At 35.8% G+C, this 144,179-nt stretch overlaps 2 protein-coding genes across 2 annotated transcripts; one reads left to right on the top strand and one right to left on the bottom strand.

Moving 5' to 3' along the window:
• Nucleotides 1–41,245: 41,245 nt before the first annotated feature.
• Nucleotides 41,246–59,262, bottom strand: LOC129269686 (phospholipase A2 AP-PLA2-II-like). Its single transcript, XM_064095878.1, has 5 exons — nt 58,857–59,262; nt 51,737–51,847; nt 46,860–47,064; nt 43,666–43,802; nt 41,246–42,976 (listed from the first exon to the last, which is right to left on the bottom strand). The coding sequence occupies exons 1-5, from the start codon at nt 58,909–58,911 to the stop codon at nt 42,810–42,812; spliced, it is 675 nt and encodes a 224-aa protein (XP_063951948.1). The 5' UTR covers nt 58,912–59,262; the 3' UTR covers nt 41,246–42,809.
• A 4,974-nt stretch (nt 59,263–64,236) lies between these two features.
• Nucleotides 64,237–102,528, top strand: LOC129253781 (nose resistant to fluoxetine protein 6-like). The gene is made up of 16 exons (XM_054892208.2): nt 64,237–64,689; nt 71,728–71,956; nt 72,741–72,907; nt 75,496–75,583; nt 80,367–80,472; nt 81,664–81,890; nt 82,533–82,709; nt 87,014–87,107; nt 88,464–88,556; nt 90,681–90,849; nt 91,170–91,249; nt 91,847–91,948; nt 93,649–93,796; nt 94,395–94,578; nt 97,364–97,506; nt 100,218–102,528. Exons 2-16 carry the CDS (start codon nt 71,743–71,745, stop codon nt 100,335–100,337), a joined length of 2,112 nt encoding a protein of 703 aa, XP_054748183.2. The 5' UTR covers nt 64,237–64,689; nt 71,728–71,742; the 3' UTR covers nt 100,338–102,528.
• The last annotated feature ends 41,651 nt before the right edge of the window (nt 102,529–144,179 follow it).

The following is a 144,179-nucleotide window of genomic DNA, read 5'->3' as shown; positions in this document are numbered from 1 at the left end:
ATGTGTTGTTTCACAAGTTGAAGTATTTGGCTCTGCGATATATCGGGCGAGCCTTTAGTTCTACTTTATCTCAAAATACATCCATATTCCCTTTCATTACCTACTAATAAAACTGCATCATAAGAGCCAAGCAAACAGACAGCACCTTGCAGTGCGCAATGGGGGTAATAATACCATGATAATTGGAAATGAATATTATCATAATTATGCGTATATTAATTTGTATATATTTTTAAATATATATATTTTCAATGCTTATCACACATGGAACGTGGCTTTTAAAACCAGAACTCAAAACAAACACTACGACTGCTTAGTTGAACTTTATTATCTCCCCCTATTTTCACAATAAAGCCCCAAATCCTATATTTACGACGAAAATATACCAAAATGATTTACGGCGAAATTACGTCGATTATATGAATGGGCCCTTGGGGAATAAATGTCAACGTAATTTGTGATCTGTGTGATTTCAATCTGTTGCCTTCGTGCCTCGGAGTTTTCACTGAATTTGGAGCATCAATTCCCATCTGTGGTTTTACTCACAGTGAAGTTTTTATCCTTGCAGCAAAATATCATCATCAAGGTGCATTTGTCGCGCTGCTGACGCTATTGATGTTGCTTGTGAATTTTTTCACTCGAAAACTAAAATGTTAAAGCACCATGTTTGAAAGCGCGAGTGACCAAAGTTTTAAACCTTTTTAAGACCATTCTCCCATAGTAGAGTCATCTATATATTTTGTTGGTCGAGGTATTTAAAAATTCAAATTTGAAATGCAGTTACTCATTTACCCTTGGCAAAAATAGATGAAACATTCGCCTGAGTGTTTGTTTTTTTACAATTGATAGTTTTATTGTCTTGCCTGCATAGCAGAGCGAGGCTATAGGCGTCACTTTTCCGACGGCGGCGGCGGCGTCGTCAACCTTGAAATCTTAACCAACGTTAAGTTTTTGATATGTCATCAGGGCGAGCACATATTATTAACACGCCCGCCTGTAACGCGGAAAATGGAGCTATTGACCAAGCAAGAAAAGTGGAAAGTGGCGAGTTGACCTTTGACCTTTTGACCTAAAATCGATAGAATTCTTGGGATCTATGTTTCATACACACCAAATTATATGAGCCTAGGTTAAGTTAAACTGAAGTTATCGCGTTTCAAAGGACTGAGATCGGTGAGATGAAAACATGTCACTGTGATCTTGACCTTTGACCTTTTGACCCCAAAATCAAGAGGCTTCCTGGCATCCATGCTAGTATCATATCATGGACTAATAGGTCCATGATCATACACACCAAATTATATGAGCCTTGGTCAAGTTAAACTTAAGTTATCGCGTTTTCAATGGCTTCAGAAAGGTAAGATGAAACCATGTCACTGTGACCTTGACCTTTGACCTTTTGACCTAAAAATCAGAAGACTTCCTAGGATCCATGCTAGTATATCATAAACACCAAATTATATAAGCGTAGGTTGAGTTAATCTGAAGTTATCGCGTTTACAAAGAAAAGTTAACGGACGGACAGACAGACGGACGGACAGACGGACACCGAGCGTGATACCATAATGCGTCCCGTAGGACGGGCGTATGAAAAGTATATAGACGTAGTTCATGAAAAGGGTAATTAAGTATTACTGAATATCCTGCCTGAGTTTCAGGTCACATGACCAAGGTCAAAGGTAATTTAGGGTCAATGAACTTAGACCATGTTGTGGAATTAATATCGAAATCTTAACCAAGGTTAAATTTTGTTAATGTAGTCATAACCTAGAAAGTATGTAAACCTACTTTATGAAACTTGGCCATAAGGGTAATTAACTTTTAGTATTATCAAACATCCTGCCTGAGTTTCAGGTCACATGACGAAGATCAAAGGTCACATAGGGGCAACGAACTTTGGTAATGTTGGGGGTATTTGTGGAATTGTCATCATAGCTTTAAAAGTTTATGGATCTAGTTCATGAAACAAAGACATAAAAGTTATCAAGACCTGTGAATTATTGTTTTGCACACGTCTTAGGTCACATGATCATGTTCAAAGGTCATTTTGGGTCAATGGACGTAGTATTTTATTTTCATATGAATGTTTTTTGTGAAGAATTATTCAATACCTGTTTTTAAAGTCAGCAGTGCTGCTTTATCAAATTGCGTAATGTAGGCGAGACTGCAAGAGGCGTTCCGCTTCTTATTGATAGTAAGTTGAAAGCATTTATAAATAATTACTAGTATTCACCACCGATTATTTTAAAGTTTATTAAGCGTATAAGCCTTTATCAGTGCAGTATCTCGGAAAAGATTGTGCACTGGGCAAGGGATGAATTAATAGAACGATAGGAGGAAAAGAAGAGGGGAGAAGAAGAAGATTATAGGCCTGTCCGTCAAACATGTTATAAGTAAGCCTTAGTCGTAATGCCAGATTTTCCAGAAGAGTGAATATTGCTAAAGTGGAACTGAAAAAAGGGACGAGGTAGAGAGGAGGAAGAACGAGAAAAGGGGATGAAGATTTAAAAAAAGTAGAGAAGCAGGAGGAGTAATGGGAGAATGAGAAGAAGAAAAAGAGAAGAAGAAGAAGGAGGAGGAGGATAAAAAGAAGTAGAAAAAAAGGAGGAGGAGAAGAATGAAGAGGAGGAGTAAAAGGAGGACGACAAACTTGGTTCAGTTTCTCGCTGAATAAAACAGTGAAATAGATATCGCGCTGTCTCGCAACACTAGATATGCTGAACAATAACATGCATATCCATGTCAATTATCGAAGTAAATTTGATCAGGGTTTGTCACACGAAACTTAAGTTTATTTAGACTTGAACTTAGAAACCAGCAACCTATAGATCATGGGTGTCGATCGGTATTCTTGGTTGGGGGGGATGATTGACACAAATGTTCTTGTGGATGGGGATCTTTCAACATTACCCCCACTAAAATCACAAGTTAGGACATTTGGGAGTGGTTGATATGCATGGTGTTCTTGCAGTGGCGTACCGTGAGTCACGGCATTGAGGGGGGGGGGGTACCAGCAAAATTTTTGAGTCACTTAGTGAGCGCGCGAAGCGCGCTCAGTTGCCAGGTATACTGACCTAATATAGGGACATTTTAAGGACAGTGCCATTAAATGCAGACCAAAAAAGGACATTATAAGCAAATTTTTGTAATCATGATACATACCTGTCTCGCTAAACAAACAATGCGAGCGCGAAGCGCGAGCTGAAATTTTTGTAAATATTTACCCCAAACAAGGACTATATTTTAGGAATCCATTAAGAGTATACATATCTCACCATAGTCATCCAATGCGAGTGCAAAGCGCTTGCTGATTTTGCTACATCTAAACACATGAAGCACTTTTTGTAGTCATTGTAATCATGATAATACGCATCTCACTCATAAAATATTGCGAGCGCGAAGCGCGAGCTGAAAATTTAGGATATTCAGACCTGAAGAGAGACATTCTAAGGCCTGTTTGTAAGATTTCACTAAGACCATACGATACGTATTTCACTAAACAAATGATGCGATCGAAAATTTTTGATATTCAGATCAGAAAAAGGGACATTTTAAGGACTGATTTTTAGGAATTCATGAAGAGCAGTCATATCTCACCAATCTACTAGTGCGAACGTAAGCACGGACAGGAAATATTTTATATTAACACCTTAAAATGGGGCAATCACTTTAAGTAGTCATGAAAAAGAACCATATGTCACTACATAAAACAATAATAAGTCGAAGTGCGAGGAAATATATTTGGTGTATATTGACTTAAAAACGTTAAACAGACAATGCAAGTACCGGGAACAATGAAGAAATCTAGGCCTGAGCAAAATAAAATTATGAAAAAAATGTTTCTTATGTATTATAACATAACATTATTATAATATAACATTATAATGAACAATGATTTCTTCAATCCCACTACGTTTCTCTTCCTTTCTCCTCTTCCCTGTTTTTTTTTTTTGGCCAGCCGATTGGGGGGCACGTGCCCCCATGCTTCCCCCCCCCCGTAGTTACGCCACTGTGTTCTTGGAAATTCTTTCATTATTGCAGTGTACTGTACTTATTTTATTTTTTTTGAAAATTCAATTTGTGTTACAAGTAAGCCTATTCTAAACTCATACGAAAGAAAAAATTACAAAAATTGTCTGGACCATGTACAAAGTGATCTGTTTATTGGACATGATGTATACAACTTCTCTCTTAAATCTAACCCGACTGACGATATTTTTTTCCTTCTTAATGCATGATGATAAAATGCAGATTCGGACAAATTAAGACTAGCACAAATTACAAACTGTGTGGCTTCTCGTGCGCTATCGGGCTTACCGTCATTCCTTAGACGATTTTAACCCTGGATTTTAACATGTTTTAAATGCTTTATAAGTGCATGAAACAAAAACAAACATAAAAACAATCAAAACTCAACTGTCATGTTATGATATTTCTCCAACATTTTCTTGAACCATCAGTGTGTAATATCAGCTAATATATGTGTTAAAATGAAATTTACGTACCGCATGAGTGTGCTCATATAGAATGCAAAACTGTCATCCCTTTCCAAACTCAAAAGAGATTTCTTTTTGCCAAAATAAGAAAGAGCCAATCACGTTTAGTTATTCAAGTCCATAACAATAACAAGAATAACATGGAAAAACAATCCGATGTTCATATCCGAAGATACGCTTTAGAGAGAAATGAATGATTATTCTTTCTGAAACCATTAATTGATTTCACTTATTAAAAATTGTAAAAAAAAATATGATCATATTACCACTGGTGGGATGGAACACCCTATCAACAAAAGTTGTTTTTCGTCGGGGTTCTTTTATGTCATGTGTTAAAAAATATCATATACGTAAACATTTCATTCTTTTTCATCTTGAACCTCCACCCATCTGTTTAAAAGTCCTGGAAAAGAATGTTTTTATTTAATAACAATATACACAAATTGCGAGGGAAACAAACTGATTGATGGCATACTATAATCATCACTATAATCATCATGATCAAACCTTTACATTTTTTCATCATCATTATAAATTTTCTACCCTAAATTATTGGGGGGGGGGGATGATAATACAGGCCATCCCCCCACTTGAAATATTGGGGGGATATATCCCCCCCCCCCCGTGATCGACACCCATGCTATAGATGTTTCTTAGGCTATAGACTTTGGTCAATGTGGTAGGAAGATCAGAAAAATCCAGATTGAACTTGATCTGTGCTGAATTCGGCTTTGCTGTGTTTCTTTGTGGTTGTTCTGCTGATCTAGCGTATTTATGATCTTTGGAATCCGGTCAAATATGTATTATTTTTTTATTTTCAAAACGTCGGGTAGGGGCTTATCATGGCCCATTCCTACGTTCTCCGTCACATATCATCTCAATCAATGATCTTTTATCAACACTACACTGCCAAAGCTCCGGTGTTGATTTGAACACCAGTCCGGAATCTAATCATGTCCACACCAGAGAAGTATTGAAACAACACCCGATGCTGTTTTAATACTATATTGTATAAACACCTTCTGGTGTTAGACCAAAACGAAACTGGTGTTGTTTAACACTTCTCTGGTGTGGACATATATAGATTCCGGGCTGGTGTTAAATCAACACCGGAGTTTTTGCAGTGAACAGAAGCCGAGAAATACATAAGAATACCAAACCATTTTTATAACACGTCGTTTACTTTCGACCAATCCAATCGATGGATTTCAGTAGCTTTAAACTGCATGATATTGCACATCTGTTATCATAACAAGTTTTATGAAATGGGCTATACCAGACAGCACGTGTCAGTAATGATAACAAACCGCTCATAAAGGTCTTCATTTTTAAGACTCTCGTTTATAAGTAAATAGAGAGACTGTGTAAATCTCTTTTCGATAAAAAATCGACGAGCTTCATTTCGCACTTCTGATCAACAAGCCCATGCACTTCAAAGAGGGAAGCGACCTTTCTAATCATAATCCATTTACTACCCAGACAAGAAGAATAATGAATACAGACGTCATTGTTACAATGAAACCAGGAAACGAACAATCGAGAATGTAAATAGATGTTTTTTCTGCCTTGAATTTAATGAATCTAACCCTATCACTGGGGGGGGGGGGAGGGGCATTTAATATGACCCCCTCGTTCAATAAAAAAAGGAACTTGGTCACGGCAAAAGAAAAAAAATACCATGCACACTCTGGCACCTCCCCATCTCCACTTACACTCTGGCACCCCCCCCCCCCCACACACACACAGTGCAAATTATTGTACCGCCTGATCTTTACGGTGGCCCAATTTTTACCTCTTCTTTTCTTACCTTTCTCATGTATTTCTATCCCACTAAATAAATACGACCTTGCAGGGTAAATTGCACTGAACTTCAGGATAAGAGACTTGGGTGCAATTAACGAAATTATAATTTTTTTTTAAAATCCGATAGCACTGTGTACAACATATCGTTTGATTCTAAATCTCGTCTTGAAGTTGTATGTGTTCGAATGTGCTTCCTCCTCGAAACAATCACTTTCAGAGAGAGGAAACAAGCATAATAAGTGTATTTCGAATGACAAAAAAAGCAACGACGACGGCAATGACCGAGGTTATGTCAAAAAGGAGGAGAAGGAGGGTTTGAAAAAAAAGACAGAAAAGGAGACTAGTCGTAATGGAAGTCAATAGTCCTAAATAAACACTTGAAGGTGTCTAGGTACCAATAACAAACTGTGAAGATGAGGATCCCTAAGTAATCGTACTTTAGTACCTAAGAGTATCTTCCCTCATTTGCCAATATTGCCGTTTTGTAGACGAAGAACACTTATTTCGTCACGTATGCTCATCGGGAAGGGGTTGTGGATGGTTGAGTTTAAAGGGGTACTCCAGGCTGGAAAAAAAAGTTATTTGAACAGATAAAGAAAAATCGGACAAACAAAACACAAGAAATTTCATCGAGATCGGACAAGGAATAATGAAGTTATGATATTTGAAAAATTTGCATTATTTCGGTGAAGCAGTCCTATGCATGACTTCATGAATATTCAACGAACAGACTGATGATTTCATTTCCTCTGTTGAACTTATTTTTAAATTACATGGAATTGTGTTTATTCAAATGTTGTCCTCCAAGCATTAAAACAAAATTGATTGACTGATTTCATGCATTAGATATTCAATTCTGCAAGTTATTTTCTGATAAAGGAGACATACCATACCCACATGTATGATAATATGAAATATTTATTATTTCATAGCATAAGAAAAGGGAAAATGGGGAATGACATCATCAGTCCACCTAATGAAATTGTTCATGACGACATGTGTATAATTGTTTTCTCAAAATATTTCTAATCTTTGAAATTCAACAACTTTGCTATTATGTTATCGGATTCTGATGAACTTGTCAGCGTTTAGCTGAGGGAAGAAGGATAAGAAATGGGGAAACTTTACATGACATGAAGACACATGGTAAATGTTTGTTTACGTTAAAGAAACAGAAAAAAATGACACACGTAAACTGTACGTACATCGCTATATACGTGCATTCTAATCTGATCAGATTTCAATAATTTCAGATTTTTTAAACAGTTAAAAGCATGCAAGTGGTCGTCTATCCCATTTCATCTTACAAACCAAGGGATGACATGCTGGACACTAAATCAAAGTATAAGATGTGAACACAATTCCGGGGATAAATGGAGTAAACATGATTATTCCAGCAATTCACTTACACTTTGCCATATGTCATGACATCTGATCATTTATATTTGGCGATAGCCAGTGTCGTCATAATGCAAGACGAATTATGTAGAAGATGTTGTTTTATATTGACCGGTCATTGGTAGTAACTTGCAGGCAACAAGATGCACCTGTTTACTGAAATAAGAATTTAAACTTGCTGAAAGAAGCTGAACTCTGGAATGCGTTTATTTTGCCTTATTCAAATTAAAATCTATTCCGGGAATTACTTTTGAACATATAAGAAATGCAATTTAATTCTCATTGCAGTTACGGTATAATTCTAACTCTGTCCATAGATAATTTTTTTAAGTTGTGCATCGCAATCATAAGTATTTGTGTTCTAAATCTACGCATATCAATATGAATCGCTCGTCGATTAAGACTTAATAAATAGGACTAACCTGTCATGATAAATTTATGTTTTTAAGATGAAAAAAAGCACAGGAACAATGCATTATGATAGGGACATCGTAGGGAATTGAGAAAACATGAACATGAAGATATCTGAATGTAATCCAAAGTGCACGAGCATAGTCAATCTGGTACGGATGCACTCCCAAAGGAAGAAGGGCAAGGCTGCTATTCATTGATCTACATAGGGTTATTGGTGAGGGAATTGGGCGATGGGTAAACAGAGAGATCTTTCGGGCAGACGGATATTAAAGCACATTGATGTTTGCCAATGGGGGGAGGGGGGGGGGTAAACATAGGCGGATCCAGCTTTTGGCGAAAGGGGGGGGGGGCGCACTGCCGAGCGGCGCACATATTTTTGCACTTCACCGGCGCCATAAAAGAAAATGATGAAAAAGGGGTAAAGTCTGACCCTGTCAAATGCTCTTTTCAAAATGTAGGATTTCCAGTCATGCCATTTTGCATGACCACACGCAGATAATATTTCCGGGGGGGGGGGGCAAGACTCGAAAGTTTGGTGCACATCTCACATTTGCACATTTTTCATAGTTTTCATGAAATGTTAAGGAAAAAAAATTGTTTTTCACAACAGCAGATCGCGAATGTGCCCCCCCCCCCTTCCCCTTGCTGCGTACGACCATTCCCTGAAGTCCACTTAAACATATCTCATTATAACAGAAAATATACATCAATTTAAACATATAATCTTTCTAAAACATATATAGAGAGAGATTGAAAAACTTATTAAAGAAAGAAACAAGCAAAAAGTAAAACAAATTATGCATGTTATGTGCGATTTCAAAATCTCGTGTATTAACCCTTTTATTGCGATGAGGCCAATACTTTTGTATATTAATAGAGATACAAGTTTTTTTTTACTATTTGTATATATATATATACACAGGGGCGTCGATCCTTTTTTTAATATTTTGGGGGTAAAATCATGATTCCACTTTCCAAAGTCGCTCAATATCACACAAAACAAACAAACTCACACAAACACACACACACATTTGCATATATATATATATATATATATTTATATGACTCATGAGATAGAAACACATATCTCACCAACAAATTAATGCGAGCGCGAAGCGCGAGCTGAAATTTTTTAGTATACTGACCTGAAAACAGGTGCCTGTTTAGGACTGTTTGTAGTAACTCATGAGGAGGATACATATCTCGCTACACAGATAATGCCAGTGCCGAGTGCGAGCTGAAATTTCTTTATATTCTGACCAGAAAGCTTGATATTCTATGCATTTTTGGTACCAATGATTAAGATGGTTATCTAAAAAAAACAATAGATGCGAGCGCAAAGCGCGAGCTTAAAAATTTGATATTTCGATCTGAAAAAAATGACAGTTTAATGGACGTTTGTAATAAAGAACAAGATTATATCCAGCAAAAGATTATTGCAAATCGAAGCGGGAGTTCTTTTGACGTTTAGTCCTGAAAAGGGGACATTCTATTCACCTATTTAATCATGAAAAGTATGGGGTTTTGCTACAGAAATGATGCGAGCGCGAAGCGCGAGCTGAAAATTTTTATATTCCAATCTGAGAAGCGGATAATTTAAGCACGATTTTAAATAAAGAACGAGTTGTGTAGCTCAATCTCAATATACGACTGGTTGCGTAATTATACACTCCCGGTACTAGCAACGGGTTTTAGCAAAGTTTTGGGCTAAAATATCGAATCATCTTCATAAATCACTGTAGTAGCTGTCTTAAACTAAGGGCCATAGAGGTGGCACAATGTGGAATGTGTAAAGAAGAAAAGTGACTGACCTTCTTTTTATTAAAGCATTGGAAAATAAGATCAAAATTAAAGGATTTGCTCTACGCTTTTGTATGATTCTGGGATTTTTTTAATACATTAAAGATTTCATGACATCTGTCATTCTGTGGGCAACTGCCCCGCCCCAGTCCACTCTGTAAGGCCATGCGATAAGCTTTGTTATGACCATTCAACAATAAAATGTATAACCAGGTGCCGCTGATCATTCTTGACCGGCGCCGATCTAGATTTGGTTGGCAATAGACCCTTCTTCATTATTCTACCGGCGCCTATTTATTGGAACCAGGGGACGCTGATTATTCTTGACCGGCGCCGATATGGAACAAGTAGTGCTGATTATTTTTACCGACGTCACGTAAGATTCAGGCAGCGGCAATTCATAATTGACTGGCGCCGATTTAGAACCAGGAGGCGCCGATTATTCTTGACTGGCGCCGATTTTTAACCAGGTGGTGCTGATTATTCTTGTCCAGCGCCGATTTAGATTTAGGTGGAGCTGATTATTCTTGATCGGCGCCAGTTAAGACTCAGGCAGCGCCGATTTATAACCAGATGGCGCTGATTATTCTTGACCAGCCCCGATTTAGATATAGGTGGCGCTGATTATCCTTGATCGGCGCCGGTTACGAACTCAGGCAGCGCCGATATTTCTTTACCGGCGCCGATTTATAACCAGATGGCGCCGTTTATTCTTGCCCGACGCCGATTTAGATTTAGGTGGAGCTGATTAATCTTGATCGGCGCCGGATAAGACGCTGGCGGCGCCGATTTATAACCAGATGGCGCTGATTATTCTTGTCCGGCCCCGATTTAGATTTAGGTGGCGCTGATTATCCTTGATCGGCGCCGGTTAAGAACTCAGGCAGCGTCGATTTTTCTGTACCGGCGCCGATTTATAACCAGATGGCGCCGATTATTTTTATCTGGTGCCGATTTAGATTTAGGTGGCGCAGATTATCCTTGATCGGCGCCGGTTAAGACTCTGGCAGAGCCGATTTTTCTCGACTGGCGCCGATTTATAACCAAATGGCGCTGATTATTCTTGTCCGGCGCCGATTTAGATTAAGGTGGCGCTGATTATTCTTGATTGGCGCCAGTTATATGCAGGCAGCGCACTGCTGATTATTTTTAACCGGCGAAGTTGTTGGGAAAAGGGTAGTTAAAAGAAAAGATAAGGAAGATGATATGATTGTGCTTTGCTGGGGGATAGTCTTTCCTTACTGTTGCTAATATTATATCAGTGTATATTTTTTTTAAGCGGCGCCTTTTCTTTTTTTCCCTTATTTTTATTTTTTCAAGCAGCGCCTTTTCTTTCTTTTCTTTTACTTTTTTTTTTGAGCGGCGCCTTCGGCGCCGCTCAAATATTAGGGGGGGGGGGCACTGGCGTAAATCCGTGTTGATGGGTGGGGGGGATGACTGAAATATTTTGGCATTTTTTGCAATCATGTTTTTAGATATGCAAGGAATTGTCATTGATATGTCCACAGTGGCGTACCGTGGGTCATGGCATGGGGGGGCACCAGCAAAATTTTTGAATCACTGAGTGAGTGCGCTAGTGAGCGCGCGAAGCGCGCTCAGTTGCCAGTTATACTGACCTTATAGAGACATTTTAAGGACAATGCCATTAAACGGATATGTATCTCACTGATCAAATAATGCGAGCGCGAAGCATGAGCTGAAATTTTTTATATTCACACCTAAAAAGGGACATTATAATCAAATGTGTGTAATTATGATAGGTACCTGTCTCGCTAAACAATGCGAGCGCGAAGCGCGAGCTGAAAATTTAGATAATTCAGACCTGAAGTGGGGCATTCTAAGGTTTCTTTGTAGGAATTAACTAGGACCATACGTACTTCATTAACCGAATGATGCGAGCGCGAAGCGCGAGCTGAAAATGTTTGATATTCAGATCAGAAGAAGGGACATTTTAAGGACTGATTTGGGGAATTCATGAAGAGCAGACATATCTCACCAATCCACTAATGCGAACGTAATCACGGACAGGAAATGTTTCATATATACGAAGACCTTAACATGGGGCAATCACTTTTTGAGACATGAAAAAGAAGCATATATGTCACTACATAAAACAATGATAACTCAAGTGCTAGGAAATATATTTGGTTTGTATTGACTTGAAAACGGGATGTTTTAGTACAACAGGATTATATATCTCGTTAAACAGACAGTGCGAGCACCAGGAACAATGAAGACGTAGGCTCTGGGCAAATCATAAAGTTATGATAAAAATGCTTCTTATGTAATGTAACATAACATAATTATAATATAATATAATATTATAATAAATAATATTTTCTTCTTTCACCATCTTTTTCTTCCTTTCTCCCTCTTTTCCCCCTTTCCCCGTTTTTTTTTTTTTTTGGTCAGCCGATGGGGGGGGGGGGGGTGTGCCCCCCATGCCCCCCAGTAGTTACGCCACTGTATGTCCATATGGCAAATACCCCTCCAATATTATTATCTTTTTTACCCCATGATGGTTTAATGGTTTTATTAGAGATTACATTCATATTTTTTTGACATTCCATCTTAATCCCTTCCCAAAGAACCTAACATTGATGAATTGGTAGAAACGGGGGTTTGTCTTCAATGTTATAATAAGGACATAAGTATTTCGTTTGGAAATGGTGAACTGGCTCTTTATTTGCATTTTATGATTCAATAATATTGTTTTATTTGTTAAGCGGTATTTTAGGAAGAATTTTCACCAATAAAACAATTATCTCTTGTGATTTTTTTTCATTTCTTTCGTAAAAAGTGGGGGGTGTTTGTACAGGCCATCCCCCCCTCCTCGAAAAGTGGGGGGTATATCCCCCACCCCCCCCCCCGGGATTTACGCCAGTGGGGGGGGGCGCCCCCTGCGCCACCCCCTGGATCCGCCACTGGTAAAGATAACGTCAGGGAAAGAAGCGGGCACTGGAAGAGACGTAGGAATAGCAGAAGAGTGTTGTTTTATTTCGCCATTCTTTTTTCATGACTTCACTCTTAGAAAAAAAGTACTGATTAGAAACTTTCTTTGTCCCCAGGGGCGGATCCAGCTTTCGCCAATAGGGGGGGGGGCGAAAAAAAATTTAACCTTATTTTCCCCGATCGGCTGATTTTTATTTGTTTCTTTGAAGGGGTAGTCCTAACAGTCACCTTTAGCTTTATTCTCACAAAACATAAATAAATAATATCATATAAGCCCTTATTGAATAGTACGAGCGCGAGAATGGACCATTCTGAGCAATGATTGTGATCGTGAACAAGGTGTGTATGTAACTAAATAATTACTGCGAGAGCGAATTGCGAGCAGAAATGTTTAATATACGTTTTGGCCTGGTGGAAAACATACCTTAAGGACTGTTTGCAATTACCCATGAAAACAATACATATTTCAACAATCAAATAATGCGAGCACGAAGCGCGAGCTGAAAATTTTTGACATTTTGACCTAAAGATTGGACATTCTAAGCACTTTTTGTAATCATAAACAGGAAAGGTATATAACTAAGCATTTTGATGCGAGTGCGAAACGCGAGCGAAAAAAAGAGATTTAGACCTAAAAACGGGACACACTATTCATGTATCGTTAATCACGAAAAGGATGACCAATTGGGTATCTTCCTACAATAATAATGCAAGCGCGAAGCGCGAGAAGAAAATTTTTGATATTCTGATATGAAACTGGATAATAATTCAAGCACGTTTTGAATAAAGAACAAACAGCATATCTATTGTGTGCGCGTGTTTTTGAGATTTAAACCTAGAATCTGGGCATTCTAAATACATTTCTTTTATTATGAAAATCAATAATGCGCGAGCGCGAGCTGAAACAAATTGATGGCGATCAGAGGAGGGTCAATTTAAGCACTGTTTCAAGCATCATAGGAAAATTGAGAAGTGGATATGGATCGTACTTCACAAATGATGCGAGCGCGAAGCGCGAGCCAATTTTGTTAAATTAATATTTAGACCAAGCACCCAAGGAAATTGTAAGGACATTTTGTCATCGTATGGACATGACTATTTTCCTATTCCTCTTCCTAAGTGTGAGATGAATTGTCGATATCGATATTCCATTCTGAAAAAAGGGACAATTTCATTATCAGGAGTTCATGAAACTGTTACCTTATATTTATCAATCTAATATTAATGAGAGCTCGAAATCTGTTGATATTAAGGCCTGAAAACCGGACATTTTAAGTATTTTTTGATAGTGTTTTACGGCCTACTTGTGCGCATAATATCCTAAGCAGAGCTAATCGGCCATTGATGGGGTGCAGGAGACCCATGTGCAGGAGAATGTCTGTATGTGCGCGTAGTTGCGGTAGTGTGGTTTGCCTACATTAAGGACGTTCCACAGTTAAAGTGAAATCCATGTCATTTTCAGCAAACTTTGCACATAGATACTTTAGAACCTCAATATTCGAAATATGCAAAAATTAACACAGGTCCATGTGCTTGATTTTTTGCTATAGAACTTCAAAGTTCACCCAAATTGATGTTCTTAAGAATTGCGCATTCTAAAGAATTTGGCATTTTTAGACCGCCCAAGATTACTACAATGAGTTTAAACCTCTATTACTCAGTCAAAATACATGAAAAAGTCATCAAATTTCGCAAGAGAGTTGATAATTGTATCGTTAGAATGGAGAATATATTTATAGTGCTATTTGTTTGCAATTTTAAGTTAAACAGCACTGTCAGTTCTTAAAAATGGCGTAAAAGATAACAAAATCCCAATCTAAAAAATTTGAAATTTCAGTAACAAACTACAAAAGTACAATAAATGCTGCACTTAATTCAAAATCCATGTCATTTTCACCAAAATTTGTAGAGTTGTAGAGGAAGGTATACCTAAGAGGAACAAACATAAAAAAATAGGGGTTTATGTGCTTGTTTTTAAACTATCAGTATTTTTATTAGAGCAAATGTGCTTTTAAAAACACCAAAAATGCGCCGAATGCTTTGTATCTATGTGAAGAAAAAATCAAAACCACTCTACCATTTATTCAAACTCGGGGTAATATTCGTGATTCTCGGCAGCACTGCAGAGTAAAGTATTTTGAAATTGTAGAGAATCTTTTTTTGAATGGTCCATGGAATAATTCCATTTTTTAGCTTCATGAAATAACGCATCGGATCTACAGTTAAAGTGCAGAAGATGAGAAAAATCAGCACATACCCGCAGCTAATTAATCACCTGTTCATCCATTGTGACGTCAGCGCGCACAGTGTAAACTATGCGCAGATCATAATGCGCACAAACATAACTGTGGAACGTCCTTAACATGACTTGTGAACCAACTGAATGCGGTGCCACTGTGAGTAGGCCTGTGGGTATCGGGCCGGCCGTTACGAGGCCGTAATTTAAACATGGGTATAATACCTCCTTCGTACTTTTCTTTCTGTTTTTCAGCGTCATTCTCCATTTAAATGATACATTTTTTTTGGTTGCCAAAAATGGGGGGGGGGGGCGGGGCCGGCTCACCCCCCCCCCCCCCCCCCCCCGTTGGATCCGCGCCTGGTCCCGTATTTGTAACTTACAGGTTCTTAAAGAAGAATAAAAAATGGTTCTAAACAGATTTTAAAGAATCATTTTTTATTCAACAAGGAACCCTTTAAGATTTTTATGTAACCTGTGTGGTTCTTGGTGGTGTGCTAAACCTTATCAATTTTGTATAGATATTTTTTTTTACCTCTGCCATGTTTATCTCTGCCTTTTTTTACCTCTGCCATTTTCACCTTTGCCATTTTTACCTTCGCCACTTTTTTATATCTGCATTTTTTTTTACCTCTACCATTTCTACCTTTGTCATTTTTTCTTACCTCTGCCATTTTTGCCTCTGCAATTTTTACCTCGCACCACTTTTTTTACGGAGGAGGCGCGCAGTGTAATGTACCCAGTGTGACCTCCCATTTCCCATCCGCCACTGTACGAGCGTGAAGATCACATTCAGATTTGTTTGCTCTCGGAAGATGGAGAGATGTGCCGTGCAACCCATCTCGATTAATCCGTGAGTGGGCGTCTACACTCTACAAGATGTTGCTTGCCTTTTTCGAGACGTTCTCACTGGTTGCATTTTAAGGCGAGCACTCTTCCAATAGCGGTGCTCAATTATGAGATGGATGGTATTGAAGAACGTGTGACAGGATCCAAAACCTACCTAGAAAGGTCCATCTGGTCCGTCTTAAGAAGACATGATGCGTTCCTGCAAAACACACCCGTGAGAATTGCTTTGATTGCCTACGACGGACGCACGCACGCCCCTCTCGGCCGCTTCGAAACGCATGGGGCCTGAGGCCGCCTGATATAAAACCCCGGTATAAAATGAGCGCAATCGTGGATCGGAGTATCACATTTAGGATTGTGATTTCAAGCAATTACGTTAGATTATGAATTCTCCCTGAGATCCTCCCAATCAAGTTTATCCTACAATCATCGTGTTTTTTCTTCAATTCTTAGGAACATCTCTCTGTAGGCCTACTTTTGACATGTTTGAGATGAGTATTTATATATCAATTATCTATCCTTCCATCAGTCTCCTCACAGTGTCATATAAACATGTATTCTCCACTCCTCTCTTAATGAGACTGTATTTCTCTTCTTTCCTTTTAAAACCATTAGCACACGATCCTGTGATTACCCCCACTTAAACATCATTTAAATAAAAGAACACACAGAAAGTATCATCCACCCGTTTTTCGGGAAGCAAGACTCTTTAATTCTCCACTTCTCATTGGAAACATTAACAATCGCAAACACTTAGGATGCCGTATTCAAGTTCAAGTGTATCTCTAGCCTGATAAATATACACTAATAAGCACGCATACCTGGCGAGGAAACCGACATTAATGCTTTAAGTATGCATGCTTGAGCCACCGTGATGATGTGATTATAGCTTACCCTTCTGTTATTGCGTTTGACACGAGCCTCTTAATGGCGTAGTCTAGATGGATATGAAACATAGAGATGTATACGCGTTATTAGTATATATCTCTATGATATGAAACTACTTTTGCCCGAAGCTCAACCGGCTTCACCGGGTGGACAAGCGGTAGGCCTCCCTCATTGGTAAGGGGGTAAACAAATCTTAATCTTTGCTTTGGATTCGTGTCAAGTAATTTCTAATTTATGTTTTCTTCGTTTTAACAACAAAATTTAATTTCAGATCGAAGCGCAGATCAAATAAAGAGGAGAAAACCTTCATTAGTGCTCTACCTTTATCTATAGTGCATGCTGTTCATTATTTCATGTATTAGTCATCAGAGAACATCATAATTTTCCATTTATTGTTTCCTTCGGAATCTGCATCAACCTCAACTTGAGATCTGCATAAACTATTTGCAGGAATGCTTTCAATAACAAAATTGATTTGATCGTATCTAGTATGTTCAGAATGATGATAGTAATGGTATTTTATTTCAAGATTGGTTCGAAGCATAAGCTAAATCTTTGTATCTTTTACAAATACAATTACCAAAAAACATAAAGCAATACTTAATAAGAAATATTATGAAAATAGCATTAAAAATATAGAGAGAGACATGAAGAAATATGAAATCAATAATACTTTTGTAGTTTTGAGGGCAATTAAAATGCAGAAATAACGATATTGCCAGCAGAATGTTTAAAATAATTACAATGATGTTACTATATCAAACAATATAAAACAGTTACAGTATCTTCTTCATTTATTCTTCTTCTTCCTTTATTACAAGGTAACACGTGTGAAGAGTAAAGCGTTCTCTCTGGAGACATATCTTAAGTGTCATCCATGCTTCCATCTGCAATAAATTTCTTCTTCTAAGCATCGTGAATGAGCAGATTGCTTTGATTCTAAAATCAGATAGCTCCGTTGTTGTTGACAGTGCTATCAATATCATTGGGAGGTGATGTGTTATTTGGAGCAAGGAATCCCCTGTCTGAGTTTCGTCTAATTGAATACGTACGAGCAGACCTGGAAATGAGCCTTATGTTGAGAACTTGTTGATAATATAGATCTTCTTCACCTTATCTACATCGGAAGAAGGGGGGTTGCGTTCGGCGTTAAAGGCCATCTAAGGTAGATATTAAACAACTGATTGGTCATTATATGGAAATAGTAAGTGAAACATTTTAAGAAATATAGGAAGAAAAAATATGTGGGTATTTCTAAGCAATATTTGCTTATGATATAGATCTCCCAATATGTTCTCCGTTTGATCCTTGTTTTTTTTCTCCAAATATACATGTATGATGGAAAATATGAATTGACATGTTACATATTGAAAAGCTGTTGCAGTTTATTCATGCCTGTAAAGGAGTGTGCCTTTTTGTAAGAATTAGTCAAGTATTCATCTGTAGATTTAACTCGGCCACAGATTGCCACATAGGAACAATGTAATCTGTTATCTCAGACTGAATCAATATAATGTGATATATTATTCATGTGTGATCTGTCACTATCTATGCTCCTATCATTTACGATTCCCGGGATGCATTCACTCAATCTAGTTTGTTTATTGAGCTAGGCGTCAGGTAGCATATGCGGAAAATGTTGGTGTTTAGGTGAATGGGGGATGGGAGTGCGTGTGTTGTGATATGTGTGTGTGTGTGTGGGGGGTTTACAATGTGTTCAGCTAGGAGATGGTTGGGTTTTTTTTTTGGAAAGATTTTCCCTATGTGTGTGAGAGTGGTGTGTGCATGTTTTGTGTGTGAATGTGTGTGTGTGACGATGTGCGACGGATGTTGGAGGGTGTAACTGTATGGAAAAAAACGTGAGGGTGAGTGTGTGTGTATGTGTATTTTTATGTGTAACAGTGTATGCCTTTTAGTTTGTGAGTATAATCGGTTGTATGAGACAAGATCTCTGTGTGTTTTTTTCTTGTAAGTTTAGCAAACCGATTAGTTTTGTTCATACTATGTACGTAATGAGTATAATAATTCATAAGAGGGTCATTCCTTCTTGTTTGATTTATTTATATGGATGTTTATATTGAATGAAATCTCTAACAAAAACATCAAAGGAAAGAAAAAAAAACTGATGGTGGGAGTGTTTAAGTGTGTTCTTATTTGTGTGTTAGTGTGTTGAGTCTTATCACACGTAGATGTTGAAATGTTTTGAATGAGCAGTGGCAGATGGTTTTGTTGAATGACGAGCAATTTTGAAAGAATGGCATGAAAACGAGCCGACTTCATAAGTAGAATACAGATGATTAATGACAGATATAGTTTGGATATTAATGACTGCTTTAAAGTAGTTTTGTGAGTGGAGAAGAGACAGAAGGGGATGGGCGGGGTTAATGAAAGCGATAACACGCGTACTGGTGTGAAGAGTAATGGTCAGATGGTACAAATTGTCGTCCTCAAAATGTTCTCCACATTAATTACGAAGTATTATAAATAAACTTATATCAATATTGATATTATGAATACACTTTTCCCTATCTAAAGGATGTAAACGGAAAAAATCGTTTGATGATAAATGTAAATTCCACGCATTAGCAATACAATGCTTTATTACTTTGTAGTTTAAGATGCTTCATTGTTTTGTTTGTCTTTTTATTGTCTATGATACAACATAATTATGATTAAAACATCGTATACATTTCGATAGTGGAGCGTTGTGGCCCAGTGGATTAGTCTTCGGACTTTGAAACAGAGGGTCGTGGGTTCGAATCCCAGCCATGGCGTAATTTCCTTCGACAAGAAACTGATCCACAATGTGCTGCACTCAACCCAGGTGAGGTAAATGGGTACCGGTATGAAGTAATTCCTTAAAAAGCTGTGTGCGCTATGAACGCTTAGCCGGGTAATATAGGAGCGCCTTGAGCACCTAACAAGGTGGATATGTGCGCAATATAAATACCCTATATTATTATTATTATAATGCTTGCATGAGTGATACATTTTCTATTATCCAAAACAAATGCAAAGAAATTAAAAAATGCCCTCCCCCAAAGAGGAGATACTAACCCCTGTGTTATAACTAACATCATTCGATAACTGGATACTCTTTAGTTGCAGTGCAGATTGTTCACCCTTAGGTAACCCACATCATCACGGTGGTCTAATAGGAGATTGCCACCAATCAATATAAAGCCTTGGGTTACTTCGAATCTCTCAGGAGATTAAACACTGGGTAGAAACCAGACTCGTGGTTTATTCATGAGGAGGCGATTGAGGCAGTATGAAGGGGGTAACAAAAATAACTTAATATCATTCATAAAATAAAAACAAGTAGATATATGTAAACAGTTCATTGTGAAGGGGGTAACAAAATGACTTGATACGACTTCATGAAATACATGAAATAAGAAGATATAGCAGTTTAGAAGGAGTGTTGTTTCATGAATAATTGTTAGTGAAGTTTCGCATCATCTTGTATACGAGAGGAGTATGACAAGCCAAACGGCTCACTCATTTTTTTCCCAGTCCCATTAACTGAATTTGAAATACCCGGACATGACGAATGATTAGGTTTTCAAAAATGACAAAACTCATTTGGAGGGTAATGTAGTTTGGCGCATTTTGGGATATGATTATTTTCAATATTTGAAATTCTTCAAATTCCAAGAGGTGGAATTGGCCAAGCTTACAGTTGAATGCTTTATAATACAGTCATTCGTAAAGGTCAATCTTAACTTTACATACTGCTTCTAATATGGAATACCCCCCCCCCCTACTGTCGTACCTAGGATTTTCCAAAAGGGGGGCAAATTTTTTGGAGGATATTTCGTCCGCGAAAAAAATTTACAAGCAAAAAAAAAAAAAAAAGGTCTTCAACCACAAATAAAGGATTTCTTACCACAAAAAAATTGACAAGCAAAAAAAAAAAGGGTTTCAACCCCAAAAAAGGATTTCTTACCAGAAAAAAAAACAAAAAAGGTCTTCAACCACAAATAAATGATTTCTTACCACAAAAAAATTGACAAGCAAAAAAAAATAGGGTTTCAACCAAAAAAAAGGATTTCTTACCAGAAAAAAATTGACAAGCAAAAAAAAAAGGTCTACAGGTTCAAAAGAGGGGGCACACGTTTGTTTTCATTGCATTTTTACATTACAAATTATTAATTTGGCTTCTCAAAAGGGGGGGGGGCACGTCCCCTAGATCAGTTTTGACTCGTCAGGGTGCAGGGATACGTCCCCTGCATGAGTTGTGATTCGTCAGGGGGGCAGTCTGCCCCCCTGCCCCCCCCCCCCCCCCCGAAGGTTGAATTTGGTACATGCTAAACATGTATGTAAAGAGCTACTCGCGTATACAACGCCACTTGAACCATGTCGTCATGCTGAACTAGCAGAGTTTTCTGTTCTTTGTGGTAATTTCAACCATGATATTAAGGGGATTCATCGGAAATGTCATATTATTTCGACACAGACATCTAGACATACCGCGCCATAAATCTCCAGCGATGAGGCATAGCTCCCGGCTCTCATCTTATGTAATTAATATTCACCTCCATTTCCAAATTACATTGTGCTTCATAAATTATTCACTCGTTTTACGTGAGGAAACATGTTTCTAATTTTGGTTTTGAACACAAAGGCTATTTCACCTGTCTGTCGGCTCACGGTCTATTACCATTGGGTATAAGGATGAAATGCTTCTGCAGCTATTTTCCCCCACTTCTTTAAAGATGAAAGATTGCTCTGTACTTATATCATTTTCTCAACTCTCCAAAATAGCATTCTTTAAAATAAAATATGGTATACCAATTGCAATTTCCAATAACTACTAAACGTTTTTTCCTGTCATAGGGTGCGGAGGCGATATGAATCAGGGTGGGTGGGTGGGTGGGTGGGTGAAAGGGTGTGAGTGTGTGTGAGAACAGGGTGGGGTGGGACTTACTTGTACATTAGCCTATAAGAGAGAGTCACCCCCTCCCCCTACTCTGACATTTTTTGTTTGCTTTCCCGAGACAAAATTATTTTGAGTGTGATTTAAACGAAATGTGATTTGGAGCAGCAAAGATTATGTTTACATTTCCCCAAATGACTAGAGAATAATGGTTATAAACCGTAGTTTCGAACTTTTTCTCCGGGTTTATCTTATTGCGAGTAACAGAAGAGACAAGTAGAAAGAGCACACAGACTTCATCGATTTAATAGCATACAATATTGAAGCCTAATTCTAATTCAAATCATATTTATACAACACATACAGACATCCTTGACAGCTGATTGGATGAATGCGCGTCACATGACATTCAGAGGAATCATCTGTAGCATGCTTAGATATGAAAGCCGTGCTATAGTCGACTATAGCATGATAGCACGCTGAAGTGAATGAGCTAGCACTTAAAGATTCCAGGGCACACTGAACCCATGAACATGCCCTTTACACAATTACGTGAATATTTGTATAATATTGTTTTGTTTATTCTCGATGTCAACTTGATTTGAATCCCTGGCCCTGGGAACGATTTTTTGGTGGGGGTGCTGAAGTAAATTTGAGAAGCAAAACAAAAAAAGAAAAAAAGATTTTCACTCCAAATTAAAGGCCGTTTTAGTCTAAGAAATTTGAAATTTGACAAGTGAATTTTACAAGCAAAAAACATTTAAAATGGTTTCAGCACAAAATGTTGGTCATTCTCAATGCAGTCCTCCAATTTTACACACCTACCAGATATCCAGGGGGTGTTACCTATGGAAAATGATACACGCAGCACCCGACCCCTGGGCCATGTTTCAATCATGTTAAAAGGTCCAATAGATAATTTAAAGGATAATCATAATTTCATGGACACTTCCAATTGACGATTTGTCTTGGGTCTGTGTGTGGGATGGTGTGTGACGGTTAGGGTCACTCACACTAGTACGAGGTTGGGTTAGGGTGTACGTTTGGGCGTGTGACTGTGGGTGTGGTAGGTGGAGCTGAGAAACGGGGTGTGCGTGTCAGGACTTGGATTTGTGGGTGATGTACGTGCGTGAGAATGATGTACTAATTAAAAAATACAGAGCAAAAAATGGCAGCATGATGAAATAATTGCAAGACTCGTTCTAATCCAATAATGTTCGCCATCGCCGAGATTCTGAACTGGGTGGTGTCATTACCTGGATGGAACACGCTATGACGTGAACCCTTTCTGTAAGCGATGCTGAGGTTTATATTGCCTGATATTGGTGTTGGCATGGCGAGACCAGTCGGAGACCAGTGACCTGATCGTGCTGATTAGAAAGAAACGGAGACGAAGGATTCCAACGTGGACACTGTATGGTGTAGCAGATGAACATTAGAATATTTAAATGTAATATACAGAGTAAGAGAGAGAAAGAGAGAGAGGGGTGGAAGGGAGAGAGAGAGGGGGAGAGAGGGAGAGGGAGATAGAAGGAGGCAGAGGACTAGATATAAAACCAAGAAAGGGTATAGAGGAAAAATGGGAGAAAAACAGTGAATGTACAAAACATGAAATTGCGGGGGGGGGGGGCATAGAGCTAATTTCCAGGGGGTAAATATTATGTTATTCATCTACATATTTTCTCAACAAATATGGAGTCAGAAGTTTAAAGACCCTGACCGGTGTAAAAACAATCATATATCAAAAGAAAGGTAATGATTCATACAATACAAATATACCAAAAATATTACATATATCTCCTTCCATTTCTGACAAATATTGACTAAAATTCAAAAGAAACTTCTCCAAAGTACGCTTCGATTGAGCACCCCCACGTCGCCTGGAAATGATGACGTCACGTTGTGTCTGGAGGGTTGTAATTCCATAGGTTTGTGTACAAAAGCATTGGGTATTTTCTTCCATTTCCATGTTATGAATCCATTTTTTTTTCGTTTTCAGATGAAAATGGCTCTCAAAATTATTCACTGTTCAAATTGATGTAAACCTACAACTATTCACTACCTTTTTTGTGATTTCTTTGTTTGGCTCTTATTGGGCCTAAATTGCTATGTCAGGAAAAAGTTGTTATACATAATCTAAATGCAGATAGAATTGAAATCTGCGCCAAATAAGCAGGAAATAAAATATGGCAAAAATTAGTTAAAAACTGTAGATTTCATAAATTCAAGCTTGTGGGGGAAAAATATATGTGATATCCCTCTGTGATAGAAGTGAAGAGAATGAAATGCGTTATCTGGAAAGCAAAAAAATCACCCTGTTTTTCAGTGTACAAACCTATGGAATCACGATGCTTCTTACACAACGTGACGTCACGGTCTCGAGGCAGGTGAAAAGCACAATAAAGCCTATTTTCTAAGCCGGGTTCGAAGCCCGATAATTGGAATATTCTTAAGCAAAATACTCAGCTGGGAAGCGGTGAAAATGCATAAAGCATACATTGCTGTATTTAGTCGCTTATAAGCTTTCGATTGGTATACAATTTGTCAATTTCATTTTTGGGTCCGGTCTGGGTCTTTAAGATTGGGAAGTTGTTTTAACACGACATATCGATTTCCACCACAGACCAGTCGGCAACAAAATGTCACCCAAACATGACTGGTAAATGAACAGGGTTGGTCATCGCACCCACGCATACCAAGCAGAGCGAGCATGATCTGTGGTATCATATCTTTGTCATAACACATAATGCTGGTCTAAATTCCAACAACATTCTCTCTTTCATTATGGAAAGTCTCACCATGAAAGAGCTCTTCATCAGAAGCTGAAAGAGCAACAGACATTCAATATCCTTTGATCATGATACAGCACCGGCTTACGTATATAAGTACGCCTGTGATTTCAACTGTGGGAGGGGTATATGGGAGTGCACAACCCAACAATCTACTCAGAGGCATCAAGAGCGATGACTTTACTGCTTTCCTTAACATCAGATACTGGAATACATGGAAGAAAATCTTAATTTTACCCCGTCGTCCACTCGCTGTATTCCGTGATAAGCATATGCCCCTGGGTTTCAGCATATGAGGAATGGGGCCAGGATGAATGGAACTGTAAGCTTGAGCGATGAAGACAATGATATTGTGCTGAATATGTGAACATGACGGAAACCGTGTATGATATATATTTATATTCATCATCATTCATGGAAAATGCTGTCTTCTCTTTCTCCTATTACAAAAATCAATGGATAGTTCTGTATCCCAGAAAGAGCATATCCCAATTAGATATGCACATAATATGCAATATCTTGAAGGGGCGAGGGTGATTGGGATGTTTGACAGCTTGCTTCATTCGGTTGAGGAAAACATCTTAATAACCTTTGCCAAACATCGGATCATTCTATCTCGAAAGACAGGTTGACGGAAGCGGTCATCACTGGTCCGATTACCATCATCAGTTGCGAATACATCTCCGATCTAATTTCATGATCATGACCTGTAAGAATGTGACATGTTGAATTTCGGCGCCTCCAGCATTCGTCCTTGACGGTCCAAGAAGGTCAAGGTATATTGGATACATTAAGTATCAGGGCCGGATCCAGCCTTCGCCAATAGGGGGGCGGAATTTTTTCAGCCACATTTTCCCCGATCGGCCGCTCGAAGTTGATTTTTGTTTGTTATTTTGAAGGGGTAGTCCTAAAAGTCACTTTTAAGCTTTATTCTTATAAATCAACATAAATATATGATAGTCATGTAAGCCTTATTTAAAAAGCGCGAGCGCGGAGCGCGAGCTATTTTTTGTTATTTCATGTATTTTTTCCTAAAATTTAAACATTCTGGGCAGTGTTTGTGATCCTATATAAACGAGATGTGTATCCAACTAAGTAATCGCGAGCAGAAATCTTTAATATTCGTTGTGATCTGATCAAAATGGGTTCTGTTAAAAGCTGCTTTCAGTGACCCATGAAGACGTTACACAATTATTTCAACGATCTAATAATGCGAGCGCGAAGCGCGAGCCGAACATTTTGACACTTCTACCCGAAGAACGGAAATTCTAAGCACTTTTTGTAATCGTGAAAAGGATAAGTATGTAACTAAACAATTGATGCGAGCGCGAAGCGCGAGCTATAAAATTCGAGTTTTACACCTAAAAATGGAAAACTCTATTCATGTTTTGTAAATCAAGAAAATGATGAGTACTTGAAAATATTCATACATTAATAATGCGAGCGCAAAGCGAGAGCAGATTTTCTGGATCTGATTTAAACTGTTAAATAGAGAACAATCTGCGTATCTGAATAAACATGCGCGCGCGTGTTTCAGATTTCGAACTAGAATCTGGGTATTCGAAATACCTTTTTTATCATAGAAATCAATAAAGCGAGTGCGAACGCGCGAGCTTAAAATATTTGATATTCCGATCTGAAAAGGGGTCAATTTAAGCTCTATATTTCAAGCACTTTGGATCACTGTTAAAAAAAGAGCTGATATATTTTATTATTATTACCTTGAGTTTTGACATAGGACCGGGATTTTAGAACATTACGTCATCAAATAAAAATGATGTCTATCTTCCCATTTCTCTTCCTAAGCACGATATGAAACTTGTCAATATTCCATTCTGAAAAAAAGGACAATTTGATCATTAAATCAATATCTCATTTATCAATCTAATAAGCCTAATGAGAGCACAAAAAATATTATGGCCTGAAAACTGGACATATAACAGTATAAAGTACTTTTGTAATTATGAGTATGATGCGTGAGTTGATATAATTATATTCAACAATCAATGCGAGCGCAAATCGCGAGCCGTAATTTTTTTATCAACTGTCATGAAATGGGGATTTTAAGCAGTTTGTTATACAATTGATATTGAGATATACATAACTCACCAAAAAAATGCGAGCGTGCAGCGCTAGCCGATACGTTTTGACAATCTGACCTGAAGAGGAATATTTGAGAACCTTATGGAATACAGGAAATAGGTACTTGACAAATCAAATTTTGCTAGCGCGCAGCGCGAGCCGAAAATGTTAATATTCAGACCATATAACAGAAATTTTTCAGAGCACTTTTTTTAAATCAATTTGTAAATCAAACAAAATAATGAAAGTTCGATTTCCGAGCTGAAATATGTTTTGTATGTTGACTTCAAAATTTGATATTTTAAGCTCCATATTTAATGAATCACCTAAAAGGCAATGCGAGCGCGAAGCCCCAGCGAAAATTTTATATAGTGGCATGAAAGATTTTTTTTATTTTCGAAGTCTTCCCCTAATCTTATTTTATTCACTCGTCTTCCTCCTTTTATGTTTCCCCTTCTTTTTTTCTCCTCTTTTTTTCTCTTCTTTTTCTTTTTTCCTAATCCCCTCTTTTTTTTGCTCCGCCAATGGGGGGGGGGGGCTCCTTACCCCCTCTGGATCCGCCTATGTTAGTATTACTACGAGTTCTTCAGAATAATCCTCTCCTAGAAAGATAACTTCAGCTGTGCAGGAGGTCCAATGTGCCACGAGCATTACTACGCTTGACAGTTCCTAAGAATGTTGATCTATTGAACCCAAAATGTTCGTGAGCCATAAAGCTGTTCGCGAAGCTTTGCGTGAGCTGCATATGAGCGAAATGTGAAGTTCCAACATATCAGTAAAAGTAATTTCCCGACATGTTGACAAGCTTTGAAAGTATTTCAAATGGTTTCATTTGAACTGAGTAAAATATATTTCTCATGAAAATGTAATTTAACAGAAATAATGATAATCCGTCCGGTGTTTAAACCTTAGGCTTATACCGTGTTAGTGCAGTTATTGATACCTATATACAGTTGACATGACATGTTCGATTTAAAATATATCTAATCTTATGGAAGGCTTACAGTAATAGCAACATCATTCTTAAACATGTTAAAAAGACAATAGGTATGTCTTCAGTGTGTCTTTAATGAATCTAAGACGTGAGATCTGAAAGTGAATTACTTTGCTTTTACATTTCCACAAGATCACTGGTACAATATTGATTTTGGTTGGAAGAAATTAAAGGCGGAAGGACAGTGATTGCAATGAATCGAAATTTGATATGAAAACGAATGAATGACATGCCGTGGCTTGAACTGACAATCGAATCCATGTAGCGAAATTCCCCCTTAGGGTCTGTCTTCTGTAAATCATACGCCGCAAGCATCATTCCCTGACGTTCTAAAATCATATTACCCATTTAAGCATCGGCGCTCATGAATACGACCCAAGCAGCCTTGCCCTTCCACCGCAATCAAAACGTGAAATCGTCCATGTTCATTTCCAGATGTATCTATGTATCTGTGTGACGAACAATATCCGTGACAAATTATCAGCAATAGCTGTACAGAAAGGCTGACAAAATAATGGCGCCCTCGATCAACGCTGAGGTAACCATATACCCAAGCATGTCCAATATCGTGATCGCCAGTCTGACAAAGTCACCCACATGGTCCTTCTTAGACCTTCCTATAGAGTAGAATGATATAGGTTGATCAAGTTAATGATCAATATATTAAAATAAAAGAAAATGCTGTGGATTTTATTTTTACTCATCTTTGCAATTAACATGATGGATGAGAACTGGCCGAAAGTGAGTTTGTTGATTTTGGATGGACAGGTGTACGCTGTTTAATGTCCATTCTTGTTTAACTGAAGTATCGGAGTTATAATCTGAATATATGAAATCAAAATAATCTATGTAGTGTCCCTGGTATCCATAATTGCGGTTTTCATGGTTTTGAAAATAATTAAGTTCAGGTGTCTATCTCTATTCAAGGTTTGGTCTCATGAATAGCAGTGATTGATTGAAATCAGTCACAAATCGAATTTGAGATTGATACCAACTCGCACACCTCCCAGCAGCAATGTTTTAACATGAAAACATCATAGTTGCAATCGATCTGGATTAATAATTGTAACTGCATACCCGTCATGACCCCGATACTAATTGCTTGTTATGCGAGCGTCACACCACGATGAAACATTCCAATAAGTCCAAACGACAAGGGTGATGGGAATTAATCTATTACATATACCATGGGGAGGGGGGGGGGCTCATTAACCCCCTCTTACAAACGCGAACAACCTTTCTGATCTCCACTCAAAGATCCGGAAAGCGAATCCTCACCAGTTACATTTCCATTGATCAAAAATAGATTATCAATCTTTCGATCATCGTGATTATGAGATCCTCACACCATGGACCTATTACAATAATAATAATAATGTCCATGCTCACACCAAACATGCCGAATGCACTTACATAATAAAAACATGATTAGCATGGTTAAGCCATCCGTTAGGAGCTCCATGGTTAAGTCGTCCGTTCGGGATTTCCGCGACCCGGGTGGTGGAAATATATCATTCTAAAAATATTACGATATAGATTCACCGGGGGGTGGGGAACAAAAGAATAAAAATGAGAACTTTCAAACATTCAAAAAATGAAAACGTTGATATATTCATGTACCACGTTTAAAAATCATCTGAAGATGAAAAGCAGAAATTAAATCCCAAGGCGTTTTCTTACTTCCTGCATTTTTAGTATTTCAGTGATTTATCTGCAATTAGAAAAAAAAGACTTTTATTATAATGTTAAGGGGGCCCTTTGCAATCAAAATATATTTCTTAAAATGGAAATATGGAAATAAAATGACGCATTTTAATGTTTTATTTGTACGTAATGAATAAATAATTGAAGCAAAGTAGTCTTTTTTCTTCGGAGTCATTATATTGTTCCTCTGTATTAGTGTTTAAATTATGGTATGTCATTGATGATGTGAATAAAGCAAACAATTCGAAAAAAAAGTTTTAGCCAGTGATAACACACTGAATCTAAACATATAAACGATACAGGGGTAAATATTGTTTAGGGAAAGGCATCCAGTATAACTTATATACGGTAATTATAAAACATTCTAAAGACCTTCATAAGCCCAAAAGAATTTCCTCGATTATTTCTAAGACCACAATCAGGGAAATGGTTTTTGAGGTGGGTTCCTGATTTATTTCGACCATGCAAAATAGCTTGGGTAAAATAAATCACGGCTATGATACAAATACATCCCCCAACGGCCCCCGCCTCCCTGCTCCTCATGAGCAAATATGCTTTGATATTTAGTTATTTCCAAATCAGTTCATAATAATTTATCATATCAAGGTTTTCACATTCTTAATTTAGATATCATTAGCCATATTGCGTTTCAAAAACCAATAACCATGAAGTGGGATACTGACGATATATCATGAACCATGCTCAACATGATATTTTTTATTTATTTACCTGACCGCTATAGGAAAGCTCAAAATAATGATTGTAACTAATCAATTGGAGCCTTCAACACTCTGTATTATACCAGCTAAAGCCACAACAGTACCGCTTGAAGAGTCCGTCATTTCAGATGTCGATTTCCCCTACAGCCCATTCCCTACTTAAGACTATGGCATTATAATTGTGATTAAATTACATTTACCAAACACGCCAAAACATGTTGAAATTGCAGATTTGATGACTATTGTCTTGTGATTTGGCATGAAATTCGGTTAACATAGACCCCCAGATGAGTATCTGTTATCCATCTTCTTCGTGCTATTTACGTCCTTTGCATTGACTGATCCTAATAAAAACAGACCACAGACGTCTCCCCCGTTTCATTCTTTGTTTATAAGACGAGGAAAGAGCTTTCCGTCTCTCACTCGAGTACTGTCCATCAAGTCTCACGTTTAAACACTCCCAATCCGAATGGGATTTTAACATGTTTCACAAAACTGTTAAAAGCAAAGTTTCTGGTCATGATCATACTGATAGGTACTTTCCGCAATGGTTGGATAATTTCCACACAACGTCTCTGCTTAAACAATCCAAAAAAACATTCAGTATTGTTTTCCCCATGTCGCCATTTTGTCTATCAATTCTTTTCTCTGCGGATCCCCACCCTCTATGATGCATGATTGCTCACATTTTGGCTTTCTCTTCAAAAACATCACCACGCACTATCTTCTTTGAAACTCAACTTCTCATAATTCCAGGTTTTACTTTTACGCGTTTTTATTTGTATTTCTCTTTTGGAAGAGTTGTGATTTGTTTATTTACATTCAGAATTTACTTTTAACAAACTTTACCCTTTTTTTTATAATAAGTCATACAATGGCGTAGCTAGGATTTTTTCCTGGGGGGGCACTGGGGGGTCCTTGCTTTTTCAGGGGGGCACCATTTTTTCCGTTGTGTGTGTATGTGTCACAAGGGCGGATCCGACTTTCGCCAAAAGGGGACGGGGGCCGAAATTATCTTCACCTATATTTTCCCCGATCAGTCACTTCTTAGTTTTATTCTTATAAAACAACATAACTTGATATAATCTCATAAGCCTTATAAAAAGTGCGAGCGCGAAGCGCGAGCGATTTTTTTTTTTTACTTTCATGTATTTTGTCCTGAAAATTTAATATTCTGGGCAATGTTATGTGTGATCCTGAACAAGATTCGTATGTAACTAGATGGTTACTGCGAACGCCAAGCGTGAGCAGAAATTTTTATTAACTGTTGTAGCATTATCGAAAAGGGACCTGTTAATGACTGCTTACAGTTACCCACGAAGACGGTATATATTTCAATAATGCGAGCGCGAAGCGCGAGCAAATTTTTTTGACATTCCGACCTAAAAAATTGTCATTCTAAGCACTTTTTGTATTAATAAATGGGATAGCTATGTAACTAAACAATTGATGCGAGCGCGAAGTGCGAGAGGAAGAAAATTGAGATTTTAGACCTAAAAGCGAGACACTCTATTTATATTTTGTAAATCATAAATAGGATATAGTTAATTGGGTATCATTAATTATGCGATCGTGAAGCGTGAGCAGACAATTATTGATATTCTGATGTGAAACTGGATAATTTAAGTACATTTGATATAAAGAACATGCAGGCTATCGGGCATGTTTTAGATTTAGACCTAGAATCTGGGCAGTCTGAATACATTTGACCACGCAGCGTGAGCTTAAAAATGCTGATATGTAGACTATAAAAGGGACATTTTACAGCTAGAGCACTTAAATTTGTTAATGAAAAAATGATGAAAGCTCGTTGTCCGAGCTAAAATATATTTTGTATATTGACTTCAAAACTTGCTCCATATCAGCCTATTGAGCAAGATATGAATCTCATCGAACATGCAATTCTGGCGCGAAGCGCAAGCAAAAGTTTTATATAGTAACATGAAAGATTTGTTTTTTTTGCAAGTCTTCCCTTCACATTATTTCATCCACTCGTCTTCCTCCTCTTATTTTCCTCTTCTTTTTTTTCTTCTGTCTTTCTTCTTCTTTTCCTTTTTTCTTTTCTTCTTTCTCCCTTTTTTTTTGCTCTGCCAATTTTTTTCAGGGGGGGCACACCAAATCTCAGGGGGGGGGGCACGTGCCCCCCCAGGCCCCCCGTAGCTACGCCACTGAAGTCATAGCTTTGATTGAAAGCTTTTATTTCTGTCTGTGAATTAACTCCTCATCGAAACAAAGGTTCGCTTACACTGTTTTTCTTTTTAATTCATCTTATCTGTTAGCTGTTCATCAACTTTAAGATTTATATCATTCATAAACTAACACGGGAAACCCATAACGCAATTGTATTTTCACCTAGATATCAAAAGCACATGCTATACCCAACATGTCCAGTCGAGGTTTTTAAAATATTTGCCTACGTGCAATTATGTTGCTCTTACATGAAGGGCAATGTACAACATCTCTCTGAATGGCACACTCAAGTGCCAATTCAGTGTTTTTTCACCGAACCAAAGAATATCGATAGCAGACCAAGAGATCGTCAGTGAATATCGCATGTCGTCTGCTTGAGTGCACCAGTTCTCAGTTCGATCGTATAAGCTCTCAAGCCCATCTGAAACGCTTGGCCGTGGTGTCAACGTCACAATAGAGACTCCTTCAAACCTTGAAGGTCGACTGCATGTAGAGGCCCTTTCCATTAGAGCCACACATACTTTTGAAATACTCTGGAACAGGTTGCACGATCGTTTACACAGAATATCGTTGGTGAGAATAAGTCCACATCTACAGTAGATCGGGCGTTTTCATCAGAGGCGTAATGAGCCAAAAGAATAGAGGGGCCAGACATCAGGCAAAAATTCGAAAAAGCTGCGAGCAAAATGTTTGATCTTTTGAATACAAAAAATAATTTTGTTATAGATTTTGATATAATTTTAAAAATATAATGTATTTCACTTATTTCCTTTCTTTCCCTTTTCCCCATTTTTTTTCTTGGTCGTGAACATTTTCGGGGGTCCATGGCTCCCTAGCCCCTTCCCCCCAATATGTACGCCAGTGGTTTTCATTCAAGTATGGTGTTGGTGATGGTGTAGGATCAACATTATAATAGCAATATTATTACAATAATAATTTTGAGGGGGGCTGACTTTTACTTATATGTCGAAGTGATACAGGAGACCGATTCAACTTGTAACAATAACGAATTTGTAGTAACAGGTTTAAGCCACCGAAATCATTCGATTTGATTGGTTGACAGTGGACTTGTTATGGGAATTGTGCATTTGTTATTATAGCAAGTCTTTATGAAATGGACCCTTTAAAAAAATCGGGCAAAGCGTGTATGTGCTAACAATTGAATTCTCAATGTTGTATAGGTGTGGCCCCTTTTGGAATGTAAACTTGTCAAATCAAACATAGGTCTTATATTCAAGGAATTTTTAAACAAAAATATGACGTTGAAAAAACAAACTAAGGTAATGATTTAACAATTATTGAATACGTTTTGGGGGTGGGGTTGAAGCCCCCCCCCCCCGACACACACCCACACACATGAGAAAGATGCTTAAAATACATGCAAGGTCTCCAATCATGTTTCGGTCTATACAGGCCATGGCAATCAGAAACTATTTCCAATGTGATAACGTTCCCATCCAAACACGGTCTGTTTGCGAACGACTCTTCTTTCTGCCATAAAATCTTCAAAGATGCCTGTCACGTTCCGCTTGCTAAAAGCCCTTTTACCTTAATTTACCGTAACCTAGCCTGTTTGTTCGACTCCGAAGGAGCCATTTTGAGTCCTATATACGGGCAGTTAAGGAAAATTGAAATGCTGGATATAAGCCCATGAGGGAAAATTAATGTTATCGAATTTTGCTTGACTAACGATAATCAAACCATTTCGCGCTATTCGATCCGCTGTCAATGACCAATATTCCTAACTGAGGTTTTTTTTAACTTATAATTAATAATAATCAGATTTTTTTTACCGGCGTTCCATAGCATACCAGAAATATAAGAAAGTGCGTATTTTTATATTTCATCAGTCATTGTATTGTTGCTTTGAACGTTACAATTAAACCTCTATAAGGAGCAAAACTTACAAAACAATTTCTTCTATTTTGTAAATTTCCATTTTGAATGGAAATGGGGAAGAATGAGAATGATAATGATAATAATCATATTTGTGAGGGCACCTTATACCGTTGTTTCTAAACACAACTTACTGTTTACCAATTAATAACCAGAATCTAAAAATAAAAAGTGTAATCAATTAATGTCTAATTGAAGAAATGCAAACTTTGTAGCGCTTGTCCTTTATAGACACCCCAGTCCTCTTGCATGAAAATGTGTAGTGTATATGAGGAGGATCCCGTTACCATAACAACGCGCAGCTATTAACCAGTGTATATTTCTCGCTATCTGATGAAAACAGCTGATGTGCATAGGCGATAGAGGTATCCAAACGTATAGCATCCACCTTACGTTGTTATAATTATTACCTGGATATTAGTGGTATAACTAAATGAAAAGGAAGTCTGTTTTGATCGTGATGACTGCTCTACCTTCTAAAACACGGATCACGGTTCCCACTGCTGATTTGTCAACTTAAAAGGGAAGTTTATCCTTACAAAAATTTTAATGAAAAGAGCAAAATCTAACAAGAATAACACTGAAAATTTCATCAATATTGAATCTGGAAACATATGACCTTTCCAAAATTTTCTTAATTAAAAAAAAAGTTCGATGCACATCCCGAGCCCTTTTAACCTTGACGATTGGTTATTGTGTATGTTATGTTGTATTATTTTTGTGTATTATAAGAATTGTAGGAAGGTGGGCTGACCGCCTGACCTAGTCCTGGGATGACCCCGAAGTTGCCGGGTCGTCCCCGAATACCTTGTTAATCAAGCTGGATCAACCAGGTCCAATAAGGTTTCATTACAAAATGAAGGGCATTTCGGTTCCGATAAATTTGACAAATGAGGGGAAAAAAGATGTTTTTCACTAAAAAATAATGGTTATTTTGGTCCAAATTTGACAAGAAAAAAAAAAAAAAAAAAAATGGCTTTACTACAAAGTGTAGGACTTTCCGTTACATTTCTCCATTTTTAACACCTACCCGAATTCCAGGGGATGCTGCCTATGGACAATACTACACGCAGCACCCCCAAGCAGTGGCGTACCTATGATTTTTCACAGGGGGGGGGGGCAAAACCGTCCGCCAAAAAAATTGACAAGCAAAAAAAAAAAAAAAAAAAAAAAAAGAGCTTCAAGCTCGTCAGGGGGGCAATAAAGGTCTTCAAGCTCGTCAGGGGGGGGGGGGCAAAAAAGGTCTTTCAAGCTCGTCAGGGGGCAGGGATACGTCCTTTGCATGGGTTGTGGCTTGTCAGGGGGGCAGACTGCCCCCTCTGCCCCCCCCCCCGTAGGTACGCTAGTGCCCCCAAGGGAAAAAAAGGGGTGCTTTAGTACCCCAGCACTCCTGCTTCCCAGGGCCATGGATCTTTAGTGAGTTAGGTAAGGACTATTCAATCTGCTCTTACCCTGATTTTGAGAGGATTGATTGTACATCTTTGATTTGCATGTTTGGGAAATTGTTTTGTGTGTGAAAGGGGTTCATCAACTTCGTTCACGCTACGTTTTAAAACATATTTTTTGAAGGAAAATAAATAATTTAATATTCAAATAATTATTTTCTGCAACAATATTGGAAGCTATACCTTTTCAGCTCATATCCGGACCAACCCCACCCAAAAAGATGGGTACTGGCCTTTAGGGAAAAGAATACAGTGAAATCCTATATGTAACCGAATTCAAGATGAAATATCATTTTAATTATTCTTTAAAATAATCCCTTCTCTGGACCTGTCTGTACCTTGTATACAGATGCTCGTTGTGGAATGAATGTCGTCTAGGCACTTATCAATTAGTGACCATTAAGATGTCAAACTGAAATGTCAAGTGTCCGGTTGTGGTGTATCTTACTAGCATAGGTAAGGGGTACAGGGACAGATCGAGCCCCCCCCCCATCCCCGGACACAATTTTTATTATTCCTTTTGTATGGGGGGGGGGGGACTTGTACGGAAGTGCATCCATGAAATGGCGGTGATCTTTGACACTTCTTATGGTGTTTTTGATTTTTTTGCTCTTGTATTTGTTGTTTGCCACTGGTGTATCCCACAAAATCGGTATACAGGCTGTTATCCCCCCCCAAAAAAAAAAAAAAAAAAAATCGTGTCCTCTTTTTGAGTTATATCATTTTTCGAACAGACTTGCAAATTCCATAGCCACCCCAACCCCCCCCCCCAAAAAAAAAACCCTCACCCCCTGCATAATTTCACCACTGCTGCCTTTGGAGCACGCTCCGGTCGACATTAGTCGCCTCTTTCTGGCATGTCATGAATGCAAAATGACCCATGGTCAGCCGACGAGGTAATTATACTGACTGCTTGCATTGGAGGATTGGATAACGTACTCAACACGGCCAAAGAACACACACCGACCATGGGAGGTTGTACCTAATTCTGTGTGTATTGATTTTATTCATTACTTCCAGTACAATCATGAAAAAGGCATTTAACGCGGATCCGGAGAAAAAGAAGGAGAGTACATTGTATAAAGTATACACATATTAAAGTTATATCAAGGAGGGGATCATAAAGGATTAGGTGGCGAAATTTATCGCTTGATCGCTAAGCTATACCGCCTACCAATAATTGAAACTTCATTTTTATGGGGTGCATGACATACCCCCATCCATATTGAATGCCCTCTTAATTGTGAAAACTCTCCTTCGGTCTATCCCTTTCTGTTTCTTTCTCTTTCTCCCTCTTTCATCAAATTTCATTCCAATATTTATAACCCCCCCCCCCCCATCTCTCTCCCTTTTGCTATTCCATCCCATTCAGAGTTTAAATTTTCATGATTTCATAAGTATTGTATTCAGTATTCATCTTTTTCCCAACCACCTCCCCCATCCGTCTATCAAAATTGTTCCGATCATCCCCCATGTCTACATGCTTTCTTTCATCTTCCTCATTAGCTCTCAATCTACTCCTATGTTCTTTTACGCCGGGATGTAATCCTATCCCATGTCTGACCTGACCAACATGGACCGCTGTCAAGTATAGGTAACCAATGATTACGTCACGCATTCTTCAAGGCGTATTAATAGGGCCAATGGTCCGGGGCGCCCCTAACACGAAATGTCACCAAGGGCGTAGCCACGGGGACCCGGGTCACGTGACCAATGGATTTCATGTATCCCAGCTCCCCCCACAAAAATCATATAAAAGAAACGCAATGAATAAATACTTTTATAGCTCCTCAGAATATAATAATACAGGGTATGAAAAGCGATACAGGATTAGAAAAGAAGACGGACAAAAAATACATCTTTGTAACTATGTTCTTGATCTTTGGAGATGCAAGTGTTGCAAAATTGTGTACGCGCACAGTAGTAACCACTATTCGTTTTATATCTGAAATTCAAATCATTTGTGGCATCGGCGGTACTCTCATACTAAGTGTACGAATGGACTATATCATAGAAAAAATAATACTATATACGAGTTTTTCATGATATTTTTCTCTCACCTTATCTCAAATTCCATTTCATTGTAATTCTCAATGCTATTCTGCCCTTCATTGACAAAAAGAAGTAAGAAAAACAAATGATTATTCTTTTCTTCATTTTATTAGATTTGAAAGTCAGCATTGCCGACAAACGCATTCCTCATTGCTTTCTCGGGAAGTTACATTATTGTTACTTACTTCATTTCGTCAACATTGTCGGAGTTGGGCAGTTTTCTTCTTTAAATTTATTTTTTTTCTCCAAATCAACTTTATTTCAGCACAAACCTTCTCAAAACATGAACTTCCGACTTATTACCAATCCATCTCGTTCTCATTAAAAAAGGAACATCCTGTTTTTATATTAATTTCAGTCATTATGATTTATAAAGCAGTATTATTTCAAAGCTTTTATGTTCCCGGATACTTTGATAATATGATATTCATGGATTATCTGGCATCAAGATCTGCCAATCCGGTTTTAGATCCTAATATTTAGAAAGTTAGAAGGTAGTAAAAGCAGGTGATGAAAATTCATCTTCCCGATCTTGTCGGTGATATCAGTTGTTCCGGATATTACATAAAAAAGAGGGTTGTGACATCACATCGGGTCATCGCGTCCGGTCGGGCAATCGCGTAACCCGACCATTTGAGGAAGCCCCCCCCCCCTATATATTCCCGAAATGTCGGGTCAAGTTTTCCCGACTCTTTGTGAAAATTATAAGTCAATTATAGGCCTATGAATGTTCGGTTCCAATATTTCACCCGATGTTTCGTGAAAATTATAAACCCAAAAATCACAAAGGTTCGTGCAGGCTCTTTTCTCTAATGGTTGGGTTGCCATGGTTACGCGATCGCCCGACCGGGCACAAGCCATAAAGAGGTGCGTCACGTTGATTAGGAGGAAAGGGGAGTTCCATACCATACAAACCATCGATTATGGATGTTGATAATATCATTATCAGCAACTTACAAATAAACATATATATGAATTGGTCATTATGTAAGGTCAAAGGGAGTTATCATTCTACCAAAAACGTCGGGATGAGGACAGGTGAAATAAGAAAAATCGGAGGGGGTGAGGGGGATGCAAAGGTATACGGGTGTGGCAAAGTTTATATAGGTCAACATGCAGACTGTTGAGCATGTTGAGCTGATGATGTCATCAATTTCTTCAGGTTCACGCCAAAGACGAACGCTTCGTTGCTCGCTGTGGAATCTTATACCTTGGTCACATTTGCTCTACGGCGGCCGTACGGCGAGTCGAAAACAGCCGTTTTAACATTTTTTGTCAAACTACATATAGTTGGTTTGAATTAAAATCAATAAAACGGTTGTTTTCGACTCGCCGTACGGCCGCCGTAGAGCAAATGTGACCAAGGTAGTAGCCGAATTAATAGACATTTCGAAAACTGAAGCATATAACTACCATCATGACCACCCTCACTGGCGGATCCAGGGGGGGGGGGGACAGCTGGCCCGTCTCCCCCCCCCCCCCTTTGAGAAGGAAAATTAAAATTTGTAATGTAAAAATGCCGTTCAAACAGAAGTGTGCCCCCTTTTGTTTTGCTTGTCAAATTTTTCCTCGGAAAAATGTGCCCCCCCCCCTCTCTGGAAAATCCTGCATCCGCCCCTGACCACCCTTATACCCAGTTCACACTGTCACGATTCACACCATGATTGGAAAGGTTGGTCGTGGAATAATCGTACTGATCGTATCAGAACGTATAAGATCGTATCAGATCAGTCGTGGCTATTGTATTGATCTTGTAAAATTTTGAATGGTTAAAATATGTTCGCGATCAGTTACGAAACGCCATTCGTGGTGTTCTCAAAGGATCGCATGACAGTGGGAACAAAGTATTACCTAAAAACCATATCCGGTTTGTTTTTTCATGAAACAGTAAATCCGAAAATTATATCTAAGCTTGCGAGCAAATTTTGAAGTTACGAGTTGTTGTTAGTGCCTGTAAAACTCAGCCACATTGCCAGACAAAATGATGATATTGTATAGATTTATATTAATTTTACAGACATTTTCATATGCCGTTGCGTCGTGATTGTACGGTTGGTGCATTACCCGCCTCCGTGACTGGCCTTTGATTCAATCAATTAAGAGCCTCTAATTCAGATTAATGACAGCACCACATGGTTCACGAGCTAACGATTCCAGAGATGAAACGTCAAGATTATAGTAGGAGACTTGTGAAGGCAGGGGCGGCACCACAGGAAGTGGGGGTCAGGGGGCGACAACCCCTAAGATTTTTCAAGTAATGAAAAACAGGGGGAAGAGTGTCAAAAGATAAGGAAGAATGTTATAAAAAGGGTAAGTCTGCAGATGCGCAACTCAATAATTTATCCATGGTCCTGATAGTTCAGTTGATGTGACGCCTTCTTTAGGCCGTCTTGAAAGTTATTATACTGGCGATGCCCCAGAAGAGAGGTGTGTGTTGGAAGGGGGGGGGGTATTCAACTTCACCATTCGGTGTCTGTCTAGTACATAACCATTATTTATTGCATATATACTATGATCGCTAAATGAAAGAAATTAATCATCAAAGTTAAGTTTGCAGTTTATATTCGGGGGCGGGGTACTATTCTGAAATTAAAAATAATATTATGATAGTTTTGATTATGGACATGATAAAAGGTAGTCAGGAGAGTAATTTATTATTTCTTAATTATAAGAATCTCAAAGTAGGGTTATATTGTCTTTGATTTACCGGTTCTTTGATTCTTCTTATTCCAAGAACAAAAAAAAAGAATATGTATACTGACTGTACTCAGTATGGATGTAGAGCCATCCACATTTTACTCACGAATCTACTTCAACCACTTGAGTTTGATAGTCGAATGATTAAGGTTTGTCAGAGGGGAGTTATACGACTTGCTCAAGTGTTCCATCGAGCTTAGGGAGAGAGATAATATGAAGAATAATATAAGTGATTTGTAGGAGTGAGTCTGAACATCTTGACCCCGGACAAAGAATGACAAGTTCAATGACTACCCACCATGATGATCATCAACTATTTTTAGTTCCGGTGTATAATGATTGCTTGAAAGTGAACATTTCTGAGGAGTCGAAGAATATGCAATTTTGGTTTCGATTCCAAAAGAATTTATAACTAAAAAAAAAAAGTATTTCATTATCTCCTGCTTATTATTTCAGTTATTACCTTCTGTTCATCGTCATGATTTAGGCCTGTCCGTCAAACCTGATATAGGCCTAAGTGGTAATGCCAGATTTTCCAGAAAAGTGAATATTGCTAAACATGCTAAAGGGGAACAGGAAATAGAAGGACTAGGTAGAGAGGAGGAATAACATGAAAAGAAGGGGATGAAGATTTTAAAAAAATAGAGAAGCAGAAGGAGAAAGGGGAGAATGAAAAGAAGGGGATGAAGATTTAAAAAAATAGAGAAGCAGGAGGAGAAAGGGGAGAATGAAAAGAAGGACTCGGAGGAGGGGAAGAAGAAGAAGAAGGAGGAGGAGAAGGTGGAGGAGGAGGAGGGGACAAATAAGAAGGAGGGGAAGAAGAAGATCAAGAAGAAATTGAAGAAACAGAAGCGTGTACTCGCCCATGCGACACTAGCTTGGATCAAACGAGAGATGGCAGTGTTTAAGTTTTAGTGACTACTGGATTAGGTATAAATAACGATAAGAGCACACTCGACAATCGTTTGATATGATAATAAGGTTGTTCAATTTATTTGGTAAACTTTGGCACAAAAATAAATTCTGAGCAATATGAGTATTTACCAATAACAATGTGGATGATGTGCAAATGCGGCACATATAGGCACAAAACATTTGTTATCCTCAGTTAACCCAACATAATATTGTGTAATAGTTTCTCCATTGATAGATATCAGATTTTTTATTTGAGAATATCATACATGAATTATTAGAAACAAATTTATTGCAGGGTATTCTCAAGGTGCTCATAGCTACCCCGATTCCGGTGCTCACAGCTTTTTTTGAGGAATTCCTTCCTACCTGGTACCCATTTACGGTTTCTGTTTCTCTTTATGGTAACTCCCGTATATAGGAACTCTGCAGGACAGCTTTTTGCTGGTAAACGCTAGGCTGGTATATATCCAATTACCTAGGAAACATTTTACGTCTAGGTTAATCAGTCATAATGGCTGACCTTATGGACGATAGATATTACTCTCGGGCCTTTTTGTCAAATTGGAGACAATGGCAGAGTGGGGATTCGAACTCACAACCTTGCGATTATGAGTTCAATGCTCTGACCACTGGACCACACGACCGGTGTTACCTGGGTTGAGTGTAACACATTGCGGATCAATTTCTTGTTGAAGGAAATTACCCCATGGCTGAGATTCGAATCCATGACCCTCCTTTTCAAAGTCCCGAGACTAATCCGCTGGGCCACCTATATTACTGTAAATGTAATTTGAAAATAGCATTCAAATATTATTGGCCCTAACGGTTAGATATAGGCCTATACATGTACCGACTTCTATAATAACCCAATAATCGTGACTTAATGTCAAAATAGTTGGTGGGGTGATTACAGCAAGGTTATACCTTAATATTTTAAATCATAGTAGCGTCAGAGAAAATGTGTGGATTTAAAAATTTCACGTAGAAAGTAAGGCAATATTGCTGAATGTAGATGAAAGACAATGGTTTTGATAATTATCGTCTCTTATGGATTTTGCTTAGGTTTGATAATTATCCCTGGTGATATGATTTATAGATATCTCTAAGCACCATTCATCATAAACTTGAAATAATGTTATATTACCGAAAAAAATTGTGAAGTGACAATTCTATGAGCATTAACTATATTGTCGACGTTTCTATCATGCATTAAAAAAAAACGTGTTTTGGGCTGCATGATTTGACTTTCAAAAATATCAGAGCTGCATAAAACGTCAATATCTGCCGAATTCCCCAGAAGTATGATAATCTTATACTTCCATGTCGTACCGTACTACTTTCTTTCTGCATGTTATGCAAGATGATTACTCGTCTGAGTTCCAATATTGCTCTTATCTCCGATTCATGCCCCTTACTTGAAATATCTCTGCTATCCCAATCTGAGCCATCTTATATAATACAAATATACATCTTTTCTTTTTATTCTGGGAACACCCAGATGATAGCATCGAATTAACAAAAAATAATTCGTAATGAAGTTGGACGAGCAATAAAAAGGCACAGCAAATCATATAAAAATGGATGGAATGTTCAATCTCAAATTGGCCACAACTAACAACTGTTCTTGGCCTTGTAAGATGCATAGTTAAGGTTGTAACTGTTGCTATGTCGGGCGAAGCAAAGGGCAGCGTTACGGTCACAGTGACAGAGAGCTGCTGCACATCGGGGTTGTCTGCCTGCCAGCATACTATCAAAGAACGAGTATTGATGATGGTTGGCTGGGGAAACAAATAAAATGAAATGTATGTTTAGGGTCAATATAGATTCTATTTATAGTGATTAATGAACGCGTAGTACTCTCAATGTCATTAATACCTAAATATTATAATCACGGTATGTTGTCGTCTTTTTAGGATAAACTTAAGAAGTGGGATTAATTTAAACCCCATCATTTTAGTTTTATGTCTCGTAGGATTTTTATCAGTTCACCCTCACCACTTTCACAATGCGCAAGAAATTTTCAAGTCATTTCAGTAAATGTTACCAATTAAATTTCATAATTTAGTCATAACTGACCACCAATTTTTAATCGAAATTGACCCATTCCCAGTGACCTGGGATCTAGAAAACTGTCATTCAAAGTCTAATTTCTTGTACAAACCACAGAAACATGTGCCTTCGAGACAGCAAGCGTTTAGAAGTTTGTGGGACCTAAAAGTAAATTTACACACGATACAGGACTCTACACAATAAAAGAACATAATAAACTTGACGAGAAAATTTCTCACTTTGAACTCGCGGCGGCATAACCAATGACATGTTTTCCGCAACATGGTAAATACAAACGAAGCTATTGAGTACAAAGTTTATTTTTACCACTTTATAATCACTTATTACAAGTTATTCTTTGTTTAAAAAGCCTTCCATCAATCAGGGCTCAGAATGTATTCAAATTATGTCAACTTACCACACCATAACTTAGCGTTGGGTGTGTCGCATTGGTTCATATTAGATTTATACCATGTGATATAGACCGACTTGTCTCCTTTACAGATACCCTGTTTCTTCAGTTTGCTGTAACATCGATCATGCTGCTGGCAACACCTGTATGAAAATGATTTTATTATAAAACAAATAATCCCTTATCCCCTCTCCATCTACATTTTTAGAAAATGCTACAAAACTATGCTTATTAATCAATGTATTTTCAACATCATAAATCCTATCCAAATATTATGTGCAATTTGAGAGAACTGAATAAAGTACCTAATAAATTTACAAAAAAAGTACCAAATGAATATTTTCACAAGGAAACCTTTAGAAGTAATGTGAATGACATGATTTCATTTATGATATAATTTATGTTATAGTCATTATTATCATCATAATCATCATCAGCAGCAGCAGCAGCAGCAGCCGCAGCATCAGCATCTTAAAACTAGTCATCACCACCACTATCATCATCATCATCATCATAATCATCATCATCATCACCATCATCATCATCATCACCATCATCATCATCATCATCATCACCAGCATCATCATCATCATCATCATTATCATCATCATCATCATCACCACCACCACCACCACCACCACCATCATCATCATCATCATCATCAACATCAACATTATCATCACCATCATCATCACCACCACCACCATGCACCACCACCATCATCATCATCATCATCATCTTCATCACCATCATCATCATCATCATCATCACCATCATCACCATCAGCACCATCATCACCATCATCATCACCATCACTATCACCACCACCACCACCACCGCCATCATCATCATCACAACCATCATCATCATCATCATCATCATCGCAACCATCATCATCATCATTATCATTATCACCATCCCAGTCACCATCATCGTCATCATTATCATCATCATCTAAAACTAACTACCTTCCCTACACACTTTCAAACATACATCAACACACACACATGCGACCTGCATACGTTGTAAATCTGATAATTGGGAGTTTTTACGATCACTACGCAGATTCTTTCTGGAACGTAGATAATCTATTGTCAAAAGCCCTTCCTGACATAGCGACATACGTGAAATCGCTGAATCAAAACAGCAGTGTCGTCCTGGACTCTGGGCATACGACATACATGAATTCGCAATTTTTCGTCCGCTCCGAATCTTTGGACGATCTGCTCTCCCGGTTCTCAAATTTTCGACAAAGACCTCTAAGCTCTCCATAGGTCTGCATGCTTGAAAACATGACTAGACCTTTAAATGCCTTGGTTCTCATACTTGGCAATACTCTCATTAAAGTTCTTTTCATTGATTTGAAATTGACATTGTGCCAATTTTTTCCGAGCCAAATTAAAAATTTCCGAACGCGATGACTTTGGTAACCTGAAATTAGTTTGGCACATCAACAATATTACTCCGCCCCAGTGATTATAGGTCGTAATGAAATAACATTCCATTTCAGACTGGAGGTGATGAGTGATGCAACTGATAAAAGGGGAATAATTAGAAAATAAAAATGATGATAAATTTTTGGGCAGGCATTTGTAAAGATGGCGCTATGACCGAAACAAAAATATAACTTATTAAATTTGTTGTAACTGTCTTCTTTTTGTGTGTGTGTAAAATGGCAAAAGAAAGTACTCAGAAATAGAGCGCTATACAGTCTGAACTATAAGAACAACTTCGCGGATCATTAATTGACAAGATTAATCTGCGACAATTCTTTAAATGTCCAAAATTGACATTGTACACATCATTGTACTTTATACAATTTCTTTCACTTGGTTAGAATAATCAAATTTCACAAGACCCTGATTTTGTGATATTTATGGGTTTTCAGTAACCTTGTAAAAAAAAGAACAATTTTAACTTTAAAGTTTATTTTGCATGATGATTAATCATTATGGCCGCGCTGGATGGCCAAGACGGATAAAAGAACTAAATTCCACCTTTAACAAAATAATTTTTGTATTTTTTTAAAATAATTTTGTTTTCTTTTTTATTCTTCTTTATTTGTATCTAGCTTAGTGCAAGTAGAATCACTCAGTCAATTAATATTATTGCCTCAGGAAGAAATCAAGAAGGCTTAATTAATCGAGTATTGAACAATTATATAAATGATATTCAAAACAGGGTTTACACAAAACAGAAAATAATATAATTAATTGTATTAAATACTTCTAGTTTTGTATTTTGCAGGTATGTCATTCGACAGCAAGTACCAAAAGCAGGTCATATGATTTAGTTTAATGATAAAAACGGAAATACGATAATTATGTTGAATCATTCTTCTGTGTGCTCCATTGTTATTTAACTGGAAAAATGCCCTCGTGACCACGCCTCTTCAAAGAAAATCGCCATCTCCCTAAGCCCACAACAACACTACGTATAACGTTTTATTTCACATATTTGATTAAAGTTCTAACTTTGCAATTTTTTTGTGAAGTATATTACTGACTACACTTTATATTAACACCTTCTCAGTTACCGATGTATTTTTAGTCCACTGAATCTCTTATTAATCATTTACCCTTCAGTTTGTTTTTCATTAATTTTTAAGCAGTTTGTATGAGTTTGATATTTTTTCTTCTTCTTTTGCCTGTGTTTAAATGTGTTGGTCTTCTTGCTATTTGTAGTTACAATGTTTGAATGTAATGAATGTCGATATTTCAACACGGCCTCAATTGAAACCAGTCTTATTACTTTCCAATCCTTTCCCCATATTCTTAGATAAAATCCGCTTAACAACACAAAATGAAATGGGCGTGGTCAACGAGTAAAGGCCGTCGCTAGCATGACTACTGTCCGACGCGAACACACGGTGGCGTTTTGAATAATTATTTTCTCAATCTCATAAACCGAAATGGTATTATTTGAGTTTCAGAATAACTGTGAATATACTGATGTAGAAAGTTTCGTTAATTCAAGCTCTTACTCAGATAGGCTAAAACATTGCTGATCGCACGAATGCTATTAGCTACTATTTTAATTTTATATCGCTTTGGGGGAAATTACAATAGCGATACTATTTCAACTTGTGCTTCAGAATTAAGTATGAATAGTTATTTCAATATCTAAATGTTTATGTATTACACACTGTCAGCAAAAAGCAAAGAAAATAGATTAATAAACTTTAAAATATTAAAACTCACCTGTCGGTCGCATCAAGGGGCTTGCCGCTCCCTCCCAATCCGCAGTAACACCCGTAACCATTGTAAGCAAGCGACCCCCTTCTCAGTAAACATTCCACCATACCTCCAAACTGAACGACCATCTCACTAGGGGCCATGGCTGCACCGTTAGGGGCGGCTACTACTCCCATCTCATTTTCTTGAACCCCCATTACTTGTTCCTGATCTGAAAATGAAAATGATTTTTTTTCTCAGAAGGTTGAGTGATCACAATGATGATGAATATTGTATCAACCTGCTATATTCAATTATTTTCTGTACCTATTTTGTCAATTATCTTTTGGTCGCGAACACCAGCAGAACAATGAGAGCATGTGAAGTAAAATTAAATTATCTTTATGGAAATAGACAAATTATTGTTGATCAATAAAACTTATTAAGTGTCACTGCATTAGTAGTTCCCTTTGATCATTTGATGAATGATAGAGGTAGGGTAAAGAAAGAGTTGGGCTAGGAGAAAAATATATCAGTTTTTACAAAATCTTGAAAATGTTGGTTAGGAAATGAAGGAATATAAACATTAGTTTGGGATTGGCAACAGAGATTAAAAAAAGGAGGATGCTCCCGGTAGCTAGTCGTTTTGATAGACCCTTGAAAGACGAAAACAATCTACATTATTCATGGACCACTAGCGCAGTTTACGTCATAGCTAAACTACAAAGTAATTTAGATTGTCATGATATAAATTGTTGATTTACCGAAGCCCTGTCATGCCTGCGCGATATAGTTGTACCATTTAAAAAAAAAGAGAGAAAAATAACCTACACAATAACAGTTTCAAACAAAGATAAAACTATAAACAAGGAAACATTAATTACTGTCAGTATAAAGAAAATCTTTATAATCATTGTAATCGAAATACGTTTTAGCGACCTTTTCAGTTCCCCATGGTCAGTGTTCCCCCGTTGCCAGAGTGACGAGGAAGTTTCCGAAGGACTTGCTCCTCGGGAGCTTCCCCTTTTAGTCACACTTCAATGAGGGAAACTTGGTCAACTGAAGGAGAACTTCATCTCATATTTTTAAGTGTAAATTTGTACTTTTAACATTGGAGGTTAGCCAGAAGACACTTTTTTTTCCCTTACTCGTTTTCGATTAAAGAAATTATTTCCGAATTAAATTTTTTAATTTACCGCTCACACAATTCATGCACGACTTGTTCCCGGTGTATATTTAGGTCTCTTATATTTAGTAAAGAAGAAAGCGAAACAAATCAACTGTTGTAGATCAAATCACCTTATATCTCAGATATAAGGTATATAGATGTCGTTATATGTTACATTTTTTAAGAAGACGACAATAAAGACCGAGCCTGTTGGGCTCAAGAATTATCGGTCTATTGGACTATTATAGACATTGTAATCATTATGTCTGGAATAGGGGGTCCAAATACATGCAGATTTACATTATTCTTTTTTCTATACCTGACTTTCATATCTTGAACACAATGCGTATTTATTTTGTTCCCACTAATCACCGACACTCAGCCCCAGGTCTACTGTGTCATGTAATCACAATTTCCTTTTGTCGTCATACATCCGACTTATATTAGGCATCGACAATGAGAATTTTACAAAAAAAATTCCTGAGACAGTAATGTCAAACATGATTTATTCAGTTTGTTTTGGAATAGTATTTTTTATCTAAATTGTTTTGAGTTAATAAAGCATTTATCTCTGATCTGAGCGTTATAATTATTCAATAAGATAAATGTAAGCATCACTCGTCTACCCCCTGCCACAATATCCTCAAACCTCCGTCTCATTTATTTCTTTATCAGAAATTCTTAATGGGTTCTCATTTTTATTTTGGGATGGGCATGCAATGGAGTATTCCTATTACTATTTACAAAAATAAATCAACAAGAAAAACACAAATCCTTTTTTAACAAACAAGCTATATGCGAATGCATCACAACTTATCACAGGTACTTTTTTTTTATGAGTGTAGAATAACTTTTGATATAATTTATCGCGATTTAAAGGTCAAGTCCACCCCATAAAATTGTTGATTTAAATCGAAAGAGAAAAATCAAACAAACTTAATGCTGCAAATTTCATCGAAATCGGATGTAAAATAAGAAAGTTATGACATTTTAAAGTTTCGCTTATTTTTCACAAAACAGTTAACTGCACAACTCTGTGATATGCAAATGAGAGAGTCGATGATGTCCATCACTCACTATTTCTTTTGTTTTTTATTGTTTGAATGATACAATATTTTAATGTTTACAGATTTGACAAGAAGGACCAACTTAACTTAACCATAAACTGTTAAAACAATGGTAATTCCACATGTTCAGGGAGAAATGAAACTTTGTTTCACTTGACAAGGAGGAGAAAATTAGAATATTTCATATATCATATAATAAAATACAAAAGAAATAGTGAGTGGGTGACGTCATCAGTCTGCCAATTTGCATACCGACCAGGATGTGCATATAACTGTTTTGTGAAATTAAGCGAAACTTTAAAATGTCATAACTTTCTTATTTTACATCCGATTTTGATGAAATTTTCAGTGTTTTGCTTGTTGGATTTTTCTCCTTTTTTTCAAATAAACTTTTTGTTGGGGTGGACTTGTCCTTTAAGATCTGTGGTTTCCTCTGTCATCGCTTTCGTTTTCCATCCATTAAAGACGCAAAACCGTTTCTGCCCAATGACGTTAAAGGGCCCGCATTACCGTAAGGGTTCATTACGTCAGGTGACTTCATGATATGATGAAAGATTGGTGAGGTTACATACAGTGGCAAATTTAAGATAGCGGGACAGAGGGTCATGGACTGCGTTCATTTAACTGACTAGAGCTCAAACTAAAAGAAATCAACAAAAAATGTACCCAAAACACACTCAATCGTCGCCTTCACAAACTTGAACCCGTCCGCAAGAGTTTTATCTTCTCAGCAACAATGATCATGGTGAAAATCTCACCTCGAATTGAGAAACAAACGAATTTGAACGTGATTTGCAGGGAAAATTGTATATTAGTTGATTAGGGATTGGCTAAATGCAAGTTAATGGGAACAATTGTGACCATGAATAATTAAAAATACATATTTTATGACCCCGTTGTATCTTTCACGTTTTAACATGTTTAAAGAAAGAGAAAATCTATTGAAACATCCAGTATGTCCCGGATTTGGTACCTATGGTTTGACAAGTTTGGATAACATGGATAAGCAGATAATTTATTCTTGCGAACGAGAAATCAAACACTTTTTAGCTATTAAAGTGTCAGTTACACTTGTTTGAATTTATGTGTATTGTTATTATCATTTTTTTCTTTTGGGGGGGGGGCTACAGCGGCATGCTAAGAGTTAAAATGTGTCAAAGCAGTCTCATAATTGTGGCTTGAGTTCTGGTGGATGTTTTATAAAGCTGTTCGTAAAGCCCCTTTCACAATTGACGTACGACCTGTTTACGACCACCTGCAACATTTTTTTCTTGTTGTTGCACGATCGATCCCTTGGTGTCTTGCGAGCACTCGCAGTCGTTGTAGACGATCGCACAAACTCGAGGTGGTCGGAGGTGATCGTGACTGGTCGCATCTGAACTTTGAACATGTTCAAAATCCAAACGCGATCAAATACGATTGATTCACTCGCAACAGGTCGTACCATCGGTCGGGCGACCATCGTGTTAGTGTTGTTCAACGTTGTACGACTTGGTGCAAGAGGTGGCACAACTAAGTATAGTCGCATTTAGTCGACTGGAGGTCGTACAACACTTGCACATGTGCTGGAGACCTACAGAGACCAGTCTTGCGACTGGGTGCGATAATATAAGACTGTTGCAAGATCGATCGAAATTACGGCTTACAACATTCCACTACCGTTGCATTCGCTTGTATGCGACCGTTCAGCCCCTTTCACAATTGACGTCCGACCAGTTTACGACCGCCTGCAACAGTTTTTTCTAGTTGTTGCACGATCGATCTCTTGGTGTCTTGCGAGCACTCGCAGTCGTTGTAGACGGTCGCACGAACTCGAGGTGGTCGTGACTGGTCACATCTGAACTTTGAACATGTTCAAAATCCGAACGCGATCAAATACGATCGATTCACTCGCATCAGGCCGTACCCGGGGTCGTACCATCGCTCGGGCGATCATCGTGCGAGTGTTGTTCAACGTTGTACGACTTGGTGCGAGAGGTGGCACAACTAAGTAGTCGCATTTACTTGACTGGAGGTCGTACAACACTTGCACATGTGAAAGCGACCTACATGTACTGAGACCTGTCTTGCGACTGGTTGCGATAATAATATGGGCCATAAGACTGTTGCAAGACCGATCGCAACGGCTTACAACATTGCACTACCGTTTCATTCGCATGTATGCGACCGTTCCATTCGCAATCCCTCGTACAACACTCGCATGTGATCGCACGAGCACAATAAGAGCATATGCGACTTACTCGTGCAACGGGGTTTACTGGTTGTTTTTGTTGTACGACAGCTGTTGCAACTGTGAAAGCCTCTGTGCGATCTTATGAGATGACTAGCGATTGATGCCTGTTGCAGCCTGACGCACGACCAAAAGGTCGCAAATGGTCGTACGTCAATTGTGAAAGGGGCTTAAGTTATGAACGATATCTGATGCTTTCTTGGGGTAAATTATATGTGCACCAAATTATCCTTTTACCACGTTTAGCCGAACAATGTGTGTCTCTGACGGACTGATATCCCTGCCATTCTAACCAGGATTTTTTTTTTGAAAAAACAATTTGGTCAAATTCAAATTAATTACTATGATTTATAGGGCCTACCATGAATATTAAGGATATGAAACTGCATTTTGAAAAGCGAACTTTATTGGATCGGGTGGGGGGGGGGGGGTTAATTACTTTCTGTAAGTGCTGCTCCTTGTCCAACTGAGAGGTAGGGATCATTCACGCCGCTAGTCTCTGGGTTTGGCTTCTTCATCATCACTACCACTGGTACGACGACTGCTGCAACTGAAAAATGAAAAAATATATAAATTATCATCACATCAAATAATTGTTTCCCATTTTCGTTCCCCTCAAGCAAAAACAGAACCAAATAAGTAGACCGTTTATTGGCACACCACTCGCTAGGACATATATCATTATTATGAAACAATCAAACATATCCTCTTGCAATGTGTAGGCCTATAATTATAGTTTAACTCCTTAATTGATCATTAATATGCAATCTGTCGCTTATTGCCTTTCAAATGAGATTTTATTTTATTTTAAAAAAATGTATAAAGTTACACACTTAAAATGTTGGGCAACATACTGTCCACTGTGTTGAGTAATGTATGTTGGTAAAAATATTTATATATTCCGGGCAATTGTTATCCAATTAAGCAAATTTATTACCCAATTATTAGTTTTCATTTCCGAATATGGACATATTTTAACCAATCGCTGTGTGGACAGTATGTTGCACAGGATTGGTTAAAAGTTGGGAATTTTTGCCCAACTATTTAAAGAGTGTAAAAACATAAAGTAAGCAGGGGCGTCGATCCATTTTTCAGATTGGGGGGGGGGGGCATAATCATGAATCGTTCTAAAGGCGCTCGATCACACCAAACAAACTCACCCACACACACACACACAGGCCTAATTATTATATATATATATGTGAGAAAGAGACTCGGACACATATCTCACCAACAAATTAATGCGAGCGCGAAGCGCTTGCTGAAATTTTTTAGAATGCTGACCTGAAAACAGGAATGGTACCTGTTTAGGACTGTTTGTAGCAGATACATATCTCACTACACAGATAATGCGAGTAACGAGAGCGAGCTGAAATTTCTTTATATTCTGACCTGAAAGATTCATTTTTGGTACTAATGATTAGAACGGGTATCTAAAATAACAATAGATGCGAGCGCGAAGCGCGAGCTGAAAATTTTGATATTTCGATCTGAAAAAATTGATAGGTTAATGGACGTTTTTAATAAAGAACAAGATATATATTCAACAAAAGATTATTGCAAATCGGAGCGTGAGTTCTTTTTAGGTTTAGAACTGAGAACGGGACATTCTGTTCACCTAATTAATCATGAAAAGTATGGGTTTTGGAACATAAATGATGCGAGCGCGAAGCGCGAGCTGAAAATTTTTATATTCCAATCTGAAAAACGGACATTTTGAGCACGATTTTAAATAAAGAACGAGTTGTGTATCTCAATCTCGCTTGCTGATTTCTGTGTAACACTGCAATCTTATTTTATTTTTGCACATGCATGCGGAATTATTGGGGGGGCAAAACGATATGTTTGCCCCCCCCCAATATTTTCATTGGTGGGGCGATCGCCCCCCTGCCCCCCCCCCCCAGGATCGACGCCTCTGAAAGTAAGGGTTGGTGCGTGCCTTGTGAACGATCACAGTAATCAAATATTTTACATATTACATTCAATTTCGATGATTTTTTATTCACTGATAACTTATATCAAATTTCCGTAGACATTTACATACATATATTGCAAACTGTTGTCGATAATTCAATGACTTATGTTTTGTACACTTTGTTTATTCTGAGTAACGCTATAGAGCAACGAGTGTGTGCGATGTAATTATCATGTGTTATGAACAGTGTGATGAATAAAATGCGAATTTGAAAATATGAATTTCAAAATTTGAAATCAAATCATAGATTGGCCTTAACCACTATTATGATCATCGGGTTGGTAGGGTGTCATTGAAAGAGAATTGCTCAAAACTGAGTTCAGAGGCTGCAATCTTTCAAGAACTGTTAGTTTATATATATATTTAGAGACAATTTATCCTTTTCCATTTTTTTAAATCAAACACGTTCATTTTGCTCTGCACTAGTAAGAACATGAAATCTAATGTAATCATGTTTTAAGTCCATATATTTTTTCTCCACACACTGCTTAAACCAGTTTTATCAAATGCCGAGCTGAAGTCAAAATTTAGACCCTAACTCTATAACCCTTCTTTTTCACCTTCTAATTCTAAGATCAGGGCTCCATCTTAAGCGAAAACGTTATTCATATATTATCATTATCATTCTTTTTCAAAAGTAGATAGACAAGAATAACGTGAGTTTACCTACGAATTAAATTCAAAATTAGGAAACAATGCATGTGATTCAGAATTTACGGTGGCTATCAACATGATAAATGCACCCTGGTTTGTGGGGGGAGGGGTGGATGAGGGTGTGTGTGTGTGTTGGAAATAAAGTGTGAGGGTGTGGATGTGAGTGTGAGGTATATGTATGGTATTATTTAGATTGAAATTCTTCCCTCCAAGGATATTTCTATATTCTTTCCACTTAGAAGTCGGATTGTAATTGTTTTCACCCGATTTCATCTCTTTCAATGACTTTACAAAATGGCATATAATTCCTTCCACATTGCATCAACATGAAGGGATCTGTTATGAAAGGTTAAGATTAATCCCACAATGATATATTTCATTGGTAAAAAATATAAACAATGGCCCATTTGGCAACTAGCAGACAATTTTGGACGATAATCAAGTATTTCTTTTTTTAATATATTAACGACCAACTCATCGGTATAATTGTTATAAAAGATAGCCAAACCCAACGATTTGGCGAAAGTTCGAATGCCATACAGTGAACAACTTTTTTTTTTACACACACAAGTGACACAACTGTTCTCAAATCAGGAAGTGATCCAATGGTCTCTGATCAGGGAGCACTGGAAATGAGATTAAGAAATTATAATCAATAAGACATTTTAATCAAATGAAGAACATTATTCAAATCTTAATCAGTATGGAGTGGACATTCAATCATTGAATGTCCACTCCATACTGATTAAGATTTGAATAATGTTCTTCATTTGATTAAAATGTTTTATTGAGTATTCATCAATTAGATCCTGATGATTTCAACTGACTCTGCCATAATGAGCATAATATAGCACAGCAGTGAAATCTGATTCAAAATGTGAAGTAATGCAATAATTTATATGTATCTGAAGACTGAAGTGTGAAATAAGAAATTTATGGAGTAATAAAATGTTTCATTTTTTCATAAAATGGTGATATGAAGATGGATTGATGTGCAAGCATTTCTTGGAATCCTCATGGAAGTTTTAAAGTCACGATTAGTCCCGTGGTTAGGCCTATATATTTTAAAGATTAATGTCTCAAAATTCAGATGATTTAACAGTCACGTTTAATGCTGCATACGTTTACGTATACGCGATTCGGGACATGCAGGATGAATGTGACTCAATTTGCCTTATAATAACGTGCAGATGTTCATCAGCTATGGTTCATCATTCGTGTTGTCTAATTTTAGAGTTGACTGTTTTGCTCCTAACCTTACGAGTTGAATTCCTATATAGAGGTGAAGTCTGCAGGCAAGAATTAACGGCAACATGGTAATTTCCGGACCGGTATAGGGAGGGTATCAAACGGGGTGAAGGAGGGTGTATCTAGATTACCTTGTCCTTTCTGCTACGAAACAAAATGTTTTAATAATTCATCATATATGTGGTTTGGAGTAGGTGTGTGTAATAGAAATATTTGATTTATTAAATTATAAAAGGCAATTAAAAGATATGTCGCTTAAGATTTACAGACCTGCATTGGTGTAAAGCCAGGCAATGAACTTGATAAACAATTAAATTTTACCAGAGTTACTCTGATTCAATGTATAAAAAGTGTGCACAAACATTTCAGGCACATTGTTAATGCCTGTGCACACTATTATTGTGTGACCTTTTAAACAGATTGTTTAAAAGTTTAAACAACTTGGTTAAAAGTGTAAACAATAGTTGTACAGTGTTAGAGTGACGGGCGTAGGCGAAGTACGCTTTAAGGCCTAATTTGAATATTTTTCATAACTTTATAATAAACTTTCACCACCGTTCATATTAATAGAGCAAAAAAACATTATTCATTACATGCGTCGACATTACATCATACTGCATGGGGCCCGAGTTAAAACTGTTGTAACTTTGCCATTATGGCATGGTAACTTTGATTTGGATTGGCCGATGAGTCGTGTTGCCATGGTAGTTGCCATAATGGCAAAAATATAATGTAACTCTTAATAAACGGGTCCCATATCTGTTATTATGTCTACAAATTAAACTTTCCATGTACTTCCTAAACTTGATACACAGGTATAGCATTGCCATCGCCGTCTCCGAACTCAAAAGGGGTGCGTTACCACACCCATGGACTTGACTTGCTTCGATCCTCCACCCGGGGGAGGGGTGCTACAGGGAAAGAGAGCAGTTACTGTCCCCGTGGTTTTGTTTTATTAAGATATACATTTGAAATAAATGGAGGAAAGAAGAAAGAAAGGTGGCGAAGGGCTCTTCTCAGGTCCCTGGGAACGATCTTTTAACAGGGGGTGCTGGTTTGAATTTAACTAGCCCGCCCCCCTAAAATAAACCAACGAACAAACAGAGAGAGATTTTCACTGCAAAATGAAGGTCACGAGAATTGGTCACGAGAATTTTGACAAGCAAAAAAAAAAGAAAGAAAATCGCTAGAAAGTGAAGGAGATTTTGATCCAGGAAAAATAAAAAAAGCAAAAAAAAAAAAAATAATAATAATAATAATAATAATAATAAAAGGGTTTCGGTTAAAAAAAAAACGAAGCTGATTTTGGTTTAATTCTGGCAATTTAGCATACCTATCAGATTTCCAGGGGGTGCTGCATATAGTAAATAATACATGCAGCACCCCCAGGTAAATCTTGGGGGTGACTCTTCTTACAAAGAGTTGCCCTGTTAAATCAAACTCAAACTATGAGATAAGATCAATTCCATTTTGAGTTGATGTGAATCTATCGCAACACGTGACACTGACTTCTAAATACAGAGAATTTCAATCAATTCAATTCAACCCCACCTTTCTCTTGCCCCATCCGCACCCCTCCCGGCCTGGAGCCGCCCTCGGCGTTTCACTATCACATTAATCTAAAAATAATGAAACTATTGATGGAACATAATGATGTGTACTTTATTCACCTCATAGTATCCCAAGTGCGGAAACCAGGATCATTGCCTATTAGTATGCGGTAAATATAGAATTGAAATGAACCTTAAAGAGTTTATTCATACAGGTCAAGACGGGAGCAGCACCGTAACGGTAAGGTACAACTTAAACCGACTCCAAACCGACAGATTGTCATTTGAAAACGTAATAGCTTAGTGATCGGGGGGGGGGGGGTGTTTCATGAAAGAACTTGTCAGACGTTTTCTCCGACAAGTTCTATTTTATCCCACAGTTACCTTAGCAACAGTCCTTCTCAGCCAATCAAAATCAAGAAAAGTTGTCAGATCTGACAACTTTTCAGACAAAGATGTTTATGAAAGGATCCCCGAGCATGCCAGGAGTCGGTTTCGCCGATGTGTGGTAGAACTTAAAAGACGGGTGAATGCAGCCTCAGCTAAACAGTAATAACAAAAAGATTTAAAGGGGTGCAAGTCAATTTCAAATTACTTTTGGAAACGCTTCGCTATAATATGGCTCGTGCTCAAAGTAGCTGATAGGCATTCAAACCCCATCCCCAGATCCAAACTCTCTCCCCATAAGGACTACACACTTTCAACTTTCTTTATCAGGCGAATTACTTATCAAAAATCAAGTTATATATGTACACTGATGTATGAAGACTGAAATGTGAGATATTACTAAATCCGGGTGAATCTTGTGGGTTGTGACGTCGCCCCTACTTCTTCTCAAATTCTCACTTTTTAGAACATAACAGATAATTTTGTTTGATTTAATTCATTAATGATTTTCAATGCGAGTTTACATTTATGTGGTGATGCTGGTGAAATACGGGTAGTGTGTGATCACAATTCATGCATAAAATGAAATAGAGGGTTCCAAATTACAGTTGTTTATATTATTTTCAAAAATTATATTTTTATTTGGATAATAAAGCGAACTAATCCTAAAGTTAGGGAAATATTCCCACAACCATTACAAACATTTCGCCACAGTGATATCATAAGATGCCCAGCACAATGATTGCACCTTTAAATTATGTTTAAAATTGTTTTTGCTTGTATTGTTTTACTGGACATGTCTCTTAATCTGGTTCTGTATTTTCTGCATTTACATGGCGGTGACAAGGGTGTAAGCTGGGGGTGCACTGGGTGCACGTGCACCCTCCCTCTGAGGCAGAGCCGGAGTTCCGACACTGGCAAGCAAAACGAAATTTGTACCCCTTCTTCTGCGTTCAACAGCTGGTTTTCCAATCTTTGGTTCCACCTCCCCAAGATGAATACCCCCATACCACTTTAGTTCCATCTCCCCAGGATGGACACCTCCCATGCATACTCAAACCAGACTACGCCCTAGGGGGGGGGGTAGTGTTCTACTCCAATAGACATTGATTATAAATGATTCTTTTGAGCATATATAGTAGCTCCATGTTTGGAGGAAGAGGCATAACACCTGCATAAACTGGGTGATGTTTGTGAATTTTATCTGTGTAGCTTTCATTAAACTTAAACCCAATTTCATTATATACATGTATTTATCATATCAAATATTAAAATGACTTCCCTACAACAAAAACCACAGTGACCCCCTTCCTCCTCCTCCTTCTTCTTCTCTCTCTCTCTGTCTTGTCACCTGCCTGAGTAAATTGACTCACATCTTGGCGGATGTCGTCACAAATAACAAACATGCTTCATAGGTCATTTCCTGATTATCTCCAGAAAAAACCCCTAAAAAGTATCTTCAACAGTTTGGTGAACATTCTCAGCCCCTCCTCCATCCACCCTATTTTTTCGACGTTCCTCCCACACATTAGTCTATATAGTGTCCCAACTCTGAAAACAATAGGATTTATAATTAAGATTTTTTTTTTATATTTAAATAGATCCTCGTTTTGAAAGTATGCCTAGATTCCGTTCCTCGTCGGTGTTGCTTAGGGAAAGTAAACCTTACATTAATTGGTAACTCAAGTGAAGTTTTCCGATTAACAACTGTGTTAATTCACATTCTAATATTAAATCACACTTACCGACAATTAGGGATGTAAATGCAATGCATATTACCCACTTCTTATCGACCGTCATCTTGGCAAAGTTGCTCTGGTCTGTGGTCGATTTCTTGTAAAAAAATATTATTTCAGGATCGAATCAAAGAAGAGGAGTTCAGTACAGTCCAAGCTCTCCCTCTGAAAGTTTCCTGAGACAGTGAGAGACTCCCTCGATACTCGGCGATCAGATGCGTTCCTACAGATCCTCAACAGAGATATGGACCAGTCTTTTAAAAAGTTCACCGTATTCAGCGGAACCGTTCATGGTACAAGATGATAATTATAGAATTTACTGGTTTAAATGAATCCGTGGGTGACGACGTGGATTCAGAAAGAGTTCATGATGTTGTTTTCATGCTTTATCTTGTGCCCCCTGTTCGCTTTACTCATCGCATACGGTGATGAAAGCCTCCTCCTGTTTTTTATCATGAACCGTGTGCAAATGACGTCAGCGAAACGTCATAATTGCCTGAAGTTCCTGTCTCCGAGTCGCGTTAGGGTTTGAGATATACCTCGAGGCAAGAAACAATCGTTTTGACATTTTCAACACTTTAAGCAATTCATTAACAATTAAGAGAGATTATTCATAGTATAAAACGGAGTTATCGCAGAATTTTGTGATTCTTGCTAAAGGTTTGGCATGATTTGTTAAGTACGCAGTGCAAGGATTGATAAGTTCTGATCATGTGACCATTTCGACTTTACATATCGGGACTGTCGCGGATAGTGGATGTAAGAGTAGTCTGTCACTTCAAGTTCAATCGAGTTATTAATCAAAGTTCACACATTTTAAAGACCAAGACCACCTGATAACAATAAATCTTTTCAAAATGAACGAAACTTTGTTCCTTTTTCAATTTGTTATCAAGTTCCATTCCACAATATTTATTTCGAATTTTTCCAGACTAACCAGCTAACACCCACATGTCTTACTTGTTCTCTCTTCTCTACATTCTGTTACAACAAATATTTTTTTTTATTCATCTCGCTGATAAAACAATAGTACAAGGACAGATTCCTTTTTTTAAACTGCACGATTGTATTCGTTTCTAAGCTGCCCGAGGATAAATTTATCTCAATTTCAAAGCTATATATAAAAGGATAAAATAATCTTCGTTTTCAAAGCTTCACTGTCACAGTTCACGTCATGAAAAAAGTTCGAGCAGCTTGGTCTACAGACAGTCTGTTGGTCAATACGACCAAAAAATACAATTTCTCTAATTGCATCACCGGTTTTTGGTACCATTCAAATTTGACCAAAGAAAAGATTACTAAATCTACCAAAATCCGCATCCAAGAAAGTTGTTATTTTCAAATTGACGTCCATATTCGCCATTCACCGATGTAAGAGTGAACAGAAGCACTGCAACAGGGTCACTGGAAAATCCAATTAAGATGGTGTCCAAAATGTATCTATTTCTTATGTCTTAAGTGGCTTTAATTTTGTTTATATTCAATGGTTTTAAGGATCAAGTAGTATATTGGCACAAATTACAAAGACAATTAGTGGTCTGGTATATCCAAAAATTTAAGATATCAACAAATTGATTCTAAAATGGATGCTGCGGGGCTGATGATACTTAAAGCGGACATGTCCATATACCCGCCTGGGAGATATGATTTTGGTGTCTAAACTATATGGTTTCAAGAGTCAAATAATTATGAATTAGGACAAGACAGTTACAAGGACAGTCAGTGGTATAGTGAGTCCAAAAATCCAAGATAGCTTTTAAAACGGAGTCTAATGTCGGATGTTACTATACAAATGGAGTTTGTGTAATATCCGTCTGGGAATATGATTTGTGTGGTGTATTAAGCCGTAGTTTGTTTGTTTGTTTGTTTTATTTTCGTATATAAAATAACAAATACAAAGTACATACAAATACATATATCATGAGATGATGAGGTCAACGTTAAGATACAATAATAAAAGGTAAGGACTAAGTAAATTATACGGCTGGTAGTCCATATTCAGCTGCAATAATGCATTGCTGCTCAATGGTCTTCCATGGAGCAAGTTTACTTGCAAAAAAGGCTATGATTACCATAATGTAAAGGACGTTGACCATCAGACATAAAAGTGAAATCATTAAAAACAAAGAAAAATCACAACCTACACCTACCCCAGGGTAGGTCATACATTTGGGCAAGTTAACAGGACTGTCAGTGGTCTGGTACGTTTCAAAATCCAAGATCCAAAAAACGGGGTCCGAATTGACTGTAATTACTTCAAAGTGGACCGTGATAGTTCATTACAAATACACCTGGGGGATATAATTTGGGTCTTTACACTAGGGTTGAAAGGGTCAAGTAATACATTGGGACACGGTTGAAAAGGACAGTCAGGTATCCAGTATGTCCAGAAATCAAAGATGGCTTCCAAAAATGGGTCTAAAATTACTGCTATTACTTAAAAGTGGACATAGAACATTAAAAACTACACCTTGGGGATATTATTTTGGTGTCTACTATGGGGTTTCCAGTATCAAAATACTCTGGGACCGGTAACGATGATATGCAGTTGTCCATTTTGCCTGAAAATCCATAATGGCTTCCAAAAATGAGTTCTAAAATGGCTGCTGTTACTTAAAAGTGAATATAGTTCATACAATATCCATGGGCGGAAATCCCAGGTGGGACAGGGGGGACGCGTCCCCCTACCCAAAATACGGCCAAAATAGTAAGGGGACACAATATCAAAAAAATGTCCCACTACTATTTTTGGTCTTTTATGATGGAAAGAAATGCATCATTCAAAATCGTAATAAAACGTGTATTTTTGACGAGATGGGGAGAGATTTCCGCCCTTTACAATATCCACCTGTGATAAATAACTTTTTTGCCTCAACTATATAAAGCACGATCCCCGGATTTCCATGGTGCCACACGGCCACAGCGAGTCAAACGAGTTGTATAGCGCCACCTCCAGTTATGAATAGTATAATGATGAAGCAGCTTGTATGGAGATTATTTATTTGTATAGAGATTATCTATCTCTAAATCTCTATAAACTTTGAAAAATTATAGGGCACAACATGGTACGTGTGGAAAAAAATTATTACATGTCCCAAGCGACCCAAAAAAAAAACGAAAAAAAAACTGTAAAACGAACATTTAGTTTATGTGATAGATTTTGACATAATTTTCAGGAAACAATATTGTTCCTTTTTATCTGTATTGTCCACCCTTTCTTCTTCTACTTCTTCTTTTTCTTTATCCATGGTCGTGAAACTTTTGTGGAGCATGGCCTCAAGCCCCCCCCCCCCCATTCCTACGTACACCACCTAATATATTCGTTCTTGTTGGTATTGCTGTGATCTTGATTAAAATTATTTTGTATGATCTTTACTAAATTCTTTCTGAATTTCGTATATTCTCTAAATGTATCACTATTCTAAACATGTTTTACACTTCCAACAAGCTTATTTTATAATGTTTTATGTACACTGTATTCCATTTCAAATTGTCTTAGTTATAACCTTTACTCCGTGATTTCAATTACTCATAAAGTGGATAATAGGCCGTAAATCAATCACCAATCGCAAGTATTTCAAAGTTTCATATCTCATGATGCTCATTGCATTCTTAAAAAATCAATTTCATGCGAGTAGTAAATGTAAAAGTTCACCATCCATCAATAATCGTTAATTCATTCTATGCATGTTCAGCCCCCCCCCCCCAAAAAAAAAAGAGTTCGGAACTACTTTAATAGAGATTTAGGGGCGCATTATCCCATGCAGAATGGGTGACGTGGGAGGGGGATTCATCGACACAAGGACGTACTAGAGTTTCCTCGCCCTTACAGCTCTACGGTGGATTAAACTAGAACAACAAAAGATTGGCGAATCGCCCATATCTCACCTAACCTAACCTTACATTAACCAACTTGAGATTTGAAATGAACCAAAAAATTGTTTACAAAATTATTCAGTAAGCCTATTTTTAATAAAGTACTGTATTTGTTTTTGCTAAAGAAAAAGAGCCCAAAAAACAAAACATTCTTCAAGTTTTTATTTTCATTTCCATCATTAACATTATAAACAAATACAAATCAAACATACATCATGTATATATATATATATATATATATATATATATATATATATATATATATATATATATCCCAGAAGGTAAAACCAGTAAGACCAGTAAGAATTTTTACTGGTTTCCACTAGAATTTTACTGGTTTCCAGTATATTTTTACTGGGCCAGTTGATTTTTAACTGGACCAGTAAAAATCAACTGGAGACCAGTTCAAACAATTGCATTCCAGTTGAAGCAATTAGTAATACCAGTTAAATTGTTTTTCATCAAACTGGTGTTACTGGTCCAATAAATGGTTTCCAGTAGATTTTTACTGGTTTCCAGTATATGTTTACTGGACCAGTTGATTTTTAACTGGACCAGTAAAAATCAACTGGAGACCAGTTCAAACAATTGCATTCCAGTTGAAGCAATTAGTAATACCAGTTAAATTGTTTTTCATCAAACTGGTGTTACTGGTCCAATAAATGGTTTCCAGTAGATTTTTACTGGTTTCCAATATATGTTTACTGGACCAGTTGATTTTTAACTGGACCAGTAAAAATCAACTGGAGACCAGTTCAAACAATTGCATTCCAGTTGAAGCAAAGTAGTAATACCAGTTAAATTGTTTTTCATCAAACTGGTGTTACTGGTCCAATAAATAATGACTTTATTTCAAGTCAGATCATTTGACGAATTATGGAAAATGAATCTTGCAATTCAGAAAAAGTTATTATCGTTATCGATTGTTATCATCATTCTTCTTATAATTATCATAATTATAAATTTTATGATTATTATGATCATTGTTGTTATCTTTCTTATTACTGTAACAGTTATCATTGTTATTGATATTGTAATTATTATTATTAATATCATAATTATCAAGTATTAACATCATCATTAAAATAATTATTTCCGTTAATTATGATTAAGAGCAAGATATATTCCTCTGATATAGTCAACTGGTCTAAAGTAATTCATTGTTTGAAATTGAACTGGTCAAGACCAGTAATACCAGTAATTCTGATGATGCTGATCACGTGGTTTACCTCATTTGCATATTTCCTGTTTTTAAAAGAAAAATCAGGATTTAGAATGGAATATCCTTGCAATGGCACTCATTGTTGTTTAAAAACTTTCTAAATAAGTGTGTGAACTAATTCATAATGAAAATGTGTAATTTCATATATCACATTTAAAATAACAGCAGAAAGATTAATTTACTAACCATCTTTTCCATCACATTTCACTAACCATGGTATATAACAACCCAAATGCATGGAATAAATTGATCCAGTAAGACCAATACGAGGATCAGTTCGACCAGTTTGAGGACCAGTCAGACCAGTAGAAAATACCAGTAAAGACCAGCTTAAATTGGATACCAGTATGAAGACCAGTGAGACCAGTAACAACCACCAGAAACAAGACCAGTATAAAATTCCAGTAATTCAAGACCAGTTTAATTTTTAACTGGACCAGTAAAATTTTAACTGGACCAGTATGACCAGTTAGACCAGTAAATCGATGTTCCAATTTCCAGAGTTACCAGTTAAAATTCTACTGGTCTAAACTGGTCCAGTTGAACTGGTTTTTCCTTCTGGGATAGTAAGGAGAGAAAATATAACATCTAGATCTAAATCAAAATAAACCAAAACGTATTTACGAAAGACTAATAAATGTCACCTGACACGCAGATTGCATCAATTGCATATTATATTTAGATTTGTCAGCTGATGAACGAAGGATACCTGAGTTTGACATTTGATGCCAAGAATTATTTGAGGTAAGCCATTGTATACTGACCATAATTCAATATTTCAGTAGAATTCTTCTCCTGCTTATGTTATTACCTGTTTTCTCTCAAAACAGCACTCCTCACTAATTTGCAGACCTATTAAAAAAGTCTAACGTTAGACCTAGTCTCCTAGACCTAGATTAGTAGATGAAGATCAATTTTGCGCGGCCGCGGCTCGGCTGATCATGGCCATGGGCATGGGGGTTTGCCGGTAGCGCGATAGCGGCAAGCGCTGTGCTGTGAGTGTGAATGCAATGTGATGATCACATCTAGACTTGAGGACTCCGTGATCATATTTTTTTATGATTTTGATATTGTCATTTGATCACGGAGCCTTGAACCCCCTCCTATATAAGAGACACATGTAAACAAAGATGGATTTCCATAGGAAATCCACCTTTGAAGATAGAAATTGTCGCGGAAATATTTTTACTATTATAATAGTATTACTATTATTAGACAATTAGTAGTTTATAGTACGGTAATAGGACTTACAAATACAGATACGGGTTAATCATAAACAAAATATTCCATTTAGACCATTAATGTTATTATAATAAAAGAATTTAAATATTTATTATTGATTTAAACTCTTTGTTACATAATCTTTGATTGAGAGCGAGTTGAATACATCTCTTCTGCTTTATATAGCAATGTGTACATATAAACTTTATTTTCATCTCATGACATAAAGTATGATATTGAATAAATGGAACTTATTAATTATTACAATTAATTAAATGGGACTTCCCTATTTTCGATTGCGAAAATCTCTCTGAGAGAAGTACATCTGGCCCTGGGTAATACAGTCCTTGCTAAGAACAGTCACTTGCGACATCAAAGTCCTTGCGTTGGACGAACGTTGCCGTATAAGCGTCAATCAATATTCAACTGTAGAGGGCGTTTACAGCTTGGATGCTCATTGACTCTTTCGTTACAGGGGTGTACATCCTCGTAGAACGGCGTTCAGAGTTGAAACACAGGAAGAGATGGGGTAAGGGCTGTATAGACAAAGCAGTCCTATACATAAAATACTTTGTTCTAATAAAATCTACAAGTTATGAATTCCACATCCTTCAATAATAATCCATTTAAATCTTGCTAAGAATTAATGACTTGAATATCATTCCATTTTCTCAATCATGATAATAATATAAAAACAAACAAAGTAACTGGTAAACCAGCCATCCTATCCTTTCACATAATTTTCACTTTATCAGATTTCAAACAAGTAAATTATTTAAGAAGAAAGAACAATTTGTATAGACGCTTCTTGTAAATCTAATTTACACCTAAATTATGCATTAACACGTATTTCATTCGAGACAAAATAATGAGATAATTTTGTGACGTATACATTTAAGCTTAAGAATTTTCAATGAAATGTAATATAAAATAATTGACACTTACGTTATCCAGAATCTTTAAATGTCGAAAACAAAATGCAGGGTACATGTAGCTAAAGCAACCATGGAGGGAGATTGAAAGGCATGATCACTAGACGAAAATTGCCCTTTTCTGCGATTTTAGACGAAACCTGTAAAAGCAGCATAGCATATGGGTCCACTTCTCGTTCTCGCCTTTTCATATTCTTTCCTCACCAACAAACAGTTTCAAATAAAACGCCTGCTATTACGAGTTCACTGCAGAACTAAAATCAAGCACGTCTATCGTGCAGCAAAATCAATGGTGCAGTGTCGGTATACATGTAGCTAAGCCAGGGCGCAGTTCTCGGCATTATGCAAATTAGAAACGGTAATTGCCGAAAGCACTAGCCAATGCGAAGCTTAGAAAAACAAAATCATGCGATAGAAACAAAACATCACACGTAGGTCAAAGGGTTATAGCAAACTGCACAAACTCACAGGTTTGAAGGGGACAAATCTTAATTTTTATTTACGAATATAAAAAAAAATAATTCAACTATCAATATTAAACAATTTTTGCACTTTCTTGTGACAGAAATCACGTAAATTTCTATCATTTTATTTATCTATACAAGGTACAAATAATATGTTAATAAAAAGGTTAAAAATGAGAGGTTTCTTACCAGACCGATCTCGTGTAGATCCCTTGATCCATTTGTATACACCGCACATGCAATAGGCTTGACCCTTGAACCGCTTCGTTATGACGTACCATGTACATAGCTTCGCTCATGTACATAGCTTCGCTAAGCAATGTTACAAAATGCCGTTTTGAAGAACAATTTATAGATAAAAATTATTATTTAACAAATAATAACATTTAAAACTTGATTATAAATAATCATAGGGATCTACACGAGATCGGTCTGGTATTAGAAACCACTCATTTTTAACCTTTTTATTAACATATTTTTTGCACCTTCATACGCATTAGGCGTATGAAGGTGTATAGATAAATAAAATGATAGAAATTTACGTGATTTCTATCTTCAAAGATGGATTTACTAGGGATATCCATCTTTGTGTACATGTGTCTCTTATATGTATATGGGAGGGGGTTCAAGGCTCTGTGATCAAATGACAATATAAAAATCATTAAAAAAATGATCACTGAGTCCTCAAGGCTAGATCACATCCCGGCCTACCTAATTCTCAAGTGAGTTTTAACTTAAGGCTTGATGTTCGGGTAGGTGTAGCGTAATGTAGCGGTAGTGAAATGGAGTGGAGCCTACATGAACATCACTTGAGGTAATCCCAGCCCAGATCACCATGAATGATCATCACATTCACAAATCACGCTCACGTCACAATGTACAGTAGCACACCCACTGCACTGCACTACATCATGTACAAGTTGCATGTAGAGACAAGAATCCCATATCAAAATTAAGAGAAGGAAGAGTTTATCACTCTAAAACCATGAAAACTGTCAGAATTTGTTATACCCAGCCAGCCACTGGCACCATTGTCGGACACAATTTATGAAGAAATACGTCAAGGCTCAGGCTCGGAAGAATTAAAAAGACTGACATTTCAAGGTCAAGGTTCACAAACCAGATGGAATCAAACGTGGAGTTTACAAATGGAATATTGGAAGAATGCCCTCAAATCTATGTCCATACGCTTTAGGTAAACTGTGAAGCAGCTGGTCCAGATAGCCTTCAACGTTAGAGATGTTCAAAGCGTTGGGAGAATTTGGTGTTAACACCTTACCTTTACAAGTAAATTTACAATGAAAGACACAATACTAAACTGCGATGCTCAAATAATACCAAAGAAGCCTGGAGCAGTTAGCAGCCAAATGTGAACAGTTCCTGATGATATGTCGTTTGACAAAACTGATTCTACGAGTCTTATTGAATCAAATCTGCGGAAGAAGAAGTTTGGATAGTGATTTTCTGTTTAAAAAAATTGCCTTTTCCATTTCAGAAAATCTTAAATTTCATTTCAGCATGTCAGAAAACGGAAATTCCGTTTCCCCATAGACTTTGTGTACATTAAAAAGTGACAATTCCGTTTACCCATTGAATAGCAATATCACAACACTCGCGCTGGTCAAAATTTGTATCTGCCACTGTACCAACAACGCAAAAGAATCTGTTCTAATCGGATCTATGCGGGTACACAAAATATTCTGACAAACACATTGAACATGAATACATTATCAGCATTATTTTACAGTCAAATGAAATTATATCGATAATTTTGGGGTTTTTTGGACATCGATTTCAGCAGTCAACGATTTTCGTCTATCCGCCATTTTGGATTTCAAGACCTCGTTATCGTGCTGTTTACATCGTCGAACATAGAGGGCAGCAACACACGACCGTATTGTTGAACACAAACGATGTGTGCATGAATATTTTCGATACAACTCCACCCATCCCGTGCCCGGCCAAGGTACGATCGAGTGTTATGAAGTCTAGTGCAGTCACGATGTGTGAATTGTCATGATTGTAGCGAAGTAAGATCATATTTCCTGGGGTTTTGTGGCCATTTAATATTCGTATTTTGTTGAGAATTTTGAGTAATTTCGGTTGCTGTTCTGTGTATTTTGAGGAAAAATATTTTTTCCGTGATTTTCCATTTGAAATGCCACTTTCCGTTTCAAAAGGCCCTTTCCATGAATTCCCTGCGTTTTCCGCGATCACTGAAAATCACTGTCCCTAAGGAAGGGTGCAATCTCAGAGAAAAAAAGAAGTATGGAATCAAACCAGGACAGAGTTGGATAAATGCTAAAGGCAGAAAGATGTGTGTTTGTTTCAGTGATTCAAAGCATTTGAAAAGGTTCCCCATCAGGCCCTCATGAATGTGCTAGGCATGCTGGACATTGATGGATGAAATTGACGAGTGATTGACTTTAAGTAGAACATTGGATGAGACAAGGGTGTATTCTTTCACCAGACTTTTTCTCACTATACAAAGAGCTCTTGAACAGCTGAAACAAGAGACAGATGGATTTTTACTTTTCCAAGAACACTTTAGGGTGTGAAATGATAAATTTCCAATAATTCTACAATCTCTGCATCTACAGAAAAATCCTGCTGAGGTGAAAATAGAATATGCTAAATGCAAAATAGCCCCCCCCCCCCTAAAAAAGCAAATAAATGAATACATAACAAATTAATGGAAAAAATAAAAACAAAATAGAATGAAATAAATGATAATAACCAAGGTTGATTAAATAAAATAATGTACTGTATTTATTTAGTTATTTTGTTTTGTTTACCCAGGGTAACCCCATCGGTGGACTAAGCACTGTTTTTCTTGGGGGCCCTGCATACAAGTAACAAATAATAAATACAAACAATGAAAAAGTATTAAACAAGGAAGAAAATATGTTCAAAGAGACATTCAACCTGCAGGTAATACACACAGACATACTGAAATACATATGTGCATGTAGAACAAAAGTCAACATATATATTGTGCATATGAAAATCCATATAAGTATATATTCCCTATGATCATTATGTTTATTGATTAATTTTGTGTTTACTTGATTGCTCGTCCCTGGAATCAGTGAGATAGGGTTAGTTATTTTTCATTTATTAGTTTCTCGTTCTCCAATAAGATGTAGCGAAGGATTGCCTTGAAACTGCACTACGGTTACCACTATCCAGCTGATTCCAAAGAATGGCAGCACTATGGCAGCGCTATGTACATGTTATAATATAGAAAAATAAAAGAAAAAACAATACAACTATTAATAAAATAAATAACAAAAAAATGAAAAATACCAATAATAATCAAATCAATAAAAAGTGAATGAATGAATATAAACATAAATTATGAATGAATGAATGATTGAATGGAGGCATGAATGAATGAACAATTGAGTGAATGAATAAAATAAATAATAAATGGATAAATGAAATAGTGAATAAATCCTAAATAAATGAATGAATGAATGAAACATACATGTCTATGAAGGGGAAAAATAAATGGATATACATGTATGAGTGAATAAATACAAAAATGGATTAATAACTATAAAGAAATAAATGAATAGATATAAAATCAGTAAATAGATAGATGATAAATGAATAAATAAATAAATGAATGTATAAATAAATAAATTAATTAATATATGAATAATAAAGGTATGAATGAATGGTTATATATAAAAATAAGAAAGTAAATGAATAGATAACAAGATTTATTAATGAAATTTAAATACATGAAAATAATGAATAGAATAAGAATGTAAATTAATAAATGAATAAAAAAGGAATTAATATGAATAAATAAGTGAATAAATAGATAAATGAATGACTGGATCTATAGGTTCATTGTATGTAGTTCATATCAGCTGCTACTTCTATCAAGGGCTAGCAACTTGACTTTCAACAATTTATGTTTAAAGCAATATCATTTTGAAATTTATGTTCTTATTCTGGCACCTATTGTCCTTGATCGTGCAGAACCTGTGCCATGATGGTTTATGGTGTCATTGACAAATATAGACCCTATGTAGGCACAGTCATCAGCCTTTTTGTTCATTGTCATAAATGTCATTGACGTAAGTGATCATGGGATCATGTCATAAATTGTATGTCTTGTGTGTGTGGGGCGGGGGGGGGGGACATAATAAACTTGTTTGTGAAGCTTTACATGATCTCTGGTGACTGTAACTTTAAGTGTAAAAGGTTGTCTGGTATGTGGTGGGGTGTGGGGAGGGGGGTACAGCGGAGAATAACAATGCAATTTCCTAGTATAAAGTATGATCTTCGGACCATATTTTATGATACTGATCTGGTAATTGCGGTCATACACGCACAATGCATTGATTCTCCATGTGTTTTTTCCATAAAATATAAATCCTGTGCGAGACGTAAACATGATGACATATCAAAAGTACCGGTACTGGTTTTTATATATTTATGTTTGCTGATGATCATAAACATGTAAACTATGGAGTGCATTGTTTATTACATCCTTTCTTCGGTATACCAGTTACTTCATTTCACCTAATACAAGTACAGTTAATTAGTAAATGCAAATTTTTGCATGCTGTACTCAGTACTGTATTAATACTTATGATAATAGCACAGTTCCTAATACACAACAATTAGGTATCTATGTGTGAGGAAAGGGGGATATTGGTTAGAATTGTAGATTTAAAAATTACACATTAAATATACATTGTAAAGATCAAAGAATATTAAAACATAGATTAATCCTAACTTAGTTGAACATTTGAAAGAAGTGGGTTTTTACATGTCAATTATTGTACTTTGTATTCACTGTATTCAGTGTGTTGATTGTACATATGTACTTTGAACTGAGAGTATTCTGTTAAGTTTAATATTACATGAAGAGAACACATGTAGAGTAGGTTCGTTGGTCATGCAAGGCCATTGCTTAGGGCTAGGAATATGAGTTTGTTTTAATAGGGATCTCTCTTGAGTGAGAAATTAGTATTTTAGGTTTGTAATTTTCATCAGTTCATATTGGAGACATAAATCAAACTCAGTTTGTTAATCATTGTATCATCAGAATCATGCAACAGATCACAAATTAATGTTAGCTAATGAGACTGATTCATGTAACTGAAAATGTTAATTCCTACCCTTTTTAATAAACCCTCCTCACCTAGATTTAAACGAGAAAAATGGACTCGCTGAAGAGCAAGTGCTTGACGGCGGCCATTTTGCTGGTTGCTATGACAATAATGACAGACGCCATCACCCCAAAGGTCATCCAAGGTGTCGTTGAGGCTGAACAAAAGTTGACAAGAGGTGGTGCCCCCGGAAATGCCTCTGTTGAATGTCAAAAGGCCATTGATATTCTATTATATCCAACATCGGCACAACTTCGGGAATATGGTAAGCATCTATGCAACATTGCAAATTGTTCTTAATTCTCAAGGCATAACCAATACTAGTACATAACTTAATTTCATTCTGGAGCAGAGCTAAAGGAAGGTAGCAGCAGGCATTAACACGTTGACTGCTCAATTCCATAATCCCTATGCAGAGAATTAATTGTGACTCGCTTGACATTTACACAAAATTTCAACTTATAAAGGTTAATTACTTGAAAAATGTATATTGCAGACTTGTTTTTCCTATTGATTTCAATCAAAGTATTGACAATAAACATTGTCCAACTAAAATTTTGAATTTACAGTCGTTTTTATAGGAGATATTTCAATTTGTTTGTTGTTGATGCAACACTATTGAAGATTCCTTACCTTAGCGTATTTGTCTGTAATTTCCTCAGAAAATTACCAGATTTTGATGAAATTTCCTAGTATGCTAAATGGCAGAAATGTAACCAAAATGACCTACGTTTTATACAAAGGGGACAAATTGGCAGACCAAAATTCATTGCATTATATCATCAAGGGTAGTATTCACAAAATCACTGTAAAATATATGAAAAGAAGGAGGCAAAATACTGACAAATACTGTAATTGACCTATTCCCTTTCTCTATTTGTCCCACAAACAGATTATCGCTTTCAATTGTATATTGTGACTGCCTGGTTATTTTCATTGCAGATTTTAGGTTTGCAAAATGTTTTGTCTTTATACTACATGTGCATGTACAATTCTTTAGATTCTTTACTTTCATTGATTTCTCATCCTTTTTTGTTCCCTTGTGACAGTTTTCGATGCCTTTGGCAAGCCACAAGCAGGTATATTACAAGGTAATCTTCGTTGGCTTGGTCACTATGATGAATGCCGCTCCATCAAAGTTCCTGCATACAATATTCATTATAAGTACTGTGCAACCTTTTTAAATGTCAACATTACAGCCATAACAAAAACTCAGGTAAGGAGGCCAGTGTGGTACATGTATATTGAAATTTTGATAGGAAAGTAAATTAAGAGTCAACAGCCCAGTTCATTTTTGTTAAGTACATATATTTAATTCCCTGTACACTAAGCCATGTTTGATAACATCCAGAAAACAGAATATTTGGATTCCATTTGGGTATTTTCAGTTCTGGCATGCCACAAAAAAATGACCCAGTCTGATGGAATGACCCAATTGTAAGAATTGGACCGTCTCCTGCTAATGCAGGGGTTTATGTTTTTGGTTTAAATGTAGGTTTTCTCTCAATTTCTATTTGCTTCCCAAAAGGGGGGAGGGGTTTGGGTGAGGAGAGCTTTAGCTCTAAAAAGACTGGGCTATTTGAGATGATGGCCCCCTTCTTATCTCGGCCGCCATTCGCGTGATTGCACTGAACTTTGGCATGCACATTTACATAAACCACGAGCCAGTATAAAAAAAATGAAAATAATTTTTTAATGAAAATGTTAGTTGCATATTTAACACCCAATTTTAATTCAATTTTATGTTTCTTTTCCCAGATGTCATCTTTGTAGTCTCATTTAAATGCTTCCACAAAGAAAAATTGCAAAAGCCAAATTTTTCCTTATGTATCTCTTTGTTTTTTAGAATTTCTTATGTATTTCTGTGTTTTTCATCTTTTGTTTTTCATTGTTTTTTTTCAATGGAAATTATTACAGACCATTTAAAAACTAAATTAAACCCTAAATTAATTAAGCAGAACAATTAGAATGAAAAATAATCACCCTTTTAATTTTTTATGAATTTCATCTCCCATAGACTTTGTACACAAATTATAAAAATGTACCATTTTCGGCATTACATTGTCTCATAAAAAGTCATGTGGTGTCGCGATAATATACCCATACGTCGTGAATTTGGTCTCAAAAGTTGTGCGAGACTTTAAAGAAAAAATTCATAAATTTTGCGGGTCTATCTTTTGTGTTTTGAAAAATATCGCTCGAAGCGTTGAGGGGAGTCCTTTTAGGGTAAATAGAGCATGGGATTTGCTGTTTTTCCAAGATTCCATAAAATATGTTGGTTTTTGTTTGTGTACAATTACAGTTTTTTCTAGTCTGTGATTGATATATACAAAGTCAAGAAAATAGATGATACATGTTCACACACTTTATGACACTTTTCTCAACTGTGTAAAAGGGGTACTCCAGGCTGAAAGCAATGTGATTTTATACATGTCAGTAAAATCAGAGAGACAAAGCTTTGAAAATTCAAAATTGTGACAGAACTTCAAAGACCTTTTTTGTTGGCTTTTTGCAAAATATCTTAAAGGTTAAGTGCCTTCGTAGATGGCAATGACCTTTGATCTATATTTTTTCTTGTTGTCAGATTTTCTGTGACCAGAAAGTGTTATCGAAATGGCAATGCCCTTTTTGTCTCACCTGCATAGCAGAGTGAGACTATAGGCGCCGCTTTTCCGACGGCGACGGCGGCGTCAACACCAAATCTTAACCGAAGGTTAAGTTTTTGAAATGACAGCATAACTTAGAAAGTATATGGACCTAGTTCATGAAACTTGGCCATAAGGTTAATCAAGTATTACTGAACATCCTGCCTGAGTTTCATGTCACATGACCAAGGTCAAAGGTCATTTAGGGTCAATGAACTTAGACCATGTTGGGGGAATCAACATCAAAATCTTAACCTAAGGTTAAGTTTTTGAAATGTCATCATAACTTATATATGGACCTAGTTCATGAAACTTGGACATAAGGTTAATCAAGTATCACTGAACATCCTGCATGAGTTTCACATCACATGACCAAGGTCAAAGGTCATTTAGGGTCAATGAACTTTGGCCGAATTGGGGGTATCTGTTGAATTACCATCATAACTTTGAAAGTTTATGGATCTGATTCATGAAACTTGGACATAATAGTAATCAAGTATTACTGAACATCCTGTGCAAGTTTCAGGTCACATGGTCAAGGTCAAAGGTCATTTAGGGTCAATGAACTTTGGCCAAATTGGGGGTATTTGTTGAATTACCATCATAACTTTGAAAGTATGTTGGTCTAGTTCATAAAACTTGGACATAAGAGTAATCAAGTATCACTGAACATCCTGTGTGCATTTTAGGTCACATGACCAAGGTCAAAGGTCAATGAACTTTGGCCATAATGGGGGTATATGTTGAATTACCATCATTACTTTGAAAGTTTATGGATCAGACTCGTGAAACTTGGACATAAGAGTAATCAAGTATCACTGAACATCCTGTGCGAGTTTCAGGTCACATGATCAAGGTCAAAGGTCATGTAAGGTCAATGAACTTTGGTCACCTTGGGGGTATTTGTTGAATTACCATTATATCTCTGTAAGTGTATTGGTCTAGTTCATAAAACGTGGACATAAGAGTAACCAAGTATCACTGAACATCTTGTGCGAGTTATAGTAGTTTTCAAAGTCAGCACTGCTGCTATATTGAATCGCGTGATGCAGGTGAGACCGCCAGAGGCATTCCACTTGTTTGTTCCCTGTTTAGGTTGGACACTGATCCTTACCATTGCATTAATATTCTATTTTGTTCTCTCTTTCCTTTTCTACAGACTCCAGAGGCTATGTTAACCTGGGGAGTATGTGTGCCCAATGAATGCTCTGAGAAAGATGTCCAGAATTACTTAAGTTACTTCTTAGGTTCGTATATAATTTTCTTGTATTTGTTTATTTAAGTTTTTTTGAGAAAAACAGTTTGTTTCATTGAAACCAGTCTAAGAGCAAGTTTTTCTTCTTTGGAGATGATTTAAATAGACGTAATCAATACTTGTGATTATGTCTGAGGAAATGGATCCACAATGTGCTGCACTCGACCCAGGCGAGGTAAATGGGTACTAGCCTGAAGTAATTCCTCAAATGCTGTCAGCACTGGAATCGGTAGACTAGCATAGCCAGGGTAATACATGTACATGTAGAAGTGCCTTGAGCATCTAACAAGGTGTATGCATGTATGTGCGCTACACAATTACCCTATACTAGATGATCGTACAACATCTTAATTTTTGTCCGCTTACCAGATGTGAAGGCGAGACTTAGAGATCCTTAATTAGAGTGAGATAGAGTGGATGATATTTTACATGAAGCCATGAAAACATAAATTTGGCATTCCAACAGAGGGTTTCTGTAACCTACACATCATCATAGAGATGATGCAAAGACAAGATAAACTCATTCCTACTTACATATTTTATACAATTTGGTACAATAAATTTACAAGTAATCAATATAGGTATGAGGCCAAGACTTAGATTTTGCTGTTTGTTCTTGTATTAAAGATAAATACCAGTTGTGATGATTCCATAATGAATTTGAACAGAATCCAATAAAATTTACACCAGTTTTATTTTGATCATCTTGGAACCGAGTTTGTACAAAATTTCATCAAGGTTGAAGGCTGAATTGCATATAGGCCGTTTCATAAAGCTGTTCGTAATATAAGAGCGACTTTAAGAACGACTGGTGAACCTTTCCTACACGCTAAACCATCGCCAATGAATATACCATTTACCACAAGAAAGGATCACCAGTCGTTCTTAAAGTCACTCTTAACTTACGAAAAGCTTTATGAAACACCCACCTGATTTTTAAACTTGAAGTACTTCAGGACACTTTTTTAGAAGAAGGAAACTAACCATCACACAAGTGGTTTCCTGCAGCTCTACTGCACTATTGTACACAATATTAAAAAAAACCCAAAAAACTCATGATATGCAAAGAAATTGGTGGATAAAGTAAAAGTTAAAAGGTCAAACCCACCCTCACTTTACATGTAACTTGATTTGAATGAACTATACAAAAGAATAAAATCAGCAGAAAAGTGAAAATTTTATCAAAATCTTCTAAAAAATCAGAAATTTATGGCATTAAAATGTCATGCCACTTAATTTCACAATGCATTTTCTACATGTACATGTACATCACTGTCAATATACATAAAGTATGTACATGTAAATGAGGCAGGGCAACATGCTCACTATTTGGTAGACTCTGAATAAGTCGACCCTAAATAAGTTTTAGTAATAATCGCCTCACTCAAAACATTATTTCAGACCAGAGTATGCATAACATGTATTGATAACATCGTCTATTTGTGAAATTTCACCTAAATATATAATATAATATCAGGGTAGGGAATCATTTTTATTTCAAGGGGCTATTTTTCTTTTCCACTTTGGGGCGATTGCAGAATTTTGGGGGCTATTTCTTTCATTTGAAGGGCTACTTTTTAGGGATAAAAAAAGTTATTGTGCAATAAAAGCAATTAGTATTATTCTTCTGCCACAGAATATTGATTTTTCTACATAATCTTGAATATTGTTTAGATCAGGCCTTGGGGCGGTTTATAGAGACGTCGTTCTTTATGCAAAGTAAGAGCTAGAGCAGATTATCAAATTATAATGTGAATTATCAAATTGAACAGATTTACATATATATGGTCCCAAGAGATTTGACTTGGGCAGAGTCATTTGTAATTTGTGAATTGTGAAAAATGTCATTTTCTTCTTTAATAAAAAATATAAACATGGCTTCATTGTTCTGAATACATATCTGAAGCACCATTATTGTGATAATTTCAATAGCTTCTTAGCTCACAAAAAAATACTTCTGTGTACATGTATAATGAAATGAGAAAAGAAATAGTGAATGTGAGATGTCATTTAAACTCATTAGCTGTGTTATACATGTATATAATGAAATCAACTTGCTATTAGTGTAGACTTGACCATTAACTTGAAAGGAACAAATTTTTTTTTTTTTTTAATTACACTGCAATGAGAAATTACTAGTCGGTCAATTTCAGTTTCCATCTAATTATCTTCTAGCATTACAAGTATTAAGGTATGATTAATTGGTGTATTTATTGCAGTTTTATTGGATCTATTTCCGTTTATTATCTCATTGTCTTCTAAATTATGTAGTCTCTACCAAAACCAATGGGAATGAGAGTTCTCACGGGCAATGAGTTAAGGAATACAAAATGGCCGTCAGTGCAATGTACAAGATTTGCATTCATGATGTAGTGAATCACAGAAAACAAATAGCAAACAGTTTTGAGCACCATGATGAGATTTCACATGAGATGAAAGAAAGTTGCTTTTTTTTCACTGAATGCAAAATGTCATACCATCGCTCAAAGAGAAATATTCAATGCCTCAAAAGAAATGAAAATATGAATACAGTGAGAATACCTTGGGTACACCTAAAAAATACTGAGTGAGGATCAAGAAAAATATTTGGGTTTTTAAAAAATATGAAACTTGTACAATACATGTTTGTACATGTGCAACGAGAATAGAATATGGTTAAGTTGTTTGTTTTTACTAAATTGTGCAAAATGTATAGTAACAGCCTTGATTCAAATGCAGAAAATTATGTCAGACAAAGTTATATATACTTCTTTTATCATATATTCTTGTTTGCTTAATATGTGTAGACAAGCAATAGAGTTCAAAGTGTGCAGTGTACAATGTAAACCTTAAAGTCCATAATATTAAAGTTGTCTGTCTTTCAGGAGTTTAATGTTTAACGATCTATAAATCCATACATGTACAGGGTATATATTAGTTATTAAAGGCAAATTAAAGCTTAAAAGTATAATATAGTTTTATATTGCCATTTCACTCAAATATGTCAGATAGTTACAGTCAGACCGCAGGTCCCTATGCTAATGAGCAAAAATGCCAGATTCATCCAAATCATCTCGTGGCTGAATCCTCCTCCTTGCAAAATCTCGTGATTCTCTAAGAATTTACCTGTTTTAACCTCAAGTTAAATGAAATATTATTGCACTATCAGATAGAGTAAAAGTTACTCTTTCATATTGGTCATTTATTTTGTATACAATATTTTGTTAAATAAGTAAATTTCTGGCCCGAAAATGTGCCTTAAAACTGAATTTTCTTCCCCTGTTTTCTTTTGCAAATTGTGCAAAACTTTTTATTTTGAGCCTCAATGATATCTCTATCACCATAAAGCTGAATTTCTGTACTTTCTCACAATGCCACTCTTGATATGCGGCATCTTTTAATCGGGTCAAGATCACACTTTTCCCACCAAGGTACAAGACGAGATTTCTGAAATTTTGTACTTGCATGAAATCCAGAGTTCTGATTGGCTGGATAAGGTTCACAGAACTACAGGCGCGGGGGTATTTGAGGAGATTACCACATGGGAAGTGTGACCTTCCCACGAACCCAGGCACTGGGACTGTTGAAATTTGCCATTGTGTGGTCTCTTTGACCAATCAGAGTGCAGTATTCTTGTTTTCAAACTGCTTTATGTACTTGGCAAATGAAAAGTGTGATCTTGACCCGATTAAACCAATTCTTATTTTGAAACCTATATCATTTCAGAGCATACATATTCAGCTTTATCATGATATAAAAATCATTTGGGCTCAAACAAAAATAAAGTGTGAAAATATTTATTTTGTAGCATATTTTAGATCAAAATTTTAACCTATATTACAAAATCTTTGAATAAATCCAAACACATGACCTGAAAGAATGATTCTTCCTCTTTACAATGGTACCAAATTCATGAAATTCGATGCACAATTAGAGCAGCAATGACCGAATGAAAAGAGGTGTTTTGGTCCGCATCAAGCTCATTAAATATACAAAACATCTCAAGTCATGAATATCACTTGGATGAAAGAAGCCACTTTCTTGGGACCTGCAGTCTGACTGGTTACATGTATATATCTTCAAATTTAAAACTTTCTTGCTCTTTTGAATTCATTGATTTGACAGAAATTGTTATGTCTACATGTACATGTAAATCTCACAAGATACAATTAACCAAAACGAAATTGTACTAGGTATGTGTATGATTCTTGAGCATGTACATGTACAGTCATGTAATTTTGAGAGGGACCAGTTTGATCGTGCAGACATGAATATGATTTTTCACACAAGCTCACTGCAATATTGGTGCATTCATTACACTGTTCATTCATTCGTTATTACCGTTCATGTCTCCAACTCTTATCTAGGCCAAGTAAAGCTGGTTCTGTGCTTCAGACCAAGTTAAACTATTACATGAAAGTGGTTGTTTTCTCTCATTACTGATATCTCAGATGCTGTCATGCTTTCTTCACTTTTTTTCTGTGTAATCATGTATGGGGTTGCCACAATAAAGAAAGAAAGAAGCTTCTATTCTTTGTGGTTGTACATACATTGTATATCTTGAGACAAAGAGAAAGATGTAACAAACCGCCAAGACCTTGGTTTACAATACAATACATGCATACTTGTACATAAACAGAACAATTCATTTGTGAATTTCTATCTGAGATTATATTTGAAAAAAACTAGTCCTCAGTCCAAACAAATCTGTATATGTATATTTTGCACTTTCGATCTCTTTTTATATACCATTTTAATAGTTTTAATGTTATTTTATTTTTCCTGTCCTTTTACAGAAACATTGAACTTAACGAAGTATGTTCAGCCAATAAACGATGAATCCTTTGTTAGCTGTGCTTATGAAGACCATATACCTTTCACTGCGGGGTTCATAAGTACAATGTAAGTAAAGTTATTTGTTTGTTTTGGGTTAATTTGTTGTTTTTTATTGTTGATGTTTTTTTTATAGAAAACTGCATGTACTTTGATATCATCACAACCTTTGGTATTCATCATCATCACAATTAACATCATCATCATCATTATTGTCATCACCAACATAATCCTTAGTTGACATCATTTCGTTAGCATCATTATCGTCATCATCATCAACAACAACATTGTCATCAACATTATCACCAACATCATCATTATCATTATCATCATCAACATTTTCATTAACGCCATCATCATTGTCATTGTCATCACCATCATCAGCATTAACATCATTGTGATTATGGTGGGCGAGCTGTTGCTGCTGCTGATGATAGTGATGGTAATGACAATGGTAATGATGATGACTTTAATAATGAAAATGGCAATGATGAGGAAGGTGATGATAAGGAGGAGGCGGCGGCTTGGGACGAATACCCTTTTTGCCATTCAATTTTTGCCAAGGTAAACAATCAAATAGTTTGAACCATCGAGACTTTTGGATTATCAGAAATCACAAAAAAGTTGACCTATTTACATGACCTACCAGTAACCACACGTAATGAGTGAGCTGGCTCGGTCGAATGTCCATTACAGTGCCTATGACATGCACTACGCAGCTGAATGATGCATGGTTGCAGATATGGGCGTCATTGCCATGTCTTTAAAGAATCACAATTTTAGAATTCACTAGCTTTTAGAATAAATATCATTTGTTGTCAAATATCAAAGATTATAGCCCTATCTTTGAAAATTGAATGTCTCAAATCAGTAATCAACATCTAAGGAACATTCAATTAGTGAAAAAAAGAGGTATTTTGTTGCTGATTGTTGGTAAGGTGAACGATTGAATTGATTGTTTGAGTGTTACATCTAGCCTAATCATCATCAACATCATTTTATTATCATCGTCATTATCAACCTCATCATCATCATCATTATAACTACTATTTTCATGAACATCATCATAATTATCATTAACATTACCATCTGCAGAAGCTGCAGCCACAGCTTGTCTGTGATCATCATCAGTGTTGTTGTTGATGATGAAGATGATCATCATGATGATGAAACGATTACCAATGTACTGGTATTATACACTTACATTAGATCCTGAAGACCATTACATTCTTTTTCCTATCATCATTATCATTCACCCAGCACCCTGTTTAGTGCTATTTTCTTGCTGATGTTGCTGGGTATGGCCTATGACTGTTTCCTGCGGTATCGCAAGCAGAGTTCCTCCAACATGGTCGTCTATACCAACAGCAATACAAACACTTCAGCCCAGAATGGTAGGGCAGGCGAGACTCTCCTTGACAACGGGTCACCGGAGAATAAGGATGATGATGTACCACTCATACTCGTACAGCAACCACCAAAAAGGGGTAAGGATTTATTTATTCACGTTTAAATTTGCAAAAAATGTGGCGATACCAGTTTTCATCCTCTTTTTGTCACAACTGCGCAGCAGATGCAAGACTTTCCAGACTGAGTGTCCTGTGTAAAAAAGTGTTACAAACAGCGGCCAATCAAAGTCAAGGTTTTCATTGTATCATTATGGCAAAGTTACAATGATAATGATATTGTTGACACTCTTTACAAAACGGGGGCCCACTCTATTCAATAATCAATTGCCTTTTGCTTACTTTTCAGGTCATGAAAAATTCGGGGTCAGTAGACCTGTTTGAGTTTAATAATGAAAAACTCATATCATGGATGTATTTCTCTCTTTCTTCTCTCCCAATGTCACCCCCGCCCCTATCTCCCCCCTGCCCCCCTCTCTCTCTCTCTCTATCCTCTACCTTCTTTCTTTCTGTCCCCCTCTATCTTCTATCTGTCTGTCTTGCTGACACCGTCTCTGCATGTCTGTCTCCTTTCTGTTCACCCCCCTCTTTCCATCTGTCTTGCTAATACCCTATGTATGTCTGTCTCTCTTTTCCCATCTGCTCCCTTCTCGCCCCTTCTTTCTTTGTATGTCTCTCCTTTATATCTATCTCATTCTCTTCTTGTCCTTCTCTCTGATGCAGCAATCTGGGAGCAGTTCCTTCTGAGCTTTGCCGTCAACCGGAACCTGGTCAAGCTGCTAAGCACCACTGCGGGCCAGGACAGGTCCATTGGCTGTTTAAATGGACTGCGTGTGCTCAGTATGGGTTGGGTCATCCTTGGACACGCCTTCTTTTTCCCCAGTCAGATGGGGATCATAGGTCAGTAAAGCGATCAAGCTTCGATTCCCCAGGTTTCCGCAATAGCTAAAATGAATTGAAAATCACGAAACTCGGGAGGAACATGAAATACACAGAATTTCAGGCCATAAAAGTTCAAGATAAGTCATTCAAATGGGTGTTATGGGTTAATGTTTGTGTTATGGTATAGTTGAATAATAAAGCCAGTGCTATTCTGGTGAGCAGTCACAGATGGTAAATTTGTTTTGGGTCTGTGCCTTGTTTTATGTTAACAGACAATGTACATCCTTTGAAAGTCGATGAGAGATACATGAGAAAATAGTTCACAAAATACAAACAGTGAGCAAGGAATAGAAAGTTTTAAATTTCACCAAGAAAATACCCGTGAATTACTTCTTCTTTAAAATTATTCATAACACAGCTAAATCATCAAATGAAAGTGACAGTCTTTGCATATGAGAATAATGTTCTTTTTTTTTCACCAAATCAGCTGAACATGAACAAAAAATTTAAAATAAAAAGATTTAAGTTTGCATTCAAGAAAAAAAAAAACCCACTTTAAATGAAACATGCTTCTGTACTTTAATTATGTGATGATGCCATCTAGCTTTCCATGCATGTTTATGATGATAATTTTCTACCTGAAGATATAAAATGAAGATAAACTGAAATAGGAAGTTCTTTTATGACCACTCAAACATGAGGTGCTGGAGCTCTCTATAATTAAATGTCAGGGTATTTTGAGCAATCGTGGTTGAATATGAAATCTTGATATGACAAGAGAAAGCCTCTGCATGAATCTGATAAGAGGAGATATGCAATGACCAAAAACTTTACACCTACAATACATAGACAGATATTATATTTTAAAAATCTGACTCAAAAAGGCAGAAATATGAAATTTCAGGTATTTCATGTGACAGTCTCAAAATGTAGCCTTTTTTATCAAAATATCCTGAATTGTGTGTAAAGTGAATGTGTGCACCGACATGGAGCACCATGAACATGACTTGCCAAAGTTTTTTTTTCCAAGAAAATCATAATATTTCTCTTAAATTTTAATCTATGGCACACTTACTCATAAGAATATAAGGTACATTATCAACTGATTTTTTTTTGGTAAAATAAAATGAATTCAAGTTTAATATTCAGTTAAATGTGCAGATATGCCACCCCCCCCCCCTCCTTCATACAATCAGTTTGTACATGTCATTGTCGATGGCAAAGTATATTTAGCACATTAGCAATTCTGTTTTTTTTTTTTTTTTAGAATTGGATGAATATCTCACCATTTTCCATTGGGTTCAGGTGAAATACATTCAAACTCTTGTAATTTAATTGCCTTTGTCTAAGTTTATAATGAGCTTCTCTTACTTTCGTCCTGTCAACATTTGTTGTTGGACATAGAGTATTAGATAAATGAACATAAAAACTATTACAATAGATTGCAGTGAAACTATTCTTTCTGATTGACTTACGTTAATGTCTAAATTTAGAATGAGTGGCTGGTTCATGCACTGATTTGTTTCAGTTTCTAATCTTTTGCTGTTTACCAAGTGTTGTGCAATGTGCAAATAGATTAATTCATAAGATCTCAGAGAAGGATCCTTAAAGTGAGACTCTTATTGTGAATGTGAATATCCCGTCATTTATGAAAAAAAAAACATTATTGTAAAATGTCCTCTGCAAAGGAATATTTCTCAGATGCCATCACATCCAAGCTGTGACCCCCCAAATCTCAAATTTTTTTGCAGACAATTAGTGTGTACGTGTAGTCCCATACATGCATATCTTTGTGCAGTATGGCTCATAGCAGACTTGAGTCAATTTCTTGTCATTTTGCTGATTCCCAATCTTACAGCATACATGTACATATTTTTGGGGGGCTTTAATGCATTATAGTCATCGTATTTCAATCATATTGATGGAGTTTCTTTCATGATTCGCTCTCATAAGCAGAGTCCCATAAAATAAAGCTACAGGATCGAGCGTTGGCCTGATTTCTGCAGTCTGATTCCATGTCTGATCAATCACATATATGTATATACCAGCCTCACAATCACTCTGTATTTGCCTGACCCTGAATCTAATTTTTTTCTTTAAACATACATTGTGGTTTAGATTTAAGTAGGAGATATCAGGTGACATCCTTAAGTCAAACCTTGAAAGGTTGTAGTTTCTGTAGCAGCTTACATTGTGTGATCATTTGTTTGCATGTCTACCAATCTTTTGATTTTTGTGTGATTTATCATTAGCCATTTTGGTTGAAAAAAAAATGAAAAACCATATTTTATTCTTCAAAATACACATCAGAAATGAAATACTCTGAAAATTTGTTTTGCCCAATTGATTGTGGGGCCGGCAGCTGCTGTGCAGTGCCAGATCGACAAGGCTCTATCCCTTGAATTGTTGAAGGCCAAACAGGGTAGCAGCAACTACGTGCATGTAATAACTATACAAATTTGGTCGACTTGATTAGGGAAAGATATCATGACAGCATTTTCAAAACACAATTTATTTTTGTGAACAGGTGATATTTTTATTGAGAATGTTTAACATTGAGTAGTCGAAAACATTTCCTTATTTGTCAAAGAAACATTAATATGCTATGAAATGATAATATTTATGACTGACATTGTCTGCAATGTGTAGATCAAATACACTCCAAAAATGAGGAATGTATTAAAGTCAAAGATTTTTATTGATAAATATGCATCATTTCAGTTGAAGAATGTACATGTACAGTGTAATTAAAAATGTTAGAAAATAGGTTATTGAAGAATAAAAATTCACAGGTAGAAATAAAATTGAATACAAGAGAAAAATGAATTAAAACTATGATAAGAAGGCATTCTTGTCTACATGTATTCTTAAAGGGATGGTCCGGGCTGAAAGTATTTATAGCTTAATAAATAGAGTAGAATTCACTGAGCAAAATACCGAAAATTTCATAAAAATCGGATAAGTAACAAACTTATTGAATTTTAAAGTTTAGCAATATTTTGTGAAAACAGTCGTCATGAATATTCATTAGGTGAGCTGATGATGTCACATCCCCACTTGTTCTTTTGTATTTTATTATATGAAATTAGGTTTATTCAAATATTTTCCTCCAAGAACTAGAAAAATTGGATTGACAACTGATTTAGTACATTAGGTATTTATTGCTGCAACTTATTTCATTATAAGGGAGACATATTATTCACACAAGTATGAAATAATGAAAAAATTATGATTTTATGTAATAACATAAGAAAACGGAAAGTGGGGATGGGACGTCATCAGCCCACCTAATGAATATTCATGACAACTGTTTTCACAAAATATGGCTAAACTTTAAACTTCAATAACTTTGTTATTTTGTTATCCGATTTTGATGAAATTTTTGGCATTTTGCTCAGTGAATTCTACTCTATGTATTAAGATATAAATATTTTCAGCCCGGACCATCCCTTTAATCTTTAATTACAGCTACTGTGTTTATTCCCGATATTTGTTTTGCCTTGTACAGTGAAGGATATTCTCTGTACATGTTTGCTAATGACCATTGCTCAGGGGGTGTTTCAGCGAGCTGTTTGTAAACATACTACTCGTAATACAAACAATCTGCCTTTCAAATTAAAACTACCTGTCATCAAAATATAAAGTTTCTAATTCATCAAAAAATATGAGATACAAGGCCATTTTTTTCCTTCAACAAATCTCGCACACTTTGCAAACCTCATGTTTGAGTTAAGGAGCAACATCAAACCGCAGTTTCTCACATTTTGTGTATCTCACCATGAAAATTAAATTGTTGTTTGGTGGTCGAATTTGTGTTATTGAAAGTCAACCAGTTAAAACAAGTTTAAATTATTTAAAAACTCCAGATTTGCTTTGATTTTGAAACTATTTAGGAAACTTTGAAATTCATTTAGCTGACTTATTGCAGGGTTAGAGTTTGGTGGTCAGATTTGTGTTATTGATATGATTACGTGTATGCACACATAGTCCACCATATTCTTTCTAGATTTTCAATTGAATTAGATCCTATTAAACAAAATAATGTGATTATTTTTACATCAGATAGAAACATTTCTTGACCATAATGTTAGAACTTTAAAAATACTTGGTATAAGAAAAAAAAGCAAGAAAGAAGCATAAATCAAATTAATGCTCTTCTTGTGCGATGTTCAAAGGGAATTTTTGAAATAAAATTTGGTGTTCTCACAAGAACACCTTACATATAGGCAGAACAAGTCTTTTTTTTTCATCATATACAATGATTCAGTACCGAGAGTATCTTCTTGTATTAAGTCATTTACCACTCACTGTTCTTTGTACAGGTAACATACCAATTGCAGCAGAGTGGTTCCAACAGTTTGCCTTTCAGTTTGTTGGAAATGCCTTCTTTTCAGTAGACAGCTTCTTCTTCATGAGGTAAAAATAGATATTTTGTTTATTCATCAAGAAATCATGTTCACTTTTGAGAATTACTAATTGTTATTAATTTGAAGTGAGATGGAAGCGTCTTGGTGTAGCGGTGCAATCAGAAGGTCGTATGTTCGAATCCTACCACGGCCTAGCATCCTTTGGCAAGGCGTCAATCCACACTTTGCCACTCTCCATCCTGGTGATAAATGGGTACCCGGTAGGGTGCTAAAGCCTGTGTAGTGTGCCAAGCAATTGAGTCTTGGAACTCTTGTTGGAATGCTCCTCAGGGAGTGGAGAAAGTGCATACATTGTGGTCGGGCATGCCGGATCCGATGACCGGGTAAATAAAAATTGCAATGTAAAGCACTTAGAAACAAATAGTAATAAACGCTATATATATGTAACTATTTTTAGTATCAATATTTGGCTGGTCTTTTGAGTTTTAAAGTTGATATAACTCTTGGATCACCTGCCTAAATCTTGTGTTGTGATAGATTGAAACAAGTCCCAATATGGTTATCTAGCTATGACATCAACAAGGAGGCTCACACACTACCCCTAATAAGAGCATGCTAATTTGTTCAGATTAAGCGGAGTCAAAATGTTAATGCAGAACCGTATGGAGAAGTAAAAAAAAAACTCACAAAAAGTGGCTGAAATTTCACATTCTACATTTTTACATCCATGAAATGGCCACCTGTTTTCCATATTTCCTTGAAATTGTTTTGATTTAGTGAGAAACCATCAATAAAATGAAGAATATTCACTTCTTTCTTGACTCTGAATGATCGTTTTATGATGTTACACTTGGTCAACACTATGGAAGTCTACATTTGGGACTATAATGATGGCATTAATGATGTCCTACTTGTAGATTTTCATGGTGTTGACCGAGTTTAGCGTCAAATGAAAACAATCAACAATGAAAAATTGTTTTCAGTTGATGTTATATTGTTCAATTACGATGATGGTGATGCTGCTGCTAATGATTGGCGCCCAACAGCATTGAGTAATTAAACTTGCATATATCGACATGGGGTACTGTATAAAAGAAGAAGAGGGCACAGGGGCAGCGAATGTAGAAAATTCCACATTCCCTTTCCCGAAGATATATTCATGTTTTATTTTGCTAGTATATTTTGAAGAAAAAATGTTTTAAAATGACAAATTTGCCCTCTTTTTCACTCCTCTAATATTCACCCCCATATGTTTTACACACAATCCAAAATGACAATATGCAAAGGTATACATGTACCTACCCAACACTGTCAGGCGCTCATATCAAGAATTTCATTATATGTTCTTATGCATTCAGTAGTCTATTGGTTAACATGTTCTTTTAATATTATTTACTTTCTACAGTGGTCTTCTTCTGACCTATATTACTCTCAAGAAGATGTCTAAGACCAATGGGAAGATCCCCTGGGGGTTGTTCTATTTCCATAGATATTGGCGGTAAGTAATGTGATGGAAATGGTGCACACTTAAAGGCATTTAACACTATGTCTATATATTATTTGCATTTTAAGAGTAGAAAAAGGGTGAATGTATTTGTTCACCCCATGGGGTAATCTACATGAAGATTGACATCAAATATGATGGTGATAATCATGAACAAGGTAATGATTTTGTTTGTTGTGGTTGTTAAAGTGGTGGTTGTGAAATTAACGATGGCTATTATTAAGATGATGGTGATTATGATGGTGATGATGTTGATTGTGACGGTGACGACGATGGTGATGCTGCTGCTGCTGATAGTGATAGTGATGGTGATGATGATGATAGTGATGGTGATGATGATGATGATGATAGTGATGATGATGATGATGATGATGATAGTGATGATGGTGGTGATGATGATGATAGTGATGATGGTGGTGATGATGATGATAGTGATGATGATGATGATGAATGATGATGGTGATGATAGTGATGATGATATCATTATGATCATGATGATCATGACTTGAAAATGAGTGAAAATGATACCAGTGATTATAGGATGATGATGTTATCAGACCTGCCAACCAGTATGTTTAAGGCATATTTAGTACCTTTTTGCAACCAAAATACGGCAGTAGGGTTTTTCTTTTAGATTTTTTTTTTTTTTTAAATACAAAATCGTAATTTATTGAGAAAAATCATCTCTATATGTCTCTATTTCATAAAACGTACACAAATATGGTTATTAGATCAATGTAATTTCAGGTAACTGTTTTTTTTTTTCAATCATTTTGTTAAAACCAGGGAGAGATATACACATGTTTCAATTTTTTTTTTTTTTCATCTGCAAGAGCAGTGCGCATTTTAGCTTGCATGCAGCTTGAGCGCCGCGATGAGCGAGTGCGCCAAGCATTTTGTTTTGAAATACACTTTTTTGGGGAAAAATACAGTTTTTGTCTCACCTGCATAGCAGAGTGAGACTATAGGCGCCGCTTTTCCGACGGCGACGGCGGCGGCGGCGGCGGCGGCGTCAACACCAAATCTTAACCTGAGGTTAAGTTTTTGAAATGACAGCATAACTTAGAAAGTATATGGACCTAGTTCATGAAACTTGGCCATAAGGTTAATCAAGTATTACTGAACATCCTGCCTGAGTTTCATGTCACATGACCAAGGTCAAAGGTCATTTAGGGTCAATGAACTTAGACCATGTTGGGGGAATCAACATCAAAATCTTAACCTAAGGTTAAGTTTTTGAAATGTCATCATAACTTAGAAAATATATGGACCTAGTTCATGAAACTTATACATAAGGTTAATCAAGTATCACTGAACATCCTGCATGAGTTTCACATCACATGACCAAGGTCAAAGGTCATTTAGGGTCAATGAACTTTGGCCGAATTGGGGGTATCTGTTGAATTACCATCATAACTTTGAAAGTTTATGGATCTGATTCATGAAACTTGGACATAATAGTAATCAAGTATTACTGAACATCCTGTGCAAGTTTCAGGTCACATGATCAAGGTCAAAGGTCATTTAGGGTCAATGAACTTTGTCCAAATTGGGGTATTTGTTGAATTACAGCCATAAATTTGAAAGTGTGTTGGTCTAGTTCATAAAACTTGGACATAATAGTAATCAAGTATCACTGAACATCCTGTGCGAGTTTCAGGTCACATGATCAAGGTCAAAGGTCATGTAAGGTCAAAGAACTTTGGCCACGTTGGGGGTATTTGTTGAATTGCCATCATATCTCTATAAGTGTATTGGTCTAGTTCATAAAACGTGGAAATAAGAGTAACCAAGTATCACTGAACATCTTGTGCGAGTTATAGTAGTTTTCAAAATCAGCACTGCTGCTATATTGAATCGCGTGATGCAGGTGAGACGGCCAGAGGCATTCCACTTGTTTTATCACAGAATACAGTTTTTCATTCCCAGAGTTTGGCAGGTCTGCGTTATTCATGACTGTTCTGCTAATGCTTAAGTCATGATGATAATCATGAAGGCAATCTAACTCTACTATGTCTTAGTATATATTCTCCTACCCCTCCCTTACTTCTTTACAGCCAAACATGATCATCATCATTGCTGTTTTTGTTATTCTTTATTTTAAATATCCACATGTAGCCTGACCCCAGCTATTCTGGTGACCACACTGATTTGGATGTACATCAAGCCTTGGGTGGGTGATGGTCCCCTCTGGAGGTCATTTCAGAACACTGAAACCTGTTCCAAGTACTGGTGGACAAACATCCTTTACATCAACAACTTCTACCCACAACAATTTGGTCAAGAGGTACGGCAATGAGTGATTTCAAATTCAGTGTTGGTGTTGAAAGCACTATTTAGGTTGTCTTTCATAGTCACACTTTGTAAATTATCCAAAGCATTAATGTGATTACCATTATTGAGCAATTATTCATCATATGCAACTTTGTTGATGGACATATTTTTCTATATTTACAAGAATATGAGGAAATATAGATGGTTTTTACTGCCAAAATTTTCACCCATGTGTAAAAAAAAAATATGAACCATGAAGTGATCAGTTTTCAACAGATATGTTTTTCGAAGTTTTGGTATATAATGTATATATATATATTTTTTTCCATGCAGTGCATAGGATGGGTATGGTATCTTGCAAATGATATGCAGTTTTTCATCATCAGTCCTCTTATCCTGATTCCTCTTTTCTAGTGAGTATTCAGTGAATGATTTTCACTTTAAATTTCTTCCTCTGTAGCTGAATATTCGAGCGTAACATGATTTTTCTCCCTTAATGAATAGAGATGCTTGGATGGTATTCTGAATTCTAAATATTCAGTGTCACAAAAGACTGAGAATAACAACCACTTTGCGGCATATATTTCCTTATTGAGATCTATATATCGAAACTTTCACATGATACCAAGTAACTATGGAAATAGAAGTACCAAGAATGCTTGAATTTATCGACTTTTAACATTCAAGTCCCAATGCGTGGGCATGGCAGATTGCCTTTTTTTTCTTTCTTTTGCGACTTCTACAATTCTGCAGAACTTCCACAGTTTGAAGAAATTGCTCGGGTGTTGGGCAGCATTTGTTGGTCACCAGTGGACCACCCAGATCAACTAAACTTAAGATTTAGTTACAATAAAGCATAAAAAATTATCAACTTTTTTTTTCTTGGATGCAATGTATCATGAATGCTTATTATCACTCCTGCCCCTCTTCATCACTTCAGACATATTTAACTAGAATGTAACAATATCTGTTGATAAAGACTAGTGTTTCAATATTTGTTTATCTTTCAGCATGCCTTGGTTAGGGCTCTCTATTATGGGTGTTCTCCTGGCCTGTAGTTTTGCAGTCACTGGTGCCTTGGTTTGGATATACAAATTAGGAGCAAATGGCATGTGAGTGGGGTCTTTACATTTTTCTAGGGAGTATTATTTTTGACCAGCCACCCCCAAACCAACAATAGGTCCCCAAAAATGAATCTTGATATTTTCATTGAGCTTGAAAAAGCACATCCTAGGCTTTAAAATACTTTATAACTTGTCAACGAAAACCTCCACAATAAATCAAATTTTGAAGAAATCCAAGGAGAGCTTTATATAAAATAAATAGAAAACAAAGGTGCACAAAGATGTGCACAAGATGCATTCTCAGTGAAATTTCCTAGCAATCTGCAAAAAATTGGTGTCGGAGTAACTCTTGTATCTTGTCTTTTATTCATCTTTACAACTTTGCATTTTTACAGTATGAACAAGAAGACTTACTCATTCAGATAAGCAAATTTTCTCAATCTTGAATTTGAAGACCAAACAGCTATTTTGGCAATTTACAAATCCTTTGTGATGACTTAGTGATGGTTTAGGGATGGCTGATCACATTTGTTACTACTTTGTTATTTTGAACTTTTCATTCTAATTGTAAAGTTAAGGCCACCACACACCTTATGGGTGGTGTACAATCTGATTTGTGAACAAACGCTTGTTCACATATTTTCTGAAAATATCAAAGGTCAAGTCCACCCCAGGAAAATGCTGACTTGAATAAGTAGAGAAAAATCAAACTAGCATCAAAATCGGATGTAAAATAAGAAAGTTATGATATTTTAAAGTTTCGCTTATTTTTCACAAAACAGTGATATGCACAACTAGGTGAATCAGTCGATGCTGTCCATCACTCACTATTTCTTTTGTTTTTTATTGTTTGAATTATATAATATTTCATTTTTCAAGAATTTGACAATAAGGACCAGCTTGACTGAACCATATAGTACTGAACAATGCTCATTCCACATGTTCAGGGAGGAATTAATCGTTGTGTCACTTGACAATGAGGAGAAAATTAGAATATTTCATATAATAAATACAAAAGAAATAGTGAGTGGATGATGTCATAGTCTCCTCATTTGCATACCAGCTAGGATGTGCATATAACTGTTTTGTAAATTTAAGCGAAACTTTAAAATGTCATAACTTTCTTATTTTACATCCGATTTTGATGAAATTTTCACTGTTATGCTTGTTGGATTTTTCTCTTTTTATTAAAATAAACTTTTTGTTGGGGTAGACTTGTCCTTTAACATATAGAATTGTCTTATTTGAGGAGCAGAATAAGCCTTATGATTGTTGAAAATGACATTGGAAGTCCAATCTAAATTTGTTTCTACTTGTGTGCTGATTGTGTGATTGCTATGATATCATTGAGATCAGATGATAAATTTGTTTTTATACTTGTAAGGTGGATCTATTTATATGTCAATATAGAACTTTGGACAGTAGAATGTCCATGCTCCAATGTTTGGTCATCTTTAGAATTATCCAAACTTATAATATAGTTTGTAAAGTTTGTGTTGCCTGTCTAATTTGCATTAATTATTTCAATATATATTCAGTTTGAATTTATCTTTTTCTCAACATTTCTTTCTCTCACTCTTTCCTTCCTTTTTTATTCTCTTTTCATAACTCTGTCATTTTCTTTGTGTCTTGTGTCTCCTCCCCTTCTTTTTCTCTCCCTGTCCCCTCCCCTCTCTCCACTCTCTTTCTCTGTCCCTTTATCTTATATACTCTCCTCTCTCTCTTCCTCTCATATTCTCTCTCGGTAGTCATTTACCAGATGTAGAATCGACTGGAGCAGACTTTAGTTCTGTTATCTATGGCAAGCCATACTGTCGTATTCCACCCTACCTTGTTGGAATGGTTCTGGGTTACCTCATGTATAAACAAGGAGACAGGAAGATTCGCCTGAACCCTGTAAGTTCTCAGGCAGAGCCAACATGTTAGGTGCTTTCTGAAACAATGGTGCTTTAGGTATCATTATCTCCAACCTTGCCCTCATTATCATGCTTTCATGTACCTTCTCTATCTCCTCCTCTTCCTCGTCATTATCATCAAGGACATCATCTTGGTCATCATTATGTCATTGTCATCATCAATATTATCACCATCGTCAATCGTCATCATCATCACCACCATTATCATCGTCACCATCATCATCATCATAAATACTCTCCAAGCAGTTAATTACCTCTATAAAATGCCTAGTGCTTTGATACACATTATTGTGATAAAATACATGCATTAGTGTAAACCCAGCATATTATTAGAATAACTTGTAACTATCTTGAATATATTTCAGGGCTTGAATGAAACCAAGGTCATTGAAGACCATGGAGTCCCTGTTAAATGACCCCCTTCCATTTGCCTTGGAGTTATGTTGTGCCTTTTTTATTTTGTCCCCCATTTCATTTGTGCTGTAATGTAGAAATCTCCCCTAATGTGAAAGTGGTCTTGCCCTATTGAAATTGAAGGCCTGTTGAATATTTTGTATCTTTGTTTTTTTTTCTTCAAGGCCTTGGCATCATTAGGTTGGGCTGTAGCAGTAGCCATCGGGATGTCCTGTGTCTATGGTTTATTAGGAGGTTATAAAGGTAACTTGACCTTGGCAGGTTCTATAGTTTATGAGATGCTGAGTCGGTTTGCTTGGGGCGTCTTCCTCGCTTGGGTGGTTTTTGCATGCAGAGAGGGCTACGGAGGTGAGCAAAGTCATTTATATCTTCCATTTTATTTACATAAAGGATGCAAATTTATTTACATCTTTCATATCATATTTGATTGTTTTGGGTTTTTTTTTTTAAAGAGTGGTTGCACATAATGCTCCCTAGAGAGTAGAGATGGTGCAATTCAGGAGTGGACAGCGACTAAGTCCAATGAGGGGGGGGGATAGAAGCTCAGTAGATAGCCCTTTTTAAATGTAAGATGTAGTAGTAGGAGTAGTAGTTGTAGTTGTCGTAAGATTAGGAGGAGGAGGAATAGTAGTAGTAGTAGTAGTAGTAGTAGCAGCAGTAGTAGTAATAGTAGCAGCAGCAGTAGTGGTAGTAGTGGTAGTAGGAGAGAAGCAGTGATAGTGGTCGTAGTAATATTGTTCTTGTCATAGTTGTCATCATCTTTATGTCCCCTCTTTGAACCAGCTTTCTTTCTGAATTTAACATGTACAGTGTATATCATATTGTTTTAGATTAATCAAGAAGCAGCAATCCTTTCAGTCAATCTACCCATTATGGTCGATTTGGAGGTCAACAGAGTGGTTCCTCTCACATTCCTTAATATCTTATATCTCAAGGAACAATCAAGTTTCTTCAAGTCACACTTAAGGACGTTCCACAGTTAAAATGAAGTCCATGTCATTTTCACCAAATTTTCCAGAGAGTTACTTTGGTATCTATGCATTATGAAAATGCAAAAAATAATATAGGTTCATGTGCTTATTTTTTTTCTACGGGACTTCAAAGTCGCTGTATTTGAATGATAATGAAATGTTGCGCAATCATGAGAATTATGCCTCTCTTAGACCTCACGAATTCACCAAATGAGTTTAAATCATCTTTACTCTCTCGATATCGCATCAAACTTCATCAAACTTTCAGAATGTGTAACTTAGTAGATACCAAAGTAGGAAAAAGTCTTTTAATTGGTAAAACTATATCTATTTGGAGTCAGCAGCGCCCTCATTTGGCAAGAATGGTGCAAAAACTCGGAAAAAACAAATCTTCAAAGACGTGAATTTACTCAAAAATTAAAAAAGTATAGTTTAATCTGCACTTTATTCAAAAACCATGTCATTCTCGTCAAATTCGGCTAAGAAGTAGAGGAATGTATATGGAAGATGTAGGGAAGTTAAAAATATAGGGTCCATGTGCTTGTTTTTTAACTATAAGTGTCCAAAGAGTTGCGAGTTGGCTTGAAAATCGCCCAAAATGCGCCGAAAACATGCAAAAGTCTAATAAAACTGTCTAAAATGCGAATGGTTCCCGTATTTCGCTCCCAAACATTCAAAATCCATGTCATTTTCATCATACTCTCTAGATTTGTAGAGGAAAATATTCTAAAGCCATTAAAATATTAAAAATATAGGGTCCATGTGCTCGTTTTTTCATCATCAGTGTCCAAAGTGTTGCGAGTTGGCTTGAAAATATTGAAATCCTCCTAAAGTGCGCCGAAAACATGCAAAAGTCTAATAATACCGTTTGTAATGCGAATGGTTTCAAAGTTTTGCTCCCAAACATTCAAAATCCATGTCATTTTCATCATACTTTGCACATGGATAATTTAGCACCTGAATATTCCAAATATGCAAAAATTAACATGGGTCCATGTGCTTGATTTTTTGCCATATAGCTTCAAAGTTCACCCAAATGGATGTTCTTAAGAATTGCGCATTCAAAAGACTTTGGCATTTTTAGACCTCACGAGATTACAACAAAGAGTTTAAAGCTCTCTTACTCATTTAAAATCCATTAAAATATCAAATTTTGCATTATAATTAATAATTGTATCCTATGATGGATAATCTATATATATTGGTATTTGCTCTTTTAAGTTTAACAGCATTCTCAATTCTCAGAGATTGCACGAAAGACAACAAAAACTCAACCTCAAAGAATGTTAAATTTGGTAGAAGTACAAGAAATGCTGCACTTTATTTAAAACCCATGTTATTTTCACCAAACTTTGCAAAGTTGTAGAGGAAGGTATAACTTAGAGGTGCAAACATTAAAAAATATGGGTTCATGTGCTTGTTTTCAAACTATCAGCACTTTTATTATAGCAAATATGCTTACTAAACCCCCTAAAACGCGCCGACAAGCTTTGTATTGTGAGGAAAAATATTTCCAAACCACTCTACATTTTATTCAAACTTGGGGTGATATTCGTCATACTTTGCAGCAATACAGAATAAAGTATTTTGAAATTGTAAAGGAATAAAAAAAATGGTCCATGCAACAATTCCAGTTTATTAGCTTAAAAAAGTAACACATCGGATCTGAAGTCAGTGCAGATAAGGAGAACAACCAGCTCATACCTACAGCTGATCAATCACAAGTTCATCCATTGTGACGTCAGCGCGCAGAGTGTAAAATATGCGCAGATCATGATGTGCATAAACATAACTGTGGAACGTCCTTAAATGCTCTTAAATTCTGAATGTGTGTTTAATTTCATACCTGGTCTAAAGTTGTGGTTTAACTATGGAAAGCCAATTGTGATGCAGATCTCCAATCAATATGTCAGCACATTCATTCATAAATGTCTGAGAACAATGTCTAGAATAGTTTGTCACCATAAAGCATGGGGTCATGAAAAACATACAACATACACAAATTTTGACATATTTTGCTTCCAATAAGTTGTGTAGAGTTGGACCATGGCCCTAGTTAAAACGGTGTTCAAGGTATGGGAGACTGGGCTTTTTCAAAAGGTAACGGCATGTTATTTCTATTTAAAAAAAAACAATTCTTTCCTATTTTGTTTGATATACAGGTTGGGTGAATGACATCTTATCATGGAGTTTCTGGTTACCATTGAGTAGAATGACATATTCTGCCTACCTCCTACACCCGATCATCATCTTCATATTCCTAGGAAACACCAAGAATACCATGATGGCATCCCTATGGCTTCAAGTGAGTATTCTCCTTTCCTTTTGTCTTTTAATCACCATTTTCCTTTGGGGATTTCATATTTTGGAAGGGAGAAAGTAAATTATTGTAGGCTTTAGTTTTTTTTTCTTCTCTGGGTGGGGTGTATTAAAAAGATAACCATATCAGGATTTCTCCTGAATACACCAATAGTAAAGTAATTCAGACTATGTGAATAAAATGTCCGAGCTGTTGCCACTGCAGCATTCCTGCTTTGGTGTGTTTAATGAAGTATCGTCACAGTGATTTTTACTATTATTTTGTGACCCCCCCAAAAAAAACGAATGATAAGTCACTCAAAATGAGTATTGAGGTTTGTGTAGAGCTTAATAAAGCACATCCAAGGCTTTAAAATGATATACAACTTGTTGAAATTGTTCAACATTATCCCACAAAAATGCTTGTTGGAATGCAGAAATTATTCAGTGAGAGCTTCAAAGTATATAGAGAAAACATGGTATTACTTTTGAAGGTTTCCATGGCAAAGGAGAAGAGCATACTGGTTTCACAGTACACCATCTATCTTTCGAGGGCATATGTTGGTCCCCAAAAGGACCATCCAAACTCAGTCTCCTGAAGACGATAAGAACACACTTGGCGAAGTGTTGAGTTTGGATGGTCCTTTTTAGGACCAACATATGCCCACGAAAGATACAATTACATTGTGTACCGAGAGAAAACGGTTTGAAGTTTGGGGTTTACTCAAGCGTGAGATGTGCACACTGTGCAATGTCTGTATAACCTCCAAGCAGTCCTCAAAAAAGTGTGTCAAACAAGCTATTGCATCTTGTCTTTTATTCAACTTTACAACTTTGAGAGTTGACAGTATGAAGAAGAACTAGAATAATCCTTCCAAATAAGCTAATTTTCACATTTTGACACTTTGGAAACCATATTATTAATTGTCTATTGTTGGCTGTCGGGTGGCTAGTCACATTTTTTAAGTTAATCAGATGAAAGGATTTCAGTAGCTTATAACAGTTGTTAGTGAAAATCACTGACTGTTTGTTTGTTTCATAAAATGGTCCCCCCCTTGCTCCTGATATATTGTAAAGGGTGAAAACAATTTGAATTCAAGCATCAACACTATACACTTATTTTCTCACCAGTGTGTATTCAAATCAGTTTTTATGAGTTGTACATGTATATTGTATACATGACTTTATAGCTGTTGGAGTTACAGCTACCAGTTGGGTGTTACATAGCAGTTCGTAAAGTTAATGCACAATTTTACGATGACAGAAGCATGATCGTAGGTGCTATAAAGTCATCTCATATATAGAGTGCATACCAGAAAAGGGAAACCAAAATTCAGTGTAATTTTTTACCATCATAATTATATATTCGCTTCGCGAGATGTATATCAATGAAAAGATACACTTCCCCTCTCTCATTTGAAGCCCATCTCAACATTCATAATGCACGCATGACTGAGTTAGAACAATTGAAAGTGGTGCTAGCAAAATTCCATTTGCATGAGCAAATTACGAATTTGAGTGAGTTTTTTTCTGGCTTTTACTTCAATGTATTTTCGGAAAACACAGATATAACTTTGCTATTCAGTTATCCATCTTTCATATGAGACCTTGTGCATAAAATGTGATTGACGCATTGTCCAGAAAAAGTTGCATGAAATCATGCTTGATTCCACCTATTGAATGGATCATTGAAAAAAAGCATTTCCAACAAAGCCGCAGACAATGGGCTATTGGTAAATGCGTAGTGAGTGTGATTGGCTTGAATGATATGTTTGAATTCTTTTTGTAAAACTTATAAAAGATTGCTTAAAATGATAAGACAAGGCTAGGGCGGGGGAATATTGAATGGGGGGAGGGGTGATCCACTTCAGGAAAAACAATAAAATGGCTTTCTCCCCTTTAATTGTATAAAGTGATTTACCCCTTTTCTACTGCTCGCCCCTTCAAACATATTCTTCCACCCCTGTGAAATGTAGCTACACATGAAATGACTGAGAGAAGTTTGAGATAAAACTTATCAAAATGATTAACATTGTAATATTGAATTCTCATAGCCATAGACTCCAGTACGCAACAGCAATAAACGGCTTTCCTTCCCCGGCCCGAACAGCGTTCACTGTTCATGCTGTTAGCCTATTGGCTGCTGCTTTGTTGGAGAAAACAATGGTTGTTTTTCAACGATCCATCGAATACGTATAAATTGAGCATGTTTCCATGCAGCTTTGTCTCGACAATGCGTCATTCATGTTTTACGCATAAGGTCTCATATTAAAGAAGAAAAGATGGATATTTAAGTTATAAAATCCGAAAAGATAGCAGAAAAGGCCAGCAAAACGCACTCAAAATCATGATTTGCTTGTGCAAATTGAAATTTTGTAGCGCCACTATTTAATGTTCTAACTCAGTCATGCGTGCATTATTAACGTTGAGATGGGTTTCAAATGAAAGACGAGAATTATATCTTTCCATTTATGTACATTTTATGAAGCTAATTTATGATCATGATAGGAAAAATTTACACTGAATCACGCCTATCACGGTTTCCTTTTTTTACTTGGACACACTGTCAATATCATTTAACACAAGAAACAATCGCCAGTCATGAAACCCCCACTGAACCCAAATATCAATACACCATGAATGACTTTTTGTTATTTATTTATTTCTATTTTATATTTCTACTCATTTCTAATTTTCCTTTCTGCATCTCTTCAACAGCCAACCTATTTTGTAGGATACTTTGTGATGTCATATGGAGCAGCCATGGTGATGGCTATGTTCATTGAATTCCCGTTTGCAAACCTGGAGAAGATATTTCTTCCGTCAAGGCAAGGATAGGACTTAATTGCCATTTCTACATCAGAGAGTATATAAATATATTTTACTTTTCCCTGGAAGTCTGTCTCGTACTGACCAATACATCATCTGTGGTAGCATACAAATAACATCTAAATAGTGAGTGGGCATTTCAATCATGATGTGAAATTAAATATGTATACCATCAAAACAAATAGAGAAAAAAATGGATTATGGTATCAGTAATGTCAAAGACTGTTTCAAGAGCTCAGGAAATTCTTTTCAGAAAAGTGTGATATTACCTTACACATGATTCTTAATTGGACGATCTTCAGAAAGTGACCCATTCAATGGGTGGTAGACTGTTCAAGATATACCCCAGTCCCCCACCCCATTTTTTCTCTCATTTTTTACTGAGGTTTTCCATGTACTTTCACACAATTCTTTGCACTCCCTTATATTCAAACTACTGTACATGTAGATATTAATTTTCAAGAAATTATAATACATTGTACTTATACAGCGATTAATACATGATGTTTCTATAAATCTATTATTATGTTGAAAATATTGAAAAATTTACAAATCTAGTAACCAGCCTACTAAAGTTGGAAATACAAAAAGGAAAATAATGAAATGTTTTGACTTTTAATAACAGCAGGAATATTCATATTTTAGTCTTAGTTTTTATACAGGTATTTAGATTCTATGTTCACTTCATCATGATGTAAATTTTGTGTGTACTGGTTCATTTTACTGCTAAAGGTAATTTAAATTTTATTTAAAGCTAATGATATTTAATGAATTCAAACTTGGCATACAAGAAAGGTTCAGTTCTGATAAAGGCAGACATAATTAAAGATTTTCACATTCTTTTTTCTAATTTACTTAAAAAAATTTAACTCAAGGATAGTTCCTAGAATGCTCTGATATTGTAAATATATAAATGATTTTATATATGTTCGCTAATGGACTTATGTTTTTATTTGAGATGTTTATATTTTTGTCTTATCGGTCAGTGATATAATTGATATTATAAGTCACATTCGCAAAAACTGTGAAAATCAACTCAAGGCATTTATAAATTACTTACTATGAATACTTTTGTAATATTATGTCAATGATGTATATTTTAAATGAGTCATGTCTATTTCGTAAGTAATATATTCCCACGTCATGTGAATGAAACCTATTCAATTGAATACCTGATGATATGGATGCGTAGCCTCATATTCTCATTGACTCTAACCAAAAACTCCCATATGTAGCACATGGCATGATTTTGCCATTCACTTTGTGCACTGAACTAGAAATTCTCTTTCTTGTTCAGCGATGTGTGACCCCAAAACTTCCCCTATACTTATACCATAGCTAGGCACTAGTCTAGTCGCATCCACTTTTGCACCACATAAAACTTGTTACCTCTCTTGTGTTACCCTTCTTTACTGGAAGTTACTGGGTCACATAAGCAAACAGCATGAGCTACATTTGGGAATTTTTGGTTATTGTTGATAGTAAGAGAGTTGGTCATCTTTGTATTCCCACATCATCTATAGCTGCACCCATGGTCAATTACACCACAGTGCTGGTTTGCCTCATTGTCACTTGGTCTACTACCCATGTAGGCTAATTTACCATATACCTACCTGGGACCTGTAACATAAAGCTCAGTGATTGATCATAGGATTGAATTTTATGATCAATCATACACAATATTAAGCCATTCAATCAGTCATAGAAATCACCCCCACGATCAATTGCCAAGCCTCAGGTAGCAGGACCCTGGAATCCACCACACAACGATTTGCAATCAACTGCTGGATAGCATTGGTCATTCAAGATTGGTATTGCATTCACATATTGAAGGTCTGATTTTTACTTACCCTTTTATCTTAATATCAGTGACCATTTAGTTTTCTACGGGGGGGGGGGGGGGGGGATGCATGGGTATCGATACAATGATTAAGAACATTAAACAGTAAGATATTCCATGTCTCAATATTCTCATCAAATTTTACTACATTTTAACCTTCAATATGTGAAAGCAATACCAATCTTGAGTGGCCAGTGCTATTCAGCAATTGATTGCAAATCGATTCGTTGTACGATGTTGAAAGGATTGTTTTTCATAATTGGGCAATGTTCACACGTACAGTCAGAGAAGTATCACCAGCCTGATACATGTAAAGAGTATATTTCACACTTTCAGAAGAATTAAATATCCGAGGCATTATTTAGGGTGGTTAAAACATGGATTATACTTGTTTGTGTTACATGTATTTTTAAAATCGTTTAGGGTGTATATTTTGAAAGTCCATGTGTGAGCAAGGTGTGATGTTTAACAATGCTGGTGTGGAGCTAAACCTTCTTGCTGGGATGCAGTAATTGGTCCTCTCCTACAGTCTCTCATAATCTTGTTGACAGAATACCAAGTCACACATATGATTAGGTTTCAGCAAACGTTTACTGTTCTAACATCAATTACTTCAGATTACAAACATGATTTTAATATATGAAGATATATGAAGTAAAGGTATAAGATTTTACAATTCAATGATTAACAATGATGCCGAACTTTTTCTTCTTCTTTGATTATTAGTCTCATGCTTGAGTGTCTTGACAACAACTTTCTGGTCTAACGACATCCCTGTCTCTAGGTAGACATAAACCATCTTTCAACTCAGTTACAGATCTTAAATACTAAACACCCTGTCAAATTAGGTATAACCCATTTCTTGTGATTTGTTCAAACCCAAACATTTATAGATATATCATGATCAAATCTTGACCGGTTGAACATCTTATTAAGGATTAAGGATATTCTTTTCCAGATGTATATATCCTCATAGCCATCACTATTTTATAGTCTGTGGTGGTACATCAATCAACCTTGGATACGATGATTAAAATTCATGACATCATAATTAAACATGAATATGGAACATAGTTACATAGAATACTGTATCACAATAATATTTAGCACATTAAAACACAGAATATTATATCCACAACATCACACAATCACAATTCATAACTGTTACATAACTGGAGTTTATGTATTTAAAACAATTCCAATTTGCCTATGTACTATCCCAAGACCTAGACAATCAGGTTTTCCACACCTGGTGGGTGTTTTATAAAGCTGTTTTTAAGTTAAGAGCGACTTTAAGAACAATTGGTGATCCTTTCTTGTGCGCTAAATGATCACCAATGAACGTTTAATGGTGAATATCATTTACCACAAGAAATGATTAACAGTCGTTCTTAAAGTCACTTTTAACTGAAGAACAGCTTTATGAAACGGCCCCTGTGTTGTATTCACTGACTGCTGAATATAGAACTCTGATGAACTCTGAATACTTTAATGCAGTATCTGTCTCTGACAAGAATTGTCTCTGTTGCAAATTTTAGCTAGATTTATAATAATTTTACCCCATATATCTTATGGTCAAGAATTTTGAAAATGATTTTTAAGCATGTGCCCCTCTTAGTATCATTGGCTCATGCCTGGTCAATCACTTTGCCCCTTGGGTCTGATTAGTTAAGAATTCTTTACTTCCCGTACCAGCTGGAAGAGGTAGGTAGTGAAAGTTCTGTGAACAATCTGACCAGACTGACTGTGATAGCATACAAATAACATCTTAATAGTGAGTGGGCATTTCAATTTGAAATTCAACATGTTTACATTATACCCCATTCATGTTGGTCCTTTAACATTTTATGGGCATGATGCTTCTTTTCAGGAATAATATTAAGATATTGGTTAGTGTGATGTGTGACCATCATCATTATTACTCTGGAAAATGTTCACTGCAAGTTTTCTTCATATGAATTTCTTTCATAATTAATGTTTTACTACTGCGTTATTATACTGAACACACATTGATGATTGATGATACGTATAGGCCTCATGTGGAAATAACCAAATCCGTAATAGATTAAAACATTAATGGCATTTCATGTAGCACACAATAAGAACATCTCATATAAATATTATGAAGAAATTATTACTCAATAATTAATATACAATTATACACTTATCACATGATAACACACAATAAATATAGTCATCTCTTTCCATGACAGTACATAGCTGTTAAAGGATTAAATGGGAAAAATTCTAAGAAATTAGACAAAATACTTAATCACGCTAGGTTGCAATTACACAAAATTCTGACCAACTGATTGCACATAAGATGATGGATCATGTCTGTTCAAATTGAATGAATAAAGAAATTTGTCTTTAAGAATTGTGATCTAAGAATCAGGATGTGCAAGTTGATTACAATATTAATTGATTGTTGATGCAATATAGAAAACGATTGATACCTCCTCACATGATATAGTGCATTCTCTTCTGATCAAGTCTGTCATCATTTTATATAGAAATGATTTAAAATATATACATTTTAACAGAACTGTACACATTCATTTTATTGTTATCAATAAGTATATTTACCACATTTCATATGTAAGTTTGTATTAAAAAAAGATTATAGTGTTAATTATTTTTTTATGAAAGATTATTAGAATTCTAAAAGAAGACATGAAATGTAATCTGTTTAAACAAGGGGTGAATATATAGAGGCACAGCTGAACCTTGTCCCTTGACCATTATGTCCAAATCAACTAGTAATACAAGCTTTTGCTATTATTTGTAGTCACAGTGAGGAAACTTTCCTCCTCATCCTCTTTTTAACTGACAATCACTGCAGTTTGTTATTGAAATGTAAGCATAATGTATAAAACAATTATTTTCTATTAAGTTGTTATGGAGAAGCATTATGTGTGGTTGATTCCTTTATCCCCCCCCCCCCCCTTCCCCTGCCGATCTGCAAATATACACCTTAATTGATACTTGATACACAGTGGGTCTTGAAGTCTAGCAAATTTGAAAATAAACTTGTGCCATCGATGTTGATAACTTGAGAATAAGCACTATCGCAAAATCTAACAAAGAATTTTAGGCTGTGATTGTTATCATGACTAACTACCATATGGATATCTTTTTTTTCAAATTTCCCTTGAATTAAGACACACATCAATGCTGCAAGTTCTTCAAAAAAATTATATCATTCATACATTCATATTTGTATTGTCATCTTGTGTGGTAAAATGTTTTTGTTGTTTTTTTACAGAAGATTTTAGACCAAATCTCTACTAGTTTCTTGAGTTTTAATACCTATTCAAAATGTTATATATATTTGATAGATTATAATTTTATTTGAAATGAAAGTACTTAATGAGAACGATTTCAATGCAAATGTATATAGATCTTCTTTCTCTGATAAACTTTAAGCAACTGATTTTTAAGTCACTGTTCTTCAAATTGTACAATAAAATCGTGTATGCACAATTGTATATGTAAATCAACCATCTATCATTTCTTTTTATGCAATGTCTTATAATGCCACAAAAGTCGTTGGTGCTATTATATTAAATTAGTGCAGCTGTAAGCTTACATAAAGGAAAAAAATGATAGAGAAAGGGAGAAATAGAAGAGGAAACAAGATAGAGAGCAATAGAAAAGAAAGACACAGGGGATAGACAACAAACTATACAGTAGATTTATTCTTTCTTTATTGTTTGACTCCCCCTCCCCCCTAAATTATGTACAAAATAAAGGTTGAAGAATAGCAGTTACATTATGGCTGTTTCTACATGAATAAAACATCAATCAACACAGTTAATGTATAATTTCAATGAATACAACATACAGATATTATAAACAACAGTATACAGAAGACAGTAGTACACATTGACATGAAAGAAAGGAAGAAAGAAAGAACGAGAGATAGAAGAAAGAAAGAAAGAACGAGAGACAAAGAACGAACGAGAGACAGAAAGAAAGAACGAGAGACCAAGAAAGAAAGAAATGAAGGAAGGAAGAAAGAAAGAAGGAAGGAAGAAAGAAGGAAAGGAATGAAGAAAGAAAGAAACAATGAATAAAAGAAAGAAATACCTTTTTAATTTTCAAATGAAAACTTTATTTACAAAATATAATCACAAAAGTCAAGTTTAAAAAAATGGAAAAAAGAAAGAACAAAAAGGAAAGAAAGAATGAAAGAAATAAAAGGAAGAACAAAAAAAGAAGTAAAGACAGAAAGAATGAGAGAAAGAAACTAAAAGAAAGGAAAGAAAGGAAGGAAGGAAGAAAGAAAGAAAGAAAGATAAGAGAAAGGAAGGAAGGAAAGAAAGAAAGAAGCCAAGAGAGAGACATACACACAATGAACTAGCATCTCAAAGAACACTATTTTATGCAATAAAAATAAGGATATGCTAACTTATACCATGGAGGTCTACCTCCAATGCTTGCTCTAGAACATAGAATGTTGGTCTACATTGTATACCAAGTACGGATTCAAGAAATAGGGCGTAATTCTACTCGAAGGAGGAAAGCGATGGAGAAACAAATATCTTACCATACAAGAAAGAATACATGTCGAGGACCCCACTGGAAAAAAAAGGTTTCAAGCTTTCGTGGGTTGTCCTGTGCAGGCCTGTTGTTTTTAATTCTATTGTTTTTTTTTTTGTTGCTTGCCAATTAAAATCAATAAATCAACAAATATATCCAACTTCTACTTTACTATCTAGTAAGTTAGTTGAACCATGACCTACTAGAAGGTCCATGGTTGAACATGTGTTTATATGTAAAAATAGACTACTGTATACAGCGTGTCCCACAAAAAATGTAAATGACACTCTAGATGGGGATAATATCGAAATTACGACATCATGTTCTTTATATCTTTACATCCCTAAACTAAATTAATTTTCTACAACTGGATGAAATTTGATGTGATATGGTCCATTAATCATGTTAATCAAAAATATATTAATTTTTTTTTCATTACACATCAGGAAACCTCTCCGTCCAAGTTTTGTATACAGTAGTATGTGTATTCAGGACAAGAAATGTCCATTGAGTTCTCTTCCACATGGCTGAACGTGTACAGACTGCAGACATGCCTACGTCTTGACAGGCATCAAGTTGAAGGCAGATCACCTAGGTCATTAAGTACAGCATTTTTTTTTCAACATGTAACGTAAATTTTTTGAAAAGAGTAAATGGAAATGATGTAAATGCATGTACAAACTATACGAAATAAAAATATGGAACTTTTCAAGATGAGATCATGGATTAAAAAATGTTTTAATTCATTTCTTTGTAGTTATTTTTTGTATAATTATTGTTTATGTTTGGTTAAAGATATCATTTCAATTTTCTTAACACCTTTATTGGTTTAAATTCAAGTATGGACCCACGAGTTATGGGCCCAAAATCTCAAAAAAGGAAATGAAATAAGAGTGAATGAAGGCATAATTGGACTACCTACTTTATTCAACGTAATAACGCAATTTGGATGGAGATGTTTTCTGATGAGCGCTGAAAGAAGGCTCATAAAATAAATTCAAGCCAGTTGTATAAAACAAATGCTAGTTTGAGATTATAAAATTATGATACAATATGAATATGATTTAGTAATTTTCATATGATACTCATTAATTTTAAAGTGTCATTAACATATTTTTTGGACACGCTGTACAAAATGTAACAGGTTTACAAGTCATCGGCCTTGCTCCTTTTGTTACAAATCATTGTTAGGCTTTGAAATAAAAAAAATAAAAAAATATTATATTTCCTAGGAAGCTTTTAGTTGAAATTCAGTCAGTTAGACAAATACCATTTGAAAGAAAGAAAAAAAAAATATATATATATATATTGCAATTTCGTGAAACCTACGATGTGGACAAACAATGAGGCCCTAAGCCCTTTATACATGATGAACGTAGTTGATATGGATTGATATCAAATGGCAGTTTGATTGAAGTAGATTATTTCATCATCTCACGATAATATATGCCATTATCTCTGAAACCGTTTGCAATAAAATAATTCAACCTTTGGCTTGCACGGTCTTCTCTGTCTCGGCATGATACTGAAATTGGTCATCAGAGGAGTCCAAGTTCGTCGGATCTTCTTCGTTTGCATAGCTCTGAGACAGGCTTGTCTGACCACTGTTGATTCCAGTAGGCCAAGACCCTGGCCAAGACTCCTGATGGTCAATAATGAGTAGACGATTGAGCTTCGTAAAATCAAGTACTGTGATATTAAATGACGGATCATCTTGATCGTAGTTATTCATGACGGCGATTCCAGTGGGGTACTTGCTCGTCCAGTAAATAATGCCATTGAGGTGGGCGACATCGATCAATTTTTTTGGCTTGATTTTCAAGTCATGCAAATGAGTCGTCAATTCAGTAGCATTATTAACGCCTGTAAAAGGCGTCGCTGTGTCCATATAAAAACTTCTTGATAATCGCGAATCCTTTTTATAGTCACAGAAGAATATGCGTGGTGGATTACCTGTCAAAACAAAGAAGAATTACATCCCTGGTTAATGATCACAGTTACACCCGGGAAACCGAGGTGATATCTCCTTGGGCCAAGTTGGGGAAACCAACTCCAGACCGAAAATGTGTATTACCAATAACGTACTGTAACGAGTTTATATTTGTAGTATACTATCTTATTAATAAACGGACAAGTCTAACATAAAAGTCAGCTTTTCTTATTTTAATTTACTGTTCCCCACCTGTGAGAGAACGTACATATAATCGATTTACATTATTGGTGTATAGAGACTTTGGCCTGAGAGAGGGTAATTAAGAACTTAAAGGACAAGTCGACCTCAACAAAACGTTGATTTGAATTAAAAAAGAAAAATCCAACCAGCATAACACTGAAAATTTCATCAAAATCGAATGAAAAATAAGAAAGTTATGATATTTTTAAGTTTCGCTTGATTTCAGAAAATAGTTATATGCACATCCTGGTCGGTTTGCAAATGAGGGAACTGATGACATCACTCACTCAAAGTTCTTTTGTATTTTATTATATGAAATATTCTAATTTTCTCCTCATTGTCCTGTGAAACAAAGTTTTATTTCTCCCTGAACATGTGCAATTACCCTTGTTCAACATTTTATGGTTCTTGTCAAATTTGTAAAAATTGAAATATTGTATATATTGTATAACAATAAAAACAAAAGTAATAGTGAGTGAGGGACATCATCGATTCTCTCATTTGCATGTGACTAAATTGTGCATAAAATTATATACATGTAACTATTTTGTGAAAAATAAGCGAAACTTTAAAATGTCATAACGTTAGTATTTTACATCCGATTTTGATGAAATTTTCAGCATTATGCTTGTCTGATTTTTCTCTATTGATTCAAATCAACATTTTTCTGGGGTTGGACTTGACTTTAAGTGATAATTTTGAGAATTGTACAGAGTCAATTAAAGGAGAGACGAACAGTTGGTGAAACCAGTGAGATTTGTACGAGCTTATAGTGGAGGGAGTAATTTCCAATTCCCTTATAATTTCGCAACAGTACCATCGATCGGTTTGGAGTCCGTTTAATCGTTGTGACTTGGCATTTAATGGTGTAACATGATTCTTCTTAAGGCTCGGCCCCACTGCACTTACGGATGCAAAGCGGATATAAAACGTAAAAAAAAAATTGCCATCCGTTGGAAAACGCTATGTATCCGTTATGTACTAATTGCATACGTGTTACATACGCTCTATCCATAGCTGTAATAGTTCCATGCTCTATCCATCGAGCATCCGTCCACTGTGATTTCAGCCGCGGCCGCGCAAAAAGTTTTGAGCTGCACAAAACTCATATAACGGATGAACTTTCCGCCAGTACGATGTAAATCCGCAAACAGGAGCAACAACGTTCCATTGTCGTTGTCATTCGTTAAACGTCCGCTGTAACCTCTCTGCATCCTCTGTCATTAGGGAATAATTATGAATACTGATATAGTTCATTAGTGATTTTCGGTTTCGGATCATATATATCTTCGGAATATCAAAACTTATTTCATAATCGGCATTAACAACCATTCTGAACAAGCTTTAATCTGTATATATACTTACGGCTGACATCGATGCTAATTCCAGTTAAATATCTGCTAGAGGAGCTACCATATACATCCTCAATGATATTATCCCCGTTTAGAGACTTGCGCTTGATAAAACGGCCCATTGTCAAATAAAGGAATCTGAAGAAAAACATGATCAATTTTCTTAATTCATTTCACAAGAAGTGTATGCAATATTAATTTCTACAACTTAACATTTTAACAATTATAGTCGGACAATTGCCATTTCATTGTTCCGTTGTGATATCACTGATTTGCATTTTTAAATATACGAATGATTATTAAAACTATATTTGCGAATAAGATAGTTCAATTTAAGATTATCTTATCAATTATTGAGATATGAGGTTCCCCGCCACGGGATAGCCGCCTTGTAATCGAATTTTGAATGAACTATTTTGAGATAAAACTCACCCCTCTGTTTCATCCACTTCAAGACTTGTTGGTTTAGGTGATAAATCGGTTACAAAATCCGTCTGATTCCTTGGAAATGGACACTTTCCATCGAAATTATCAATGGATACCGATGTGACTTTTCTCTGATGTTTATATGCGATGTAGAGAGTGCGGGAATTTTCGGCAATAGTAATACCAATTATGTTTCCTATAAAGTGTGTATCAAAAAAAATAATATATCTTTTTGAAAAAATCTCCCTAATTGAAAAAAAATACAGGATATTTTTCACATATAGGCTTCGGTCTCATCAGATGAAAGCATAATTTTGAGAGAATCTTATGCTTTAGTGAGCACTGTAAACAGATCGCAGAAATCGGCTTGCTCAAAAATGATGATTTTGACGCATGCATCAACATGGTAAAGGGAATAAGGCGAAAATAAAAATGAACTGACCGTACATTTTTCTCTTTTCGAGCGGCATTTTGGCTTAATTGAAATAAAACAGAAACATTGTAATTATTTATAACAAGTTTTAAATCTGAATGAACATTCTAAGGAAAACATAACTTTAAGATTATTTGTAGCAGAATCTGAGTACATAAATACAAAAAATCATTTCAAACATCTCCAGCACTATCTTTTTTTTTTTTTTTTCCATTAAAAGGTTATTACATCTAATAGGGCCTACTTAATTTCATACTTGTTTTTCCACCCCCCCCCCCCCAGGCATGACAAGGAAAAATGTAAAAAAAAACTTTTCATTATTTCATGCGAATCACTGCTACATGTAAAGCAGATAATCGCGATGGGTTGCACTGCAAAAACTCCGGTGTTGATTTAACACCAGCTCGGAATCTATATATGTCCACACCAGAGAAGTATTGAAACAAGACCAGATTGGAATCAAACCGATGCTGTTTTAATACTAATTGGTGTTGTATATCTGGTGTTAGACTAATACCAAAGACGGTGTTGTTTAACACTTCTCTGGTGTGGACATATATAGATTCCTGGCTGGTGTTAAATCAACACCGGAGTTTTTGCAGTGTGGTGGCGCTCGAGGGGGTTTTCGGCCGAGGGAAAATGTTTAAAAAGAAAGAAAAAAAATTTCAAAATCAAATTTCACAGCTAAAGTTCCTGCGCTCTTCATAATTAACGTGTACTTTTAGCTATAACTATTACCAAGTTTTGCGGAGAAAATAGTGTGATTAAAAAAGTATAACTGAAAAGTATGATTATGATAAGGGCTATATATATGAGACGGTCGTCGGTAATGAATCGTTTAAGCCCGCACTTGGGACTGATATTTTTACTTTCTTTTCTTTTAGGCAATGTACATGTATAATGGCCAATAATTTTATACATACACTTTTATTTTGACTATATGACTTTGAAATTGTATTTATCTCACAGGCACTAAAGTTTGTACAAGCTCTGCTTCTTTTTTAGTGTCTCATTTCTCATCTTGTATACATCATGTGAAATCAAGCTATTGATTTTGTATAATTATGTATGTAAGATTTATTGCCAATGCATTTCATTTTTATGTATCAGTTTTAGGTTTTTAAATTGTACTCTTTAAGTGTTCATTTGAAATGTTTGACACATACGAAATAAAAACGCTTGAACTGATCAGACTACAAAGATCCGTCTACGCCGGGTTTTATTCTTCCTTTTTTTTTTTCTTATCATTATAAAAAAAAACATATTGCATTGATTGAGTTTTCCATTAGATATCCTTCCGACTTGTTCCTAGAATAGATTTATTGCCAATTCATTTCATTTTTATGTATCATTTTTAGGTTTTTAAATTGTATTCTTTAACTGTTCATTTGACATGTTTGACACATACGAAATAAAAACGCTTGAACTGATCAGACTATAAAGATCCGTCTATACGCCGTGTTTTATTCTTTTTTTTTTTCTTATCAATATTTAAACAAAAATATTGCATTGATTGAGTTTTCCATTAGATATCCTTTCGACTTGTTCCTAGAATAGACGCTGTTTTGTCTGAACAAAAATGCTGGAATAGTGTTAGGAGAAATTGCATACGGAGTGCGTTTTCGCGCAATATATTCCGTCCTCCAACCCCCTCCAAAACATACTATGGTTCATCTTACCGTTATCATGGTTATGGTTATAATCTGGAGTAATGACTTCCTCTCTGTTTGTGCCATTTATATCAGCCCGATAAACAAGTTTATCTAATGGGTCCGTCCAGTAGATCTTCATTTCCTTAGAATCATAGCTGATGCGATGAGGGTCACGAGATGACGGAATTTCAATGAAGGCTAAGTTCTGAAGATCTGCAACAAATATGCCTCTGCCATTAGACGACCTTCCTGTCACATAGATCTTTGCAGATTGTTCTAAGAGACGCATGGAAATGAAGAAATCTTACAATATTAAACTTTTTCAGTTATAGGCCAAGCAAGTTTAATAGGAAACTGCTAATTCTAGCTGATGGTATTTCATTGCCGTCATCAGGGGGAGGGGTGCATGCGGAGGGTGAGAACGCACCCCCTCCAGACCACATTTTTTGGGGTAATAGGATTTGGGGGATCGTTGCCAGGGGGTGGTAGGTCTTCTTTTGGGGTGGTATCTAGAGAGAGAGAGAGAGTGTGTGGAGGAAAGAGAGAAAAATTAACTAAAAGTGGGACAGGATGAAAATGAAAAGAACCAGATTTTACTTCATTTTTTTTTCATATTTCACATAATTATGAACATAATACAAAGCAATAAACATCAGAAGAATTAAAATGGTATATAAATCAGACATGGCATCATTCATCAAAATTTGATAATGGAGCGATTTAAATCAAAGAAAATTTAAAATATGTCTTTAAATTCAAGATGATCATGGTGGCGTGATTGGGATTTAGATCTAGCTCCAACATGTCCGAAGAGAGTAGAGAATGTGTCAAAGATTTTTTATGACAGGCTCAAAAGTTTATTATGTCATTGGGAATTCTGGCATCCTCGGTACATTTTCATCTGAGTGAAAGAACGAAATTATAATCCGAAAAATATGTCATTTTCCAGAGAAAAATATCATTATTACAAAAAAATATTAAGTTAAATATTAATATTGAGTTTGATACGTGAAGCATCATCCATTATTTTCTCGATGATTTCCTTTGTTAAAAACAAAATGAAACATATGTAATAATATAAAAGATAATTAAAAATAAAGGAGCAAGAGAGGGAGAGAAAGGGGCAGGTACGCAGAGGAAGAGGGGGGGGGGGATAGTGATGCGCATTATCACTATTTATATGTAAAAATGATCGAAAATCGAAAATGTCTTATTAAACATTTTCAAGTTCTTTGGTGTTTTATATATATAATATTGTCTGTTTAGTAGTACTATTTAGAAAGTGAGAGGGGGTGCAAGAGAGGGAGGGAGAGAGAGAGAGAGGGCAACGGAGAATGGGGCAGAGATAAATGAAAAGAACTAGATGATATTAGTATGATAAACGTGGAGCGTTGTGGCCCAGTGGATTAGTCTTCGGACTGAAACAGAGGGTCGTGGGTTCGAATCCCAGCCATGGCGTAATTTCCTTCAGCAAGAAACTGGTCCACAATGTGCTGCACTCAACCCAGGTGAGGTAAATGGGTACCGGAAGGAAGTAATTCCTTAAAAAGCTGTGTGCGCTATGAACGCCTAGCTTAGCCGGGTAATATAGGAGCGCCTTGAGCACCTAACAAGGTGGATATGTGCGCAATATAAATACCCTATATTATTATTATTTATTATCAATATTTTAGCTCGAAAAAAAGTTGAGAAGAAGTCAAAGATATTAATATCTAATCTTACCAGTTGCAACAGCATCAGTGTTTGATCCCGTTATTGGCGATTCTGACGTACTGGGTGCATTTTTATCTGAATTAATGAACGAAATGAAGAAATCAAAATAAAACATGTCATTGACCATGGAAAAATATCATAATTACAAAAATATTACGATCATGAAAGTATTAAGAGTCTTGTTTTTCAAGCACCATCCATTATTTTCTCGATGATTTCTTTTGGTAAAAACAAAATGAAACATAATTGTTAGACAAGGAGATAAATGAAAAGAACTAGATGATGTAAGTAGGATTTATATTTAGCTCGATAGAGAGTTGACAGGAAGTCAAAGAGATCTATATTCTTACCAATTGTAACAGGCTCAGTGGTTGATTCCATCGTTGGGAATTCTGGCGTACTAGTCACATTTTCATCTGAATAAACGGAATGAAAAAAACCTGTCCCATTTTCCATAGAAAAAACCCATTATCATAATCACAAAAACTATCAACTGCAATTGAGATTGATACGTGAAGCATCAGCCATTATTTTATCCATGATTTCCTTTGGTAAAGACAAAATAAGACATAATTATACAATGATATAAAAGATAAGAAGATTAAGGAGCAAAAGAGGGAGAGAAAGGGGGCAGGTGTACAGAAGGAGGGAGAGAGAGAAAAAAAAGAGAGAGAGAGGGGCGAGAAATGAGGAATATGGCCTGGAAAGATATTTTTTAAGTAGATGGGATTTATAGCTAAGCTCGAACATGTCGAAAGAGAGTTGAGAAGGAGTTAAAGAGATCTATTTATTTTTACCAGTTATTATGACAGCGTCAGTGGTTGATTCCGTCGTTGTGGATTCTGGGGTACTAGATACCTTTTCTTCTGAATAAAGAGCGAAATGAAGAAAAAAAATGTCCATTGTTTTCTCAATGATTTCCTTTGGATATAAAGAATGAAAATATATATAATAATAGACAAGATAAAAATAAATTAAACATAAAGAGAGTGAAGATGGGAGTGAGAGAGCGATAGAATGGCGTACTAGTCACATTTTCATCTGAATAAACGGAATAAAAAAAACCTGTCCCATTTTCCATAGAAAAAACCCATTATCATAATCACAAAAAATATCAACTGCAATCGAGATTGATACGTGAAGCATCAGCTATTATTTTATCGATGATTTCCTTTGGTAAAGACAAAATAAGACATAATATTATACAATGATATAAAAGATAAGAATATTAGGAGCAATTAAGGAGCAAGAGAGGGAGAGAAAGGGGGCATGTGTACAGAGGGAGGGAGAGAGAGAAAAAAAAAAGAGAGAGAGAGGGGCGAGAAATGAGGAATATGGCCTGGGAATATATTTTTTTAAGTAGATGGGATTTATAGCTAAGCTCGAAAGAGAGTTCTTACCAGTTATTATGACAGCGTCAGTGGTTGATTCCGTCGTTGTGGATTCTGGGGTACTAGGTACCTTTTCTTCTGAATAAAGAGCGAAATGAAGAAAAAAAAACTGTCCATTGTTTTCTCAATGATTTCCTTTGGATATAAAGAATGAAAATACACATAATAATAGACAAGATAAAAATAAATTAAACATAAAGAGAGTGGAGATGGGAGTGAGAGAGCGATAGAATGGACAAACAGAGAAGGAAAGAATATTGATGTGCATATCACTGTCAGCCTGTGAAAATACTGTAATTCAAAATCGAAAGTGTCATAATTATTCAACTTTTCAAATTTTTGGGGTGTTATATATTGCCTGTTTAGGGGTGCTATCTAGAGAGAGGGAATGGTAGAGAGGGAGAGGAGAGAGAAATTGAAAATGGAGAATGGGGCAGAGATAAATGAAAAGAACTATGTGAATATTGTAGCTCGAAAGAGAGATGAGCAGAAGTAGACGAGATTTATTTATTTTTACCACTTGTTCTGACAGGCTCGGTGGTGGGTTCCGTCGATGGGGATTCTGGTGTACGAAATTAGGAAGAAAAAAAACATTTCATTGTATAGAAACCATTCCACAATTAAAAAAAGTATTAAATTCAATTGAGTATTATTACTTATACAATTACTTTGATCAGAACAATCGCAATCCACTACTTTATAGCTTCATTCCTTTGGGTGAAGAAATATTCATTTTTAAATATATGATATAGAACATTTAAACTAAAAAATGCTAAAAAACAAGAGAAAAGGATAGAGAAATTAATGGTATCGTGCATATTAAATGTTATGCGAAAGTAAGTGAAAATGGAAAAATAAACTATTTTTATTTACATCTGATATTTATGAAATCTTTCAGTGTTATTATTCATGTTATTGGGGTACTATCCATTTTCGCACCTATTCGTCAAAGAGGTGAGGATTCTTTCTTTAGGCAATTATATTGATTTTAAAGCATTGTCATTTTAATCTTGAAAAGTGGAGGATTAATATGTACAAATAATAATACCACTTTCCTCTATCCAAAAAATTGCAGGAGAAAAAAAATACATGCATGTATATTCAATTCTTGAATAACCCTGATTCCAGATCTATTTTAATTGCGCTAGTATGTATTCCAATATTCGAGCTGGGGGGGGGGGTATTTTCTAATTATTAGCAAAATATTGTTTAGATATAAACCGGTTTTCTATTCACTCGATATGATAGTACATTCAGAATAGTGGTTATGATATTAAGAATTCGTTATAAAATATTTTGGTTGTATTTCAAAAAGAAGACATCTTGGACATGGTGCATATGGCTCAGTGTTAGAGTCTAGATTAGACTGTGGTCTTACGAGTATGTGGGCTGGTGGCATCTGCCATAGATAGCACTTTCGTGACTTTCGCGTCTGTTGGGGTCCAACTAGTTGGCAGTGCTACATAAAAATGGATTTACTTATTTAAACATCTTTATACAGGATAACACTTTGAGATAAAATACACGATTTTCAACACCATCCTGTTGACATAAAAATATCGGACAACATGTATAAAAATGCATGCAGCAACTTAAATTCAGATACAACAGCTGAGTACAAATAAAGACTGAGTGATATAGGTATAATTGAAAAATATTAAATACAGTCAATACTAAAATCTTGCTTAAAATATGTAAACAAAAAAAAGTCTTATTCATTTTGAAATATGGTTGTGGTATTTATCATGGGTCATTGAGAGAATTCTATTGAGTGATGTTTAACTCTTCATACATGTACCTATACTCTGTGATGTTGCCACAACATTACCAGACACATTAGAATCAGAGATTCATATTTGAATAATGAAAACTTAAAGCAATTATTAATAGACTTTTAAAGACCTGAAGAGGGCGTTGTGACGTGCTTCTCTATGTCAATCATTTGTTATATTGCTGTATACATGTACTTCACTTTATTTTGTTTATTTTACTTTATTACCCTTGTATATATGAAAAATGTGATATCATCTGAATAAAGGCTAAAAAGCATTAAAAACAAAAACAAAATCTGGGAAAGTCCAGTTAGCTTTGAATTTCAAAATTGTTACATGTATCTTCCAGAAGTGGAAAAGATCTGATTTAGTATCCTTTGGAATGGTCATGATTAGATAAAAGGGAATATTCTTTACATGAATGATACAGGAGGTTTGAAAATGTTAAATTTCAAATACATGGTTTGTGCTCAGCGTTGCATCATGGTCATGTGGACAAAAAGGACACGAATTGGCGGAAACAGTTTTTTCAACACGTATTCAAACCTGTAAAAGGGAATTTAATATTTATTCGTAATTACAATCCCAGAGCGTTCAACATCAATGCACCTAACCTGTACTTGGATTTTTTTACATTTGGAATTACTTAAAGGCCAAGTCCACACCAGATGAACGTTTATTTTAATAAAAAAAGAAAAATCTGAAAATTTCATCAAATCGGATGTAAAATAAGAAAGTTATGACATTTCAAAGTTTCGGTCATTTTTCACAAAACAGTTATATGCTCAACTCAGTGATATTCAAATGAGAGAGCTGATGATGTTCTTTTTTTACATCTGATTTTGATGAAATTTTCAGATTTTTCTTTCAGATTCCTTCCTACCGGGTACCCATTTACTACACCTGGGTCGAGAGTGGCAAATGTAGATAAACGCCTTGCCAAAGGATGCTAGTGCTGCGGTGGGATTTGAATCCCGGACCTTGTGGTTCAAAGTCCGAAGACTTATCCACTGAGCCACAATACCGCAACACAATCCAATACATGCTCTTTGTGTAGAAAAGAGATAGAAACATATCATGTTTTTTATAAATGTGCTGAAGTTCCTAGGATTTGTATTTAATTATCACTATAAAAAACAGAGAGTAAATATTTACCCAATATTGGGTATAGGAAACATGCATGTTTGCTGGGTAATTTTTCCCCCAATATCGGGCAAAATGCATGTTTGAAGGGTAGATTTCAACGCAACATTGCGTAAAATTTATAAAATATTTGGTATCTGTTTACCCAACCATATAAATGCATGTTCACATTTTACCCAATATTGGGTAAACCTTTTTTAGAGTGTAGGAAACAAATTACATTTTTTTTTTAATTTCATAATATACAATAGCTTGAAATATTACTCGGTGTTAGAGATAATATAAAACACAATACTCTGTTCAATCATATAATAATTTTGGTCAAATATATGATTTACAAAAACCGTAAACTGGGAAGGGTCTAGGCATGTAAAGAAATATGCAGTGCCATTAAAAGCTTAAAACAGATTGAATATGAAAAGGCAAAGAGAAAGGTTAATTTGACACTACACCATACGAAGTGGAATACATTTTCCCTGTCGTAGGTTTTAGTTAATTAGACTCAAGTGTTTATTTATTTTTTTTTCTTTGTATCTCCTGCTCATTCCTGTTTCTCTAAACTTCCTCACCTATCAATTTCAATACAAGTTATCTTGCTACAAAACTCCATTGGATAAAAGAGTATATTAGTAGTATTAGAATAATAAAAGTAATAAATACAAGATTATAAAATATATCATCATGCCTTTATTCCTTGGGTGAAAAGAAGACGGGTTTTGGTTGGCTGTTTCTCCTTTTACATTTCGTTTTTGTTTTATTGTTGTTTTATTTTGAGTGTGTTTTGTATTTTAAATCTTTCCCCAGATTGATGTACATTTTATTTTCTAAGAATAATTGTAGAGATTTCATTTTTTTCTGTATTCATACCGTCTTACAATCATGACATATGAAGATATATATATATACACTTTTTTTAATAACCTTCTCTCTACATCTCTGTCTATTGAAAAAAAAATCATTATTATCTGCTCGGAACTTTAAAAAAGTCTTATGTTGTGGAATAGTTTTTATCATACGGTAAATACGAGTGAAATCAACTGCTTTCTGTTTGTATATATGATTATGATAATTTTTGTTCGAAAAATTTGTATCACGGTGTAAATTATTTTTCTTTGTTATATTGTCGTATACTTTAATTTCTATGCATGAAAAAATGTAATATCTTCATCTGAATAAAGGTCAAAAACATTTTTTTTTAATCTGCATCTTTTAAATCTGCAACTCAAATACACACATACACATTTGGGAAGTTAAGTACTACTAATAACAATAAATTCCTTGACCAATGAAAAAGAAGAAAAATAAATGAAAGGAAAAAAGTGTCCAAATCTACCATGATTTAAATTTTCATTATATCTGTTTAAGAAATGTTGATATGTTCTCGACTTTTTGAATAATTCTCCACATAAGCCGTATTAAACCCCTCGAATTCTGTTTGGCTCATTTCAGCCCTGGTTTGTTTCAAAGTTTTGGCCTGAGCCTAAAAACTAAAAGCATTTTCCCTAAGAATTAATTTTGTTTCTGACCAAGTATTTCGTAAATGATTAAATCTATGTGATTCATCCTGTATTAATTTCAGTTAATCGTACAAAAATAATAAATCAAAGGATTATCATCACATCGGATTTAAAATGTTAAAATGCACAACTTTGTTTTAATTTCCAGCTGTTGTTGTGCTATTCAAATCTAAAGAATATCGTTCGATTGAAGTACTTGTTTAATTCATTAATAAGAGGAACGGTGTTGCGTTATATAGCAGCAGTGTTGACTTTAAAAACATCTAAGATGAACAACATTATTTTGAAAAGATAGAAAAACCTTCATTTGACAACAAAATCCGGAGTTCATTGACCTCAAATGACTTTTGACATTTACTTTGAAACTGTATTATTTACAAGCTTCCCATTATTTTACAAGAAAAGATATTGCATTGTGGTCTTAGTGGAACGTAAACACTAAAATACTAAACGTGAAAGAAACAAAAATAATCTCGTTTGATTCCAGTAGTAATGTTACCAATAGAGAATAATGATATTTAATTAATTGAGGGAAGTGGATACTAAAGAGGTATGTTTGATCAATCATGACGATATTAATTTATCTGTTTAATTTGCTCGAGTTCAGACTATAAGCCAAATAAATGGAAATAAATGCACCCCACCAAAAAAAACAAAACCGAAACGTTGGTATCTATATGCATAAATGATTTATATTGTCGATTATCAGGTATTTTAATTATCTTAATTGTTTTTATGCTTACGTTTATCGCAACGTTTCCCTTCGTATCCTTCGGGGCAGTGGCATTCAAAGTCTATCATAGTCTCCTCACACCAGCCGTTTTGACAAGTGTTTTCATTGCAATCTGCAAAATAAGGAAAATTTATTTTTATACACAAAATAAAACAGAAAATGAAATGATAAAGATTTCTACAGAAGATTCAATATGCCATCGACTTGACGAGATGACGAGATATTTCATTTTGCCATGTCGACATAATTTCGTTATCATTTCGTCTCTTGCCAAGTTGACTAATAAAAAAGTTGTATGTCGACTTGGCGAGATACTTAATCTCGCCATGTCGGCCCTAAAAGTTATGTCTTGCAGAGTGCGTATTTTGACATCACGTGATTATGTCGACATAGCAAGATTTATTTTCGCGCCATTTCGCCAAGTCGATGGTGCTTTGAAATTTCCGTAAAGATTTTATAAAAAGGAATTTTAAAAGAAAAAGTAGAGGCGTGACATCAACAGCTCCCTCATGTATTCAAGGCCACAGATATGCAACTATTTTTCAAAATTAATAATAAGCATGATAAGACCTTCTGATTTGACCGTTAATTATAAGTTTGTTCAATTTTTAAAACAAAAAGAGGAGAAACAAAAAGGGGAAATGGTAAAAGACAAGAAAGAAGAAGAAGGGAATAAGAGTATGAAAATTGAGAGATCTGGACCGTGTAACTTTTAACACCCCGATAATAAAAATTTGAAAAAATATGAAATCCCTCGTGCCACCCATGGGTAGAATGCTACTAATACATCATAACAGTCTGCTTAGTGTTCATTGCAAAACAAGTATGTAATAAAAGTACCACAAAAGTGAAAAGTACATCGTGCCGCCCCCCAAAAAAGGCAGACCCCTGGGAACGATTTTTGAAGACAAGCCCTACCAAGCCCCCCACCCTCCGGCCCACCATCCAAAAAAAGGGTTTCCGCTACAGAAAGGTGACTATTGGTCACTAAAATTTCTTCACTTTAGCATACCAACAAGATTTCAAGGGGAACTGCCTATTGTAAACATACGCTGCACCCCTAGTTCAAATCTTGGGCCGCTTCCTAGAGCCATACTACTACTTCTCCTACTACTACCGATCGACTACGACTACTACTCTCATTACTACACTGCTGATTCTACTATACTGCTGCTGCTGACACTACTAACTACTATACAACTACTACTACTACTACATGTACTACTACTACTACTACTACTACTACTACTACTTCTACTACTGCCACTACGTCTACTACCACTACTACTACTACTACTACTACTACTACTACTACTACTACTACTACTACTACTACTACTACTATACTGATTATCTCTACTACGTTTATAGATTTATAATAACCATTTTCCGACTGGAGTATGACTTCGATAATGTACAATGATCATCATGCTGTTTCTCCGGGGACCAAAAAAAAATTGTCGAGAGTGAGAGTCACCCACCCCAAGAGATGAGTCACCCCGAACTTACTAGGGAATCTACACACTCTATGTCCCGGCGGAATCCCGAGTTTGCTCTTCCTTCTTGGGCAAGCTGCCTCCTTGTCTGTGTAGGGAATGAGCTTAGGAATGGTCTGTACCATGCCGCCATTCGGGTGAGGTTTCTCCTTACATTCGTTGAACATCGGTAAAGTATAGTTCAGTCCAAGACCGTCTGAACAGCAAGTGGTACCCTTCACTCCATTGGCAGAAACCAAAGAGCCTTGATACACTGAGAAGTAAAACCATGGAAGAAATTTACTCAGCATGTGTTTTGATTTCAACTTGGTATATTGGGAGGAGTGTCCATGGTACCGTGAGATCAATGCATTATCTATTCACAAAACGAGATGGAAAATAGCCTGACAGCTATGGGTTGGTAAACTAGATTGCAGGTTATTGAAAACAGCCCCTCCCCTTAAAAAAAACATGCTAAGAAAAAGTTGGTTTTAACAAAATGTTATTGTAACCTAAGAAAGTTGCAGTATGTTAAGGATTCACATTATAATTATTTCCTTCCACTTACTTCATTTTCAACAAAATACAGATCAGGGAAATAGAGTTTAGTCAAGTGCAATGCGATGATTAATTGATAATATCAATAAACCAATGCGATACACAAAATTTTACCATTATTGCACTTGAAATAAGTAAATAGCATTATACATGTTATATAAATATATAAAATCAAGAGAAAAAGAAGTATGACACTTCGAAAAATATTCATTTTATGAAACTTGGGAGGCCCATTAAAACCAAAGGCTTGTATTTTGTTGGCACCTTAAAACTATAGTTCAGTAAGCTATTGACATCCAGAAATCCTGTTTGATGAAGACATCGCGATTATCATGATGGAGCTTTGTCATGATGGTAATCACCAAGGAAACCTCGATGTTGATTAGCTGCTGAGTAATGTTACCAGGGTAGTTATCATAATGACAAGTTACCATGATCATATAAGTTCTTTATAAAACGCGCCCCTGGGGGCCCGTTTCTAAAGAGTTGAATATTCTATGGTTTCCATAAAAGCAACTATATACCAAGGTAATAGGGCTCAACAGCCAATCGCAATCAAGGTTTTCAAGAAAGATATGAATAATGACAAATTTTAAACAATAACTATTGTTCTTATAATTCTATAAAAGAATAGTATAGAATAGAATAGTACATGTGTAACATCAATCGCTCGCTCATTTGAATACCTGACAAGGATATGCTAACTTTTTTGTGAAATAAGCGGAAAATTTATTGTCATATATACATTCCGCCTTTTTACTCTCAATCTCCATGGAATATCAAGTGTTATGTCCTTCGTTTTTTCCTCTATTATTTTGTTCAATTTAACTGGATACTGGAGTGAACTTGACCTTCAAGGTCCTAGGTTTAATGAGGTAGAGACGGAAATGCCTAATAATGATACAGTGTAAAACGCAAATAACGTAGCCTACATGTCGCTTCTTAAATAATTGAGCAACAAAATACGAAATTATGGAGAAACTTGATATCATACTGTCCACAAAACTATATTGGCTAAAATTTCCCCAATGGATGTTGGTAATAGGTTCGTTGCTTTGTTGGGCAAATTTCATTACCTTCCAGGTTTATAAACCTTAAGATTTTATACAACCAATTGTTGCGTAAAAATGATAGATATGGGTAAAATCCTGATGTTCACAAGCTATTATATGGCTAATCAGATTTATTGCACAAACATGTATGATGATGTAACACACTAGCGTACCTACGGGGGGGGCAGGGGGGGCACTCTGCCCCCCCCCTGACGAGTCACAACCCATGCAAAAACGTATCTTTGCCCCCCCTGACGGGCTTGAAAAACCTTTTTTGCCCCCCCTGACGAGCTTTAAGACCTCTAATCCTTTATTTAACGAAATCCTTTATTTGTGATCGAAGACCTTTTTTTTTTTTTTTTTTTTTTTTTTTTTTGCTTGTCTATTTTTTTTCTGGAACGAAATCCTTTATTTGTGATCGAAGACCTTTTTTTTTTTTTTTTTTTTTTTTTTTTTTGCTTGTCTATTTTTTTTCTGGAACGAAATCCTTTATTTGTGATCGAAGACCTTTTTTTTTTTTTTTTTTTTTTTTTTTTTTTTTTATTTATTTTTTTTTTGCTTGTCAATTTTTTTTCTGGAACGAAATCCTTCATTTGTGATCGAAGACCACTGATGTAACACCTTCCTTGTATATAAAATTGGTAAATCAAAATATGCAATAAATGTTCAAAATCTTCTATTCTATCATTCCATTGTCCAAATCTGAAATAAAAAACTATATTTTGGCAATCGGTCATCAGATCGCACGTCAATATCATACCCCGACTACAAATTCAAACCAACTCCATTCATGTCCCAACTGAATCTAGTTTTTCACATGTAACTTTTTATTATTACACTAATTTAATTTATAACAATATTTATTATAAAGATTTAGGTGAATCTAAACATGAATATTCAGGGCCCTGGAAACGATTTTTTTAGTGGGGGGTGCTGATGTAAATTTGAAAAGCAAAAAAAAAAAAAAAAAAAAGGCTTTTACTACAAAATGGAGATAAAATTGATCCAGAGAAATTTGAAAAGCAAAGAAATAAATAAATAAAAGTTTTCAACTATAAAATGGAGATCAAATTGGTCCCGAGAAATTTGAAAAAGGGGGTTTTCACTACAAAATGAAGGTAATTTTTGTTCCATTTATCCTTTTTTCATAATCTTCCTGAATACCTGGGGGTGCTGTCTATGGAGATTAATACATGCAGCACCCCAAGGAAATTTCTGGGGTGCCGCTTCTCAGGGCCATTTGAATATATATCGTAACATATCCTCGCCTTGGCCACCTGTCAACACGAACCTGAGAGTGTATGTTGTACTGGTTAGTATATATATATATATATATACATTTTTCAACCAGTCAACAATACCCAACTCTTTGACAGTGTGATTTCAATAGTATATACAGGGGGCCTGGATAGTTTGATAGGGGCAAAACAACTTTAATAAAGGCACGTCACAAATCAATGGAATTTAAAGGAGAATGAAACCTTTGGAAAAAGATAGCTTGTGTGAAAATAGAAAAATCAAACATACAGATCATGAAAGTTTGAGAAAAATCGGACAAATAATGAGATAATTATGGGCATTTGAATATTGCGATCACTAGTGCTATGGAGATCCTCACGTTGGCAATGTGACAAAGATTTGTGATGTCACATGTGAACAACTCTCCCCATTACTTTAGTATATATTTCACTTAAACTGCCTCTTTTATCATATCTATCGGTAGATCATGTATTCTTTCTATAGGAGGGCATGTACTACATATTTTTTAAAGAATACATCATGGATACAGAGTTTGTATCACCATAAGAAAAAGCAAAATGAGACATTTGGGGGGTATTTTATAGTCCATCAAAGGAAAAGTTGTTCACATGTGACATCACACATCATTGTCGCATTGCCAATGGGAGGATCTCCATAGCATTAGTGATTGCAATATTCAAATGCTCATAACTGTCTCATTATTTGTCCGATTTTACTCAAACTTTCTTTATTCTTATCCTTTGAGTTTTCTGTTTCGACACAAGCCTACTTGTTCCAAAGGTTTCATTCCCCTTTAATATAGGAGTATTTTATCATGATTATAGAGCTATATACGCAAGATCTCTTTTTACACCTTGTTTTCAATGTTTGATGATTCATAGGGGGCCATCGCCCCCTGTCTCCACGTGCCACTATCCCTTTAATTGTTCCCCTTACTTCTTCTTACTAAAATCAACATGTTAATGAGAAATTATTTACTTACCGAGGAACATGTGGGTCAGAATAATGATGACAATCCTTCTTTGGAAAGTCGGATCTTTTTCAATCATCTGACAAAACAAAAAGGTAATTTTAATGAGATGGGCACATTTGATAATGCACATAGGAAAAGTGATAAAGATTCATTTAAAGTTTTGGTAAATAATGATTACACTGTTAAAAATATTGGGCAAAATTTTTACCAGCACGAGGGTAATTATGTATCCAACCAATTTTGGGCAGTATTTTACCCAATGCGGGAAGCATATTGTCCAATAAGGTTAAAAAATAAGCAGCAATTATTTTAAAATGAGCAAAATTTCCATCACACTGGATAAATAAAAATGCCCAAATAAAATGCCCCATGTTGGTTGGATACATAATTACCCTCATGGAGCATTTTTACCCAATATTTTTTAGAGTGTATGTTTAAATCATTCCGATAAATCACATGTGCGAATTATTGCAATTCAAAATATGTGTGGGTGAAATGTATATTATTTTATGATTCAAAATTCGGGATTTAAAATAAAATATTAAAGATTAAAGGATTCATTCTATTTCAAACAAATATCAAACAAATCCTACAAACGAACTACTAGTATCATTTCAGCTGTATACACATAATTTCTTTTATGCACGATTCAAAAAAGCAAATTAATTAAAAACCAACAAAAACATGAATGTGTACCGTAATTCATATCATTCATTCTTAACAAAAAATATTCAAAAATAATTTAAACAAGGTTCAAATGATGTTGCCTGTATTAATAATTTCTTATACTATACTAATAACGCTCATCATCATTTAGTACCGGATGGGACTGAATATTATGAATCATGATTTACTTTATCAGATTTTAAACAGAATTTACCCAATGACAATGTGAAAGATTAGCCTCCAACATTATAATTCAACCAATGGAGTCTTTTAAGTTAATTGTTATCAAAGGATAATGGAAACAATATAATTATTAATTCCATCAGATGAAAACATTGTTTGCCATAAAACTTACCATTTTCAACGATTACTGAACTCACGATTGAAATATTGCAGTAGGAATGGTAAAGAAACTGTGTTTTCACCTTGCCATTAAACTCCAAATGAGCTAAATCGGACTTACAAACGTTGAAACATGGTCTCTTATAACATAAATGCACACTTTCTCCAATTGTTTTATCTCTAAATCAACTTTTTTGTGAATCAACACGAGAAGTTCAAACGTTTTTCAGATATCTAGTAGACCTATGCAACAAAATATATTTGATAATTTTCTGGAAGAGGAGCTGAAGTCATGTTGAACAAAATATCAAAATTTTAGCCAGAAAGTGAAACAAGACAAAGTGATGCGTATACATGAAACGCTAATCGGTAATATCGCATTTCCAGATGTAAATATATTACCAAAATCCACATGGACTCTTATCAAGTAAATTTTGATGGCGAGATACACCCATATATATATCAGCCAATCATCACGAAGGGATATTCCGAGAATTTTCACTCGGATCGCTATGACAACTATAAACAGGGTATGTATATTCAACGAATGCTCGGAGAGATGACAACATACAAATCGCGATTTTTGTGGCGCCTGCAGAATCGCAGATAGCGGTGGTACATTTTTTTTTTCAATTGAAATTTCCATTATTAGGGTCTTGGTGAATGTACTACTGGTGATGAATATTCTTTGATCTCTCAGTAAATCAAACACACACATACACACCCTCACATACTCCGTTACTCATACATATTGGTTTATTGGGGATGTCATTTAATTGTGAGTTCTCCATACATTCTTAAAAAGTTGGACAAAAAAGATCCAATTTTTAACCATCACTGGGCAACATACTGTTCACACAACCATTGGTTAAAATCTTTCCACATTGGGTAATATTACTAAATAATTGGGTAATAGATTAGCTCAATTGGATAATAAATGCCCGGAATGCCAACAAACAATACCCAACACAGTGGACAGTATGTTACCCAACATTTGAAGTGTGCATGTATAACGCTTGACTTTTTATGAGTTCTAACTGGATGCAGAAAGTTATTATTATTATTTTTTTTTTTTGGGGGGGGATCATCGATCTCCTTATTTTCTTCCACCCATAGTAATAGCTATATGCATATACTACTCCAGCTCTTCCTTCCCAAGTTCGTCTTTTCCATAACGTCCTCTCCCTATTCTTTCATATCCATCTTTTCATTATCTTTCTCCTTTCATCCCTCACCCCCTCCCTCTCTCCCGCTCTCTCCCTCCCCCTCTCTCTTTCTCTCTCTCTCACAAACACACTCTCTCTTCCCTTTTCCCCTCCTATCTCTTCCTTCCTCTCATCAATTTTCTACTCTTTCAATTTCTATGATACTTTGTGTAATGTTAATCGATCTTAATCATTGCCGCTTTGAAAATGATAAAAAGGACATTATATATTATTTTCACCACTATAAAGTAACACCAAGGTTGATTCGTTGTGTTGGCCTCGATTTGTGGAAATTGCTATTTCAATAATTGATTCGCATCAATATCTCCCGACACCATAAACTAATTTTTCTGTGCTTTCGCAAAATTGCATTGGAATATGAATTCATCATCTTTCTCTTACTAAAACTGTGTTGTAGTTTATAGCGATAATACTTATCATTATAATGGATATGTTACTTTCGTCTTTTAAAAAAGTTTGTTGACCTCTGGGCAACCATCATACATGTCAAATGTTGTTTGTTGTAATTTACGTACAATTATTTACAGGGCACCCTCAGTTAGCGGTTATGTTTTCCCACCCCTCCCCACCCCCTCAAAATGCAAACAAGCGAATAGTTCACTTATCTTATCCAGGATATCGCAAACTATATTATCCCGGTCGACATTTTTTTTAAACTTAAGTTTGACTTCACATTTAAGATCATACGCCTTTTATTTTTGTGTATATATTTTTTCTTTTATTTATTTATTATTATTTTTTTTTTTGGGGGGGGGGCAATCTTGTTATATTTTTAGTTTTAAAATCTACCTTTAGTTTATTATTATTGGGAGGATAAATTAATCTTCAAATGATATAGTAAACATATAGGGCCTATATATCAATTTACCGTATTTTCAAAATGTAATATAATGGAAAAAAATATTGTATCGATATAAAGTATTTATCATTCAAGATCCTATGCACTTGATGAATTCCTTGACTTTGAATGATGTAATATAATCTGAACTGGATAAGTATGACACGATTTTTTTATTAAGAATATAATATTTAGATTACAATTATTTCCGTTCACAAAATAAACAATATACAATCGAAGAAACAATGCATATTCAAAATAACACAGACAATACTATTTCAAAACAAATATTGAAGATAAATTAAACAGAAAATAAAGTGAGCTGCAATCATTGTGGCTATAAAGAGAATGTGGAACTGAAAGGAATGACTTGCCATGAAAAGCAAAATATAAAGTAATTAGGTCGACAAATAACATTAAACATGATCTGGGACAAGCATGAGAAAGGAAACATCCAGGGTCGGGTTTACACTTGAGCCGTCTGTATTGTTGCGTTCCAAATTAATTGATTGAATTTAAAACAGCTCAAATTGTACCGGAATCATTCCTATTCTTACGTTCAGTATCTGCTTTCATACAAGTTCGTTCATTTCACTTTAATTCATTTTAAAAGTACATCTGCAGTAAACTTCCTCCATGTAAACGTTCGTTTCGCTCTGTCGGAATAGTGTAGCTATTTTGCAGATGTAAGAGGATCTACATTATAATTTTTTTTTATTATCGTGATGGGTCGCTTTGAAAATTTTTAATAAGCCCAACGCACTCTAATCTATCAATCATATTCCAATATGTGGACGACATATTTTTTTATTTATTGTACCTGCATATGATGATAATCGTATTTATTGATCAAGTCAATAGCTATAGCAAGACTGTCAGAAAAAAAGATGATGATAATATGCACGGAAAGGATGCCTGCTATTGAAAAGGCATAATGATATAATAATAATAATGATGATGATAATGATAATAATGATAATAATAGTAATAAAAACAATAATAACTAACTAAATAAATGATAATAATAGGCATTTGTATAGCGCCATCTATCTAGAAACAATCTATTCCGAGGCACATTGTTATTATCATTATTACCCCGGCCTTAGCTCGAGCTGCCCTTCAGCGCTCGTGCATTCAAGGAATTATCCTGCCGGGTACCCATTCACCTCACCTGGGTTGATTGCAGCACACTGTGGGTGAATTTCTCGCTGAAGAAAACACACTATGGCTAGGATTCGAACCTCCGACCCTCTGTTTGAAAGGCGAGAGTCAGAACCACTAGACCACAACGCACCCACAATTATGATAATCAGTTGATGCAGCTAATCTTGCCATATTAGATATTGGAACATAACATAGGGAGGGGAAAACAAAGAGAGGGTAAAGGAGAGATGGAGAAGAAGAAGAAGAAGACGAAGATGAAGAAAAAGAAAGAAGAAGATGATGAAGAAGGAGAAGGAGAAGGAGGAGGAGAATGTGGCAAGCAAACACCATACACGATATCTGCATAAGATAATTGGACATGTTGGAGGATGCGTATCAATTCTCATATTGTTACGTAATGTTTAAAGGCACGGTTATAAAGTGCGCGTGTATAGTAACCAACCTGTTGAATATTCATCTATTAATGACGTGTGCGCACAACACTAATAAGAATCCCATCCTCTCATTGGGTGAAAATTGAATCGCGTCAACTCCAGCTTATTTGCATACAGACATGACGTGTGTCATGCATCATCGACATGGAGACTAGTTAATTCAGTCAACATACTCTGTCTAAACGCTGAAGAAGACAAACGTGTGCAAAGAAAGTTCAAATTTTGTAACCTTCAGAGTACGTACCTTATATTGTTCTGACGAAAAACAAAACCAGGTGAGAACTTTCTCATTGATCATAAAGTTAGATATTGTTGGAAAGGGAGAAGAATATATGGTAAGATAAGGAACATCTTTTTGAAAAAACGCACAAGTAGATAGGTGGATGTGAAAATTATTATTATACATAACTTTTAAAGTGACTAGAAGGAGAAAAAAAGACAAATAATTTGAAAAAGGGGAGGTATGAGAAGGAAAAGAAGGAGGAGGAGAAGAAGAAGAAGAAGAAAAAGAAGAAGAAAAAGAAGGAGGAAAAGAAGTAGAAGATTGTGACGATGATGATGATGATGATGATGATGATGATGATGATGATAATGATGATGATGATAATGATGATAATGATGATAATGATGATAATGATGATGATGATTCTTTGGGGGCTGACGTGAAGAAAGGATAATGCCAATAAAACATTTTCGCTACCATGTCTAACGTGATAAAAAAATTTGGATCGGTCGCGCATGACGATGACCCATTGTTACGTATTAAGGCACAGTAATATATAAGTACGCGTTTATAGTGGAAAAAACTGTTGAATATTCATAAGGATTAATGACGTAAATTGAATCCCACCGGATGATTGGTTGAAAGTTGATTTGCCTCATCTCCAGCAGTTTCTCTGCATACAGCATGGTTGTATGCAACGCCACCATCGGCATGGAGACTAGTTAATAAATCAACATAATTTATTATTCATTTATTTATCTATTTATATTATACTGAATCAGTAATATACATTCAATTCAATTCAAGGTTTAAAAACATGAGTCGCAGCCAAATGGCTGAATTAGTCATGTAAATAATGTACAAACAATAAAAAGACTCATTACATATTTCAAACATTAAAAAGCAGTAACCTTTGTAAAAATTAAAATGTGGAAATAAATTAAAATCTGTTTAAACGCTGAAGAAGACAAAGAAAATCTGAAATTTTGCAACCACTATTAAATGTTATAGCCCTTTTTGACATTTCTGACGAAAAAAAAAAAAAAATCAGGTACAGTAAAAGCATTTACGTTGATCGTCAAGTTAGATATGAGTAGAGGTGGGAGAGAATCAGTAGGACCCCAAGGAAGAACAGCAGTATTTTGAAAATACAGCTGAATTGGGTGATCCTCCGTTATTGTATGTATCTCTCTTGTATATTGTATATTTTTTATCTGATTCGGAAATAAAAACAAACAAACAAACAAACTAGCAATGACATGTACGTAGCTAGTTATTCAGGAGGTATTACCAAAAAATTACTTACAACAATGATGGAGATGATGATGATGATAATAAATGGTGGTGGTGATGATGATGGTGGTGGTGGTGATGATGATGACGATGATGATGATGATGATGAAGATGATGATGATGAAGATGATGATGATGGTGATGATGATGATTATGATGATGATGATCATCATCATGAAGATGATGATTATAACGATATCTGTCTAAAAAAAAATGTAAATTTTGATTCGATGTAAGGTAGGCAGACTTCCAATTACGTATTTACGTGTAGTAATCATGGTAATGAATCTGTTGAATATTCATATGGAATGACATATTAGGGCCCCGTTGCATTAAAGTTTCTATCATGGTAAGTTTCCATCAAGTGTTAAATACCATAGCAACAATGATCAACAGCAAATCAGAATCAAAGATTCCATGCAAATTGCCATTGTATGGCAAAATTACTATAATGGTAATCTGCTGATTGGTTGAACGTTTTCTACCAACGCAATGTGCATCATCTCCCCGCTTAATTTGCATACATTGTGCAGCACAGGAGTATAGTTGCAAATAGTAAATGAATTAATTAATCAAAATTTTATCGTAATATGATATATACACGAACTTAATCAAGAGATCATGCAATTAAATAAATGTTTGATTAGGATAAAATAGAAGCCAAGTAGTCACAGTGAAAACCAAACCAAAATGTATTTTTTATTACTATAATAATTTATCATCCACATTAACCAATCAGCATTTAACTATTGAAATACATTTCTTGTTTAAACTTTTTAGAATGTCTGGATTCCGTCTTCTTCTTGATGGGATGGTAAAAACCTCTCCTAATCGTCCCATCCTCAGTAGAGATATCATCAACCAAGCTACAAAACAAATAAAGGTAATCCATTTTATAGGCTTCTAAAGCTTTCCATGATATAGACAATACATATTTCCAAGTGACATTATTTCACATAGTAGCGGTCAAAATCCAACTTATTTTCCAAATGAAAATAATCACTAAAGTCCATAAATTGGCAACGCAAACAAAACTTCAAATTGCTATTTTCACATGAATATTTTTAATCCGTAACTTAAGACATTCTCTGTCATTCTGTTGTTTATATCCATAAATATTTTATCTCTCTCTCTCTCTCTCTCTCTCTCTCTTTTGGGGAGGGGTATTTTGGCGGCATGGAGAGATTCTAGACAAAACGATTTAAATTTTCATGAAATTATAATGATCCGATAAAAGTGCATGAGCAAAATTAATCCACAAAATAACTGAAAAGTAATGATTTTTTTTTTCCGATCAGTATCAAAGGGTATTGATAATTCTTATACAATTCACATTGAGAATATAAATAAAACAAAGATTTCACAACTTTTAACAATGATAGTAGTAAAAGATTATAATATGACCTAATGTTGTAAACAATAGAATGTTGTGTTCCAATGGTTTCAGAAAGTAGTGAATACAACTAGTAGTTAAAACACGGCCTGAAAAAACAACAACAGAAATAATAATGTTTGGTTCCCATTGCTTTTCAGAAAACGCTTGATCACATCATACTCCAAACGGTTGTGAACGCTCCCCTGAAATCCCGGTCCGTTCCCGTTCCCGAGAAATTACAACATGTTGATCAAGCATTCAATATTGAACATCGAATCAAGGTAAACCTTAAAGGGAATGTTCACACTAACATTAAATATGTTTTAATAAAATCAGCAAATGAAAGAAACATAGCCCATTGATGAAAGGTTGGCAAAAATTCACCAAAAAAGAACAAAATTGTGATGAATTTTAGGCAAGCGGTTCCCCTATTATAAATTATTATCATTTCATTACACCATACAAGACAAATTCACTTGTTTTCCCCCCAAAAAAAAATGATGAAAAAGAACTATAAAAACAAAACACATTCTATGTATTGTTCAAAAACAATTTATTAATAATCAGTAACATGCATGAAATGGCAACGCGATTGAACCTTAAAAATGATCCTTGTTTTCGCTCGCAGATTTTGAAATTAGTAACTTTTGAAGTAGTTCGATCTGTATTTAATTCTAGGGACTTTAATTCATAATGTAGTAATCAAATAAACAATATATACCAAAGTTGCCAATTTGAAGATCTAAGCCACCCAGGGGAGTAGATGTAAAATAATATTAATTTAATTGTACCATTGTATACAGGCTCTTGTTCATGAGATGGGTGACCACCGTGCCCTAACCAATACTGACGACATAATGTCACGTCTAGAAGGGGCGTGGCATCTTCAACAAGCATCACATCATAACTTGGCCAACCAATACGATACAATCGTCAATAAACTCAGGGTATATGTCGCTTGCTACCCCCCCCTCCCCCCCCCTCTTTATTTGCAAAGTATAATTTAGTAATCACGTTCCCTATCCTTCTACTTTTTTAATTCTCTTGTATTTATTTCATTTACTCTTCTTCTCCTCCTCATTCTTCTTAATATTATTCTAATTATTCCTCTTCCACTCTTTTTCCTTCAATTTTTTTTGTCATTTTTAATTCAAAACTTGTAAAATGTTCGTTCTTCTCCTCCTTTTCTTTCCTGATTGTAATAGTAGTCCGTATTGTTATTCGAGTGCCTTCCCCTGCTTGTCATTTCTGCAGATTGTAGAATTGTATTCATTTTTTTTTTACTTCTTTAATCACTATTTAAAGAATTCGCCAAATCAACAAATTTGTTGGTTAGCATCTACTAGAATTTTTGTCAATAATTGACCCCGTTTATCGGTCAGACACAACATTAACAGATTGGTGACTTGGACAATCCTAAGAGTGAAGTTAATAACATAACTTCATTGACTTGAAATAATGTTCTGCCTCAACATTTACTCCTCGTTCTCACGTTTCCCCTATATACCTATCTTATTTCCTTCTGACTTCACTAGAACTTCGCTCGCGACATTGGGTTCGACCACGACATCGCCTCAGCCGACGACGTCATGATGATCATAACCAACCTTGATCAAAGATGGCGCCAGACACATAATAAACTGATGGAGGTATCCGGAGCTTTGGATTCAAATAACGCAAGAATCAAGGTGAGATAACGCTCTAAATACTTAAACTTGGCACATGCTGATCCCACACTAAAATTCAATGTGAACCTTGCTGGAGGTAAGGGTTTAAAATTGCACCTAATAATGTGTTCCTATATACTACTCCAAGATCTGAAATGTACAGATGTGCACCCAGTGGCGAACCGTGACACAGAGAAGACAATGATTGGAGGGGCACTGTATTGTTTGTGAACAATGCTGTGCCCCTCAAATGCTTTGTCTCCTCCGGGTCACGGTGCACCTATGAAAGCTGTTCCTATTTTTATTTGAGGTATCATTGATGGATTTCATTCCAGAAAAAATATTGTGTGTGATTATAAATTTGACAGAACAACGTCAAATTGATTTTACCGAATTACGACTATTCAGAGCATCTACAGACTACAGTTATTGGAGAAAATGGTGGTATGAAGTATTGAATATAATTACCAGAGCGGGGGGGGGGGGGGTGGCTGTCCAATATTGATTGTACAAAATAATCTTATCAAGTATATTGAAAGATCATTATGAAGTATCATCTTCACCCCATCTTCATTAATGTCACCATCATCCTCATCATCTCCATCTTCATTAATTAAAATCATGAAGTGATATTGCCATTCTGCTGTAGGTATTATTAATTTCAATCATTAAGTTTTAAATCTGCGGTTGTAAATTTTCTTTCAAGCAATCTGTTTATGATGACAATCCTCCTGCAAATTGTGTTTGTTATAATTGGTTGTAGTAGATCATATTTGTTTATAATTATATTCTGTTATCGATTTATTTCTCTCTATGATTCATGTCAAAACAGTTATTAATCTCTTATGTTTATAAGAATGCTATGAATGCAGAAGAAAACAATAAAATCATATCAAAATCAAGTAAGGTAGGAATATCTTGGCTTGCAAAAATACGTAAAGTGCAGAACCATCATTGTCTGAGAAGATAATACATTCATATCAATAAACATAATTATACATACCACATCAGTAATATCTCATGATACTGCTTTCATCCGGCTTTCATGCTATACTATATCAGGAGCTTGCAGCCTTCCTTGGTATGGAAATGCCTGTCATCATGCCCAATGTATTCGATGATGTCATGGACAAATGGATAGAACAGCATTCCAAATTCATTGTCCTACAGAAGGCGATTCTGGATAGCCAGGAAGAAAGTCGGCAGAAAACCAAAACTTTGCAGGTAATGGAGTATTATATGAAATATAACATTTTATAATCATATAGAATATAATTGTTTCAAGTTAAGAAGCATGGCGATAACACATCTGTAGGAATTGCATGATTCAATATAATATACAATGAAATCTCTGTTTTAGATTTGTCCATTATTATTCTATGAGGAGAATAATTTATTCAAATTTAAAAGATGAACTGAAATATAGGACTGAACGTATTGCAGTTATTTAAAGGGCATTAGATTGTTTTACCCCACCCCCAAGCAAAAAAGATAATAAATAAAATAAAACAATGCATAGTTTGAAACTGTCAATTCTCTTTATTATCTATTTCAAATCCTTATACATACAATACTTTAATGTGTGTGCTTGCTCTTATCAAAACAGAGCATCGCAAAGCTGATGTCAGTGGTTGGTCCACAAAAACAGGACGCCCTCTTGGACAGCATCCAAGGGATCTGGAACGGTAGCCAAAAAAAGATCTCTGACCTCCAGCATGATCTCTCCAAACAGAAGGAGCAGATCCAAAGATCTCAAGAACAGCTCCAGGTATACCCTGATCAATTTTTTTTTCAACTTGCTTACAGAGGTCTCTCTCAATCCTAACCCCAAAGTAGCCTGGGTTTTTTTTTTGTAGAATGGGTCACTGATAGCATTGATTTTTTTTTATTTTTTTTTTTAAGTTCCTTATGATTATGCTGGAACTATTTCGCTGGCTGAAAGGAAAATCAAAGGGTGTACTGAGTCTCCCTAAGTGTATCATCTACAACCGATGCATACGTGTATAAGTAACAACCATCATACAAAAAAATAATATAAATACAACGAATGAAAGCGTGAGCTAACCAAAACAAATGATAATGAGTAAAAAAGAAAATTTCTTTGAAAATACAAATTTAAAGAAACATCAGTAAACATGAAAAAGCGAAAGAAAGCAAAGAAAGGGTATAATGAATGAACACTGAATAAAATATGAATGATTACCCAACCAAAACGAAACAAAGCCTTGGTTTGCATTTAATGTTCAATATTCTGGATCTTTTGAAACAGAACTTGGCCCAGACCCTTGGAGTAGGGCCATCCTCAGAGGGGGAAAACATCCTTGATGCCATCTCAGGGAAATGGAAAGAGATGGAATCTCTCATTTCTCAGCTCAGATCATCCCTTCTCGTTGAGAAAGATCAACACGCCAATGCTAAGGAAACCTTACAGGTAGAACAAAAAGAAAGTCGATATTCAATGATTTTTTTTACCAAACTGAAATAATTCGACAAATGTATTCAATAAGGAAATAATGCAAAGATTATGCAAATTATATTCAAATCAACCCTTGGTGTTATAGCAAGCAAACGATATCAAAACTCGACAACCCATGTTATTAACAGTTTGATTTTTGTCACCTAATTTGATTTACTTTATATCTAAATAATATCTTGTTGATTTCTGCATTTATAGTTAATATAATTTTTATTGTTATTGCCTTAATATCTTATTGATGCATCTGTTTTTTCTATTATCCATTCATTTTAACCTTTTATGTTGATGTTGTTTTGTGTGATACATTATCTAGGGCCTGGCAGATTTCATGGGTGTAGAAACGTCTGGTGATGAGTCTACAATTGCTGAAGGTATGATGGACAAATGGATGGAGAGCAGAAGAGAGGTCATTGAACTTCGAAGAGCTTTGATTGAGGAGAAGGAGAAGACCAAACAGGCTGAAGACGCTCTCATAGTAAGTTTAAACAGTTATGAATTCATGGTGATTTTTAATTTCATTTAATTTCGTTAATTTACAATTTCCAACATTTATAATCATGTTTCGTTCCACACAACTTGATAAGCAATAAGGCAAAATATGATACAGTGGAAATGATGAAAAGCTGCAACGTCATCTTCAGCCCCCCCCCCCCTTCAAAGATTACTCAATCTCTACCCCCCCCCCTTTTTTGTGTGTGTTTATTACCCTTTTCTTTCCTGTTCTAATATCCCATTTCACCTTCTTAATGTCCCCGTCACTCTTCCTCCATCTTTCATCTCTGTTTATCCAAGGTTATGGTATCTTGTAAATCAAATCAAAGCAGAGGAAAGTAATATTGGCTGCTTCCTATAGGAATTTGAAAATAACTATGACTGTCTTGAGAGAAGTAAGTACTGTCCATATGATCTGCTTCGAATTAATGGGATTTATTTTCACATTTCTTATCTTACAGGATCATCTGACCCGTCCTGGTCCAGACCTTGCCTCAGTAGCCACTCAGACCAACGACCACCAGGCCGAATCCGAGGGTCACCTTCTTCACAAGGCAGTCCAAACAGATCGGTGAGAAGTTTTTTTCGGTCAGCGAAAATTCCAAGTCCAAGCACAATATGTTTAAGGACAATCATAATTATTGACAACAGCAATCATGGCATATAGACTTTTCGATTTTATAAGCTTGAGATTGCAATGCGTTTGTATTCATGTTATAATTACATGAAAAGACAATAGTCTTGTTTAAACAGATCGAGGGCCACTATCAGAATCAATATACAAAAGGGTAATTCATGGACAAGTTGGTTGGGACAATGGATAGATTTTTGTATCAAATTAACATAATTAGGACCACGGTAATTGTTTAAATTTTTACGATTTTTTTCCTTTACAGGGACCCTGTGTTCTTCCCCAAGGCCGAGCAAGAGGTACGACCAGTTCAGGTGAATGTTTCTCCCGGCATCTCCTACCGAAGCCATAGTTTCTCCTTTTCTGCATCCCGGGATCTTGTTCAGTGTGGTCCTCGCTGCAGTAGCCTCAAAACCCTCAGTACACAGGATGCTTTCCGACCACCAAGTAAGACATCCCTGCTCCAAGGCACTTCTGCAATTGCCAGTGTTTTGAGCCGTTTGGATCAACCATCTAATAGCGGGACCTTAGTCTCCAAGATGTCCGACCTCGTCCCTTGGGAAGAGTCGAGATGTACGATTGAACTTGGCAGAGGAGCTACTGGATCCGTGTACCTCTTCCGCCATGCAGTGTCTAACATCCCTGTTGCTGCCAAAGTCGTTGAATATGCAGGAGAATGCTTCAGGAACGAGGTCAGAATTCACCAAGCAATCAGTGGTCTTCCGTGGTTTCCAAGATTCTACGGAAGTTTTGACATCGATGACGATCAGGCAGTTCTGGCCATGGAGTTCATTGGAGATGATTCTGAAGACCGAAGCTACTCCCTCACTGACTGCCTTGATAGGTCGATGTTGAAGTCAGGACCGGATCTCACCAGAGATGAGTGGTTTGACGTTCTCAACAATGTTGCTAAAGGGTTGAAAGCGCTACATTCCAAGGGATTTCTATCTAACGATATCAAGGAAGACAACGTCCTGGTTGTTGAGGAGTCGGGTGTCTGGCAAGCCAAGATCATCGATCTGGGGTGGGCTTCTGAAATCTCCACTCCTTTCGTAATGGATCTGGATGAAGACCAAATTGATTTTTACCAGAGTGGTAGAGGGTGTGGCCACATTGCCCCCGAATGTGTCCTGGACAACAGGCCCTGCTCAACATCCAGCGACGTTTACTCCCTAGGAAAGTTGATATCGTCCATTGGTCGAAAAATGAGGTACGATGACTTCGAATGTATTGGAAACCAAATCTGCATGGCTGACGAAGAACATAGGCCAACGGTTCAAGAAATCATCGACCAGTTTTACGCAATGCAGATGATGGAAGGTGGGGAGGATGACCTAGGCTCATCCTCCTGTTAATTTCAATCTATTGGAGGGGGGGCTAAGGGCTGGGCAGAAATATTACTCAATTATATTATTCATTCTGAACAGTAATAAAGAACCAAGAAGGGACGGATGCAGAATGGGGATAGAATAAGGACTGTATCACAGGAGAAAGTTATTGGGCCGGGAAGGGGGTCAGTTGTAAGGAAGGAGCGGAAAGAGGGAAGAAGAGGAGCAGAGGGAAATCTCTGAGGCTAGCTGGAAGAGCTGGGCTAAGGACCTGAGTGTTGGAGATGCCTAAAGACACCTGAAGGCCAAGGAACTGAACCTCATAACGGTTACTGCCTCGATATTGAAACATTTCCTGTCTGGATTATTACAACAGTGAGAAAGGGGTTGGATGCTGAATAGCAGATCGGAAGCAGGGGGGTTGATTAGGAGGAACATCCCTAAGAAGAGTAGACAGACCAAGGACTGGAAGATATATGCTTTCTTTATGGGCTCATATTTATAGTCTAATGTGAATAACAAAAATATCTTGGATAATGCAAACCATAATCTTTTTTAAACAAAACAAATATCAATTTTCTCAATACAGAATAGTTCATAGAAATGGTGAATGATGAATATCAAGGCTCTTACCAAAAATTACGAAGAAAAAATAATGGCAATCTAAAAAAATTATATGGAAAGATTTCGGCAAATGTGATATTGCTTGCGATGTTCAATATTACCTAACCAAACAAATAGAAGTGTTAAAACTCTAACAATGAAAAAAGTGTCAAATTCAGCCTAGTTACATCAAAGTTCGGCATATGAAAAGGAACTTGATGTTGAAATGGGAAAGAATCATGAAGGCGAACAAATTTTAAAACAAATTCTTATTCCAAAACGATGCGAGCGAAAGTTGATGTTATAACTGATGAATAGGGGGATAATTTCGTTTTTAAAATCTATTGAAGAAAAAATATCAAAAATGAAAAAAAAATATAAAACAAAAATACAAAAAAAAATTAAAAAATTAAAAACAAAAAAAAATAAAAAATAACTTGTGAAAAAAATATATATAAAAAGAAATGAAAAAAAAACGTAGATAAAATATGAAAAAAATTATAAAAAAGTATAAAAAATATTGTTAAAAATATATATGTACTGTTGTTTGAAATATGCCGAAATCGAGCTTTTCTGCGATATACTGGAAATTGAAACTTATTTGATTTTTTTATAGAAACAAGGTAACAAAGTAAACCAAGCAAAGAAGCAAGCAAAACTGCCTTATTTGAAAAACAAAATGAATTTATTGTATTGTTTATGATGTACATACTTCTAACGTAAAAAAAACCTAAATAAAAATATGTAAAATTTAGTCAGCGTCCGTATGTTTGTATATGTCAGCTTTCTTGTTTCGGGGAACAAACAGAAGTGAAATGGGAAAGAGAGGCATGGAGTTTGGAATTTGACGGTGATAACAATGACAAGATTAATGCGAAAAATAAACATTATAATAATCGTTTGTTAGGAAGAGCATCTAGATTAAACAGCAAATTTATAGCCTCTTTCAATAATTTGTTACCAGACACATATTCACGCGTAGCACAAATAAAGAGAATTAAGTTGGTAAAATGTAAAGACTTTAGTTTGTAGATAACATTTCCAGTGACATGCATGTCATTTTTAGGGGGCCGATTCCAAGGTCCGCGGTCCAAATCGAAAAGGGGTTAATTAAATCCCCCTCCCCGATTACATTACAACTTCCCCCCCCCCCCAAAAAAAAAAAAAAAAAAAAATACAAAATTAAATAAATAAATGGGATACAATAATTTAAAAAAATGAATGAATGAATAAATAAAAGATTTAAACAAATAAATAAAAATATATAAGAATAAAGGAGGAAGTCGATCTCGACATCAAATGGGTTTTGATAAAAACGGAAAATGCGAGGAACAAGATACTGATTATGATAAGGTTTGGCGAAAATTCATCAACCAATAACTTAGTAATGGATTACTATATAGTTTTGATTTTGTGAAGTCCGTTTGCTGAGAAAATTAACAATTATATCACCAGTGAATTCAATGACAATGATTATTCTATACATTCCTCCAACGAAAGATGAAACTCGATCATTATGAAAATATGAAAAAATTGCAATTTGTAGAATTATATTACACGACAGGAGGTGCTCGCATGATATGTGACGTCACAACATTGAAACTTTAGCTCTGTTATCATTATCAAACCTTTACACATATTTGTTTCTCTTACATTTTGCTCTTATTGAAATCAACATGGCGTCCATCTTTTACTCTAAGAAGTAAGATGTGATAACCTTGGATATTTAAGCTTCATTTTCAAATATCGCACTCAGAATAAAAAAAAAATAGAAAGCAACATTAGAAAAAAATGTCATCAAATCTAAATTTATATCTTCGTGTAAAATTACTTTTCTGATTAGATTAGTGGCTGTAACATTTTATTATATGTATCTAGATGATTGTAAGAGGTATTATGATGGCTCTTAAAAAGGATTATGATTTATGATTTGTATACTGTCTATTGATTCTGTCATGCTGGTTTTAAAAAGGAAGTCACAAGATTTATTCAAAATTCATCGATGTTTACATTTCCAGAGTTTCGTTATAGATTATAGTTTGACTCTAGTTTCTATTCAACTTTCGATATTATTTGACCCCCCCCCCTCAATACATACGGAACTGAAGTCACAAGATTCATTCAATATTCAATCATGTTTATATTTCAAGAGTTTCGTTGGAGAAAAAAAGTTTTTATTTGACTTTCGATAGATTCGAATGACCCTTCCCTTATTAAGGGAATGTCCTCGGAACTGGCTTAGAATCTATTCAATTCATTACAGTTAAACATTTATTTTATTCCGATTGGCATTTCACCCAATTTCATATAAAATATACATATAGCAATAAAACAATTAATGAAAATATGCCTGTGAATTGTGCAGGAAGGCATAAGAACCCTGAAAGCAGGTGCTCGCGTCCGGATACACCTACAAACCTATATGATTAAACAATAAATAACCCCCCCCCCAAAAAAAAAAAAGGACTAAGAGAAGGGAACACTCTAAAAAAAGGTTTACCCAATATTGGGTAGAATGGGAACATGCATGTTGGTTGGCAGGCGCGGATTCAAGGGGGGGGGGGGCCGAGCCGGCCCCGGGTCCTTTTAACTTGAGAGAAACGCTGAAAAACAAAAAAGAAAAGTACGAAGGAGGTAATATACCCATGTTTAATTTACGGCCTCGTAAACGGCCGGTGTAGCGGCGGATTTGGTTCCACCGGCGGATACCGTATCCGCCGGCAGATATTTTTTTTTGTTTTGTAATAGTATTTATTAAAATCATTCAATTCAAATTCATACAAGTAATATAATATCAACAAAACACTGTTCACAAAGTCAAATAAATAAATAATTGTTCATAATACAAAAAATTATACATACAAAAAATACAGAATATAACATTCGTTCTAAATGGCCGATATCGTTTTTAATCGGAACCATATCCGCCGGGTTTGACGCGGCTTGATGTTTGCAGATTTGGTTCCTCGGCGGATTTGGTTCTATTGATTTGATTTGGACAGACAACCTCGGCAGCGCGCGCATGCGCGGCTCGGCAATGTCGATCGCAATGCATGGGGGGGGGGGGGGGTTTCGTCCACCTTTAGTG

The sequence above is a fragment of the Lytechinus pictus genome, chromosome 2, assembly GCF_037042905.1.
Source record: "Lytechinus pictus isolate F3 Inbred chromosome 2, Lp3.0, whole genome shotgun sequence".
Taxonomy (NCBI): domain Eukaryota; kingdom Metazoa; phylum Echinodermata; class Echinoidea; order Temnopleuroida; family Toxopneustidae; genus Lytechinus; species Lytechinus pictus.
The sequence above is the reverse complement of the archived record's forward strand: the minus strand, read 5'-3'. Positions and strand labels throughout refer to the sequence as shown.

Bases quoted from the DNA above. Each gene is read 5' to 3' on its own strand.
- LOC129269686 (XM_064095878.1), bottom strand. From the start codon at position 58,911: ATGACGGTCGATAAGAAGTGGGTAATATGCATTGCATTTACATCCCTA. The intron at 43,803-46,859 runs GTGAGTTTTAAT...ATTTTCATACAG, and splicing joins CCCCTTGATGCGACCGACAG to GTGTTGCCAGCAGCATGATC. The intron at 42,977-43,665 runs GTAAGTTGACAT...TTGTTTCCCCAG, and splicing joins CAACGCTAAGTTATGGTGTG to CCAACCATCATCAATACTCG.
- LOC129253781 (XM_054892208.2), top strand. From the start codon at position 71,743: ATGGACTCGCTGAAGAGCAAGTGCTTGACGGCGGCCATTTTGCTGGTT. The intron at 82,710-87,013 runs GTCAGTAAAGCG...TTCTTTGTACAG, and splicing joins CAGTCAGATGGGGATCATAG to GTAACATACCAATTGCAGCA. The intron at 93,797-94,394 runs GTAAGTTCTCAG...TTTTTCTTCAAG, and splicing joins GGAAGATTCGCCTGAACCCT to GCCTTGGCATCATTAGGTTG.